The 139,433-nt window shown below is 38.0% G+C and overlaps 3 pseudogenes; all 3 read left to right on the top strand.

The window, feature by feature from the left end:
* The first annotated feature begins 11,095 nt into the window (after positions 1–11,095).
* Positions 11,096–12,611, top strand: LOC149171260 (subtilisin-like protease SBT2.3 pseudogene; annotated as a pseudogene).
* A 6,967-nt stretch (positions 12,612–19,578) lies between these two features.
* Positions 19,579–77,885, top strand: LOC149171259 (subtilisin-like protease SBT2.3 pseudogene; annotated as a pseudogene).
* A 6,358-nt stretch (positions 77,886–84,243) lies between these two features.
* On the top strand, positions 84,244–85,759 carry LOC149171258 (subtilisin-like protease SBT2.3 pseudogene; annotated as a pseudogene).
* The last annotated feature ends 53,674 nt before the right edge of the window (positions 85,760–139,433 follow it).

The raw sequence follows: 139,433 nt of genomic DNA, 5'->3' as shown, positions 1-139,433 counted from the left end.
CTAACGATCTAGTTAGGTTGTGGACTCGCAACAATGGTTAAGGGACTTAGTTAACCTAGCGTTTTTCAGTTGATTGCTAGCGTAAAAAGTGGAGGGTCTTTGATTCAATTTGGCGTGAGTGGCAGGGCCGTCTCAGATAAGAGGAGCTAGTACACAATATTTTCTATTATGCGATTGAGTGCTTATGGGAGGGATCGTTGAGGTTATTGAGTCTTGATTAAATAATTTATAAATATGTGAAATAACAATTTCTTAATTGGTGATTTTTTATAATTATGATTTTTTTACTTTATCTTATTTTTATGTGAATATTATTGTATATAAATCCAAACTTAATGATACAGTGGCACATCAAATTTTTATTTGCAACAAGCACTCATGGTGGAGAGTGATTTGATAATATTTCATTTTATAAAAATATAATAATAAATTAAGAGATTAAAGTAGTTTACAAATGTAAAAAGAAGGGCCAATAACTTATCTTAATGAAAAACAATATCATGGTGAATGACACTCAAATTAAGAAATATAATTTTAATACAATGATATGGATATCCTTTTAATACAATGATATGTATATATTCATTGATTTATTTATATTTGCATTATTAATACAAAGTAGTTTTCTAAATCTTTTTCAACATCTTTCTAGGATTTTCTAAATATATTTAAAAGGATTTTGAAAGGCAAAAGGCCCAGGTCTAATGGATGGACTATTAGTGTTGTATTTTTTGTTTTTCTTAAGTTGATAGGGATATACAATTTAGAAGTGGTTGAAACTGGTTACTCTTTTCAATTCTTTATATAATATGATTTAAAAAAGAATAGCTAACAAAATCAAGGAAGAGTTATGACAACTCATGTCTCCACCTCACATTGGATTCCTAAATAGTAGATTGATTTATAATGTTTTTGCAAGAAGTTCAATATAGGAGAGGTTGATCCCAAACTCGAACCACCACCCACACTATGTAACATTCACCTTTCACATATTAAAAAAAAAACATTTAAAATTAAAAAAGAAATGTAAACCATCACTACTACCGTTGAAAATTCTATCACTACTACTGCGTCCTCCCGCAGTTGAAAATCCTCATGGCAAATTGGGCACGAAGTAATGTTATTGCTGTCACGAATATGTTTCCCTGTCAGTAATTGGAGCAAAGGGAAGCACAACTCCCCCGCACTGTTATCATTAATGGTTGGGGTATACATGATCGGTGCCTGGACTGGAAACAAAATCCGGGGCCGGCGGTTCCGGTGCTCGTTTATGCGTTCGGCAAAATGGCATGTTTGATTACCTAACGACCGCACCATGTCTGGTGGCTGTGGCTTCTCCGAAGATCACGTTGTCACTTCACAAATTATATTGTCTTCAAATTAGCAAAAATCTGGAAGTTCCCCTCTGCTGAAGTAGTTATGCGAGGTAGTAACCACCTGAACGACGAAGAGCTCAGGAAAACGTTGAGATCGCTCACTCAATTCTACTATTCTTTGCTCTAACTCCACCTGCATTTCTTGTGAGGGAAAACGAACCCAACGTTCCGTAAATTGAAGTATTCTTTCATTTACTGCCTCAGTTTCCTCCTCACTTCTTCAAGCTTAAGAACCTGCCATCGTTCCTCAAGCTCCCCCAGTGCTCTTATAATCTCCGCTATTTCAACTGATAATTCTCTATATTCTCTTTCTTCGCCGCGTTGTTGTTCTGGTCGCTGTCCTTCCATTTTAACTCCTAAACCTAAACTCCTAAAGATTCAACAAATGGTTGCTTTTTGTGCCGAATTCTGAATATCCAACGCAAACTGCAAGGTAATTAAAATGACAATCAACGATGGAAGAACAGAAATACCTTTGCCCTTTTCACTCAAAGTCAATCGAGTTCAATTAATAGTGAAATGGAAGCAAATTGTTTGCGTGTGTCGGCTGGTTTGGGCGTCCGTCATCATGATTTCATGATAATTGCGTTCGTGTGTCGGCTAGCATGGCGGTGGAGGAACATTCAAATTTCTAAAAATTATTTTGAGTCTAAGTGAAACGTTACGTCTACCATTTGACGTTTGGTAGAATACACCAATATGTCATCAATGAACACAATAACAAACTTATCCAAATACAGATGCAAAACACTATTCACCAAGAACATAAATGTAGCTAGAGCATTAGTCAAACCTTCTGGTGTCCCGATCTTAGATAAATCTTTGAAACCAATACTACTCCCTTTAAAATGGAAAAGTAAAAATCCTTAGTAATGTTATTGTTCTTGATGGTTAGTTCTCTGAAACTGTAGAAAGTATAATGCATAATCTGAGAGTCTATAATTATTTTTCACAAAGAGTACTAGTGACCAAAGGTTATACATTTGCCTAATGTATCCCTTGTGGACACTTCACCCATTCTTAAATACTAAAACATTTATAAAGATAAGGTGTTCACAATTTCTTAGATAATTTTTTTATTACAAACCTTAAATTTGTACACTAACTCAATCACTATTTTAAAAGTAGAAAGGGATTCAACCTCATCAAAAACCCATGGGGCAACCCAAATTCCAAAGTGAGCAACTATAACCAAAACTTTGCCAAAAAATCCTTCATTCCATTTTCTATTAAACATAAACAAGTTTACACCACAAATAAATCGAGTGGCCTCAACGTGCACTAGAGGGAAGCCAAGTCTGTTGGCCACCGGTCCGCATTGTAAGCCATCAAAAAATAATACTGTCTTAGTCTTTCCAGCCAGGCTAGATATGCCTATATTTCATGACCAAACACTACATAACTTTATAAAATCACCTTGGTTCATGAAATAAAACAAACATGCATAACAACATAATGTATGATCACAATATTAAAATCTATTTGCATAAGAGAAAAGTTGCATGGGTAGGAACCTAATATTTTTGTCCCTCTGAGACAGACGCAACAAGTGCCGTCCATTGTGGATGCTCCTGGCATATCGTATAGCTCTAGGATGCAAGGGATATGGCGGTCATTTCTATCCAGCCTAATATCCTCTTTGTGTAGCTGAAAGAGGACTTATCCATATCCTTCTTGTAGTTCGACATTCCCTGTAGTGTCATCGCCATTCCCACTAAGATCTGCTCCATTGCCTTGCATACTAAACTTTCATTAGCCAATACAAGTACAGAGTTTGCTTGAATTGAGTGATTCTCCCACGGGTGTCTGCCAAATCTGGAACTAAGTTTCTCCAGTTTTCCATCTCTTCCTCTATCTTGCTTCCTTGTTTCACTTCCTCTTCCCATTCTTCCAGCAATTTCTGGATGCCAACATATGTCCGTCTCAGTAAGCCTCCCTGGATCTGTTATGAGATTTTCTACTGATTTTTTTCCTTTTCGTGGCTCTGACGTGCTCAACCCCTTATCTTTCCTGGGTGTCGGGCCTCTCCTCTATGGTGTTGTTGTGACCCACGTGCCTATCTAGATACATTGAACCTCTTTTGCGATGCCACATTTTACTATTCTCGGCTGCATTCTGAGGCCTTTTTCTTTTTGGCTTCCATTTACCTTTAAACTTATCTTTCCCTTTCCATCCTGGGCTGAGATCCATTCTTACTCTTTGATTATCCATAGAAATGCTTTGATTTCCCAATAACTTCCTTAAGTGACCGAGGTTCATCATACTCAATCTAATCTCTAATCATACCCCCCTTGTTTCTGGTTATATGCATGCTGTAGTTCAGGTACCTTTCCCCCTCTGCCTCAGACTTAGTGCTTTTGCCTCTCAGTTCCCCCCAGTTGGGTCACCACCGAGAGTTTATGGCCTTGCCATCACTCCGGCATGGGTTCCAGGTAGCTCAGTGATCATATTTCGAGTCATGGGTAAAACTGCTTCCCAAGCCTCCTCTGAGCTGCTTTCCCTTGTCCCCATCTATGGTTAATTGCCCCTCCTGCATTACCTTGTGACAGTCAAGCTTCCCCCTATCCTTGTTTACTGAGCGTGAAGCTTCCCATCCTAACAACACGAAATTACCCCCAATAGTCATGGGTTTCGCCCATTTGACAGAAGGTATAGACATATAACAAGGCCATGGCAAGCAGTTGCCTACCCCATTGCCACAAACAATTTCCTATACCCTAAACAAAACCCCTTGCACCCCTGCTAAACCCCAACAATACCATAATTATAGTTCTGAGGTGGATCCAAATAACATACTCAAAGTTTGCAGGTGTTCGTCGATGGCCCTGGTTCTTCGCATTTTGACGTTCTCCTCCAGCCCTGTGATACCACCCTTTTCCACAAGTTATCGCGATAAGGCTGCACGTCAAATTTCCTCACCATTCTTTATACCCTGCCTTGCCTCTATTCCCACCACATTGCCCACCTCCCGAGCATGCAATCATGCCAAGGGTTACCGCACCCCCTACCTTGAGCATGTGGGGGACGACGGTATTAAGTGCCTAGGTACCCTTCATTATTGCACCTTTTTTGTCTCGGTTGTCGGCCCGCATAACGATCGTGATAAAATAGCCCAAAATATTGACTATCACATAAAATTATAAATTAAAAAAATAAAAAGAAAAAACTATTTAAAAAAAAGGAATAACAATAAACTAGGGAGAAATTAATGAATAGTAATAACAAACAAATAGGCTAAGGGCTATTAGATTATAAGAGGAAGAAAAAAGGAGGGGGTGAGCTTGGAAAGAAAATATGGTGGAAAAAATGAGAATAGAAGAGTGAGATAGGGAGAAGGAGTGAAAATCCTAGAGGGAGATAGAAAGGGAAAAAAGGAAATGAATATTAAGAATGTTGACTATGATTTATCAAGTTGATAGAGGATATTCCATGATTACCTAAGTCTATAATCATCTTCCCATTTAATGTTTTCATGATGAAATTCAATTTCAAAAGCATAACGAATGTGAGAGTCGTAAGGTGTTTAAAGAAGTGTTTGAAAATGGAAAATTTGGAAATGTGGTAGTAGTTTGTGTCTGTTATGTGTTCTTTGAGACGAACATTGAACATTGAAATAAATTAATGATATGTATGACTTACCATACAAGAAACGACTTTAATAAGTTGATGTAGTCATAGGATTAGTCTTATCCTAGGCATAATCATATAATTATTTGAGTGTTTTGTGAGGTTTAAATAAGGGTTTAATATTATTTTTGACTAAGAATTCAGAAATAAGGTTAATGTTTCCTTGGATGTAAGGAAGTGAAATTAGAGCCTACGGAAGAGAGATATAGTTTTAGGGTTCATAGCCCCACACTAAGCTTTGTTGATTTATGAAATGGAGTGGCCATTGGAAATTAGGACTTTCATAAGGTGATTTTTTCTAATGGTATTTTATTTTTCATTACCAACCAAGATTCTATATGCCCTTATTTTCTCAAACCACACTTATCCACATGGTCAAGATTAATATAACTATAGTAAGATCTAGGATAAATAAAAATAGAAACAACTTGATCACTAAGCTTACCATCCATCTCAACGATTGATGCCTTATGATCTACCTACCTATTGTCCATACCTCCATAAATTGGGGGAATGCTATGAATAACATCAACAATTGTATGCGCCTCTTGATCACTGTAGATCTGGGGTCTACCACCACTGTGATACAGTAGGCAATCCCTTTTACGATGGTCCTTATCACATATCCAACACTGTAATGGTTCCCTACCACCGCTGCTCTCCACGTCCCTTCTCCACTGTATTGAATCCCTTGTAAGGAACTACACTATCTTTCCCACTTGCATCTTGAGGTCTTCCTCGCTTCAGTGTCCATTTTCCTTTAGCATTCTTGTTTCTCTTCAAGTCATGCTTCACCTCAACTTTGCGCTTTGAATGCTCATAATTACGTTTCAAGTTTCGAATGGCCTCCTCCAACGATCTAGCTTTATCTAACTTAATCCAGTCTCTATATGCTACTCAAAATCCACTAATGAATGTCTCAACCTTGGCATTCTCTTCTCTTAGTTAATGCACATATCTCAACAACTCAAAAAATATGCTAGTATACTCCTCATATGTCATAGAACCCATCTGCAAATCATAAAACTCCTTAGCTATGTCATCATAATACCTCCGAGACAACTAATTCTTCTTGAAGAGCCTTTAAAATACATACCAAGTCAAATCATCCTCATGTATGTCATTGACATTCTTCACGTCTTCCACCAAATATCCGCTTTGCCTTTGAGACTGAAAAGTCTTATCCTTACTTTCATGCTTTCTGAGTAATCATGCAATCTAAAGAATTTCCTCATGCCAAGCAACCAAGCCTCCGCATCTTTCGATTTCTTCAACTCTCCATCAAAGGTAGGAGTTTTTTCCTTCTTGAACTCATCTGGAAACTATCCGCTATCATTCCTCCTATGCGAATGATAATGATCATGATCATGATGTCTATCAGAACCAAAACTAGAGTAATATATGCGCCTGTCACCCCTCCTATCTGGAGTTTCCAACATCCTCCCATCCATGATGGTGCCAGATCTATTTGACCTATGTCCACTATGAGACCTGCTACAATATGCCCCATTAAGTTTTTTCCTCATGTCCATAGATGATCCAAAGAGGTCCCTGTCGCTACAAATCTAAAAAACTCTGAAGTAATATTGCATTCACCTCAGCTTGTTTCTATTGTCCCTGCATGATGTTGTCATTGTCTACTTTGAAATTCCTTATTTCTTCCTTCGGTGTTCTCAATGTGTCTATCAAGTCAGAGGAGTGTCCCACACCAGGTTGTCCATCTTATGCATAGGGATATTCTATGTATTCTACCACCTTGCTAGCCATCTGGTCTCTTTCTTGTGAGGCACACTATATCAGCTAAACCAAGTACTCTGCAAGAAGTTAGAAGATAAAGTGAAGGGCACATCTGTTGAGGATACAATAAAGCATCTATTTGAAGGACATCATATGAACTACACCGAGTGCATAAATGTGGATTATGAATCTACAAGGAATAATTTTACGACATACAGCTCGATGTTAAAGGCTGCTGAGATGTCTATGCTTCATTTGATAAGTATCTTGAAGTTGAAAAACCTTGATGGTGATAACAAATATCATGCCGAGCAGTATGGACTTCAGAAGGCAAGAAAAGGTGTTCTTTTCCTTGGTTTTCCTCCCATACTAAAACTTCGGTTGAAGCGTTGAATATGATTTCATGCCAGACACAATGGTCAAGATAGATGATCGATATGAATTTCTACTTCACTTGACATAGACAGAGACAATGGCAAATATCTCTCTCTAGATGCAGATAGAAGTGTGCCAATTTATATACTCTTCATAGTGTTTTGGTTCAGAGTGGAGGTGTGCAGGGTGATCATCGTTATGCTTTCATTAGACCAGCTCTCTCATACTAGTGATATAAGTAATTTCTGCAAAATAGAGACACATGAGTTTTAGGCAAATTTTAGTGGAAAACCATTTTTATTGAAAAATTAGTTTTTGATTCAAAGGGCCAACGTAAGGTGAAGATTCACCGTAGCAGAAAGATAGGAAACGATGGTCTATTTTTAACTACAGTTGCAATTCAAAGGGTCCACGCTCCAGATTCTGTCTTTTAATTGGCCATCAACAAACAAAATGTAATGCTGCTCCTTTTTAGAGCAGACTTTTCCTATTCTCATGATTTTAGGTGAAACAGCCCCTATTCTCATTGATCTGTTTTCCCATTCCTGAGTCTATTTATTGTATGAAAATTTATGTGTAAAGGGTTCTGAGTTCTGAGAAAAGTGTGGGAAGAAAAAACCCAACACTATCACTGTATAGTTTTGACAGAGAAATAATTAAATGGTGCAGCTCTGATTTATAAGATTCTTGCGGTATGAGTTTTGGCATGTGTTTTTCCTTTCTGTTTCATATGTATCTTGTGATGTTTTGCAGTTCATTCATGATCATTTCTAGCTGAATACTTTTAAGTGAGAAAGGTAGAATTTAGTCATTTCTCTTCCTTCAGGAAGTGTTCAGTCTTTATGTGTTTTCTTCTGTCTGGAAAGGATTCATATATTAATGCCCTTTTCAGATTTCTTAAACAGTCTTTTCACCCCATTTAATTTCAATTCGATTGCTAAAATCTCATGCTTATCTCGCCTTATGAAATATCCTATGCCTTTGGTTAAATCTTTGCTCATGCTGTCCTTGTCCCATACAACCCAGCAACTTAGTCATTAAATCAAATATCGCTCATTCAAATTCATTTACTAGCCTAAAATCAGTTCCCATTTTAAGTCATCTCGCACCCTATTGCTCATTTCATCGAGATAGATCCGGAGAGAGCCCTCTCCTATCCTCGTAGGGCTAGCTATGAGGCTAAGCTTGGTTTGATGTTGCCTTGAACCTCGCCTTCGTTTAGCCTGAGGCAGATTTGAGCGCTAACATAGTGGCGACTCCGCCGGGGACGAGAATGGTTTGCTTGAAAATTGTCTTGCCCTAGTACATATCTCAAGTTCAGAGCTGATAGTTGATGGTGAACAACGATCAGACATAAGAAGACGGCTAAAAATCATTCACCTGGCGACTCCTTTCACTGAAGAATCTAGCAACCGGTGTTTCATGGTGACTCCACGACAAAGGGATCAGTAGCTTTGAGATTTCTTAAAATGGAACGGATTGCAAGAAGATACGCTCCCATGAGCTGAGATCACATTCTAGGCTTTCCAAATAAGATTTCGAAAGTAGATTGGTCAAGGAATTTGCCTACATTTAAATATGATGGTAAGAAGGACGCTTCTTTACATCTAGTTTGATTTCACATGCATATTCGTAAGTTGAAGGTTGATTTTCCTGAAGATTGCTTAATGAAGATATTCCTGGCCACTCTAGAAGGTGAAGCCCAATCTTGGTATGAAAGTTTTCCGCCTGCTTGTATTTACTATCTAAAGGATTTTCATGCCCTGTTCATTGAAAGATATAAAGACTCTTATCCATCATTAAATCTAGTTCATGACTGTTGCAAACATGCTTCTACTTTTATTGAAAGCCTTGAAAAATACTATGAGGATGATAATTTTACGGATGATGAGATCATGGAAGCCTGTGTGAAAACCCATTTCAGTAGTCTATAGAACTCTTAGAGGAAACTTTGCACTAGGATCAAAATCAGCAGGTTAAAGATTTCCATATGACTGAAAATGATGAAAAAAGAAGTCCTATTTCAGATCTGGTTGAAATAAATGAGGATACATAGGAAAATGATGTTCCAATCTGCGAAAATGATGATGATAAACCAGATCGAGAGATGGATTGTGATGAGGAAAAACATGTTGTTTCGGATCTCATAGAAGAAAATTGCATTGTTGAGGCTGCCTCAAATGAAGAAGATAGAGTTACAAGCCTAACTGCGCTCATCTCATCAGAACACAGCCTTCCTACCAAGGTAATTCAGTTAATCCATGAACAGTAAGAGGATATCTTCATTCAAGTAGGTGAAAAAGATTCTCTGGATGAATTTATGATAGATGACAGAAAGGTCATGCTTGAGTTTCATGAAACATTTGAAGTTTCTTTTCTTATGACTAATGAATGTAATGAGAATCTGGCTGTCATATCATATGAAGATAGCCTGCAAGATGTTTAGACTACCGAAGACCTGACCATTACGGATCCCATTTCAGATTCTTCTTCATATGTTTCGTGTTTTGAAATGTTCTTTGAAGAGGAAATCTGCTCATCTACTCGTTCAGAATTTTTTGAAGACCAGGAACATGCTCTTATTTATGAAGAAAAATCAGAAGCAAGAGAAAAAGACATCTCATTTTCTCAGCAGGAGGTGGCAATGGAAAATCTTCACGTTTTTCAAGATCCTCTGGCAAGTTTGTTGCAGCCAGAAGTGAAGGTGATTATTGTAGTGTTCAGTGATGAAGGAGATCATGGTAAATTATCTTTTTGGAGACCCAGTTACAAACATCCACTGTTGACCAGAAGATCTGATAGGAAGAATCAGTCAAGAAGCCATCTTCTTGATTGGTTGCATTGGAATTTTGATATAGTTTGAGGATATATTGTCTTGTAAGAAACACAAGTGGCCATGTACTGCCACCAAGCTTTAAGATTTAAGTCCAGGTCTTTGCCATTTTGAGTTAGTTTGTTAGAGTCAAGTTTTTTTCAGTCATGTCAGTTTGCATTTAGTCAGTTTGAGTCAAGTTTTTAGTCAATAAATTGATTCTTGTTGGTTTGTCGGAATAATGGACTCCATAGCCCAATGGACGAAGGCACTGTCTAGCTCTTCCAGAGATCTGTTGTTCTTGGCACCTCCACGAAGTGGCAGCTTCCATCCCAATTGGAGCCAATGTTAGACTTAGTCTTGTCAGTCCTCTGTCAGAGTCAAATTCACCAAGGTTCATTTCTCGTCATTTGCAGTCATCAAATGCAATTTTGGTAAAAAAGAGTCATTTTAATTCTTGAGTCCAGAGATTTTGTCTCAAGATGTGTGAAATAACGCCTACAGGCCAAAGGGAGCTTCAATAAGGTTTCACTTGAAGATTCACATTACTATTAATGCTGAAGGACATTTCTTCTTCAAAACTCTGTTTTGAAGAAGAAATTATTAAGTTCGTTTGATACATGATCGATAAGATTTTATAGTTCTTCAAGCAACCCTGCCCATCTTGCTAGGTTCAGTGGCTCCTATCCCTGCAAAGCATCAACATAAGAGTCATAATTTTAATCAAGCAGGACACTAAAAAGAGAAAACTTCAATATTACCCATATGACATAAATTGAAACTATGAATGGCCTCCATAAACAAAGAAAGACCCATCACTTGCAAATACAGAAATGGAGGGAGAATTTAGTGAAAATGATCATGTGGTTCAGATCGGGAAAAGAAAATAAGGAGTATGCACTCAAAAATAAGTGCGGAGACAAATGAATCTCGAGTAAAATTAGTGATTAGAGGTAAACTGGGCAAAAAATGTGCTGGAGTTTGCCGGCGCAGCGCATAGGCTGAGTGGTGCGATGCATTGGGCACGCGCGGCGCATTGGGTGCTCCTCCACAGTGTAAATTAACACTGGCGCGACGCACTAGGAGTGCGTGCGGTGCACAGAGCCCTAAGGATGAAATTCATCATTGATTCATCAAAAACTCAATTTGTTTCAGCTCAATTCTTCTCATGGCAGCTCAAGATGGGGTTGATATATTGTCTCCGTCAATCATACCTAATAGGCCACCTTCTGGGATTGCGACTTTCTTTAACCCAATAGACATGAGTTTGTTGTCCACTGTGAAAGTTGGAATATTTGGCGTTCAAGCTACAGGAAATGATGGACCTTCTCTAAAGAGTATTTTGTCCTTCAGCCCATGGATATTCACAGTGGGAGCTGTTTCCGATGATCGTAGTTATAATAATTCTATAGTTCTTGGCAACAATCTCACAATCTCAGGAGTTGGACATGCTCCTGGAACAGATGATGATGATATGTACAGTCTAGTTGCTGCAACTCATGCCGAAAATAATGGAACTGATGATATGTATGCCAATGAATGCCAAGATCCCAGTGAATTGGAACAACATCTAGTTGAAGGAAACATCTTGATCTGTAGCTACACAATAAGGTTTTCCCTTGGTCTACCTTATGTGAGACAAGCAGTTATGACTGCTAACAATTTGAGTGCAGTGGGCATCATCTTCTACATAGACCCTTTTGTGGTTGGGTTTCTGTTCAATCGAGTCCCTTTGACAATGTCGGGATTGATCATTTCCTCTTCAGATGATTCTAAGACTTTTCTGAAATACTACAGTGACTCCATAACTAGAGATGAATTTAACAACATTGTTAATTTTGGAGGAGTTGCCACAGTCCCTGGAGGATTGAAAGCAGATTACAGCAAGAAAGCACCCAAAGTCATGTATTATTCTTCAAGGGGGCCCAATCCGCACGACAATCTTTTAGATGCAACAGATATACTGAAACCAAATATAATAACTCCTGGTAATCTCATCTGGGCTGCTTGAAACTCTCTTGGCACAGATTCAGCTGAATTTGAAGGCGAGAATTTTGCAATGTTTTCGGGAACAAGCATGGTAGCACCTCATACAGCGGGAATGGCAGCTCTAATGAAACAAAAATACCCCAAATTTAAACTAGCAGCCATTGCTTCTGTACTATCCCCCACTGCATCACTCAATGACAATCAAGGGTTACTAATTATGGCACAGCACTCCTACAGCAATCCAGATGTCGATGCAATTTCGACCACACCTTTTGACATGGGAAGTGGATTTGTGAATCCAACTGCTGCCTTGGATCCCAGACTCATCTTCAATGCAGGTTATGAATATTATATTGCGTTCTTATGTGCCATAAATGGATATGCACCTCTTCTTCTCAAATACACCGGTGCTGTATGTAGTTCAAACGTTGGAATTAGTTATGACCTTAACGTTCCTTCAATCACAGTAGCTAGTTTGATCAATTCTCGTACCTTTAGAGGAGCTTCCTGAATATAGCAGGAAATGAGAGTTACAAGGCTCTTTGGAGTGTGCCATTTGGTGTTTCTGTTTCTGTTCCACCCACATCATTTACAGTTTCACATTGAAGCTTACAGTATTCCTCAATGCCACCGGTAATAGTACTGCACCTAGCTTTGGAAGAATCCTTCTGCTTGGAAGTCATGGAACACCTTGAAACGGTTAGTCTGACTAAATTTGTGGTACCCAAATGGATATTTGGAGTTCATAACCTCATGGACCTGGAGTTACAATACGATGACTCTATGGCCAATGTTTATAAAGGACTGACACTTTAATGATATGATTGCGGATTTTCAAATAAAATAAGTATTATTGCAACTGGGACAGGTGTTGTTTTAGCCTGTGATTGAGATAAACTAGGCGTTTGCCATGGGCTGGTGTATTATTTTCAGAAAAATCCATTGCCTGCCCCAAACCAACTTTTCATTATTAGCATGATGCGGTGTTCTTGCGTGGGAGCGAATTTTGGTTTAAAGGCATCTATGAAGGACTCCATTTCAATCGCTAAATGGCCAGTTCTTAAAGGATGGTATTTTCAACAAGATCTATCTTTTTGTTTTTGTATGGTGGCATATATTATCTTCACAGGAAATCGGGTGCTTTGAATATGATATTTGAATGCATTTTGTTTGTGATGGCGAAACAATCACTCAATATCCTCATTTTCATTAAAAGTTATTCAAACGGCAAAAGGAAAATGAAACAGTCAAAGACAAAAATTCACCACGGCTTCAAATAAAAATCAAAATAATCTCATTCCTTCTGCTCCAAAAATGTTTTTCGAATTAAATGGAGCTGCAGTTGTACAGGTGGCTGCCAAATACTCAGGGGTGGGCACGTCTTCTCCTCCAGTTCACTGATAAGAGATTCCAGCTTGTCCACGACTTGACAATTGGCGTGGAGTTTGATGCTCGCATGTTTACCATTGATAACAAATCAAATAAAACTTGAAATTGGGGACACAGCTGGATAGGTGTCATTCCAAGGAGTAGTTGGAGCATTACAGAGGAGTAGCTGGAGCGTTACTGGTTTATGACATCACAAGGAGAGAAGTCCAATGATGCAATGGTTTCTGGGCCTAAGAAATTTGAGTTTCCCAAGCTGCCCAGATACATCGATACTCGTGTTGCTGATATTTATCCTGTTACCAAGCCTGGTGATAGGCTTAAAATACTTAGCTCTAGAAACAAGTTTAAGGATGCTCCTTTGCTTCATAAACAGATAAAAGAGACCAACCAAGGTTCCGCACCATTTGATGTGAAGCTTTCATCAAAATTTATTTAGAGAAGGAATGGAAATCACACTTCATCTGGTAATCCAGATACCCCCATAAATAGTGCATATACAAATAAGAACACTGAACTGAAGGATGAGTGTCAAAAATATAACAACTTTCATAATGTTGCTGAGCTCTCTTCGAGTTCTCCTACTTTGTCTTCAACAACGACTGTTGATATGGCCAAGGCATTTAAGGGATTAACAAATAATAAGGCCTCAGCTGTTGTCACTCAACCTCATGACCCTCCAGGTTTATTGAGAAATTTATGATCATCCTTGCATGCTAACAGTTTTGGACATGATTTTCAAATAGCTGGAGATAGAGTACCTTTGGATTTGACCCTGAAAGTTAATATGCACCTAATTTCTTCCTCTTCACTTAACTGGTGCCATATGTTGAATAATACTAGTAAGTACATGGGATAAAATAATTCATGTTTCGGTTTGATTGTTCACATGATAAAGTACATGCAAACTATAATTGTTTCTCACAGTTCTCCCAACAGAAGGAGATTTCCTTTTGGAAAGCGTTGCACTCATGGGTGTACCCATAATCTATGTTACCACCATCTCTTATTTCTACTATGGCATTATCTGTTGCTCGTGTCAATGTTGTAGAGAGTGAGTTCCTATCAAAATGACAATCAGCTTGGGTAGATTCATTTCGTTCCATCTATCACAGGTTTAGGAAAAAGACGTGATATCTTTTATTTTTGCATTCAACAAATTATAGTCATGTTTGTGGGAGGTAGTTTAAATGCGAAAATGGAGAATACATGTGCTGCATATCTCACAAGATCCACTCGTGGGCTTCGAGCTCTTCTAAAGAAGCATGATGTAAGCTTCTCTATGCCTCTCTGTAGCATGGAAGTGGAGCAAGCTACAACAGAGGATTTGCAGGAGCTAAACCACTTACTCTATGAGAAGTTAGAAGGTAAAATGAAGGGCACAGCTGTTGAGGATACAATAAAGCATCTATTTGAAGGACATCATATGAACTACACCGAGTGCATAAATGTGGATGATGAATCTACAAGGAAGGAATAATTTTACGATATAGAGCTTGATGTTAAAGGCTGTCGAGATGTCTATGCTTCATTTGATAAGTATATTGAAGTTGAAAAAACTTGATGGTGATAACAAATATCATGCCGAGCAGTATGGACGTCAGAAGGCAAGAAAAGGTGTTATTTTCCTTGGTTTTCCTCCCGTACTACAAATTCGGTTGAAGTGTTGAATATGATTTCATGAGAGACACAATGGTCAAGATAGATGATTGATATGAATTTCTACTTCACTTGACATAGACAGATACAATGGCAAATATCTCTCTCCAGATGCAGATAGAAGTGTGCGTAATTTATATATACTCTTCATAGTGTTTTGGTTCACAGTGGAGGTGTGCAGGGTGATCATTGTTACGCTTTCATTAGACAAGCTCTCTCAGACCAGTGACATAAGTAATTTCTGCAAAATAGAGACACGTGTTGAGCTTAGCAAACTGCAGTTGGGTGCGTTCATTAAAGGCAAATTTTAGTGGAAAACCGCTTTTATTGAAAAATTAGTTTTTGATTCAAAGGGCCACCGTAAGGTGAAAAGTCACCGCAGCAGAAAGATAGGAAACGATGGTCTATTTTTAACTACAGCTGCAATTCAAATCGTCCAAGCTCTAGATTCTGTCTTTTAATTAGACATCAACAAACAAAATGTAACGCTGCTCCTTTTTAGAGCAGACTTTTCCTATTCTCATGATTTTAGGTGAAACGGCCCCTATTCTCATCGATCTATTTTCCCATTCTTGAGTCTATTTCTTGTATGAAAATTTATGTGTAAAGGGTTCTGAGTTCTGAGAAAAGTGTGGGAAGAAAAAACCCAGCACTATCACTGTACAGTTTTGACAGAGAAATAATTAAATGGTGCAGCTTTGATTTATAAGATTCTTGCGGTATGAATTTTGGCATGTGTTTTTTCTTTCTGTTTCATATGTATCCTGTGGTTGTTTGTAGTTCATTCATGATCGTTTCCAGCTGAATACTTTTAAGTCAGAAAGGTAGAAATCAGTCATTGCTCTGCCTTGAGGAAGTGTTCAGTCTTTATGTGTTTTCTTCTACCTGGAAAGGATTGATATATTAATGCCCTTTTTAGCTTTCTTAAACAGTCTTTTCACCCCATTTAATTTCAATTCAATTGCTAAAATATCATGCTTATCTCGCCTTTCGAAATATCCTGTGCCTTTGGTTAAATCTCTTCTCATACTGTCCTTGTCCCATACAGCCCAACAACTTAGTCATTAAATCAAATATCGCTCATTCAAATTCATTTACTAGCCTAAAATCAGTTCCCATTTTAAGTCATCTCGCACCCTATTGCTCATTTCATCGAGATAGATCCGGAGAGAGCCCTCTCCTTTGCTCGTAGGGCTAAATAGGAGGCTGAGCTTGGTTTGATGTTGCATTGAACCTTGCCTTCCTTCAGCCTGAGGCAGATTCGAGCACTAACACTATGACCTCATGCATGATAACAACCAATACAATACTCCAGTATACTCATTTCCTCATGCAACTATCCATGTGCATAAGCAATGCCTGATCAACTAGACATACGCATAACCGCATGTAGTCGAGCATAAGAGATCAATTCTTGTAATCAACCTACAAGACTCATGCATGTAATCAAATAACCAAGAATGCAACCCATCATACAAGGATTTAATCAAGTTTCATATAATTGTATAACTATTCATATACCAATGACGATGCATTCCATAAAACTGACATCAAGTTCCTTGTGATAACCTTACTACTACCATGATCAATATGATGCAATGCAACAAGCACATGGAACTTAAGTGTAAGAACCACACACACAACTGACATGCATGCATGAACAACACCTTAACACATATCTGTAGCACTAGATATGACCCAAAGAGAGCGTGACCATGCTCCGATAGAAATCTGTAGAAACCCCTCCCAACTATACCCAAAGTAAGAATGCCAACTGAGGTAAACATGAGGAGATATGCTACTACATTAAGATTCGAACTGCTATGTCACCTTAAGGAGGTGGAATCAATGGAAAATCACATACACTCATCCAACATCATCCCAATATCCCTGAGGAGACAAGACTGCTACTCAGAGAGCCTGTCCCTGGGTTCCACTACTATTCTACAACACTTAAGCCATAGTTGCTCTCATGCTATAGGCAAGGGAGCAGCTAGCAACCTAAAGTCACTCTCACAGGTCTGTTTGCCAATGAATGTGGACCAAAATTACCATTTCTATGCCATCAACCCCGGAATTTAAGCCACTTTTCTAGCCCAGAATCCTGGCCTCTGCCAAAAACTTGTTGTATCTTCCAGAATCCTTTAAAAATATTATAAAAATGTTTATAAGTATCCCCTATCATTCCTCCTGTGCGTATGATAATAATGACGATCATGATGTCTATCAGAAGCAGAACTAGAGTAATACCATTGTCTATCACCCCTCCTATCAAGAGTGTCCAACATCCTGCCATCCCTAATAGTATCAAATCTATCTGACATATGTCTACTATGAGACCTACTGCAATATGCCCCTTTAGTTATGTCCTCATGTACATGGCTGATCCAAATAGCTCCGTATCGCTACAAATCTGAAAAACTCTGGAGTAATATTGGATTCACCTCCACTTGTTTCTCTTGTGCCCGTATGATTTTTCCATTCTCCATTTTTCTGCTCCTTGTTTCTTCGTTTAGGCTTCTCAATGTGTTTGCCAAGTCAGAACAGTGCCCCACACCATGATTCCCATCTGATGCATACAAATATTGTATGTAGTATACCACCTTGTCAGCTAAACCAAATCACCATAAATCAATGTACCTTAACATAACTCAGGGAGGATAGCTTATCTGCAAGATCATCAAATCAACATGATGCATGTACAACATAAGCATAATAACATATAGACATATATCAATAAGTGCATCAATACATAAACATCATACTAACTAGGGTCAAGTCATCAATGCAAGGTCATATCAATAATGCATGCTATGACCTCATGCATGACAACAACCAATACTTGGGTATACACACTGCCTCATGCAATTATACATCTGCATAATCAATGCCTAATCAACTACACATATGCATAACCTCATGTAGTCGAGCATAAGAGATCAATTCTTGTAATCAACCTACAAGACTGATGCATGTAATCAAATAACCAAGAATGCAACCCAACATACAAGGATGTAATTGAGTTGCCTATATTTTTATAACTAGCCATATACCCATGACGATGCATGCCATAAATCGACATCAATTCCCTCATGATAACCTCACTACTACCATGATCAATATGATGCAGTGATAAAATCACATGGAACGCAAGTCTAAGAGCTCCACACACAACTGACATGCATGCACGACCAACACATTGGCCCATATCTATAGCACTAAATATGACTCAAAGAGAGCGTAACCATGATCCGATACCAATCTATAACACCCCTTCCCAGGTCTACCCAAAGTAACCATTCCAATTGGATTAAACATGAGGAGAGATGCTACCACATTCAGATTTCACCCCCTATGTCACCTTAAGGAAGTGGAATCGACAGACCATCGCATACACTCATCCAACATCATCAACAAAACCCTTAGGAGGCAAGTCAACCACTCATATAGCCTGTAACTGGGTCCCACTGCTATTCTGTAGCTCTTTGGCCATAGCTTTTCTCATCCTATAGGAAAGGGAACACGTAGCAACCTAAAGTCACTTTGACAGGCCTGCCTATTAGCAACTTTGGACCAGAATTTCTAGTTATCTACTAGTGACGTCGAGATTTCAGCCACATTTCTAGCCCAGAATCTTGGTCAATGGTCCCTCCCCAAAACTTCTTGTAGCTTCTATAATTCATTAAAAACATTATAACAATGTTGATCAATTAAAAATCACCCTTAGGACTTGATCCAAATGGATCCAAGAAATGCTCTCTAAGTCTTGAAATCTTCTTAAAAATCATTTTGAAGGTCAAACCGATTGCATGAAAACGACCCTTGGAATGGCAGAAGACACTATCGGGAAGCAAAAAGACTGAGAAAACAACAGAAAAAGGCATATCAGCAATTTAAAGTAGTGTTGAATCAGAGCTGTCTTCTCTGGCCGATCAACGGTCCAGATCTAATCGGCGAATCACAATTGGCAATGATGGACAGCGAGTATTGCCGCAAACCACATGACACATGCGATGGCGATTAGAAAAGTTAATCTGATCCGTCAATCAAGCGCGTAGATCGACAGCCCATATTACATCGCAGGATCGATATCGGAGGTTGCAGGAGCACTTACAATGGCCAATGGATTATTTCGATGAGCGATTGCGATATCGTAATCGAAGTAGCCTAACGGAGCAGGGCTGATACAAGCATAACTCACGATCGCCGAACCCGATGGAAAAATAGGTGATTGCATATATTTTTTTAAGTCTGGTATCCGACATTTTATAGTGTTTTAATGTATTTTCATATTAAACAAAACACAAAGGGATAGAGCCATTGCAATAAGAGACAAAAACCAATAGGCGGACCCGATGGGAGAATAGGGTGCAATTATGAAAGTTTGAAGTCCATTTTGGTGGATTTTCATAGTTTTGAAAGGCATTTCTCTGTGTGACAGTCAGCGGCTGTTACAGGGATATCAACAACCTGATGCACTCATCTGTTAGGAAATAGGTGGCCACCTCCCCAAAAGGCATTATGCCATGCTTGCTAATGCTTAGCAGGGGGATTCGAGTGGATAGAGGGGCCGGGAGATGAAAGGCTAAGAAGGTGAAGGCGAACAGGCAACCCCGAATGGCTTTAAAGCCACAGGATGACAGGGAAAGAGATAGAGATAGAGTGCTGAGGTAGAACTACGATAGAAACCACGAGTGAGAGAGTCTGCGTACTCAGGAGGCTTGAGGGGTTCAAGCTGGAGCTCTTGTTGTTCTTATTTGGTGTTTAGGCTGAAGTTGAGCTCACACAGTTGTAAACTCTGCACTGGAAGACATAATAGAACAGCCACCACTGAGGCTAGACTGGGAGACATAGCCCAAGGGTTGGGTGAACTCCATATTAATTTCTCTATGTCATGAATATTGTCTGTTATGTTTTCTCCCTCACTACTTAACTACTTATATTTACTCCCAATCTAAATGACCCATTGCATAGGTAATATAAGCCGATTCATGCACATAAGTCTGCAAAACCTTAGCAATTGTTAAAGAATTCATATATGATATCAAGTGGTATCAAAGCTTTTGGTTTTGATTTGTTAAGGTTAGAAAATCTTTTGCTGGACTTGTTTTATGCTGGCCAGGTCGAAGCTCAAATTTGGGGAAGGAGAACTTGTCGAAGCTAACCCTGAATTTGGAAGAGTCCATCAACAGAGAAGCATGGAAGATGAGATTTCAATGGAGTCTGAATCGCAATTCATGGATAACTTTATGACCATGAAAGCCATGGTAGAAGAGATGTACCAAGAGTTCAAGAAAGGTTGAGGCGAAAGTACTTCAACCTCCAAACAAGATAAATACGCAGAAGAATCTTCCCTAGATGTCACGGGTGGCAAAGGGAAATGAGAAAGGCCTCCTCTATAAACACCTCCTTCTAGACTTGAAAATAAAAAGAAAAAAACATCTATGATTAAATCAGATGTTAAATTTGTTTTTCCTGTTTATGATGGAGATTTAAATGCAGAGAAGCTAGATAACTGGATTAGATATATTGATGTGTATTTCAGAGTGTAGAGCATTGATTCAGATAGGAGTAAAATTTAGCTGGATAGCCTACACCTTGGAGGAACTGCCTTGGTATGGTAGGAAGGCAGGACACAAGCTCACTTGAAGAAGCATGGCAAAATTATTTGTGTCTAGAGTGAATTTGTTTCTGCACTTAAAAAGCAAATCTATCCACTAGCTTATATGCAGTAAGCTACGATGACCTGGCAAACTCTTCACCAATTAAAATGGAAAAGTGTATAAAGCTAACCCAAGAATTTAGAAAAAGAGCTTTGATTCACAGTCATGTTGGGATGGGTTGGAGCCCGCAACCCCCAATGGGAAAGGCCATGAGCCCAGATCCTTCAAGTGCCCTTTCCCCATCTTCATTTCTCTTGTTTTTATGTAGGTCTACCAAACCATGCCCATGTCAAGCTCGCAGACCCCCTTGCATCTGGTTATATACATGTTGTAGTTCAGGTGCCTTTCCCCCTCTGCCTCAGACTTAGTGCTTTTACCTCTCAGTTCCCCCAGCTAGGTCTCCACCTAGAGTTTATGGCCTTGCCATCACTCCGGCATGGATTCCAAGTAGCTCAGTATTCACATTGCGAGTCATGGGTAAAACTACATCCCAAGCCTCCTACGAGCTACTTTGCCCTACCCCCATCTATGATCAATTGCCCCTCTTCCATTACCTTGTGATAGTCAAGCTTCCCCTATCCTTATTTGTTGAGTGTGAAGCTTCCCATCCTATGAACAAGAAATTTCTCCCCCAGAAGTCATGGGTTTCACCCATTTGACAGAACATATAAACACATAACAAGGCCATGGCAAGTAGTTTCCTGCCCCAATGCCACAAACAATTTCCTATCCCCCAAACAGAACCCCTTGCACCCCTTTTAAACCCCAACAAGGCCATAATTATAGTTATGAGGTGGATCCAAACAACATACCTAAAGTCTACAGGTGTTTGTCAACAACCCTGGTTCTTCATGTTCTGATGTTCTCCTCTAGCCCTATGATACCACCCTTCTCCACAAGCTACTGCAATAAGACTGCACATCAAATTTCCTTGCCATTCTTTATACCCTACCTTGCCTCTATTCCCACCACCTTGCCCACCTCCATAGCATGCAATCATGCCAAGGGTTACCGCACCCCCTTCCATGGGAGAAGGACTGAAAATCTTAGAGGGAGATAGAAAGGGAAAAATGAAATGAATATTAACAATGTTGACTATGATTTATCAAGTTGATAGAGGAGATTCCAAGATTACCTAAGTCTATAGTCATCTTCCCATTTAATGTTTTCATGATAAAACTCAATGTTAAAAGCTTAATGAATGCGGGAGTCATAAGGTGATTAAAGAAGTGTTTGAAAATGGAAAATTTGGAAATGTGGTAGTAGTTTGTGTCTATTATGTGTTCTTTGAGATGAACATTGAACATTGAAATAAACTCACGACATGTATGACTTACCATACAAGAACGAACTTTAATAAGTTGATGTAGTCATAGGATTAGTCTTATCCTAGCATAATAATATAATTATTTGAGTGTTTTGTGAGGTTTAAATAAGGGTTTAATATTATTTTTGACTAAGAATTCGGAAATAAGGTTAATGTTTCCTTGGGTGTAAGGAAGCGAAATAAGAGCCTATGGAAGAGAGATATAGCTTTAGGGTTCATAGCCCCACACTAAGCTTTGTTGATTGATGAAATGGAGTGGCCATTGGACATTAGGCCTTCCATAAGGTGATTTTTTCTAATTGTATTTTATTTTTCATTACCAATCAAGATTCCACATGCACTTCTTTTCTCAAACCACATTTATCCACGTGGTCAAGATTAATATAACTATAGTAAGATCTAGGATAAATAAAAGTAGAAACAACTTGATCACAAAGCTTACCATCCATCTCAATGATCGATCGCTTATAATCTACCTACTTGTTGTCCATACCTCCATAAATCGGGGGAATGTTATGAATAACATCAGCAATTGTATGTGCCTCCTGATCACTGTATATTTGGGGTCTACCACAACTCTGGTATAGTGGGAAATCCCTCTTATGATGGTCCTTACCAAATATCCAACACTGTAATGACTCCCTACCACCGTCGCTAGCCTACTGCTCTCCATGTCCCTTCTCTGCTGTATTGAATCCCTTGTAAGGAACTGCATTATCTTTCCCACTTGCATGTTGAGGTCTTCCTCACTTCGGTGTCCATTTTCCTTTAGAATTCTTGTTTCTCTTCAAGTCATGCCTCACCTCAACTTTGCGGTTTGAATGATCATAATGACTTTTCAAATTCCGGATGGCCTCCTCCAACAATCTAGGCTCATCTAACTCAATCCGATCTTTGTATGCTACCTGAAATCCACTAATGAATCTCTGAACCTTGGCCGTCTCTTCTCTCAGGTAACGCACATATCTCAACAACTTAAAAAATATGCTAGTATACTCCTCATCTGTCACAGAACCCATCTGCAAATCATAAAACCCCTTAGCTATGTCATCATAATATCTCTGAGACAAGTAATTCTTCTTGAAGAGCCTTTCAAATGCATGCCAAGTCAAATCATCCTCATGTATGTCCTTGACATTCTTCATGTCTTCCACCAAATATCCACTTTGCCTTTGAGACTGAAAAGTGTTATCCTTACTTTCATGCTTTCTGAGTAATCGTACAATCTAAAGAATTTCCTCATGCCAAGCAACCAAGCCTCCGCATCTTGCGATTTCTTCCACTCTCCATCAAAGGTAGGATTTTTTTCCTTCTTGAACTCATCTAGAAACTATCGCCTATCATTCCTCATGTGAGAATGATAATGATCATGATCATGATGTCTATCAGAACAAAAACTATAGTAATACCTGTGTCTGTCCCCCCTCCTATCCATAGTTTCCAACATCCTCACATTCATGATAGTGCTAGATCTATCTGACCTATGTCCACTATGAGACCTACTGTAATATGACCCATTAGTTTTGTCCTTGCATCCATGGTTGATTTGAAGAGGTCCCTATTGTTACAGATCTAACAAACTATGAAGCAATATTGCATTCACCTCTGCTTGTTTCTCTTGTGCTTGCATGATTTTGTCATTATCTACTTTGCAAATCCTTATTTCTTCCTTTGGTCTTCTCAATGTGTCTGTCAAGTCAGAGGAGTGCCCCACACCATCTTATCCATATGATGCATAGGGATATTCTATGTATTCTACCACTTTGTTAGCCATTTGGTCTCTTTCCTGCGAGGCATACTATATGAGCTTAACCAAATCACCATAAATCAATGTACCTTAGCATAACTTGGGGACGATAATTTGTTTGCAAGATCATCAAATCAATTGTGATGCATGTACAACACAACCATAATCGCAGATAGACATATATCAATAAGTGCGTCAACGCATAATCATCATACTAACTAGGGTCCAATCATCAATGCAAGGCCATATCAATAATGCATGTTATGACCTCATGCATGATAACAACCAACATAATACTCCAGTATACACATTGCCTCATGCAACTATCCATGTTCATAAGCAATGCCTGATCAACTAGACATACGCACAACCGCATGTAGTCGAACATAAGAGATCAATTCCTGTAATCAACATACAAGACTCATGCATGTAATCAAATAAGCAAGAATGCAACCCATCATACAAGGATTTAATCAAGTTGCATATAATTTTATAACTAGTCATATACCAATGACGATGCATTCCATAAAACCGACATAAAGTTCCTCATGATAACCTTACTACTACCATGATCAATATGATGCAGTGCAACAAGCACATGGAACTTAAGTGTAGGAGCCACACACACAACTGACATGCATGCATGAACAACACCTTCACACATATCTGTAGCACTAGATATGACCAAGGAGAGCGTAACCATGCTCTGATACCAATCTGTAGAAACCCCTCCCAAGTCTACCCAAAGTAACAATCCCAACTAAGGCAAACATGAGGATATATTCTACTACATTAAGATTCAAACTCCTATGTCACCTTAAGGAAGGGGAATCAACAGAACATCACATACACTCATCCAACATCATCCAAATATCCCTCAGGAGACAAGTCAACCACTCAAAGAGCCTGTCCCTGGGTGCCACTGCTATTCTACAATGCTTAAGCCATAGTCTCTCTCATGCTGTAGGAAAGGGAGCAGTTAGAAACCTAAAGTCGCTCTCACAGGTTTGCCTGCCAATGAATGTGGACCAGAATTACCAGTTCTATTCCATCGACCCCGAAATTTAAGCCACTTTTCTAGCCCAGAATCTTGGCCTCTGCCCAACACTTGTTGTATCTTCCAAAATCCATTGAAAACATTATAAAAATGTTGAATAATAAAAAATCACCCTCAGAACTAGGCCTGAGAATCACTAACTAGGACCAACATTCTATCAAAAACTTGGTATTAATGCAACCTGGATGTATAGGATACAAGAGAGGGCATAAATGATTGAAACAACTTATGAAACATAACGATAAGGATAACCTCCTCCTCCATTGAACTACCACATCATTGATTAGCTCTTGCATCTATCCATTTAACATTACAAGTAAATACATGAAATAAACATGACATGAATGACTCATTCAACCCCTAAATAAATCCATATAAATATAAGATATAAGGCAGCCAGTAAATCCACATATAAATCAATATAAAAATAAGAGAAATTAGTTTTTATTAATTATAGGCAAATCCAAACAGGTTCGAGACTTCCACATACCACCTAACCACAGACATAGCTTAACTAAATATCTCTTTCATCCAGGCAACCCCGTGCCATATTCTAAGCATGAATGTGGGATCTCATAAAAAACCAATCCAAGAACAACCAAGGGAATCTGGAGGTTAAACCACCTCCACCCTCACCAAATCGTGATCACACCAAAATCGTCACTCCAATCACCACCGAATAGAACTTGGAATTCCCTTCGGAATCCATCATTATCCTTGAGTAATTTTTCTTCTCCTTGTCTCTCAGGTTTTACTGCAATCAAAACCCAGATCACTAGGCCCTAAACCGAGACTTCTCCCTCAGGATTTACCTTATATCTCGCCAAAACTGGTCAAGGTATTCCTATGCCTTTGAGAATGAATCTTCAGACCACCTCCGCCCCATTTCTCAATTCCATTTGGCAATTCTAAATTTCTGAAACTGAAATAAACATTCCAACATACCATGGAATCCAGAAAAAGGCTAGGCTAGGCTGACATCCACTGTCAGAATCTGGAAAAACCATGAAACCGACAATAATAGAACCATTCTCCAACATGCAATGCCATGCATGTCCAAACCATCTAGGAAATCACACATGCAAAAGGTTACCTGCAAGTATTCTTGTTGAAGATGCTTTATCATGCTTTCCTTTCCTTGTTCCTCACCTGTTTTTCCTTTCCTTTGCTCCAAACTAGAGTGCTCTAAGAAAACTCTATGTGACCAAGAGAGCAAGAGAGAGAGAGAGAATAATGAGAGAGATCCAAGCTTGAACTTAATAAAAGCCATGAACTAATCCTCAGAAGACGTTTTATGCATGAGGCCTCTAAGTTCTTCATTTTCCATTATTTTCCTTTAATTTCTTCCTCACACGCAATCTGGGACCTTGCACCTTACTTTTCTCCTAATTTCCTTCATTTTCATAAATAAATGTGCCAAAATTCCTTTTGCCTTTCAATGTTTTTGCCTTAGCCTTTACCAAATTTCCCTAGTGAAAAAAGACATCCAGTGATGCCCACTAGAATATATTTGCCCAATACTCACCTTGGAATAAGTGTCCCTTACCCGTGGTCTTATTTTTCCTTTATTAACTTTTATGACACGAACTTTTCACCAGGGTTGTTACATAATGTGCCTGAGCCTGAAAGAAGCTACACTTGTTGAGCTTAGCATACAATTGATGCTCTCTTAAAAACCTCAATAGTTCTACTAAATGCTCAGCATCCACTTCCTAATTTTTAGAATACACCAATATTTCATCAATGAACATAGTAACAAAATTATCCAAATACGGACGCAGAACACTATTCATCAAGCACATAAATGTAGCTAGAGCATTAGTCAAACTGAATGTAACTACAACAAACTCATAATTCCCATAACTGATTTGGAAAGTTGTCTTGTAAAAGTACTCCTCTTTGATGCATTGATGAGCCTCATCATTGGGTAGCTATAAGGACCTTAATACACCTCCTAGCTTATTCAAATCAACTCTTCATATAATTTCTTACATATTTTGATTGTATTTTTCTTAATGAGATGAGTCAAAGTGAGATATTATGCTTAGTGGACTAATGTGCATTGATTATAGTTTTTTTAGAGCAAATCATGGAAATTTTAGTTAATTAAGGGCTGAAACTCGAGTGAGACAAGGAGGAGAGATTGTAGCAGATAGATCCTACTTATTTACTCCTCACTCATTTGAATTTTCATTCATCAATCACACTATCTCGGAGTTACAAGTAGCCAAGTCATGGAGATCAAAAGGCAGTCAAGCCAGTCATAGTTAAAGAGCCAGTTTATCTTGAGTTTGGGAACCGAGCCTCGCTGGATTTAAGGAATTCATTGGAGACTGTATAAATAAGGAGTCCTAGACCCTCATTAGGATTCAAATTTTTGATGTAAAAACACTAGCCATTTTTGAGTTCAAGACTTGTGGAAGACATTGTTATGTAATTTTCTGATTTGATAATGAGAATCAACATTTCCTTGGTCCAGCACTGAGTTGACTTAGAGGGCTAAAGATCTTGGGTTAGGTCACAACCCTAGCAGAAAATACTCCTCTTCTTGTATTTAAATGCTTAGTTGATTTCATAGATTAATGGTTGAATTGTCTCTAGCATTATTTCATTGCAAGAAGTTGTGGATTTGATTAGTTTACTTCCATGTTTGCATTACTTCAACAGTATCTTAGGAATATAAAGGAATACGAAAAAGTTTTTAGTAGGTGGATTTGGCCACACTCCTTCCTTTAGGGATAATGGTTTGAGGAAATAACTCCTATGCAACCCCAAAAAGATATAATTCTCATTTCTCATGGAATTTAAGGTTTTCTATTACTTAGGCCCGCATTTTGCTAGTTATCAAGAATAGGATTTAATTTTCATTTCTTATATATCCAATATTACTCTAGATCTCATCAACGTTCTGCAAGTTCTCCCATGCATGAAATAGGCAGTTAGCTCATGAAATTATGTTTTCCTTAGTTAATTGAAATCCTTCTTGTTTACATGATTTATGGATAAATGTCAATGATTAATGCAATGCAGGAGTTTCAGCAGTACAAATAGGTTTCATTATCAACAACCTCATCCTAACCTCATCCATCCATGGTTAGAATTTTATTTCACTAAATCCCTCATCAAATTCATCATTCCATAAGAATACTTCTTCAAGCTTGCTGAGCAAATCCACCATCTCACAACTTTGTTTTCAGCTCTGAAGGAGCCCTAGACACTCCCTTGCCTCATTTCACCCACCATTCACCTTCCCTAAGCCTTACATCACCTTCCAAATCCCTCCTCTTGCTCTCGGTTGTATGTTGTAAGAATACAGGGGATCCTGTAGGAATACATGACATCTTGTCGGTTGAGTTGTAGTTGCTTGTTTTGAGGCTAAATTCTGGAAAAATCACATAGGAAGCTATAGAAGGACCCCTAACTTCCTCCCAAGCCATCTGACCATCCACCATCATCCCTAATTCCCCTACCACATCACCAAAAGAAGTTAGCATTCACACTTTCACACACAAAAAAGGACAGAAAGAAAAAAAATAGTTATTTTGTTCATTTACATGCACAACAGTAGAATGTTTGATGTTTCAATTTGCATGCCTAGGAGATTAAAAATAAAATTAATAATTTATTGTCGGTTGTTGAGAAAAATTATTATGAAATTGTAGAAAACATGGATTTGGATGTAGGTCTACCAAACCATGCCCATGCCAAGCTCACAGACCCCCCTTGTGTCTGGTTACATGCCTGATGTAGTTCAGGTACCTTTCCCCCTCTGCCTCAGACTTAGTTCTTTTGCCTCTCAGTTCCCCCCAGCTAGGTCTCCACCCATATTTTATGTCCTTTCCATCACTCTGGCATGGGCTCTAGGTAGCCCACCACTCACTTTTGGACATTTGATAGAGAACATTTAAAAGGTACTTAGGTTGTATTTGATATATTGTTAAAAAATAAAACGTAGATAAAGGAATTGGTTTTCAAAATATATAATTTTTATTATGTTTGTATAGAAGATATGTTAAAATGTTATGAAATATTTTACTGAGTTAAAATAAAAATATATAAAAATATAATAATTTATTGTTGGTTGTTCATAAAACTTATTATGAAATTGTGGAAAACATGGGTTTGGACATGTTCTTAAAATTGTCTATAATGATGGGAATTTTGTTAAGAGAGAATTTTAGAATAAATTTTGTGGATATTTGAAAGTTCTATGTTTTTATTGGACACTTCACCCATTCTTAAATACTAATTTTTTTATAAATATAAGGCATTCACAGTGTCCTCGACAATTATTTTAATTGCAAAACCTTAAATTTGTAGTTTACTTTTTCTATCGCTATTTTAAAAGTAGAAATGGATTCAACGTCATCAAAAACCCATGGGGCAACCCAAATTCTACAAGTGAACAACTATAACCATGTTTTTCTAATTCCAACCATATTTAACCAAAAATTTCCCAGAAAAGTTTTTCCTAGTGAAAATAGCCCAAAATATTGACTATCACATAAAACTATTAATTAAAAAATAAAAAGAAAAAATTGTTTAAATAAAAAGGAACAACAATAAACTAGGGAGAAATTAATGGAGAGTAATAACAAACAAATAGACTAAGGCCTATTATATTATAAGAGGAAAAAAAAATGAGGGGGTGAGCTTGGAAAGAAAATATGGTGGAAAAATGAGAATAGAAGAACGAGATAGAGAGAAGGAGTGACAATCTTAGAGGGGGATAGAAAGGGAGAAAACGAAACGAAGATTGGGAATTTTCATGATGTTGATCAAGTTGATGGAGGAGATTCTAAGATTACCTAAGTCTATAATCATCTTCCCATTTAAATTTTTCATGATGAAACTCAATTTCAAAATCTTCACGAATACTGGAGTCATAAGGTGTTTAAATAAGTGTTTGAAAATGGAAATTTTGGAAATGTAGTAGTATTTGGTGTCTGTTATGCCTTCTTTGAGATGACCATTGAACACCAAAATAAACGCACAAGATGTATGACTTACCATAGGAGAAAGGAGTTTAATAAGTTGATGTAGTCATAGGATTAGGCATATCCTAGGCATAATCAAATAGTTATTTGACTGTTTTGTGAGGTTTAAATAAGGGTTTAATATTCTTTTTGAATAAGAATTCGGAAATAAGGTTAATTTTTCCTTGGATATAAGGAAGTGAAATGATAGCCTATGGAAGAGAGCTATAGTTTTAGGGTTCATAGCCCCACACTAAGATTTGTTGATTTAGGAAATGGAGTGGCCATTGGACATTAGGGGTTTCATAAGGTGATTTTCTCTAATGGTGTTTCATTTTTCATTACCAAGCAAGATTATTCATGCACTTATTTTGTCAAACCACACTTATCCACCAGGTCAGGATTAATATAAGTATAGTTATATCCAGGATCAATCAAAATAGGAACAACTTGATCAAAAATCTTACCATCCATCTTAATGATCGATGCGTCATGATCCGCCTGCCTATTGTCCATAAATCCATAAATTCAAGGAATGCTATGACTAACATCACCAATTGTATGCGCCTCTTGACCATTGTAAATTTGTGGTCTACCATCACTATGATATCGTGGATGATCCCTCTTAGGATGATCCTTACCACATATCCAACAATGTAATGGTTCCCTACCACCGCGTCTAGCCTCCTTCTCTCCATGTCCCTTCTCAGCTGTATTTTAACTCTTGTAAGGAACTGCATTATCTTTCTCACTTGCATCTTGAGGTCTTCCTTGCTTTAGTCGTTGTTTTCCTTTAGCTTTGTTGTTTCTATTCAAGTCATGAGACATCTCAAATTTGCGCTTCGACTGCTCATAACAATGCTTCAACTTTCAGATGGCCTCCTCCAATGATATAAGCTCATTGAACTCAATGTAATCTATGTATGCAACTAGAAATCCACAGATGAATGCATGAACCTTGGCCTTCTCTTCTCTGAGGTAAAGCACATATCTCAACAGCTCCAAAAATATGCTAGTATCCTCATCTGTCATAAAACTGTTCCACAAATCATAAAACTCCTTAGCTATGTCATCATAATACCTCTCAGAAAAGTAATTCTTCTTGAAGAGCCTTTCAAATGCATGCCAAGTCAAATCATCCTCATGTATGTCCTTGAAATTCTTCACGTCTTCCACCAAATATCTTCTTTGGCTTTGAGACCGAAAATTGTTATCCTTTCTTTCATGTTTTTTGAGTAATCATGCAATCTAAAGAATTTACTTGTGATAAGCAACCATGCCTCTGCATCTTGTGGTTTCTACATCTCTCCATCAAAGGTAGGTGGTTTTCCCTTCTTGAACTCATATGGAAAGTATCCCCTATCATTCCTCCTATATGGATGATAATGATGACGATCATGATATCTATCAGAAGTAGAACTAGAGTAATATCGGTGTTTTTCACCCCTCCTACAGAGTGTCCAACATCCTGTGATCCCTGATAGTGTCAAATCTATCTGACCTATGTCTACTGTGAGACCTTCTACAATATGTCCCATTAGTTATGTACTCATGTCCATCACTGATCCAAAGAGGTCCCTGTCGCTACAAATCTGAAAAACTCTGAAGTAATACTAGATTCACCTCCACTTGTTTCTCTTGTGCCTACATGATTTTTTCATGCTCTATTTTGCCACTCCTTAGTTCTTCCTTTAGGCTTCTCAATGTGTCTGCCAAGTCAGAAGAGTGCCCCACACCATGATGCCCATCTGATGCATAGGGATATTCTATGTAGTCTACCACCTTGCTAGTCATCTGATCTCTTTCTTGCATGGCATACTATGTCCGCTAAACCAAATCACCATAAATCAATGTACCTTAACATAACTCAGGGAGGATACCTTGTTTGCAAGATCATCAAATCAGCATGATGCATGTAAAACATAACCATAATAACATATATACATATATCAATAAGTGCATCAATGCATAAACATCATAATAACTAGGGTCCAGTCATCAACGGAAGGTCATATCAACAATGAATGCTATGACCTCAAGCATGACAACAACCAATACTTGAGCATACACATTGCCTCATGCAATTATCCACCTGCATAAGCAATGCCAAATCAACTACACATACACATAACCCCATGTAGCCAAGCATAAGAGAACAACTCTTGTAATCAACCTACAAGACTGTTGCATGTAATCAAATAACCAAGAATGCAACCCAACATACAAGGATGTAATCAAGCTACCTATATTTTTATAACTATTCGTATACCCATGACGATGCATGCCATAAATCGACAACAATTTCCTCATGATAACCTCACTACTACCATGATCAATATGATGCAGTGAAAAAATCACGTGGAACGCAAGTGTAAGACCCCCACACACAACTGACATGCATGCATGACCAACACATTCACCCATATCTATAGCACTAGATATGACCCAAAGAGAGTGTAACCATGATCTGATACCAATCTGTAACACCCCCTCCGAGGTCTACCCAAAGGAACCATTCAAATTGGGTTAAACATGAGGAGAGATGCTACTACATTCATATTTGACCCCCTATGTCACGTTAAGGAAGTGGAATTGATAGAACATCGCATACACTCATCCAATATCATCAACAGAACCCTCAGGAGACAAGTCAGTCACTCATATAGCCTGTCACTGTGTCCCACTTTTATTTTGCAGCTCTTTGGCCATAGTTTCTCTCATGATATAGGAAAGGTAACACGTAACAACCTAAAATTTGTTTGAGAGGCCTGCCTGTTAGCAACTGTGGACTAGAATTTCTAGTTATGTGCCAGCGACATTGGGATTTCAATCACATTTCTAGCCTAGAATCCTGGCCTCTCTCCAAAACTTGTTGTAGCTTCTAGAATTCATTAAAAACATTATAACAATTTTGATCAAATAAACGTCACCCTCAGGATTAGGCTTGAGCATCCCTAACCGGGACTTATATTCAGTCAAACACTTGGCATCAATGCAACCTACAGTCTAGGACACAAGACAGAGCATAAACTATCGAAACAACATATGAAACATAACCAGAAGAATCACGTCGTTCTCCACTGATCTCCTCCATCATCAATTAGGTATTTCATCTATCCATTTAATAGTTACAAGAAAATACATGAAATAACCATGACATGAACAAGTCATTCAATCTTGCTTATAACCAACATAAAACCATATAAATATAAGAGATATGGAATCCATTAAATCCACATATAAATCAGTGTAAAAGTAAGAGAACTTAGGTTTTATTAATCATAGGCAAATCCGACGAGGTTCGACACTGCACATAGCACCCGACCATAGACATAGCTAAACCAAATATCTATTTCATCCAGTTAGCCTCGTGCCATATTTCAACCATGAATGTGCGATCTCATATGACAACTAATCCAAGAACAACCGAGGGAATTCCGATGCTAAAAAAACTCCACCCTCACCAAACCGTGATCATACCAAAACCAACGCTTTGATCACAACCGAAGAAAACTTCGAATGCCATCTGGAATCCATCACTATCCTTGAGGAATTTTCCATCTCCTTGCCTCTCAGGATTTTCTACAATTAAAACCTAGATCACTAGGCCCTAAACCAAGACTTCACCCTCAACCTTTACCATGTATCCTACCAAAACTGGTCAAGGGATTCCTAGGCCTTTGGTAATGAAACTTGAGATCACCTTCGCCGCAGATTCCGAAATCCATTAAACAATTCAAAATTTCTAAAACTGAAATAAACATCCAAACTTACCATGGTATTTAGAAAAAGGCTACGTTAGGCTGAAATCCATTGTCATAATCTGACAAAAGCATGCCACAGATAGTAATAGAACCATGTACCAACATGCAAAGCCATGCATGTCCAAACCAGATAGAAAATCAGACATGCAGAAGGTTACCTGCAAGTATTCCTCCTGAAGTTGTTTGATCCTTCTTTCCTTTCCTTGTTCCTCACTTTCTTTTCCTTTCCTTTCCTCCAAAGTAGAGTGCTCCAAGAAAACTCTAAGTGACCAAGAGTGACAGAGACAGAGAATAATAAGATAGCTCCAAACATGAACTTGAAAAAATCCATGAACTGATCCTTAGATGCCTTTTTATGCATGAGGCCTGTGATTTCTTCACTTTCCATTATTTTCCTTTAATTTCCTCTTCACATGCAACTTGTGACCTTTCACCTTACTTTTCTCCTAATTTCCTTTATTTTCATAAATAAATGTGCCAAAATTCATTTTTCCTTTTAAGGCATTTGCCTTAGCCTTTGCCAATTTTCCTTAGCCAAAACAAAAATCCAGTGATGCCCACTAGGATATATTTTCCCAACATTCCCCTTGTGATAAATGTCCCTTACCCATGGTCTTATTTTTCATTTATTAAGTTTTATTACATGAAATTTTCACTAGGGTCATTACATAATGTACCTCAGTCTGAAAGAAACTACTCTTGTTGAGTGTAGCATACAACTGATGCTCTCTCAACAACCTCAATAATGCTACTAAATTCTTGGCATTCTCTTCCTCATTTTTAAAATACACCAATATGTCATCAATGAACACAATAACAAACTTATCCAAATACGGACGCAAAACACTATTCACCAAGAACATAAATGTAGCTAGAGAATTAGTCATACCTGTTGGTATCCCGATCTCAGATAAATATTTGAAACCAATACTACTCCCTTTAACAAATGGAACAAGTCATCAATCCTCAGTAATGGATACTTTTTCTTGACGGTCAGTTTTATCAACTGCCTATAGTCAATGCATAATATGAGATACCATCCTTCTTCTTCACAAAGAGTATTGGTGTGCCCCAAGGCTATACACTTGGCCTAATGTATCCCTTGTCCAACATTTCCTTCAACTAAAACTTAAACTCTACCAATTCAGGTGCTCTTGTAAGGTGCTTTTTATGTTAGAGCTACCCTTGACACTAACTCAAAAGAAAAGTCTACCTCCCTATGAGGTAGAAATTTTAAAATTTCCTTAGGAAATACATCTTGAAACCACTGTATGACTCGTTACCTCCTCAGAACATCAGCATCCTTATCTTCCTTACCATTCACATTAGAAATATGTCTGACAAATAACAAAAGCTTTTTCCTGCGACTACGCTTTTCCTTCATAGTTTTCACCATATGAACTAATGTGGCTTTACTCTTTCCTCATAAGACTCTTCATTCCCCATTATCATCCACACATTAAATAGCTTTTTCATAAAAATCCACCTTGGTTCTATGAAGATACAAACAATCCATGAACAACAACATAATGTATGATCGCAACAGTAATACATTCAAATGTGTTGCAATAGGCATACCATTCAATTAAATGATGAAGCTCTTACCCAATGATGAACTCGCTTTTGTGTACCTGTAGCCAATTGCACTAGTAAAGATTCCACATGCAATTCCTTTATCAAACCACACTTAATCACCAAGACAAGAATAACACAGCTATAGTTAGATCCATAGTTAATCAAAATAGAAATAACATTATCACAAATCTTACCATCCATATCAATGATAGATGCCTGGTTGCCTGCCAATTTGTTACCCAATGCTACATAAATATGAGGAACTCTTTGACCAACATCCCCAATATTCTATGCCTCCGAAGCACTATATATCTTAGGCATACCACCCTGATTCTATGGACAATATCTCTTAAGGTGCTCCTTTCGAAATGTCCAACACTCAAACCGACTAGTACCATCGCCTCTAGGTTGTTGTTGTGACCCACGTGCCTATCTAGATGTATTGAACTTCTTTTGTGATGCCACATTTTCTTTCTCGTCTGCATTTTGATGCCTTTCTCTTTTCGGCTTCCATTTACCTTTAACCTTATCTTTCCCTTTCCATCGTTGCTGAGATCCATTCTTAATCTTTGATTGTTCATATAAATGATTCGATTTCCCAATAAGTTCCTAAAGTGATCGAGGCTTATCATACTCAATCTGATATCTAAATGCTAATGGAAAACAATTGATGAATAGTTGAACTTTATATTTCTATCTTTAAGATACTATGCATACCTCAATAGCTCTAGGAACTTGGTCATGTACTCTTCATCTGTAATTGATCCCATCTTTAGCTGATAGAATTCTTTAGCCTTACTCTCATAGTACCTTTCTAACAAGTAATTCTTCTTGAAAAGCCACTGGAACTCAGGCTAAGTCAAAGCATCCATCCTGATGTCTCTAACCCACTTCATATCTTCCCACCATATGTTTTCTTTAATTCTCATACTGAAGATAGCTATTACAACCTTCATATTGTCTCTGTACTCATGCAACTCAAAGAAATTATTCATGCCAAGTATCGAAGACTCTTTATCTTCCATCTTCTTCACATCTCCATCAAAAGTATGCGACTTTTATTTCTTAAACTCATCAGGAAAGTATCCCTATCACTCCTCTTGTAAGGATGATAACGATAATGATCATGATTCCGATCGGAACCAGAACTAGAATAGTATCTGTATCCATCATCTCTCCTATCTGAAGTGTCCAACAACCTTCCATATCTAAGCATGTCATAACTTTCTCAAATGTGACCACCATGAGACGTACTGCCATATTCCCTATTAGTTTTTCCACCTATCCAAGGCCAATCCAAAATCGCCCTTGTTATTGTAATTCTAACAAACCTTGAAGAAGTATAAATTAACCTCTTCTCGTCTCTCTTGTGCCTATATGATTTTTTCATTGTCTTCCTTACAACTCCTTATTTTTTCCTTCAATATTCTCAATGTGTCTTCCAAATTAGAAGAGTTGACAACAACACGTTACTCATCTTATTCAAAGGGAGAGTATTTGTAGTATACCATCTTGCTAGTCATTTTGATCTCTTTCCTACAAGGCATAACATGTTAGCTAAACCAAATCACAATAACCGAATGTACCTTAGCATAATACCTAGAGGATATCTCAAATACAAGAACAACCAATCAGCGTACAACATGTATAACATAATCATAACAACATATATACATATAACAAATAAGCACATATCCATGTAAGCATTAGTCTAGCTAGAGTACAGTCATCAATGCATGACCATATCAACTATACATACCATGACCCCATGCATGAAAACACAACCATAGCAATGTACATTAACAATACACAAGAATAAAAGACATGTAACCAATCATACACTCATGGTGACATACTTCATAACAACAATATCCTCTTTCACATGGCAACATCACTATAATCACGACTAACACCATGAATATGAAACAAGAATATAGACCACAAGGATGATTAACACACGTGTAAATGAATGCATGACCAACACATCGCCCATCCAATCCGAGGGATGAACCATGCTCTGACACCACTTTTTAACCCCCTTCTCCCACATCTACCCAAGTAACTGGCCAACCGAGGTGAACATGTGAATAGAGGCTACTATGATTGGATTCAACATCCTATGTGACCTTAAGAAAGTAGAATCAATGGTAACACAAGCTACATACAGTCCACATCCACTAGAGGAATCTCAAGAACCATCCCACCCACTCAGGTAGATAACCCATGGGTCCCACTAAGGTTTTAGACCACTTGACCTGTAGACACTCTTATGGTATGGACCTGACATCGTCCAAGAGGCTCTCGATGCTCTCATGCCAAAGAATGTCAGTGTCCAAGGACTATTTTCTCGAGTCTTGTGTAAGTGTCATTGGGATTTGAGCTACTTTTTTAGGCCCGAAGCCTAGATCACCACCCAGAATTGAATGACACCTTCCGAATAGAAGGAGAATATGGAAACAATGATGTAATTGTGAATACGTGAACAAGCCCTTAACTGGACCCCTTCTAGCCATGATAGACATTTCATCAAACATATCATGAATATGTAACCTAAAGGTGTAAAAAACATATTTAAGCATACAAGTCTCATACTTATCTAAGAATCATTATGAAGAGTTATTCCCTTATATAATTTACTACATTATCATCTATTACCTCATAGATACATTATTCATTTTTTTACAAGTAAGAACATCATCAGAGGCATACATAGCCACTGTCGTAAAACATATACATCACCAACATAATAGCAACAAAAATACCAAGGAAATCACAACCATATGATCCACATATAAACCAACATAATACTGATACAAATATAAGGAGAAAGAACCTCATATTGATAATGAAAAATCCAAACCCGAGATGGGACTACCACATTCTACCCAACTATAGATTGGCTGAGCAAAATTCTCTTGAAACATTCACCCCTGTGTCATATGTCAAGCATGAATGTGGGAATCAAACCAAAAGATCCAACCAGGGCATCCCGAGGCTAAACCACCTCATTGTCATCGATAGAAACTAGGATTTACTACAATCCATCCCAGATCACTAGGCCACCATAATAAACATGTAATAACAGGCTTTAGCGTCATCTCCACCTGATCACTAGGGCAAAGAGGCATGGATTCCATCCGATTTTTCCACCTACATTGTGAGGAATTTTCTTGTCTCATAGTATCTTAGGCTTTATGGTAATCCACACCTAATCAATAGGCCCTAAATAGATACCCACTCTCTAGGGTTTAATACATATTCAAACCTAGCATTACTAGGCCCAATCGAGAGAAATCCATGTCTTTTCTTTACCATATATCCTTGAATTCACCAGCAAGGATTCCTAGCCCCACTGAGGCAACACAATCCTAGCTTTACAACAATCTGTTACACTAAAATTTGTCACCATGACTATTTTCAGTCAGTATGGCTCCATCAATAACCATATTGTCCTCCTTGGCAAGTCTTATACCTCTGCTCCTCATGTCAAACTCCAAAAAAGAGAGAAAGCCTTTAAAAATCAATATAACTCTCGTTCTGCACCTTCTCTTACTCTTACCTGTGGGCCCGCACCTCAAGTACATAATACCTGCGTACTTGTGCGCTCTTTCTGTAAAGGGGTGGGTGCGTACCCCTGTAAAAGTCAGAAGGCGCAATTTTTACTTCAAAACACTTACTTGTGGTCGATTCTAGAGCATTCTAGAAGATGGTTTGACGTGGATTGAGCGCCTCCAGATGGTTCATGCATCCCAATGAAAGAGGAACTTATCCCATGAAGAGTGGAGCTATCCCTTTGAAAGAGGGACTTATCCCATTGATGGTGGACCTGTTTAACTTCCTCCAAAGCATTATAAATACAGGCATTGGACCATAGGCAAGGGAGGTTGAAAGCTGAACATTCCTAAGGGTAGATGCTGCTGAAATTAGGACTCCCTTATAGAGCTTGAGAGGATAGATCACATTCCTTTCTTAGCTTCGTTTGGAAGTGGGTGAGTTGATCAAAGTAGAGGAGAACTCTTGCTGGACCCTGGAAGGGACCTGCACAACACCAAGGCACTGGTTGTAAGGTTTCTTTTGTTTCCAATTAATACAATTAAGTTCATTTTTCTCAACAAGTTGTTATATATAATTTGTTTCATAAACTCCTTGGTCTTTATGATGAATATGTTATATTATATGAGTTATTCAGGTTCTATGTAATCGTTTGCTTGTTAGTGTATGCAGGCTTCAAGGAGAAGTAGATCATCCGGATCGAAGAGGCTTAGCTGCTACAAATAGCGTTGGACTAAAGGTAAGCCTTAAACACCTGGTTGCTTTTATTTTAAATGCATATTTAGGGAAAGATAGTGCTTGATTGTTTTGTTTGTCACTAGAAACACCTTAGTTTCTAGGGAGTTCGGTTTTTTCCGCAAAATTGACTCTTTCCACATGACAAAATGGCGACTCCACTAGGGAATCCATGGATTTGATTGATTTCTCTTTTGATTGATACTTTGATTTGAGAAACGTTGATTTCTTTCTAGTTTTTGATTGATTGACTGTGAATTTGGGTAGAATAGCTTAGGATTGAGTTATTTTTATTTTTCTTGTTTTTGAGAGAAGTACGCACCCTCTCAGTTAAGCACAGTGTGTACCTGTACGCACTTCTTCTTTGCGCACAGAGCGGGGCCGCACCTGTGTAAACGGGCTGCCTGCATACCCTGTCAAAAGTTTATAAAATTTCAATCTTTTCCTTTTTTACCTATTAGATTTTGTTTATAGTTTATTTATTGCTGCCCAGGTCCACTAGTTACCTGTCAAAAGTTCTCATCTAGGCTTGTTTCATTAGCATCAAGGGTTTTAGTGAAGTTCATAGAAATTCTAGCCCTAGGTTTGATTTTTGTATTGGTCTTGTAGTGACTCTGGCTTTAGAAGTTGCAAAAACCTCGGATATCCCTGGTCTTTTCAGTCTTCTTAGGAGTTAGACCATTCGTAAAATCCACCTTTGTTTGAGAAACCTACCGTTGTGTTGTCTCTTTGCGGAATTTCGAGAAGGCTTGTTTGTTAAGCTGTGAATTTCATTCTTAAGAAAAAGAACAAGAGCTTTTTATTTTTGTTTTTCACTGATTTATGATTCTGCATGAATTAGTCCTTGGTTGAATTGCAACTGAGTAAAACAACCTGGAATTATATTTTGTAGGCTTTTACCTCATTAGATTTACTTTTAGGTAAATTTCTCTTAGATTTTCATAGATCTTAAAATTGATTTTTGTTAAGTAGTTTTACATGCTTTGTTAAAATAGGGAAAATACAAAATCTCTTTTGAAGAAAGTTTGTTTTAGTAGCGTTTGAAGTCTTTGAAAAGAGAAAGGAAGTTTTTGTGAAATAATTAGTGGTCTTGTGTTGTGTGCTTTGCAAAAGATAAAGAGATTTTTTCTTTGATTTTCATTGTTAAGAAAGTTGTCTTTATAAATTTTGCATTCTCCAACTCTCTTAGCTAGGGAATTCATTGAAAAGGAAAGATTGCTTTTTCATCCTAGGTGCATCTTTTTAGTGGATTTGAGTCGAGTCTACACATCATAAGTTTCATCTCCGCTACCTTTTGTCCTAAAGAAAAGCCATAAAAAATAACGCTTAAAGTAAAATTAACTTAGTAACTTTTTATTTACTAGGGCTCTGATACACCAACATAGATCAGGCTAGTGTCTTGGAGTAGGAGAGTAATTAACTCTCCAAGACAGTAAAAACAAACAAGTAGTTCATCTTGCAGTAGGATAAATCCAATTGTTACATTTATGCTCTGGTAAAGCTCCTCTTAAAGGAGAAGCACGAGATCGTGTCCGAACCAGTGAGGGAATCAATCCTCCTTCATTGGGAACGATGCCAGATATGCACGTACTACAAACGGTAAACCTCGGATTAACCATTGTCGAGGAGCCTGGGGTCACTTGTCGGTAAACCTTGGATTATTGTCAGGGAGCCGACAAGGGGATTGAGCTTGTTACTCTGCCCTTGCGTGTGTATCGGATCGTAGACTGTTCCCCCAGGTATATTTGTTGCTGTTGGTGACCTTAGTGACTATTATCTTTAGGATTCTTCCTAAGGTGACGGTGGAGGGAAGATCCCACTATACCTGGAGCAGACGTCGGCTAGACTCACTTGGATTTTTTGGGGGGTTTACTTCACTCGAGATGGTTAAAGTGGAGGAACTTGGTCCAGTGTATTGATTAAGCAGGTTTCCGGGGTAACTGTTCCACCTGCCATTTCTGTACTGAATTCTGCGATGTTGGATTTCATCACCAACTAGTGTTTTCGGTCCGAAAAGTTACTGTTTGTGTGTGGTTTGACGCCCTAGATTCTTTAGGCGTGTGATTCGAATTTGTTTGGTTCTTTAGAGACTTTAGGCAGTTTGCTTTGAGATTTTACTTTGTTTGCGTGTGCAGTAGTTAAAAGTTTTTAGCTGTGGCTGAATTACCAAGACAGTCCCGTAGACTTCGGGGCCAGTCTCCTGAGGTTGTAACCATGGCTGATTTGTTGAGGAAGTCCCGTAGACTTCGGGGCCAACCTCCTGAAGAAGTCCTGGGCCATTACGAAGGTTTGAAAGTCCTCGTAACTCCTAGTGGCAGTAAAGTTGGATCACCTGAAGAAGGAGAGTCTTCGTTGGTTGTTCATCCTGATTACCAAACTCTAGAAACAGGTTATAATCCTGAAGCTATTTCGGTTTCCGAACTTGCTGGTAGCTTTTCATCTATTAGTGATATAGGCGAAGAACCTGAGATATCTAAACCTATTACTCCAACATCGGGGTTTATCTCTCCAACTTCTAGTGCTCCTGATTCACCTAGGGTAGAAAGAGTAATCACCAAAAATCTTCCTTCTGGTTTGATAGCTATTGAAGAACTTGCTCGGGAAGAAGAAATAGGCATCCCTATCCCTGAAAATCAACCTACTATTGATCTAAGGGAGCCTGAATCAATTTTTTACAGTCCACCAAGGAGTACTACTTGGTATCTTTCTTTAACTAATTATTTGGACAACTCGGTGTTAAGTTTTTCACCACCTCGTGCTCCTTATCCACCTAGGGGTTTTTATACTCCCGTAAATATGTCAGGCCAGTCGTCCATGTTTACTCAATCGCCTGAATCTTTTTTGTATGACGGTCGTTCTGTTCCCTCTGGGTATTTGTCACTTTCTGGTACTTTTTCGGGAGCATCTCCTCAACCCATTGAACAAGGGTTATTCACTGGAAGCAATGGTGCATAGCCGTTGAGCGTAGAAGACATTCTTATGATGTCAGGTTCTATTCCCCATTCTCAACCTCAAGGTGGCCAGTTACCGCCTGGGGGGCAGCCTCAATTAACGCCTGGGGGGCAACCTCAAGGTACACAATTTGCATCTAGGGGGCAACCTCAAGGACAGTACATGCCTACGGTGCATTACGTTCCTCAAGGTCAACCCCAGACGCAATATGTACCCCAAGGTCAACCCTAGTATCAATTTATGCCTCAAGGTCAACCCCAATATCAGTACATGCCTCAAGGGTATCTACCCCAAGGTTAGTACTCGAATCAAGGTTTCTAACCACCCCAAGGTCAATATTATGTTCAAGGAACGGGCAATGTACCTTTCAATTATCAATCCTACCCTGAACCCCGTTTTGGATCTCAATATTCTCAACCTGTTATGGGTCAGTACCCCGGAATAAACATAGTGTGGGATCCATCGCAAACTCAACAGGTGTTGCAGCCAAATGTACAGTTGTCATCTCAAACTGGACAACCCTTAGTTTCTGGTTCACCCCAGCAACCAGTCCAGTCTAATATTCAAACTTTTGTACCTTCGGTAGTTTCTCAGTCTGGGCCTACTGCGCCTCGTACTCCATCTCAAATGACTGCTGCAACTGCCACAACATCTGTTCAATCTACCCCACCTACTTCTGGAGTATTGACAACTTCGGTTTCTACTGTTCCTGTATCTACTCCTCAGACATCTTTACCACCGTCTGGATCCACGATTCAAACTACGGTTCAGATGCCTGTAGGACAACCTGGTTTAATTACGGTTGTCACAAGTCAACCACAATTTACTTATCAACCGTACCAGGGACAGTATCAATTCGGTCCTGCTGTCCAGCAGCCAGTTTATCAGTATCAACCGTATCCTAGGTACACTTATCAACAACCACAACAACCCCAGTACGGTCCGGTTAATCCTGGTTTTCCAGGAGGATACAATGTCCCGAACGCGATTCCTATTCCTAGTTATCCTGGATATCCTCCTCCTGGGGCTGGTCTCATGACCCCGAGTTTTAGAGATCCTAATCGGCAGCTACCGTTTATCGCAACTTTGGACTTACCAGACTTGTCGCGCCTAACGAACGATCCAATTAATTATCTTCCGTTTTGGCCGCCAATGCCGAATAAGTTGCCCAGTGATATTCCCAAGTTCGAGGGTAAATCTGGAGAGGACCCGTCAAACCATGTGATGACTTACCACCTCTGGTGTGCCTCTAATTCCATCTCAGATGATTCAATCCGCTTACATCTTTTCCAGTGCACTCTCATTGGCCTCTTTTTAGCCAGTTAGCTACCTCGTTTTTAACTCATTTTTAGTTGGCGGTCAGATATGATAATGGCACGGAGTTACTAACTTCATCAAATAAATCGACGTCCACTTATATTTCCGATCATATTCATGAATGGAGACGTCGAAGGTGGTTAGTGAAAGTTTTTATCCTGGACCAGATCTTAGCTGAATGGTTTGTTAAATCATTGTTACCGAAGATTACTGAAGACGTAGCTAAGGCCGGAGTAGTTACTGAGGAGAAAGTGATTGCTCAAGCACAGTACCTTGACTTAGTTTATACTCAGTCAGGTACGTTACACGAAAAGATCCCCGATCTTCCCAGGTCAAATCAAATCGCTGCAGCTCCTTTAGGGTCTCATGCTGCTGATGGCATGATTGGTACGGTGAATACTAAAAGCAAGAAGAAGTCTTCCAAGAATTCTTCTCCTATTATAACCTTACCAGATTCCCTGACAGGAGATTCTTTCGTTGAACTCTCCGCCGATATTCATGTTGTAGAGTCATCTACAGCTAAATCAAAATCCGGTGGGAATAAGAAAGGGAAGAAGAAGAATAAAGCAGAAAAGACTCCAAAGGAGAAAACTGAAAAATCGGAAACCAATGACGAAAAACGCAAACCTCGATATCCTTGTCTTATTTGTGAAGAGGAACACTTTACAAGAGACTGCCCTCATCGAGCAGAGGTTGCGAAGATTGTCAAAGGTTCCCAAATTCCTGCTGTCTTGAAGGATCCTTTTCTAGCTCAAGACAGTAAAATGATAGGTTCTTCCTCAAATGCCAATGAAGAACCCATATTGATGATGTCACATGTTAGGATTGCGACTCGATCACATGATTATGGTAGTAAGAGTCCTGTTGATGGCAAAGAAGCAGAATCTTCTCATCCGAATCCATCAACCTCAGCTCCCGGTCCCAATCCACTACAGATCGAGAAACCTAATCCAGACTTGGTAATCAAGCCGCCCGCCAAGGGTGTACTTCGAAAGTCCGCTTTCAATCCACATGCGAGAGCGGCTCAGTATTATAACATTTTTGAGGACTTAGCTGTTTCACCCTCAGCAATGTCGGCTTTGGAAGTGCTGCAATCGTGTCTAGCACAACGCAAATTACTCTTGTCGGCTATAGGATCTGTTGACGTTCAGGACCCGAACCTAATAATCTTTGATCTAGAAAATAGTACACTACACTTACCTCATGAAATGGCTTTCCAGATTCCAGTGATAGTAAAAAACAGGCCTATTCATCGGACTGTAATTGATGAGGGAGCTTCAACGTGTATTATGTCGATACAGTGTTGGAGATCGCTTGGTTCTCCTTCACTAAATCAATCCCGACAATTCTTAAGGCCTTTGATGGCCGTGGGTTTCATCCTTTTGGCATTCTACAGGATTTGCCTATAGGGGTTGAAGGAAAAATAGTTAGTCTACATGTGGAGGTGGTTGATGCCCCTCTAGACTACAACCTTCTCTTGGGTCGAAGTTGGTCTTACGCTATGACAACGGTCGTTTCATCGGTCTTTCCAGTAATAAAGTTCCCACATAATGGAAAGATCGTAACAATAGACCAGCTGGCTTACTTTTCATCCGACCCAGCCTCTTCAGAGAGTATTCAGCATGTCGGTAAAACGACTATTCCATATAAGGATGTTGGAGTAGGATTAGTTAAAGATGCCGATTTACTAGGAAATTTTCCTTTTCCTCCACTCAACGCATCATCTTCATTTGCAACGATTCATATGATTACATTAGACACTATTTATTATGACGATCCTTGGATCGTTCCTTCTGAATCTGAAATAGACTCATTTGGTAATTTTATGCCTTTGAGTCCATATGAAATTGCCTATGAAGCCGTGCAGTATTTTACCGACCCGTGTTCAAGTAAAATCGACCTAATGAATGTGGTCCGTGAGGAATCACTTTTCACATCAACCTCGGAGTTAATAGCGTTTCCCGAAGTTGTTTCATCTGACGAGCAACTTCGTGAAATCCTGTGTATAGATGATTTACCGTGGGACGATCTCCATCATAGATCTTCGTTTTTACCCGAGGATGATCATTTTGAAAATGATTTCTCATCAATATTTACAGCTGAATATGTCAAGGAAGCTCAGAATCCCATGAAACATCCTGATTCAGAGCTGAATTTGGGAAGCATCTCTCGAACTATTCCCATTGACATTTCGGTTAAGCCTGGAATTGTTGAGAACATTCATATAGGTGCCTCGTGTACAGATGACGAAATTCAGACATACAAGGCCCTATTTCAAGAATTCCGCAACATGTTTGCCTGGTCCTATGAGGAAATGCCAGGAATTGATCCCGCGATTGTTGTTCATGAGATCAAGACTTACCCGGACGCTAAACCCGTCCGGCAACGTTTGCGTCAGATTCACCCACGAAACGCTACTGCAATTAAAGCAGAAGTTGAAAAACTGTTGAAAGCAGGTTTCATTTATCCGATCCCATTAACGGATTGGGTATCGAATATTGTTCCGGTTAACAAAAAATAGGGAAAAATAAGAATATGCATCGATTATAGGGACATTAATCGAGCTTGTCCAAAGGACAACTACCCAACACCCTATATCGATCAAATCATTGATGATTGTGCCGGCAGCGAAATATTTTCCTTTATGGACGATTTTTCCGGATACAATCAAATCAATATTCTACCTGCCGATCAACCGAAAACGGCTTTCATTTGTCCATGGGGGACATTTGCTTGTTGCAAATTGCCTTTTGGGCTCAAGAATGCCGGAGCAACGTTTCAACGGGCCATGTCTTATGCATTTCATGACATCAAGCACATTGTGCAAGCGTATCTCGATGATTTGCCTGCTCATTCATTACATCGAGCTGATCACCTTGACCATTTACGAGCAATCTTTATGAGCTGTAGGCATTATCGTATTCGGTTGAACCCACACAAATGTGTCTTCTGTATAGAAGCGGGTCGATTACTGGGATTTGTAGTTTTGAAAGCTGGCATTCGCGTCGATCCCTCGAAGGTCGAAGCTATCATCAAATTGCCTCCTCCTTCGAGTCTTCCCCAACTCCAAAGTTTGCAGGGGAAAGCAAACTTTTTACGACGATTCATTCCTAACTACGCTGAGGTTACAAAGGGTTTTACACGGTTGTTGAAACAGAATGCTCAATTCTCTTGGGATGAGATAGCTCAGAAATCTTTTGATGCACCCAAACATGCGTTGACCCATGCGCCGTTAGTGCATCCTCCCAACTACAACCAGGATTACATCTTGTACCTCACTGCCGCACATTCCACCATTGCGATGGTCTTAGTTCAGGAAGATGAATTCGGAACGGAACATGTGATATATTACCTTAGTCAAACGTTAAATCCAACTGAGCTAAAATACTCACATGTGGAGAAATTGGCATTGGCAGCCGTTCAAGCTGTCCAACGTTTTCGTCACTACATTTTACTACGTAAAACTACAGTCATTTCGGATTGCAACCCTATGATCTACATTTTGATCAAACAATTGCTAGGGGGCAAGTACTCTAAATGGATTGTTATCTTGCAGGAGTTCGACTTGGAGTTTGAGAAATCTAAGTCTAAGAAATCTTTAGTTTTTGCAGAGTTAATGTGTGACTTCCCGCGTGCTGACACAGAAACTGTGGCAGAGGAGCCCATTGCGGACGAATCTTTGTTTCTAATCAGCACTTTAGATCCGTGGTATGGAGATATCATTGTCTATCTCCAGACCCAATCCATTCGGCCCGAAGTTTCAAAGTTGGAACGTCGGAAAATTCGATTCCAGTCCCAACAGTACAAAATTATTGGAGATACTCTTTATCGCCGTGGGGCGGACTCTATTTTTCGACGTTGCTTAACTCACGAAGAGGCAGAAAGGGTTCTAAATGACTGTCACTCTGGAGTGTGTGGCGGTCATATGTCTGGGTATGCCACAGCCCAAAAGATATTGCGCGCTGGCTACTTCTAGCCGTCCTTGTTTAAAGATTGTATTACTGCGGTCCGAAAATGCCACAACTGTCAAGTGTTTGATCGAAAGATGCGCGCTCCACCTGCTCCTCTCCACCCTATAATTGCCGTTGGTCCTTTTGCCAAATGGGGTATCGATTTTATTACATGTAACCCTCACTCGGCCGAGGGCATGCGTATATCATCCTTGCGGTAGATTATTTTACTAAGTGGGCCGAGGCGATGCCTACATTCGAGGTAGATGGCAAGACAGCTGCAATTTTCGTGTTCAATCATATAATTGCTAGGTTTGGTGTCCCACAAGCGATAATCACTGACCATGGGCACCATTTTCGAAACGTTATGATGACAGAACTTACAGGCCAGCTTGGTTTCTGTCACGATAGTTCAACTCCTTATTATCCACAAGCGAATGGTCTGGTTGAGTCCATCAACAAAGTTTTAGTTATCATGATCCGACGAATCATTGGTATTCATCGGTCGAATTGGCACAACATGTTATTTTCAGCGCTTTGGGCGTACCGAACCTCAGTGAAAACATCAACAGGGTTCACTCCTTTCCAACTAGTTTATGGTTTGGAAGCTGTGCTACCCATTGAATGCGAAATCCCGTCACTGAAAATGGCCATCGAGTTACTTCCAGCTACTTCCGAAGAGGAAAAGTGTTTATTATACTTAGCTCAATTAGATGAGAATCGACGTGATGCTGCATTGGCGATCGAGACTCACGCAAAATGTATGAAAGCTCAGTATGATCGAAATGTGACCCCTCGAAATTTTTCGGAAGGAGACCTAGTGTTATCATATGATCAAGCTAATGATAAATTAGGTGCTGGAAAATTCGTTCCTATGTGGCATGGGCCCTATATTGTCAAGCGAAAGCTAGCAAAAGGGGCCTATGAGTTGGTAGACTTTGACGGGGACTCTTTGGGTAAACCCAGAAATGGACTTTACCTAAAGAGGTATTATGCTTAAAATATGGGTATGGAGAATTTTTAGTTAGGATATTTTTTCTTTCTAGCTAGTGTGTTTGTTAGTTTAGACAGTGTGCTTAGCTTAGAGAGTGTCTTTTCGTCGTTATTTCTTCTTATCTTGGTTTTACTCTTGATGATGCAGATGTCGATGCCTCTCCAAACATACATTGGTTTCGCTGATGGTGCTTGTTGTAGTACACGGAATATCTCTTCCGCAGCTTGGGTTATCTATTCGCCCTCTGACGAGTTAGTTTCTATACATGGGGTAAGCCTCGGTTAAACAACAAACAACATTGCCAAGTACAGTGCAGTGATTGAGTTATTGTATGAATCTATTTCATTTGGGATTCGGAGTTTGATAGTGAGGTTAGATTCTAAACTCGTTGTATTACAACTTAATGGAGTGTATGCCATTAGAAATCCAGTGTTATTAAGGTTATTTTTGAGAGTGCGTCTCTTGGAACGTGAGTTTGATTACATTGAATATCAACATATTCCAAGGTCTTTAAATACATTAGCAGATGCAATTGCTTCTCGAATGTTAAATAGACATTTTCAATAATCATACATATAAATTTAAAAACATTCCATAACATGATTTACAAGATAAGCTGGTAATAATGATATATATATATATATATATATATATATATATATATAGGAGTGTGTCAAAAAAGACATCGTCTTCGATCATAGGTTGAAAACACCTTATGATCGGCAAAAATGATAAGTACAAAAAACCAAAATGTCACATGTGTCTACAAAACGACCATCCAATCACTGGTGATGATCTCTATACGACACCACTGCACGAGCCACCCTACACAAGAACCTCCTAAAAGGTCCTGGGACCCCGACTACATAGCGCTGAAGCCTGATTGGAATATCATCTATGGTAGTCTCCAGTATGTCTGTTGTAAGACGCTCTAGGTCACTTTCCAACTCAGCCAAAGTCTCTGTGGCCTCGTCCTGTGGGGCCGGTGCCGCTGCAACTGGTAGTCTTCTCTTGTAAGGTCGGAGATTGGCTGGATGTCGTGGGCCTACATCTACATTTTGAAAATTATTACTATCAGTTTTGAGATGATATAAAATAAACAAAAATAATAGATAGACTAAAAAACTTGTGGAAAATGAAGTTACCTGTATCATCCCATTGTTCTCTCGGTGGAAGAACCATGTCTGGATCTCCACGAAAATCAACTCCGGCATAAGGAAAATCCTGTATAGCAAATACCTAGTTTTCTAACCAGTGAAAGTACTCCGGAGTAAATCGGACGACCTCCGTCCCCTCGTCAGGATGACGGGCCATAACCGCAACCCATCGCATCAATTTGAGCTCTCGAGGAAGCCCAATCTCAACAGTGAGCTGCTATGGGATCAGCATCAGAACCCTTTCTAAGCCAAAACTCACAACTAAAGCCCCATAACCAAAGGTCTTTAGCTGACCGTTTTTGGCTCTAGTCAGTTGGCCTTTTACATTGGCCAACACAGCATCACACCAGTTGAAAATGGTACCTCGATAGCAATCAACTGCCATCCGCATCTGGGATCCAGTGGCAATGTGTAAAGCGGAAATCACCATAAGTTCAGGACGGGATATAGTTTTGATCTCTATCCCCTTCTCCTGAGACTAAGTGTTACACCACTCTAGTCGGAGACTAGTGATAGACTGGCTACCTGGCCTAGTCCCAAACAGAGTCAAGTGTTCGCCTCTCTTGGGAAAACCAGTGAGAAAGTAGATATCCACCGGCTCCATCTCAAGCTGGTGCCCTCCAATATAAAAACACTGGTCCTGAACGTTCCATCTTTCTACCAGCCACTCTAGAAAGCTCACTTGGGCCCTCATGCCAGGTATGGCCCAGTATCTATAAAGGCCGCATGCCTTCAAAGCATCAATTGACGGTTGATGATTAATTGCGGCCAAATAAACATCTTCGTGCTCTCTCTCGCGCCAATCGAGCATGGTGAACAATCTACATACCATAAAACATCCATTAGATACCATAAAATAAAAAAAAATTGGTCCATTTTGGAGAATTTAAGTTTTAAAAACTCGTTGCGCGGGGTACACACCCCGCCTTTAGGAACAGAGCGTAGGTACGCAGGGTCCCTGAAGGCAAGGTGCGTACCCCTGACATTTTTCCAACTGAGAAAATTTCGGGGTATGCGGGTCCCTAGTGTGGTGCCTGCGTACCCCGAGAGGCGGTTTTTGAAACCACAAAACCTCCCAAAAATGAAATCTGGGGCCTAAAAAAGAATTCTAAATGGATGAAATTGAAGAGGAGGATGTTGTAAAATACCTGGAAGAGACGGCGTTCGATTTCGACGGTCGGATTCTCCACAATTTCCACGGGAAGTTTCTTGCCAAAAGCCCTTTTTCTCTCCTCAAATAGTAAAATGGTAAAAATGAATTGGTAAAAGCCCTTTTTATTGGTTTTTTGGGTAAATAAATGGTAAATTTGTTTATTTTTCACCATGAAAAGGTATTTTTCAAAGTATTTTTATCTATCTTCAACAGGTATGAGTAATGTGTTGGTTTTTGTGCAGGATAAAGGATTTTCAGGGAAAATTGTCATTTTTTACAAACAAAAACATCAGAGTCATCTTTAAGCCCTTTTTTGACTCATAAAACATGAAAATATTGCCGAGCGTTTCTTTTACACTCGTTAAAATGGAATTAAAATACGGTCCTCTTACAGCCCTTTTCTGACCGTAAAAACATGAAAAGATTGCCGGATTTTTGTCGTTTCAAATTCGATATTGGAAATAAAACGACATGTCCTTGATCGCTTTCTAATTTTTAGATTAGAGACACTAATCATGAAAGTACTCCTTGGTCGTAAAGATCAAGCGGTTCTCTCAAGTATTATTTTATACTTTTTCGGGCTTGGGAGACACAAATTTATGAAAAAGGTCAACCCTGGAGTCTTCTTAAGTTTTTCAAACTCTCTAAAATTGAAAAACGCCGAGTTTCTCCTATACTGGACTCATTAAAATTTCACAGTAAAGGACCTATTTGATTACAAATAGGAACGGACCACTCCTTCTTAGGGTTCGAATCTAAACTAAGTTGGACTCATCCGAGGGATGAGCTTATAATCAAGCAAATGTTATCCTCCTCAAGCTTGTAAAAAATAAAGAGGTACTTGCCAGAAATGGTGGGGGAAAAGAGAGGAAAATGAGCCTATTTGTTATACTTTGTCTCGGAAAAACCTTATCACCACTCTTGAACATGACACTTTTCATTCACTTTGGTTGGGAAATCCTTTTCCTAATAGTTGATCAAACCACATTGAAAGTCTTCAGCCGGTTTCTGGGTATTAACTTTGGGTCACTTGTCACCAAGCCATCTGTTGTGTCGTTATGTCAAGAGGTCACTGCAAATAAACCATTCATCTGCAAAATATCTGTCATCCATCTTGGCCATCCTTGAGTCAGTCCTTACAGCTACATTTCTTCAACTTGATCTATGATTTCGTGTTGTGGGATTGCCTACGACGGATCGCTTTCTATCGACATCAGCACATTATCTAGAAAGATGATCTAGGAATCATCAGTACCTTGAAATCTGCATGCCTCAATGGCAGGTTTCTCGCCTTTGACGACAGGTTACATCAATGACCTTCTATCAAGTGATTCTGTGACATGTTCGACATCAACACATTCATTCACATCTCATGGATTGTACTGGGTACTTTGAGAACCATTGACATCACTGGTGGTCTCTCTCACACTTGTTAACAGTTTACATCATTGACTGGTAATCAAGTGGTTTCTACCATGTTCGACATCAACTCATTTATTCGCATGGATAGAATCATACTATTTCGAGAAGCAGGAATGAAAACCTTGGATCTAGTTTCCGCAATCCAGGCTGCGAGGAGTTTTGTATTCATTATACAGTAGACTAATTATAAACAGATGGCTGCATCCATAGTGTGTCTACATATGTCTATGATTATGATGTATTGCGAAATCATTCCTATATCAGAGTAGTAGTTAGTTTGTTAGTTAAGTTTTTGATCTGAGTATGGGAATGCCTACCTCAGCAATGATATGATCTCATATATGTATTTTGTGTTGAATATTTGCAGGTTCCAACTGGGCTCTCCACAAGATAATCCTCGAAATGATAAAATGCTTCACCCTTCCTAGATGATATAAAAACCCTAATCTACTACAGACTTCGCACTTTAGGGGGCAATCTGTTACACTAAAATTTGTCACCATGACTATTTGCAGTCAGTATGGCTCCATCAATAACCATACTGTCCTCCTTGGCAAGTCTTATACCTCTACTCCTCATGTCAAACTCCAAAAAAGAGAGAAAGCCTTTAAAAATCAATATAACTCTCGTTCCGCACCTTCTCTTACTCTTACCTACGGGCCCGCACCTCAAGTACATAATACCTGCGTACTTGTACGCTCTGTCTGTAAAGGGGTGGGTGCGTACCCCTGTAAAAGTCAAAAGGTGTAAGTTTTACTTCAAAAAACTTACTTGTGGTCGATTCTAGAGCATTCTAGAAGATGGTTTGACGTGGATTGAGCGCCTCCAGATGGTTCATGCATCCCAATGAAAGAGGAACTTATCCCATGAAGAGGGGAGCTATCCCTTTGAAAGAGGGACTTATCCCATTGATGGTGGACCTATTTAACTTCCTCCAAAGCATTATAAATACAGGCATTGGACCAGAGGCAAGGGAGGTTGAAAGCTGAACATTCCTAAGGGTAGATGCTGCTGAAATTAGGACTCCCTTATAGAGCTTGAGAGGATAGATCACATTCCTTTCTTAGCTTCATTTGGAAGTGGGTGAGTTGATCAAAGTAGAGGAGAACTCTTGCTGGACCCTGGAAGGGACCTGCACAAAACCAAGGCACTGGTTGTAAGGTTTCTTTTGTTTCCAATTAATACAATTAAGTTAATTTTTCTCAACAAGTTGTTATATATAATTTGTTTCATAAACTACTTGGTCTTTATGATGAATATGTTTTATTATATGAGTTATTCAGGTGTTATGTAATCATTTTCTTGTTAGTGTATGCAGGCTTCAAGGAGAAGGAGCTCATCCGGATCGAAGAGGCTTAGCTGCTACAAACAGCGTTGGACTAAAGGTAAGCCTTAAACACCTGGTTGCTTTTATTTTAAATGCATATTTAGGGAAAGATAGTGTTTGATTGTTTTGTTTGTCACTAGAAACACCTTAGTTTCTAGGGAGGTCGGTTTTGTCCGCAAAATTGACTCTTTCTGCATGACACAATCCATAGTCTAGATCAGGGGTTACTAGGCCTGTGGATTTAACTTGATCGACACTTTGGTTTAGGGACCACTAAGCAATGTCCTCTATCATTCAAAATCCACCTCACTTAGCTTCGAATCCAAAAACATGAGAACCCTATCACACCATGGTTATCCGAAAATGGCAAGGCTAGGCTGGAAACACTATCACACATGCCAAAACACATGCCATAACATCAAAAGAACCATATGAAATAACATATGGTAACTCCATGAATAATAAATTCTATTAGGAAAATAGGTATTATATACAAGGAGAGGGATACTATTGGAATTCATATTCTAATGTATTTTTGTCTTATTTTTTCTCATATTTATAACGTTTACAATATTTTCTTAATTCCTAAATTTTAAGTCTCAACACATTAGTATCACTTATTCGCTCAACAAGAGTAACACTAAGATTTAACTATTTTATCCATTGTTGTAGCTTTTTATGCTCAATAAAATAGAATACATGAAGGGAATTCAATCATAGTACTGTATGAATTACATAATATTATTCTTGAAGGAAATGATATTCCTAGAAACCTTTGTAGAATAGGGTAACCATGTCACACAACCAACCCCCTAATCCATCATTAGGCTTGTTGGGCATCCATGAAATTATAACAAACCAGGATTGTAAACTTCTACCACAGTTTACGAGGTAGAAGGCAAACAAGATAAAGTGTATTGGTTGAGGAATGCTCTTTATTGGCTAAAGCAAGTACCACGTGCATGGTACAGGAGAATACATGCGTAATCTCTACATCAAAGAGAATCATGGTAAGATTCTCATTGTTGTCTTATATGTAGATGATTTAATTTTTATAGGAAGTGATGATTTCCTCATTGGTAATTTCAAACAAGTAATGAATAATGAATTTGAAATGACTGGCTTGGGGTTGTTCAGATATTTTTGGGGCATAGAAGTGAAGAAACAGAAAATGGCATTTTTATTTCTCTTTGAATATACTGAACACATTTCATGAGATACACTTTTTTTGGTTTGGTTATGCAATCTTTAATAGTAATTTCACTTGAATAAAATTATTTGTAAATTAAAGAAATTGTATTTTTTTATTATTTGATATAAAATAACAAAAATATATTATTTATTTTCAAACAAATATTAATTAATTAATTTATATATTAACGAAATAATTTATTTTCTTATTTTCATATATATATATATATATATATATATATATATATAAGAGTGCACAATAAACACCAATTGTTAGATAGTAATGAAAAACCATGAAAAACCATTGTGCAGGATAAAGAAATAATACCATGAAAAACAAACAAACAACAAATTGGATAACAATATAAATTTTGCATTATTGTAATTAAATAATTTATAAACATGTGAAATAACAGTTTTTTAATTGGTGATTTTCTATAATTATGATTCTTTTTACTTTATCTGATTTTTATGTGAATATTACATAAATAAATACAAACTAAATGATACAGTGACACATCAAATTATTATGTTGCAGCAAGCACTCATGTTGGAGTACGATTTGATAATTTCATTTTATAAAAATATAAAAATAAAGTTAAGAGATTAAACTAGTTTACAAATGTAAAAAGAAAGGCCAATAACTATATCTTAATTAAAAACAATATCATGGAGAAAGACACTCAACTAAAGAAATATCATTTTAATAAGCGATCAATTCTTGTAATCAACCTACAAGACTGATGCATGTAATCAAATAACTAAGGATGCAACCCAACATACAAGGATGTAGTCAAGTTGCCTATATTTTTATAGCTAATGATATACCCATGACGATGCATTCCATAAACCGACATCAAGTTCCTCATGATAACCTCACTACTACCATGATCAATATGATGCAGTGAAAAAAGCACATGGAACGTAAGTGTAAGAGCCCCATACACAACTGACATGCATGCATGACCAACAAATTCACCCATATCTATAGCACTATATATGACCGAAAGAGAGCGTAACCATGATCTGATACCAATCTGTAACACCCCCTCCTAGGTCTACCCAAAGTAACCATTCTAGTTGGGTTAAACATGTGGAGAGATGCTACTACATTCAGATTTGACCTCCTATGTCACCTTAAGGAAGTGCAATTGATAGAACATCACATACAAACATCCAACATCATCAACAGAATCCTCAGGAGACAAGTCAGCCATTCATATAGCCTGTCACTGGGTCCCACTGCTATTCTGTAGCTCTTTGGCCATAGTTGCTCTCATGCTATAGGAAAGGGAGCACACTGCAACCTAAAGTCACTTTGACAAGCCTTCCTGTCAGTAGTTATGGACCGAGATTTCCAGTTATGTGCCAGCGACACCGTGATTTATGCCACATTTCTAGCCTAGAATTATGGCCTCTCGCCAAAACTTGTTGTAACTTCCAGAATTCATTAAAAAAATTATAACAATGTTGGTCAATTAAAAGTCACCCTTAAGACTAGGTCTGAGCATCCCCAACCAGGATTGACATTTAGTCAAACACTTGGCATCAATTTAACCTACAGGTCTAGGATACAAGACAAAGCATAAACGACTGAAAAAACATATGAAACATAACCAAAAGAATCACATCCTTCTCCATTGAACTCCTCCATCATCAATTAGGCATTTCATCTATCCATTTAATAGTTACAAGTAAATACATGAAATAACCATGACATGAACAAGTCGTTGAACCTTGCTTATAACCAACATAAAACCATATAAACATAAGAGATATGGAAGCCATTAAATCCACATATAAACTAGGGGAAAAGTAAGAGAACTTAGGTTTTATTAATGATAGGAAAATCCGACAAGTTTTGACACTTCACGTACCACCCGACCATAGACATAGCTAAACCAAAACTCTCTTTCATCGAGTTGGCCCCGTGCCATATTTCAGGCATGAATGTGGGATCTCATGGAATGACTAATCTAAGAACAACCAAGTGAATCCAGACGTTACACCACCTCCACCTTCACCAAACCAGGATCACACCAAAATCAGTGCTTCTATCACAACCAAACAAATCTTGGAATGCCATCCGGAATCCATCACTATCCTTGAGGAATTTTCGATCTCCTTGTCTATCAGGCCTTTCTACAATCAAAACCCAAATCACTAGGCCCTAAACCGAGACTTATACCTCAACCTTTACCATGTGTCCCACCAAAATTGGTCAAGGGATTCCTAGGCCTTTGGGAATGAACCTTGAGCCCACCTTCGCTCCAAATTCTGAAATCCATCTGAAAATTCCAAATTTCTAAAACTGAAATAAACATCCAAACGTACCATGGTATTCAAAAAAAGGCTATTTTAGGCTAAAATCCATTGTCATAATCTAACAAAACCATGCCACTGAGAGTAATAGAACCATATATCAACATCCAAAGCCATGCATGTCCAAACTAGATAGGAAATCAGACATGCGAAAGGTTACCTACAAGTATTCCTCCTCAAGCTGCTTGATCCTTCTTTCCTTTCCTTGTTCCTCACCTACTTTTCCTTTGCTTTGCTCCAAAGTAGAGTGCTCCAAGAAAGCCCTAAGTGAACAAGAGTGAGAGAGAGAGAGAATAATGAGAAAGCTCCAATCTTGAACTTGAGAAAAGCCATGAACTAATTCTTAGATGCCTTTTTATGCATGAGGCCTGTAGTTTCTTCACTTTCCATTATTTTCCTTTAATTTCCTCCTCACATGCAACATGTGACCTTTCACCTTACTTTTCTCCTAATTTCCTTTATTTTCATAAATAAATGTGCCAAAATGCCTTTTTCCTTTTGATGCCTTTGGCTTAGCCTTTGCCAATTTTCCTTAGCCAAAACACACATCCAATGGTGCCCACTAGGATATATTTTCCCAACATTCACCTTGTAATAAATGTCCCTTACCTGTGGTCTTATTTTTCCTTTATTAACTTTTATTACATGAAATTTTCACCAGGGTCGTTACATAATGTACCTCAGTCTGAAAGAAACTGCCCTTGTTGTGAGTAGCATCCAATTGATGCTCTCTCAACAAGCTCAGCAATGCTACTAAATTCTTGGCATTCTCTTCCTCATGTTTAGAATACACCAAGATGTCATAAATGAACACAATAACAAACTTATCCAAATATGGACACAAAACATTATTCATGAAGAACATAAATGTAGCTAGAGCATTAGTCAAACCTGGTGGTATCCCAATCTCAGATAAATCTTCGAGACCAAAAATACTCCCTTTAACAAATGGAACAAGTCATCAATCATCAGTAATGGATAGTTGTTTTTGATGGTTAGTCTTCTCAAATGCCTATAGTCAATGCACAATCTGAGACTACCATCCTTCTTCTTCAGAAAGAGTACTGGTGCGCCCCAAGGTTATACACTTGGCCTAATGTATCCCTTATCTGACATTTCCTTCAACTACAACTTAAACTCTACCAATTCAGGTGTGCTCCTCCTGTAGGGTGCTTTTTATGCTAGAGCTAACCCTAACACTAAGTCAATAGAAAAGTATACCTCCATATGAGGTAGCAATATTAAAATTTCCTTAGGAAATACACCTTCAAAACGTTGTATGACTTGTTACCTCCACAAAATATCAGCATCCTTATCTTCCTTACCATTCATATTACAAATATGTACGACAAATAACAAAAACCCTTTCCTACAACTGCGCTTGGCCTGCATAGTTGTCACCATCTGAGGTAATGTGGCTTTATTGTTTCTCTATAAGACTCTTCATTCCCCATTATCATCCACACACTCAATAGCTTTTTCATAAAAATACACATTGGTTCCACGAAGATACAAACAATCCATGCACAAAAACATAATGTATGATCGCAATAGTAATACATTCAAATGTGTTGCGGTAGGCATACCATTCAAATCAAATGAACAAGCTCTTACCCAATGATGAACTTGCTTCTTTGTACCTGTAGCCAACTGCACTAATAAACATTCCACATGAAATTCCTTTCTCAAACCACAGTTATCCACCAACTCAGGAATAACATAGCTGTAGTTAGATCCACAGTCAAACAAAGTAGAAATAACTTGATCACAAAGTTGACCATCCATATCAATGAAAGATGCCTAGTTATCTACCAATTTTTTATCCAATGTTGCTTAAATATGAGGAACTCTTTGACCAACATCCCCAATAGTCTATGCCTCCTAAGAACTATATATCTGAGGCCTACCACCCTGATTCTATGGACAATATCTCTTAAGGTGCTCCTTTCCACATGTCCAACACTCAAACTAACTAGTACCATCACCTCTATGCTTCTGTTGTGACCTATGTGCATATCTGGATACATTGAACCTCTTTTGTGATGCCACATTTTCTTTCTCGTCTGCATTCTGAGGCCTTTCTCTTATCGGCTGCCATTTACCTTTAACCTTATCTTTCCCTTTCCATCCTTGGTAAGATCCATTCTCACTCTTTGATTGTTCATAGAAATTATTTGATTTCGCAACAACTTCCTCAAGTGACTAAGGCTCATCATACTCAATATGATCTCTAAATGCTAATGGAAAACAATTGACAAATAGTTTAACTTTAGATTTCTATCTTTAATATACTGTCCATAACTCAATAGTGTCAGGAACTTGGTCATGTACTCTGCATCTGTCATTGATCCTATCTTTAGCTCATAGAATTCGTTGGCATTACTCTCATAATACCTTTCTAACAAGTACTTCTTCTTGAAAAGCCTCTGGAACTCAGGCCATTTCAAATAATCCATCCTGATGTCTCTAACCCACTTCACATCTTCCAACCAGATGTTTTCCTTATCTCTCATACTGAAGATAGCTATTACGACCTTCATATAATTTGTATACTCATGCAACTCAAAGAAATTATTCATCCCAAGTATCCAAGCCTCTGCATCTTCCATCTTCTTCACATCTCCATCAAAAGTGTGTACCTTTTCTTTCTTAAACTCATTAAGCAAGTATTCCTATCACTCCTATTGTAAGCATGATAATGATAATGATCATGATTCTGATCGGAACCATAACTGGAATAATATCTATATCCATCATCTCTCCTATTCAGAGTATCCAACAACCTTCTATCTCTAACCATGTCATATCTATATGAAATGTGACCACCATGAGACCTACTGCCATATGCCCTATTAGTTTTTTCCACTTGTCCATGGCTGATCCGAAGTCACCCTTGTCATTGTTATTCTCACAAAATTTGAAGAAGTATAGCATTAACCTCTAGTCATTTCTCTTGTTCCTATATGATTTTTTCATTATCTTCCTTACAACTCCTTATTTCTTCCTTCAATTTTCTCAATGTGTCTTCCAAATCAGAAGAGTGCCCAATGACACACTGCTCATCTCATTCAAAGGGAGAGTCTTTGTAGTATACCATCTTGCTAATCATTTTGATCTCTTTCCTACAAGGCATACCATGTTAGCTAAACCAAATCACAATAACCCAATGTACCTTAGAATAATTCGAGGAGGATATCTGATCTACAAGAACAACCAATCATCATACTACATGTATAACATAATCATAACAACATATATACATATAATAAATAAGCACATAGCCATGTAAGCATCAGTCTAGCTAGAGTCCAATGATCAATGCATGACGATATCAACTACACATACAATGACCTCATGCATGAAAACACAATCATCACAATGTAACCTAACAATACACAACCATAAACAACATGTAACCAATCATACGCTGATGGTGGCATACTTCATAACAACAACATCTTATTTCACAGGGTGACATCACTACAATCACGACTGAGACCATGCATATGCAACAATAATATAGACCACAAGGATGATTAAAACGCGTGTCAATGAGATGAATGCATGACCAACACACCGCCCATCCAACTTGACAAATGAACTATGCTTTAACACCACTCTGTAACCCCCTCCTCCCACATCTACCCAAGTAACTAGCCAACAAGGGTAAGCATGTGAAGAGAGGCTATTATGATTGGATTTAACATCCTATGTGACCTTAAGAAAGTAGAATTGACGGTAACACAACTTACATACATTGCACATCTGCTAGAGGACTCTCAGGAACCATCCCACCCACTCAGGTAGATAAGACATGGGTCCTAGTAAGGTTTTAGACCACTTGACCTCTAGACGCTCCTATGGTATGGACTTGATATCGTCTAGGGAGCTCTGGATGCTCTCATTCTAAGGAATGTCAGTACCTAGGGACTATTTTTTCGAGTGTTGTGCAAGCATCCCTGGGATTTGAGCTACTTTTTCATGCCTGGATCCTAGGTCACTACCCAGAATTGAATGACACCTTCAAAATAGAAGGATACTATGGAAACAATGATGTAAATGTAAATACTTGAAAAAGCCCTTAATCGGACCCCTACTAGCCATGACAGGCATTTTGTCAAACATATCATGAATATGTAATCTACAAGTGTAAACAATAGATTTAAGCATACATGTCTCATACTTATATGAGAATCGCTATGAAGAATTGTTCCCTTACATCATTTTCTACATTATCATCGATTACTTCATAGATACATTATTCATTCATTTACAAGTAAAAACATGAGCAGAGCGATACATAGCGACTGTTATAAAAAAATATACATGACCAACATAATAGCAAGAAAAATACCAATGAAATCACAACCATATGATCCACATATAAACCGATATAATACTCATAGAAATATATGGAGAAAGAACCTCATATTAATAATGAAAAATCCAAACTGAGGATGGGACTACCAAATTCCACCCACCTATATATTGGCTGAGCCAGATCTCTCTTGAAACATTCACCCCTATGCCATATGTCACGCATGAATGTGGGAATCAAACCAGAAGATCCAATCAGGGCATCCCGAGGCTAAACCACCTCACCTTCCTCGATAGAAACCAAGATTTACCGTAATCCATCCCAGATCACTAGGCCAACATAATCAGCATGTAATAACAGGCTTTACCATCATCTCCACCTAATCACTAGGCCAGAGAAGCATGGATTCCACCCGATTTGTCCACATACACCGTGAGGAATGTTCTTGTCTCCTAGTCTCTCAGGATTTACGGTAATCACACCTGATCACTAGGCCCTATATCGATACCCACTCTCTAGTCCTTACTACATATTCGAACCTGGAATTACTAGACCCAATGGAGGGAAATCCATCCCTTCACTTTATTGTATATCCTGCCATTCACCAGCAAGGATTCCTAGCCCCACCGAGGCAACATAATCTTGGATTTATGACAATCCGTAGTCTAGATCAGGGGTTACTAGGCCTGTAGATTTAACTTAATCCACATTTTGGTTCGAGGACCACTAAGCAATGTCCTCTATCATTCAAAAATCCACCTCACTCAGCTTCGAATCCAAAAACATGAGAACCATATCACACCATGGTTATCCGAAAATGGCAAGGCTAGGCTAAAAACACTATCACACATGCCAAAACACATGCCATAATAGCAAAAGAACCATATGAAGTAACATGCATGCCATATCTAGCAAGGAAAATACACATGCAAATGATACCTACAAAGAATATTGTTGTAGCTGCTTGATCCTACTCTTCCTTACTAACTCCTTCATTACTCTTAACTTCTTTTCCTTTCTTGATCCAATGTCAAAGTGCTCCAAGAAAAGTAAGTGTCCAAGAGTGAGACAGAGAGAGAGAGAATAATGAGAGAGCTCCAAGACTGAATTGAGAAAAGGTTACAAACTGATCCCAGAAGCCTTTTTATCAATTAGGCCTCTATTTTCTTCATTTTCCATTATTTTCCTTCATTTTCCTCGTCACATGGAACCTGTGACCTTTATCCATCCTTTTCAGCTAATTTCCATTATTTTCATAAATAAATGTGCCAAAAATGCCATTTTTCCTTCCCAAAGGCTTTGCCTTTGCATTTGCCAATTTCCTTAGCCATAATATACAAAATAAACACCCACTAGGATGGTTTTCCCAACATTAAAATCGGAATAAGTTTCCCATCAACCATGGTTATTATTTTTTCCCGCATTAACTTTTATTACATGGAATTTTTACCAGGGATATTACATGTAGGCTTTTTGTTACCCTGTAAGATTGTCTTCTCTCTATCATCATCTAAGCACTTAATAGCGTTATCATAGCAATCTACCTAAGTCATGTGAATGTGAAACCAATTCATACACAACATATTGTATGATCTCAATGGAAGCACATTTATATGTGATGATATAAACATCTCATTCAACTCAAATACACAAGACCTTACCCAATGATGAACTCTTTTCTTGGTACCTATAGCCAACTGCACCAACTAAGAATTTGCATGAAATTATTTATTAAAACACCACTTATTCATTTGGTCAGGGCTTATGTAACTATATTTAGATCCAGGGTCAATCAAAATATAAACAACTTAATCAAACATCCTACCTTCCATCTCAATAATAGATGTTTGATTATCAACCTTCATACTATCCAATGCTTCATAAATCCAAGGAATACTCTGTCCAACATCCCCAACTATTTGTGCCTCTTGAGCACTATAAATTTTAGGTTAACCACCCTAATGTTATGGACAACATCTTCTGCAATGATCCTTGCCACATGTCCAACACTACAAAGGCTTACTGTCATCACCCTTGTTCTACTTCTTACACTGAAATCCCTGTCCTCTGTCAACTGCATTGAATTTCTTATATGATGTTGCACTTTCCTTGTCATCTGCATCATGAGGTTTTCTCTACTTATCCCACTTTCCTTTATTCTTCTCATTACCTTTCCAATCCTACGTAGACTCAGACTTATACTTCGATTGATCATAATAATGCTTCAAATATTCAATGCCTTTCTCTAGTGATCTAGGTTCATCAAACCCAATCCTATCCTTAAATGATATCGACAACCCGTTGATGGATCTCTAAATATTTTCTTTCTCCTCCTTAAGATAAAGCACATATCTCAACACGTACAAGATCCTACTAGTATACTCCTCATGAGTCATCAATCCCATCTTCATCTCATAGAACCCCTTTTTCCTATCATTGTAGTTTCTTTCACATAGATACTTCTTCCTGAAAAGTCTCTCAAAATCACTTCAAGTCAACTCCTCTTCTGTAGTTCCTCTGAAATTCTTCACATCTCACCGCCAAATTTCTACTTTTCCTTTAAGACTAAAAGTATCTATTTTGGATTTCAAATTTTCTAAATAATCATGCAATCTAAAAAACTTATTCATCCTAAGAAACCAATCTTCTTCACCTAGTTACTTCTTCATTTTTCCATCAAATGTAGGAGGCTTTGCTTTCATGAACTCCTCTCAAAAGTACCACTTCTCACTCATAAAATACAGATGGTGGCAGTGATGATGGTGATGTCTCTCTGACCCAAAACTAGAGTAGAACCTCTAGTATTTACCCATCCTATCAGGTGTATCTAAGAACCTACCATCCTTGTCTGTTTCATCCCTATCAAACTTGTTTACTAATTGAGATCTGCTACCATAGGCCCCATTGGTCCTTTACTCTTATCCATGATCGATCCTAAGTGGTCCCTGTCTCTACAGATCTGATAGACTCCTAAGGACGAATGCATTAAATTTTCTTTATTTTCTTCTACCTTGGCAAGTATTTCCTATGACTGAATGATCCTATAATTATATGCCTTACAAATTCTTATTTCTATCTAAAATTCTACATGGATCGGGTATGTCAAGGGAGTACTCATTGCCATGTTGTTCTTCTAATCTGTACGGAGAATCATGTGAACTGTAGTCCACCATTCTGATAGTCATCTTGATATTCTTCTTCCTCCAAACATACCATGTTAGATAAACCAATTATAAACATGATCGAGCATACCTCAATGAGGTTTATGGGAGGCTATCTCATCTTCGCAATCAATCTGGTCTAGCACAACATATGTAATACATAAGGAAATCAACATATCAATCCTCTCCAAATCAACTTTAGGATGAAACAAGAACACAACAATAACCATCACAATGCATTCATAACAACACATAGACAATTGACATGCATGCATGACAAACACATTCCTCTCATCCAGTCCAAGTGTTTGAACTTCAGAGCTCTGACACCAATCTGTAACCACCCCTGACACATTTACCCAATTTCACTGGATTTCTAGGGTAAACATGAGACAAAGAGTTACTATAATATGACTTAACCTCCCAACTCTAGTTAAGGAAGAGGGGTATATGACTAACCACAAAATGATAACTCGCAACATCCCTCAGGGCTATAGGAACACTTAGTGGCCAAAGAACCACTCCAGGCAACCAAACGTTGAGTTAATGCTCCTTTTCACTGACCGAGGCTCCCAACCACGTGCATGAAAAGACTTGGGTGTAGTTGAGGGCCTCAAACTACATGTACAACATTTCATGAGCATGGTGTGACCCAACTTGCCCAGTTCAGAGGGTGTAGTCCCAAGATCTAAGCCACAATTCCAAGTCAACGTCTAGACCGCTGCCTATTAATTCTTGAGACATTCCAAGATGATACATGGCATGACAACAAGGCTAAAAATTCAGACTCAATTCATAAAATTGACCTAGATTAACCAAAACAAGCTAAGAATTCTAGGCATGAATGTCAGATCTCATGGAATAAACCAAACAAAAAATTCCAAGGCTTCGATAGGCCAACCCACATCAACCCTGATCCACAATGTTTCCACCTCCATGGTCAGACATCACTAACACCAACTAGATCGTTCTCTACCCAAGTTTTGCAAGGCTCCAGGAACTAGTAACTCAACCCACAACCTTCCAAGAATCTAGAGAATTTGTCCAAGCCCCCTCTAGGGACTAGTAACTCAACCCACCAAGGGATCCAAAGTGTTTGTCTCAACCTAGGATTTAGGACTAGTAACTCAAAGGCTTCGAGAGCATTTATTCCAACACACAACCATAAGGAATTATGAGCACCAATCATGAAAACATCGAGTGGAAAGTCCACAACATTATGGCTATCCAAGAAATGGCAAGGAAAGGCTAAAAACACTATCAATCTAGGAAATATTCCATGCCAATGACAACACATAACCATAAAATCACATGCATATATTACACATCCATAAATCGGAAAGGAAGTTACACAGGCAACTTGTTACCTGCAAAACAATCCATATATAGGTACTAATCCAATTGTTCACATGCACTTTCCTAATCTACTTTTCCTTCTTTTTCCAATCCAAGTGAAACATACCCTAAGAATGCTCTAAGTGTGCAAGATTATGAGAGTATGAGAGAATAGAAGAGTGATAAAAAAATGAACTGACAAATGGTTAAACTGTCAAAAGTTGTGAATTAAACCTTAAAAGCCATTTTATTTTTGAGGCCTCTATTTTCTTCAGCTTCCCTTCAAGTTCCCTTCTATGAAATATGTGCCTCTTGATCTCTCCTTTCTCCTATTTTCATTTATTTTCATAAATAAAATGTCAATTAATGCCACTTTTCCTTTTTGAATTTCAATAACCATTTATTGATCACCAGTGATACCCATCACTACATTCCTTCCCAACATTTAGCTCGGAATATGTGTCCCATGACCATGGTCTTATTTTTTTTACATAGAAAATCAACCAGGGATTGTTAAAAATGACTTCGCTTCATAACTCTACTCTCAAAACCAGTGTAATTAATATAGAAAACAACTCTATTAAGCTACCAATGTACACACAAGACTTCAATGAATGCGCAAAATTTTAAACACAATCCAGGACATTCAAAGCTCAAAATAGAGAATGGATGAAACGCATAGTGCACGACCTTTGAAACTAAACAGAGAGTATAGAGAGGCATTATGTCAAGTTTCAATGTAGATAATACTTCACACTTTTTCAACATCCAACTTTATTCAGCATAGAGATTACACTTCGTTCCAAGGCACAAACGTTAATAAGAGAATTAATGCTCCAAATTTTCATTGGATAAATAGGAAATTGTTATAAAGGACAAAGTAGGAACAACTCTATGTGGGAGAAGAAAACTAGTAGAAGACAAGAGTTACAAGATAAAATGGGACTTGTGCTTTGATACCATGTTAGGCCTAGCATTGGTAACTCCATGAATAATAAATTATATTAGGAAAATAAGTATTATATACAAGGAGAGGGAGAATATTGGAATTCATATTCTAATGTCTTTTTTTCTTATTTTTTCTCATATTTATAGTATTTACAATATTTTCCTAATTCCTAAAGTTTAAGTCTCAACACATTAGTATCCATTATTCCCTCAACAAGGGTAACACTAAGATTTAACTATTTTATCCATCGTTGCACCATTTTATGCTGAATAATTAGAATACTTGAAGGGCATTCAATCATGGCACCCTATGAATTACATAATATGATTCTTGAAGGACACAATATTCCTAAAAAGCTTTGTATAATAGGGTAACCATGTTGGGATTGACGGTGAATCAATGCACTGTTAAGGCACTCCTTTCGATAGGTCACTGGTTTAAATCCCCCGTGGGTGCTTACCTACCAAAACAAATATTTTTTTTTCAATAAAGGAATTGTAGGGGGGAGCCATGGATAGGATTTCCGAAGGAAAAATTTACGCCTCCGCCTCATTCCAAACCAGAGATCGATTCCTCAAGCCAAAGGGGTGCTCTCCTTCCCATCAACCAAATCAATTAGAAGACAAATAGGATGGGGCTATGCACAACCGGATATGGACAATGCGGCCTGCTAAGTCCCGGTCTTCTTTTGGATTGGCGACAGTTTATACCACCAAGCGAAAGACGAGGATAGTTGCTGTAGTGTCGGAAGGTGAGGATCGATCATGCCGCAATAGAAAATTAAGATCCTTGAAAATAGCTAGTACCCTAGGGGAGGCTGGCATGCAAGATAGGGCTACACATGTAGGGTTGAGGGCCATCATGATCACTACACCCCCACCATCACTTTGACTCATGGGGATTAAAGCCATCAAGGGGAAGATGACACTCATGGGAGGGGCTTCCGAGGAAAAAACCGACATGCATCTGGAGGACCAGGGTTCCTTGATAAAAGTAGCTACTAAGAGCATTAAGATTGGGCCTTTGGAAAATAACCCCGGTGCTCCTGGGAAGACAGAGAAGGTAGATCGAATAGATCGAGACCTAGACAAGGTTGATCCGCCAACTACGGAGGAAGATCTGATGCAAATCTTTATCAGTTCGATAGGAGGTAGACATGACGGAGCCTGGCCAAGAACCACACTATCCGCAAAGGACTCCTGACAGGGACTGATACAAATCTTTATCAGATCCCTGTTAGGAAGAATGATATGCAAGCGAATCTAGAAGGAGAGGCTGATAGAAGATATAAAGTATGAAATACAAGCACATACAGGCATATCAGCAAACATGCAAGGCTTGATATATGCAGGACAAATCTTAAAAGATCAATATATAGTGTAGGACTATGGAATTATGCCAGACTCAACCATCATCCCAAACACGAGGCTGAGAGGCGGAAGCTTTGGATCTAGCTCAAAGGGAACATGTTCTTTCAAGGATGCCGCCAAAGGGAAGGGGGAAGCCATCAACAAGCCCCCACCACCATAAGATCTACCTTGACCTTATATTGTGGAGCAAAAAGCACAGACTCCAATACTGACAATCTTTCTGCCTGAAAGGAAATATAGTTTACACTGAATTTTATACACAGGTTATCATATGCAGATTCAATGGCTTTTGGCCCAAAACAGATGCATTACAACAATGGATCTTCTCCACATGGACAACAAATTGTGACATCCATTTATGCTCCAAAGGTTTTTTTATTGTCAAATTCGAAACTGTCAAAGAAAAGGAAATGTCCTCCATGAGGGACCATGGTTCTAGGGTAATGCAGGACTCTTGCAGGACTCTTCATGACTCCCTGGTTCCCAGGTTTTGACGCCAATACATGGTGGTTTCCAAAATGTCAGTATGGGTCAGGATACAAAACCTCTCGCTACACTTCTGGCTACCGGAAGTCTTCAAAGGAATGGGGAATGCGATAGGAAAATACCTCAAGTTAGGCATGGAAAGAGTTTCAAGATGCACACATACTTTTGCAAAAATTTGTGTAGAGGTAGATCTTAGTCAAGGCTTATCGGACAGCATAATTCTGATCCATAACAACACACAGTGGAAAACGATATCAACTTCATTGCATTATCGACCTGGGGCAATGCAAGTCATTGGGAAGGACTCTCTAGTGCCCGATTCCTAACGTATGTTTCATACCGTAATGAATAATTTCTTTTATTTGTTTGTCTCTTACTGTGATGAACAATTTATTTTATGCCTAAGCATTCATCTGTGTTTTGGGGCGTTTGTGCTCTTCATTCCAGCTCTGCCATTCTCCGCCCATTATCATGTTTAGATCACCTAACGATCTAGTTAGGTTGTGGACTCACAAAAATGGTTAAGGGACCTCGTTTCACTTTGAAAAATACTCCCTCCATTTTCTATTATGCAGTTGATTGCTAGCGTAAAAAGTGGAGGGTCATTGATTCAATTTGGCGTGAGTGGCAGGGCCGTCAGATAAGAGGAGCTAATACACAATATTTTCTATTATGCGATTGAGTGCTAACGTAAAAGGAGGAGGCGGTTATTGAATCTTGATTAAATAATTTATAAATATGTGAAATAACAATTTCTTAATTGGTGATTTTTTATAATTATGATTTTTTATTTTATCTTATTTTTATGTGAATATTAACATATAATAAATACAAACTAAATGATATAGTGGCACATCAAATTATTATCTTGCAACAAGCACTCATGGTGGAGAGTGATTTGATAATTTTATTTTATAAAAATATAATAATAAAATTAAGAGATTAAAGTAGTTTACAAATGTAAAAAGAAGGGCCAATAACTATATCTTTATATAATATGATTTAAAAGTGGGCCAAATGGGGATATACAATTTAGAAGTGGTTGAAACTGGTTACTCTTTTCAATTCTTTATATAATATGATTTAAAAAAATAGCTAACAAAATCAAGGAAGAGTTATCACAACTCATGTCTCCACCTCACATTGGATTCCTAAATAGTAGATTGATTTATGATGTTGTTGAAATCCCTAAAGAGGTGATGCATTCCATTAAATCATGAAAGTTAACTTAGTTGTCTCTATTTTTGAATTATGTTTTCTAATCTATCCTGAATGTATTTGAGTATACAAAACCTTTCATGAGATACAAATTTTTTGGTTTTGTAATGTAACCTTTAATAATAAGTTTCATACTTGAATAAAATTATTTGTAAATTAAAGAGATTGTAACTTTTATATATATATATATATATAATCTATTTATTTATATATTAATAAAACTATCAGTTTTATTATTTTATATATATATATATATATATAATGCACAATAAAATTATATTCTAAAATGACAAAGTAAAACCATTAAGCAATATTGAGCAAGGTGAAAAAACATAAATATTACAAGATATCACTTTCATAAATTTAATAAAACAAATTCATTTACAATTAAATTACTTTAATTAAAACAAATTTTCTTGAATAGTGACTGCAAGAAGGAAGAGAGAAAAAAAAAAAAAAAAAACTGTGACATATAATTCATAGAATTAGAAAAAAGCAAGAAGTTCAATACTAAGAGAGGTTGATCCCAAACTCGAACCACCACCCACACTATGTGACATTCACCTTTCACTATTAAAAAAAAAAAAGAAATGTAAACCATCACTACTACCATTGAAATTCTATCACTACTAAGGCGTCCTCCCGGAGTTGAAAATCCTCATGGCAAATTGGACACGAAGTAATGTTATTGCTGTCACGAATATGTTCGCCTGTCAGTAATTGGAGCAAAGGGAAGCACAACTCCCCGCACTGGTATCATTAATGGTTGGGGATATACAGGATCTACATGGACTGGAAACAATAACGGTTCCAAAAAATGGTGGGGTCAGGCATGTCCCGGCACCGGTGTTCCGGCGCAAAATGGACAAATGGATTCGGACCATTCGAAGATGCATGTCTGTGTGGTACGCTGAAGCACGTGCGCACGTGCAACAGAATATTGTCCAAACATGCAAAAATGAATTATTGCTCCCTCATCGCATAGCGGGGCAACCCAAATTCCACAAGTGAGAAACTATAACCAAAACTTTGCCAAAAAATCCTTCATTCCATTTTCTATTAAACATAAACAAGTTTACACCACAAATAAATCGAGTGGCCTCAACGTGCACTAGAGGGAAGCCAAGTCTGTTGGCCACCGGTCCGCATTGTAAGCCATCAAAAAATAACACTGTCTTAGTCTTTCCAGCCAGGCTAGATATGCCTATATTTCATGACCAAACACTACATAACTATATAAACACTTAATTGCAGCATGGAAATGAAAAGCTAAACACTACATAACTATATAAACTCATAGTTGCAACATGGAAATTAAAATCTATTTGAATAAGAGAAAATTATGCATGGGTAGGAACCTAATATTTTTGTCCCTCTGAGACAGACGCAACAAGTGCCGTCCATGGCGGATGCTCCTGGCATATCCTATAGCTCTAGGATGCAAGGGATATGGCGGTCATTTCTATCCAGCCTAATATCCTCTTTGTGTAGCTGAAAGAGGATTTTATCCATATCCTTCTTGTAGTTCGACATTCCCTGTAGTGTCATCGCCATTCCCACTAAGATCTGCTCCATTGCCTTGCATACTAAACTCTTCATTAGCCAATACAAGTACATAGTTTACTTGAATTGAGTGATTCTCCCACGGGTGTTTCCCAAATCTGGAACTAAGTTTCTCCAGTTTTCCATCTCTTCCTCTATCTCGCTTCCTTGTTTCACTTCCTCTTCCCATTCTTCCAGCAATTTCTGGATGCCAACATATGTCCTGTCTCAGTAAGCCCCCGCTGGATCTGTTATGAGATTTTCTACTGATTTTTTGCCTTTTCGTAGCTCTGACGTGCTCAACCCCTTATCTTTCCTGGGTGTCGGGCCTCTCCTACCACGTGCTTGGACTCGCGCAGCACAAGCCATAACTTTCTGTCCCGAGCACTGATGGCATCCACAATAAGTTAGATTAAAACACATAATTGAAACTATGCACCACCTCACCCATTCATTGTTGCTTGCAGCGGGGTACCTCTTGCCTTGCTTCTCCTCTCCAATAATTCTCCCCACAGTCATGCTGGGATGGGTAGGAGCCCGCAACCCCCAATGCGAAAGGCCATGACCCCAGCTCCTTGAAGTTCCCTTTTCCCTATCCTGATTTCTCTCGTTTATATGTAGGTCTACCAACCCATGCCCATGCCAAGCTCGTAGACCCCCCTTGTTTCTGGTTATATGCATGCTGTAGTTCAGGTACCTTTCCCCCTCTGCCTCAGACTTAGTGCTTTTGCCTCTCAGTTCCCCCCAGCTGGGTCACCACTGAGAGTTTATGGCCTTGCCATCACTCCGGCATGGGTTCCAGGTAGCTGAGTGATCATATTTCGAGTCACGGGTAAAACTACATCCCAAGCCTCCTACGAGCTGCTTTCCATTGCCCCCATCTATGGTTAATTGCCCCTCCTGCATTACCTTGTGACAGTCAAGCTTCCCCTATCCTTGTTTACTGAGCGTAAAGCTTCCCATCCGAACAACACGAAATTACCCCCAATAGTCATGGGTTTCGCCCATTTGACAGAAGGTATAGACATATAACAAGGCCATGGCAAGCAGTTGCCTACCCCATTGCCACAAACAATTACCTATATCCTAAACAAAACCCCTTGCACCCTTGCTAAACCCCAACAATACCATAATTATAGTTCTGAGGTGGATCCAAATAACATACTCAAAGTTTACAGGTGTTCGTCGATGGCCCTGGTTCTTCGCGTTTTGACGTTCTCCTCCAGCCCTGTGATACCACCCTTTTCCCCAAGTTATCGCGATAAGGCTGCACGTCAAATTTCCTCACCATTCTTTATACCCTACCTTGCCTCTATTCCCACCACATTGCTCACCTCCCGAGCATGCAATCATGCCAAGGGTTACCGCACCCGCTACCTTGAGCATGTGGGGGACGACGGTATTAAGTGCCTAGGTACCCTTCATTATTGCACCTTTTTTGTCCCGGTTGTCGGCCCGCATAACGATCGTGATAAAATAGCCCAAAATATTGACTATCACATAAAATTATAAATTAAAAAAATAAAAAGAAAAAACTATTTAAAAAAAAGGAATAACAATAAACTAGGGAGAAATTAATGAATAGTAATAACAAACAAATAGGCTAAGGGCTATTAGATTATAAGAGGAAGAAAAAAGGAGGGGGTGAGCTTGGAAAGAAAATATGGTGGAAAAAATGAGAATAGAAGAGCGAGATAGGGAGGAGTGAAAATCCTAGAGGGAGATAGAAAGGGAAAAACGGAAATTAATATTAAGAATGTTGACTATGATTTATCAAGTTGATAGAGGAGATTCCATGATTACCTAAGTCTATAATCATCTTCCCATTTAATGTTTTCATGATGAAACTCAATTTCAAAAGCATAACGAATGTGAGAGTCGTAAGGTGTTTAAAGAAGTGTTTGAAAATGGAAAATTTGGAAATGTGGTAGTAGTTTGTGTCTGTTATGTGTTCTTTGAGACGAACATTGAACATTGAAATAAATTCATGATATGTATGACTTACCATACAAGAAACGATTTTAATAAGTTGATGTAGTCATAGGATTAGTCTTATCCTAGGCATAATCATATAATTATTTGAGTGTTTTGTGAGGTTTAAATAAGGGTTTAATATTATTTTTGACTAAGAATTCGGAAATAAGGTTAATGTTTCCTTGGATGTAAGGAAGTGAAATTAGAGCCTACAGAAGAGAGATATAGTTTTAGGGTTCATAGCCCCACACTAAGCTTTGTTGATTTATGAAATGGAGTGGCCATTGGAAATTAGGCCTTTCATAAGGTGATTTTTTCTAATGGTATTTTATTTTTCATTACCAACCAAGATTCTATATGCCCTTATTTTCTCAAACCACACTTATCCACATGGTCAAGATTAATATAACTATAGTAAGATATAGGATAAATAAAAATAGAAACAACTTGATCACTAAGCTTACCATCCATCTCAACGATTGATGCCTTATGATCTACCTACCTATTGTCCATACCTCCATAAATTGGGGGAATGCTATGAATAACATCAACAATTGTATGCGCCTCTTGATCACTGTAGATCTGGGGTCTACTACCACTCTGATACAGTAGGCATTCCCTTTTACGATGGTCCTTACCACATATCCAACACTGTAATGGTTCCCTACCACCGCTGCTAGCCTGCTGCTCTCCACGTCCCTTCTCCACTGTATTGAATCCCTTGTAAGGAACTACATTATCTTTCCCACTTGCATCTTGAGGTCTTCCTCGCTTCGGTGTCCATTTTCCTTTAGCATTCTTGTTTCTCTTCAAGTCATGCTTCACCTCAACTTTGCGCTTTGAATGCTCATAATGACGCTTCAAATTTCGAATGGCCTCCTCCAACGATCTAGTTTTATCTAACTTAATCCAGTCTCTATATGCTACTCAAAATCCACTAATGAATGTCTCAACCTTGGCATTCTCTTCTCTTAGGTAACGCACATATCTCAACAACTCAAAAAATATGCTAGTATACTCCTCATATGTCATAGAACCCATCTACAAATCATAAAACTCCTTAGCTATGTCATCGTAATACCTCCGAGACAACTAATTCTTCTTGAAGAGCCTTTAAAATACATACCAAGTCAAATCATCCTCATGTATGTCCTTGAAATTCTTCACGTCTTCCACCAAATATCCGCTTTGCCTTTGAGACTGAAAAGTGTTATCCTTACTTTCATGCTTTCTGAGTAATCATGCAATTAAAGAATTTCCTCATGCCAAGCAACCAAGCCTCCGCATCTTTCGATTTCTTCAACTCTCCATCAAAGGTAGTAGTTTTTTCCTTCTTGAACTCATCTGGAAACTATCCGCTATCATTCCTCCTATGCGAATGATAATGATCATGATCATGATGTCTATCAGAACCAAAACTAGAGTAATATATGCGCCTGTCACCCCTCCTATCTGGGGTTTCCAACATCCACCCATCCATGATGGTGCCAGAACTATTTGACCTATGTCCACTATGAGACCTGCTACAATATTCCCCATTAGTTTTTTCCTCATGTCCATAGATGATCCAAAGAGGTCCCTGTCGCTACAAATCTAAAAAACTCTGAAGTAATATTGCATTCACCTCAGCTTGTTTCTATTGTCCCTGCATGATGTTGTCATTGTCTACTTTTCAATTCCTTATTTCTTCCTTCAGTGTTCTCAATGTGTCTATCAAGTCAGAGGAGTTTCCCACACCAGGTTGTCCATCTTATGCATAGGGATATTCTATGTATTCTACCACCTTGCTAGCCATCTGGTCTCTTTCTTGTGAGGCACACTATATCAGCTAAACCAAATCAGCATAAATCAATGTACCTTAGCATAACTCAGGGAGGATACCTTGTTTGCAAGATCATCAAATCAATTGTGATGCATGTACAACACAACCATGATCACAGATAGACATATATCAATAAGTGCATCAACACATAATCATCATACTAACTAGGGTCCAATCATCAACGCAAGGTCATATCAATAATGCATGGTATGTGTTAGACTCAGTCTTGTCAGTCCTTTATCAGAGTCAAATTCACCAAGGTTCATTTCTCGTCATTTGCAGTCATCAAATGCCATTTTGGTCGAAAAGAGTCATTTTAATTCTTGAGTCCAGAGTTTTTGTCTCCAGAAGTGTGAAATAACGCCTGCAGGCCAAAGGGAGCTTCAATAAGGTTTCACTTCAAGATTCACATTATTAATAATGTTGAAGGACATTTCTTCTTCAAAACTCTGTTTTGAAGAAGAAATTATTAAGTTCGTTTAATACATGATTGATAAGATTTTATAGTTCTTCAAGCAGCCCTGCCCATCTTGCTAGGTTCAATAGCTCCTATCCCTGCAAAGAATCAACAGAAGAGTCATCATTTTAATCAAGCAAGACACTAAAAAGAGCAAACTCCGATATTACCCATATGACATAAATTGAAACTATAAATGGCCCCCACAAACATAGAAAGACCCATCACTTGCAAATGCAGAAATGGAAGAAGCATTTAGTGACAATGATCATGTGGTTTAGATCGGGGAAAGAAAATAAGGAGTATGCACTCAAAGATAATTGCGGAGACAAATGAATCTGGAGAAAAATCAGTGATTAGAGGTAAACTGGGCAAAAAATGTGCTGGAGTTTGCCGGCGCGGCACATAGGCTGAGTGGTGTGACGCACTGGCCGCGCACGGCGCATTGGGCGCTCCTCCGCAATGTAAATTAACACTAGCATGGCGCACTCACCAAGCGTGGCGCACTGGGAGTGCGCGCGGCGCACAGAGCCCTAAGGTCGAAATTCATCATCGATTCATCAAAAACTCAATTTGTTTCAGCTCAATTCATCTCCAAGCAGCTCAAGATGGGGTTGATATATTGTCTCCGTCAATCATACCTAACAGGCCACCTTCTAGGATTGTGACTTTCTTTAACCCAATAGGCATGGCTTTGTTGTCCACTGTGAAAGTTGGAATATTTGTCGTTCAAGCTGCAGGAAATGCTGGACCTTCTCCAAATAGTATTTTTTCCTTCAACCCATGGATATTCACAGTGGGAGCTACTGCCGATGATCATAGTTATAATAATTCTATAGTTCTTGGCAACAATCTCACAATCTTAGGAGTTGGACTTGCTCCTGGAACAGATGATGATGATATGTACAATCTAGTTGCTGCAACTCATGCCCAGAAGAATGGAACTGAGGATATCTATGACAATGAATGCCAAGATCCCAGTGAGCTGGAACAACATCTAGTTGAAGGAAACATCTTGATTTGTAGCTACACAATAAGGTTTGCCCTTGGTTTGTCTTCTGTGAGACAAGCAGTTATGACTGCTAACAATTTGAGTGCAGTGGGCATCATCTTCTACATAGACCCTTTTTTGGTTGGGTTTCCATTCAATCCAGTCCCTTTGAGGATGCCGGGATTAATCATTTCCTCTTCAGATGATTCTAAGACTTTTCTGAAATACTACAATGACTCCATAACTAGAGATGAATCTAACAACATTGTTAAGTTTGGAGGAGTTGCCAGAGTCCCTGGAGGATTGAAAGTAGAATACAACAAGAAAGCACAAAAAGCCGTGTATTATTCTTCAAGGGGGCCCAATCCACAGGACAATCTTTTAGATGCAGCAGATATACTGAAAACAAATATAATAGCTCCCGGTAATCTCATCTGGGCTGCTTGAAACTCTATTGGCATAGATTCAGTTGAATTTGAAGGCGAGAATTTTGCAATGTTTTCGGGAACAAGCATGGCAGCACCTCATATAGCAAGAGTGGCAGCTCTAGTGAAACAAAAATACCCCAATTTAACCCAACAGCCATTACTTCTGTACTATCTACCACTGCATCACTCAATGACAATCAAGGGTTACCAATTATGGCACAACACTCCTACAGCAATCCAGATGGCGATGCAATTTCGGCCACAACTTTTGACATGGGAAGTGGATTTCTGAATCCAGCTGCTGCCTTGGATCCCAGACTCATCTTCAATGCAGGTTATGAAGATTATATTGCGTTCCTATGTACCATAAATGGATCAGCACCTCTTGTTCTCAAATACACCGGTGCTATATGTAGTTCAAACGTTGGAATTAGTTCTGACCTTAACGTTCCTTCAATCACAGTAGCTAGTTTGATCAATTCTCGTACCATTGAGAGGAGTTTTCTGAATATAGCAGGAAATGAGAGTTACAAGGATCTTTGGAGTGCGCCATTTGGTGCTTCTGTTTCTGTTGCACCCACATCATTTACAGTTTCACATTGAAGCTTACAGTATTCCTCAATGCCACCGGTAATAGTACTGCACCTAGCTTTGGAAGAATCCTTCTGCTTGGAAGTCATGGAACAACTTGAAACGGTTAGTCTGACTAAATGAGTGGTACCCAAATGGATGTTTGGACTTCAGAACCTCATGGACCTGGAGTTACAATACGATGACTCTATGGCCAATTTTTATAAAGGACTGGCACTTTAATGATATGATTGCGGATTTTCAAATAAAATAAGTTTTATTGCAACTGGGACAGGTGTTGTTTTAGCCTATGATTGAGATAAACTACGCGTTTGCCATGGGCTGGTGTATTATGTTCAGAAAAATCCATTGCCTGCCCCAAACCAACTTTTCATTATTAGCATGATGCAACGTTCTTGGGTGGGAGCGAATTTTGGTTTAAAAGCATCTATGAAGGACTCCATTTCAATCGCTAAACGACCAGTTCTTAAAGGATGGTATTTTTAACAAGATCTATCTATTTGTTTTTGTATGGTGGCATATATTATCTTCACATGAAATCGGGTGCTTTGAATATGATATTTGAATTCATTTTGTTTGTGACGCCGAAACAATCACTCGATATCCTCATTTTCATTAAAATTTATTCAAACAGCAAAAGGAAAATGAAACAGTCAAAGATAGAAATTCACCACGGCTTCAAATAAAAATTAAAATAATCTCATTCCTTCTGCTCCAAAAAGGTTTTCCGAATTAGATGGAACTACAGCTATACAAGTGGCTGCCAAATACTCAGGGGTGGGCACGTCTTCTCCTCCAGTTCACTGATAAGAGATTCCAGCGTGTCCACGACTTGACAATTGGCATGGAGTTTGATGCTCGCATGTTTACCATTGATAACAAATCAAATAAAACTTCAAATCTGGGACACAGCTGGACAGGAGTCATTCCGAGGAGTAGTTGGAGCATTACAGAGGAGCAGCTGGAGCGTTACTGGTTTATGACATCACAAGGAGAGAAGTCCAATGATGCAATGGTTTCTGGGCCTAAGAAAGTTGAGTTGCCCAAGCTGCCCAGATACATCGATACTCGTGTTGCTGATATTTTTCCTGTTACCAAGCCTGGTGATAGGCTTAAAATACTTAGCTCTAGAGACAAGTTTAAGGATGCTCCTTTGCTTCAGAAACAGATAAAAGAGACCAACCAAGGTTCCACACCATCTGATGTGAAGCTTTCATCAAAATTTATTTAGAGAAGGAATGGAAATCACACTTCATCTAGTAATCCAGATACCCCCATAAATAGTGAATATACAAATAAGAACGCTGAACTGAAGGCTGAGTGTCAAAAATATAACAACTTTCGTAATGTTGTTGAGCTCTCTTCGAGTTCTCCTACTTTGTCTTCAAGAACGACTGTTGATATGGCCAAGGCGTTTAAGGGATTAGCAAATAATAAGGCCTCAACTGTTTTCACTCAACCTCATGACCCTCCAGGTTTATTGCGAAATTTAGGATCATCCTTGTATGCTAAGAGCTTTGGACATGATTTGCAAATAGCTGGAGATAGAGTACCTTTGGATTTGAGCCTGAAAGTTAATATGCACCTAATTTCTTCCTCTTCACTTAACTGGTGCCATATGTTGAAAAATACTAGTAAGTACATGGGATAAAAGAATTCATGTTTCGGTTTGATTGTTCACATGATAAAGTACACGCAAACTATAATTCTTGCTCACAGTTCTCCCAAAAGAAGGAGATTTCCTTTTGGAAAGCGTTGCACTCGTGGGTGTACCCACAATTTATGTTACCACCATCTCTTATTTCTACTATGGCATTATCTGCTGCTCGTGTCAGTGTTGCAGAAAGTGAGTTCCTATCAAAACGACAATCAGCTTGGGAAGATTCATTTCGTTCCATATATTACAGGTTTAGGAAAAAGACATGTGATATCTTTTATTTTTGCATTCAACAAATTATAGTTATGTTTGTGGGAGGTAGTTTAAATGCGAAAATGGAGAATACATGTGCTGCATATCTCACAAGATCCACTCATGGGCTTCAAGCTTTTCTAAAGAAGCATGATGTAAGCTTCTCTATGCCTCTCTGTAGCATGGAAGTGGAGAAAGTTACAACAGAGGATTTGTAGGAGCTAAACCAAGTACTCTGCGAGAAGTTAGAAGATAAAGTGAAGGGCACAACAGTTGAGGATACAATAAAGCATCTATTTGAAGGACATCATATGAACTACACCGAGTGCATAAATGTGGATTATGAATCTACAAGGAAGGAATAATTTTACGATATAGAGCACGATGTTAAAGGCTGCTGAGATGTCTATGCTTCATTTGATAAGTATCTTGAAGTTGAAAAACCTTGATGGTGATAACAAATATCATGCCGAGCAGTATGGACTTCAGAAGGCAAGAAAAGGTGTTCTTTTCCTTGGTTTTCCTCCCGTACTACAACTTCGGTTGAAGTGTTGAATATGATTTCATGCCAGACACAATGGTCAAGATAGATGATCGATATGAATTTCTACTTCACTTGACATAGACAGAGACAATGGAAAATATCTCTCTCTAGATGCAGATAGAAGTGTGCGCAATTTATATACTCTTCATAGTGTTTTGGTTCAGAGTGGAGGTGTGCAGGGTGATCATTATTACGCTTTCATTAGACCAACTCTCTCAGACCAGTGATATAAGTAATTTCTGCAAAATAGAGACACGTGTTGAGCTTAGCAAATTGCAGCTAGGTGCGTTCATTAAGGGCAAATTTTAGTGGAAAACCGTTTTTATTGAAAAATTAGTTTTTGATTCAAAGGGCCAGCATAAGGTGAAGAGTCACCGTAGCAGAAAGATAGGAAACGATGGTCTATTTTTAACTGCAGTTGCAATTCAAAGGGTCCACGCTCTAGATTCTGTCTTTTAATTGGCCATCAACAAACAAAATGTAATGCTGCTCCTTTTTAGAGCAGACTTTTCCTATTCTCATGATTTTAGGTGAAATGGCCCCTATTCTCATTGATTTGTTTTCCCATTCCTGAGTCTATTTATTGTATGAAAATTTATGTGTAAAGGGTTCTGAGTTCTGAGAAAAGTGTGGGAAGAAAAAACCCAACACTATCACTGTATAGTTTTGACAGAGAAATAATTAAATGGTGCAGCTCTGATTTATAAGATTCTTGCGGTATGAGTTTTGGCATGTTTTTTTTATTTCTGTTTCATATGTATCTTGTGATGTTTTGCAGTTCATTCATGATCATTTCTAGCTGAATACTTTTAAGTGAGAAAGGTAGAATTTAGTCATTGCTCTTCCTTTAGGAAGTGTTCAGTCTTTATGTGTTTTCTTCTGTCTGGAAAGGATTCATATATTAATGCCCTTTTCAGCTTTCTTAATCAGTCTTTTCACCCCATTTAATTTCAATTCGATTGCTAAAATCTCATGCTTATCTCGCCTTATGAAATATCTTATGCCTTTGGTTAAATCTTTGCTCATGTTGTCCTTGTCCCATACAGCTCAACAACTTAGTCATTAAATCAAATATCCCTCATTCAAATTCATTTACTAGCCTAAAATCAGTTCCCATTTTAAGTCATCTCGCACCCTATTGCTCATTTCATCGAGATAGATCCGAAGAGAGCCCTCTCCTGTCCTCGTAGGGCTAGCTATGAGGCTAAGCTTGGTTTTATGTTGCCTTGAACCTCGCCTTCCTTTAGCCTGAGGCAGATTTGAGCGCTAACATAGTGGCGACTCCGCTGGGGACGAGAATGGTTTGCTTGAAAATTGTCCTGCCCTAGTACATATCTCAAGTTCAGAGCTGATAGTTGATGGTGAACAACGATCAGACATAAGAAGACGGCTAAAAATCATTCACCTAGCGACTCCTTTCACTGAAGAATCTAGCAACCAGTGTTTCATGGTGACTCCACGACAAAGGGATCAGTAGCTTTGAGATTTCTTAAAATGGAACGGATTGCAAGAAGATACGCTCCCATGAGCTGAGATCACATTCCAGGCTTTCCAAATAAGATTTCGAAAGTAGATTGGTCAAGGAATTTGCCTACATTTAAAGATGATGGTAAGAAGGACGCTTCTTTACATCTAGTTTGATTTCACATGCATATTCGTAAGTTGAAGGTTGATTTTCCTGAAGATTGCTTAATGAAGATATTCCTGGCCACTCTAGAAGGTGAAGCCCAATCTTGGTATGAAAGTTTGCCGCCTGCTTGTATTTACTGTCTAAAGGATTTTCATGCCCTATTCATTGAAAGATATAAAGACTCTTATCCATCGTTAAATCTAGTTCATGACTGTTGCAAACATGCTTCTACTTTTATTGAAAGCCTTGAAAAATACTATGAGGATGATAATTTTACGGATGATGAGATCATGGAAGCCCTGTGTGAAAACCCATTTCAGCAGTCTATAGAACTCTTAGAGGAAACTTTGCAGCAGGATCAAAATCAGCAGGTTAAAGATTTCCATATGACTGAAAATGATGAAAAAAGAAGTCCTATTTCAGATCTGGTTGAAATAAATGAGGATACACAGGAAAATGATGTTCCAATCTGCGAAAATGATGATGATAAACCAGATCGAGAGATGGATTGTGATGAGGAAAAACATGTTGTTTCGGATCTCATAGAAGAAAATTGCATTGTTGAGGCTGCCTCAAATGAAGAAGATAGAGTTATAGGCCTAACTGCCCTCATCTCATCAGAACACAGCCTTCCTACCAAGGTAATTCAGTTAATCCATGAACAGCAAGAGGATATCTTCGTTCAAGTAGGTGAAAAAGATTCTCTGGATGAATTTATGATAGATGACAGAAAGGTCATGCTTGAGTTTCATGAAACATTTGAAGTTTCTTTTCTTATGACTAATGAATGTAATGAGAATCTGGCTGTCATATCATATGAAGATAGCATGCAAGATGTTCAGACTACCGAAGACCCGACCATTACGGATCCCATTTCAGATTCTTCTTCATATGTTTCGTGTTTTGAAATGTTCTTTGAAGAGGAAATATGCTCATCTACTCGTTCAGAATTTTTTGAAGACCAGGAACATGCTCTTATTTATGAAGAAAAATCAGAAGCAAGAGAAAAAGACATCTCATTTTCTCAGCAGGAGGTGGCAATGGAAAATCTTCACGTTTTTCAAGATCCTCTGGCAAGTTTGTTGCAGTCAGCAGTGAAGGTGATTATTGTAGTGTTCAGTGATGAAGGAGATCATCGTAAATTAGGTTTTTGGAGACCCAGTTACAAACATCCACTGTTGACCAGAAGATCTGATAGGAAGAATCAGTCAAGAAGCCATCTTCTTGATTGGTTGCATTGGAATTTTGATATAGTTTGAGGATATATTGTCTTGTAAGAAACACAGGTGGCCATGTACTGCCACCAAGCTTTAAGATTTAAGTCTAGGTCTTTGCCATTTTGAGTTAGTTTGTTAGAGTCAAGTTTTTTTCAGTCATGTCAGTTTGCATTTAGTCAGTTTGAGTCAAGTTTTCAGTCAATAAATTGATTCATGTTGGTTTGTCGGAATAATGGACTCCATAGCCCAATGGACGAAGGCACTGTCTAGCTCTTCCAGAGATCTGTTGTTCTTGGCACCTCCACGAAGTGGCAGCTTCCATCCCAATTGGAGCCAGTGTTACACTCAGTCTTGTCAGTCCTCTGTCAGAGTCAAATTCACCAAGGTTCATTTCTCGTCATTTGCAGTCATCAAATGCCATTTTGGTAAAAAAGAGTCATTTTAATTCTTGAGTCCAGAGATTTTGTCTCAAGAAGTGTGAAATAACGCCTACAGGCCAAAGGGAGCTTCAATAAGGTTTCACTTCAAGATTCACATTACTATTAATGCTGAAGGACATTTCTTCTTCAAAACTCTATTTTGAAGAAGGAATTATTAAGTTCGTTTGATACATGATTGATAAGATTTTATAGTTCTTCAAGCAACCCTGCCCATCTTGCTAGGTTCAGTAGCTCCTATCCCTGCAAAGAATCAACATAAGAGTCATCATTTTAATCAAGCAGGACACTAAAAAGAGAAAACTTTGATATTACCCATATGACATAAATTGAAACTATGAATGGCCTCCACAAACATAGAAAGACCCATCACTTGCAAATACAGAAATGGAGGGAGCATTTAGTGAAAATGATCATGTGGTTCAGATCGGGGAAAGAAAATAAGGAGTATGCACTCAAAAATAAGTGCGGAGACAAATGAGTCTCGAGTAAAATTAGTGATTAGAGGTAAACTGGTCAAAAAATGTGCTGGAGTTTGCCAGCGCGGCGCATAGGCTGAGTGGTGCGACGCACTGGGCACGCGCGGCGCATTGGGTGCTCCTCCGCAGTGTAAATTAACACTGGCGCGGCGCACTGGGAGTGCGTGCGGTGCAAAGAGCCCTAAGGATGAAATTCATCATTGATTCATCAAAAACTCAACTTTTTTCAGCTCAATTCTTCTCATGGCAGCTCAAGATGGGGTTGATATACTCTCTCCGTCAATCATACGTAACAGGCCACCTTCTGGGATTGCGACTTTCTTTAACCCAATAGACATGGCTTTGTTGTCCGCTATGAAAGTTGGATTATTTGTCGTTCAAGCTACAGGAAATGCTGGACCTTCTCCAAAGAGTATTTTGTCCTTCAGCCCATGGATATTCACAGTGGGAGCTGCTGCCGATGATCGTAGTTATAATAATTCTATAGTTCTTGGCAACAATCTCACAATCTCAGGAGTTGGACTTGCTCCTGGAACAGATGATGATGATATGTACAGTCTAGTTGCTGCAACTCATGCCGAAAATAATGGAACTGATGATATGTATGCCAATGAATGCCAAGATCCCAGTGAATTGGAACAACATCTAGTTGAAGGAAACATCTTGATCTGTAGCTACACAATAAGGTTTTTCCTTGGTCTACCTTCTGTGAGACAAGTAGTTATGACTGCTAACAATTTGAGTGCAGTGGGCATCATCTTCTACACAGACCCTTTTGTGGTTGGGTTTCCATTCAATCGAGTCCCTTTGACGATGTCGGGATTGATCATTTCCTCTTCAGATGATTCTAAGACTTTTCTGAAATACTACAGTGACTCCATAACTAGAGATGAATCTAACAACATTGTTAATTTTGGAGGAGTTGCCACTGTCCCTAGAGGATTGAAAGCAGATTACAGCAAGAAAGCACCCAAAGTCATGTATTATTCTTCAAGGGGGGCCAATCCGCAGGACAATCTTTTAGATGCAGTAGATATACTGAAACCAAATATAATAGCTCCTGGTAATCTCATCTGGGCTGCTTGAAACTCTGTTTGCACAGATTCAGCTGAATTTGAAGGCGAGAATTTTGCAATGTTTTCGGGAACAAGCATGGTAGCACCTCATATAGCGGGAATGGAAGCTCTAATGAAACAAAAATACCCCAAATTTAAACCAGCAGCCATTTCTTCTGTACTATCCACCACTGCATCACTCAATGACAATCAAGGGTTACTAATTATGGCACAACACTCCTACAGCAATCAAGATGCCGATGCAATTTCGACCACACCTTTTGACATGGGAAGTGGATTTGTGAATCCAACTGCTGCCTTGGAAACCAGACTCATCTTCAATGCAGGTTATGAATATTATATTGCGTTCCTATGTACCATAAATGGATATGCACCTCTTCTTCTCAAATACACCGGTGCTGTATGTAGTTCAAATGTTGGAATTAGTTATGACCTTAACGTTCCTTCAATCACAGTAGCTAGTTTGATCAATTCTCGTACCATTAGAGGAGTTTTCTGAATATAGCAGAAAATCAGAGTTACAAGGCTCTTTGGAGTGCGCCATTTGGTGTTTCTGTTTCTGTTCCACCCACATCATTTACAGTTTCACATTGAAGCTTACAGTATTCCTCAATGCCACCGGTAATAGTACTACACCTAGCTTTGGAAGAATCCTTCTGCTTGGAAGTCATGGAACACCTTGAAACGGTTAGTCTGACTAAATTCGTGGTACCCAAATGGATATTTGGACTTCAGAACCTCATGGACCTGGAGTTACAATACGATGACTCTATGGCCAACGTTTATAAAGGACTGACACTTTAATGATATGATTGCATATTTTCAAATAAAATAAGTATTATTGCAACTGGGACAGGTGTTGTTTTAGCCTGTGATTGAGATAAACTAGGCGTTTGCCATGGGCTGGTGTATTATTTTCAGAAAAATCCATTGCCTGCCCCAAACCAACTTTTCATTATTAGCATGATGCGGCGTTCTTGCGTGGGAGTGAATTTTGGTTTAAAGGCATCTATGAAGGACTCCATTTCAATCGCTAAATGGCCAGTTCTTAAAGGATGGTATTTTCAATAAGATCTATCTATTTGTTTTTGTATGGTGGCAAATATTATCTTCACAGGAAATCGGGTGCTTTGAATATGATATTTGAATGCATTTTGTTTGTGACGGCGAAACAATCACTCAATATCCTCATTTTCATTAAAAGTTATTCAAACGACAAAAGGAAAATGAAACAGTCAAAGACAGAAATTCACCACGGATTCAAATAAAAATCAAAATAATCTCATTCCTTCTGCTCCAAAAATGTTTTTCGAATTAAATGGAGCTGCAGTTGTACAGGTGGCTGCCAAATACTCAGGGGTGGGCACGTATTCTCCTCCAGTTCACTGATAAGAGATTCCAGCTTGTCCACGACTTGACAATTGGTGTGGAGTTTGATGCTCGCATGTTTACCATTGATAACAAATCAAATAAAACTTCAATCTGGGACACAGCTGGATAGGTGTCATTCCGAGGAGCAGTTGGAGCATTACAGAGGAGTAGCTGGAGCATTACTGGTTTATGACATCACAAGGAGAGAAGTCCAATGATGCAATGGTTTCTGGGCCTAAGGAAGTTGAGTTTCCCAAGCTACCCAGATACATCGATACTCGTGTTGTTGATATTTATCCTGTTACCAAGCCTGGTGATAGGCTTAAAATACTTAGCTCTAGAGACAAGTTTAAGGATGCTCCTTTGCTTCATAAACAGATAAAAGAGACCAACCAAGGTTCCGCACCATTTGATGTGAAGCTTTCATCAAAATTTATTTAGAGAAGGAATGGAAATCACACTTCATCTGGTAATCCAGATACCCCCATAAATAGTGCATATACAAATAAGAATGCTGAACTGAAGGCTGAGTGTCAAAAATATAACAACTTTCATAATGTTGTTGAGCTCTCTTCGAGTTCTCCTACTTTGTCTTCAAGAACGACTGTTGATATGGCCAAGGCGTTTAAGGTATTAGCAAATAATAAGGCCTCAACTGTTGTCACTCAACCTCATGACCCTCCAGGTTTATTGAGAAATTTATGATCATCCTTGCATGCTAACAGTTTTGGACATGATTTGCAAATAGCTGGAGATAGAGTACCTTTGGATTTGAGCCTGAAAGTTAATATGCACCTAATTTCTTCCTCTTCACTTAACTGGTGCCATATGTTGAATAATACTAGTAAGTACATGGGATAAAATAATTCATGTTTTGGTTTGATTGTTCACATGATAAAGTACATGCAAACTATAATTGTTGCTGACAGTTCTCCCAACAGAAGGAGATTTCCTTTTGGAAATCGTTGCACTCATGGGTGTACCCATAATCTATGTTACCACCATCTCTTATTTCTACTATGGCATTATCTGCTGCTCGTGTCAGTGTTGCAGAGAGTGAGTTCCTATCAAAACGACAATCAGCTTGGGTAGATTCATTTCGTTCCATCTATCACAGGTTTAGGAAAAAGACGTGATATCTTTTATTTTTGCATTCAACAAATTATAGTCATGTTTGTGGGAGGTATTTTAAATGCGAAAATGGAGAATACATGTGCTACATATCTCACAAGATCCACTCGTGGGCTTCGAGCTTTTCTATAGAAGCATGATGTAAGCTTCTCTATGCCTCTCTGTAGCGTGGAAGTGGAGCAAGTTACAACAGAGGATTTGCAGGAGCTAAACCACTTACTCTATGAGAAGTTAGAAGGTAAAATGAAGGGCACAGTTGTTGAGGATACAATAAAGCATCTATTTGAAGGACATCATATGAACTACATCGAGTGCATAAATGTGGATTATGAATCTACAAGGAAGGAATAATTTTACGATATATAGCTTGATTTTAAAGGCTGTCGAGATGTCTATGCTTCATTGATAAGTATCTTGAAGTTGAAAAAACTTGATGGTGATAACAAATATCATGCCGAGTAGTATGGACGTCAGAAGGCAAGAAAAGGTGTTCTTTTCCTTGGTTTTCCTCCCGTACTACAACTTCGGTTGAAGTGTTGAATATGATTTCATGAGAGACACAATGGTCAAGATAGATGATCAATATGAATTTCTACTTCACTTGACATAGACAGAGACAATGGCAAATATCTCTCTCCAGATGCAGAGAGAAGTGTGCGCAATTTATATATACTCTTCATAGTGTTTTGGTTCACAGTGGAGGTGTGCAGGGTGATCATTGTTACGCTTTCATTAGACCAGCTCTCTCAGACCAGTGACATAAGTAATTTCTGCAAAATAGAGACACGTGTTGAGCTTAGCAAATTGCAGCTGGGTGCATTCATTAAAGGCAAATTTTAGTGGAAAACCGCTTTTATTAAAAAATTAGTTTTTGATTCAAAGGGCCAGCGTAAGGTGAAAAGTCACCGCAGCAGAAAGATAGGAAACGATGGCCTATTTTTAACTGCAGCTGCAATTCAAATGGTCCACGCTCCAGATTCTGTCGTTTAATTAGACATCAACAAACAAAATGTAACCCTGCTCCTTTTTAGAGCAGACTTTTCCTATTCTCATGATTTTAGGTGAAACGGCCCCTATTCTCATCGATCTATTTTCCCATTCTTGAGTCTATTTATTGTATGAAAATTTATGTGTAAAGGGTTCTGAGTTCTGAGAAAAGTGTGGGAAGAAAAAACCCAACACTATCACTGTACAGTTTTGACAGAGAAATAATTAAATGGTGCAGCTCTGATTTATAAGATTCTTGCGGTATGATTTTTGGCATGTGTTTTTTCTTTCTGTTTCATATGTATCCTGTGGTTTTTTGCAGTTCATTCATGATCGTTTCCAGCTGAATACTTTTAAGTGAGAAAGGTAGAAATCAGTCATTGCTCTTCCTTGAGGAAGTGCTTAGTATTTATGTGCTTTCTTCTACCTGTAAAGGATTCATATATTAATGCCCTTTTCAGCTTTCTTAAACAGTTTTTTCACCCCATTTAATTTCAATTCAATTGCTAAAATCTCATGCTTATTTCGCCTTTCGAAATATCCTGTGCCTTTGGTTAAATCTCTGCTCATGTTGTCCTTGTCCCATACAGCCCAGCAACTTAGTCATTAAATCAAATATCCCTCATTCAAATTCATTTACTAGCCTAAAATCAGTTCCCATTTTAAGTCATCTCGCACCCTATTGCTCATTTCATCGAGATAGATCCGGAGAGAGCCCTCTCCTGTCCTCGTAGGGCTAGCTACGAGGCTGAGCTTGGTTTGATGTTGCCTTGAACCTTGCCTTCCTTCAGCCTGAGGCAGATTCGAGCACTAACACTATGACCTCATGCATGATAACAACCAATACAATACTCCAGTATACTCATTTCCTCATGCAACTATCCATGTGCATAAGCAATGCCTGATCAACTAGATATACGCATAACCGCATGTAATCGAGCATAAGAGATCAATTCTTGTAATCAACCTACAAGACTCATGCATGTAATCAAATAACCAAGAATGCAACCCATCATACAAGGATTTAATCAAGTTTCATATAATTGTATAACTATTCATATACCAATGACGATGCATTCCATAAAACTGACATCAAGTTCCTTGTGATAACCTTACTACTACCATGATCAATATGATGCAATGCAACAAGCACATGGAACTTAAGTGTAAGAACCACACACACAACTGACATGCATGCATGAACAACACCTTAACACATATCTGTAAAACTAGATATGACCCAAAGAGAGCGTGACCATGCTCCGATAGAAATCTGTAGAAACCCCTCCCAACTATACCCAAAGTAAGAATGCCAACTGAGGTAAACATGAGGAGATATGATACTACATTAATATTCGAACTACTATGTCACCTTAAGGAGGTGGAATCAATGGAAAATCACATACACTCATCCAACATCATCCCAATATCCCTCAGGAGACAAGACTGCTACTCAGAGAGCCTTTCCCTGGGTTCCACTACTATTCTACAACACTTAAGCCATAGTTTCTCTCATGCTATAGGCAAGGGAGCAGCTAGCAACCTAAAGTCACTCTCACACGTCTGTTTTCCAATGAATGTGGACCAAAATTACCAGTTCTATGCCATCAACCCCGAAATTTAAGCCACTTTTCTATCCCAGAATCCTCGCCTCTGCCCAAAACTTGTTGTATCTTCCAGAATCCTTTAAAAACATTATAAAAATGTTTATTAGTCAACAATCACCCTTAGGAATAGGCCTGAGAATCTCTAACTAGGACCAACATTATGTCAAATACTTGGTATCAGTGCAAACTACATGTATAGGATATAAGACAGGGCATAAATGACTGAAACAAATTATGAAACAAAATGAGAAAGATAACCTCCTTCTCCATTGAACTACTACATCATCGATTAGCTCTTGCATCTATCCATTTGAAATTACAAGTAAATACATGAAATAGCTATGACACGAACGAGTCATTCAACCCCAACAGAAATCCATATAAATATAAGAGATATGGCAGTCATTAAATCCACATATAAATTAGTACAAATTAGAGAACTTAGTTTTTATTAATCATAAGCAACTCCCAACAGGTTCAAGACTTCCAAGTACCACCTGACCATAGACATAGCTTAACCAAATCTCTATTTCATCTAGGCACCCCTATGCCATATTCCAAGCATGAATGTGGGATCTCATAAAAAACCCAATCCAAGAACAACTAATGGAATCTGGAGGTTAAACCACCTCCACCCTCACCAAATCTTGATCGCACCAAAATCGGCACTCCAATCGCCACCGAACAGAATGTGGAACTCCCTTTGGAATCCATCACTATCCTTGAGGAATTTTTCGTCTCCTTGTCTCTCAGGTTTTACCGAAATCCAAACCCAGATCACTAGGCCCTAAACAAAGACCTCTCCCTCAAGATTTACTGTGTATCTCACCAAAACTAGTTAAGGTATTCCTATGCCTTTGAGAATGAACCTTTGGACCACCTCCGCCCCATATTCCCAACTCCATTCAGAAATTCCGAATTTTTGAAACCAAAATAAACATTCCAACATACAATGGAATCTAGAAAAAGGCTAGTCTAGGCTGACGTCCACTGTCAAAGTCTGGAAAAACTATGACACCAACAACAATAGAACCATAAACTAACATGAAAAACCATGCATGTCCAAACTATCTAGGAAATCACACATGAAAAAGGTTACCTGCAAGCATTCCTATTGAAGCTGCTTTATCATGCTTTCCTTTCCTTGTTCCTTGCCTGCTTTTCCTTTCCTCTACTCCAAACTAGAGTGTTCTAAGAAAAATCTAAGTTACCAAGAGAGTGAGAGAGAGAGAGAGAATAATGAGAGAGCTCCAAACTTGAACTTGACAAAAGCCATGAACTGATCCTCCGAAGCCTTTTTATGCATGAGGCCTCTAATTTCTTCATTTTCCATTATTTTCCTTTAATTTCTTCCTCACACACAATCTGGGACATTTCACCTTGCTTTTCTCCTAATTTCCTCCATTTTCATAAATAAATGTGCCAAAATTCCTTTTGCCTTTCAATGTCTTTGCCTTACCCTTTGCCAAATTTCCTTAGTGAAAACACACATCAAGTGATGCCCACTAGGATATATTTGCCCAATATTCACCTTGGTAAGTGTCCCTTACCCATGGTCTTATTCTTCCTTTATTAACTTTTATTACATGAACATTTCACCATGGTTGTTACATAATGTTCCTGAGCCTGAAAGAAGCTACACTTGTTGAGCTTAGCATACAATTGATGCTCTCTTAACAACTGCAATAGTTATACTAAATGCTCAGCATCCCCTTCCTAATGTTTAGAATACACGAATATGTCATCAATGAACATAGTAAAAAAATTATACAAATAAGGACGCAAAACACTATTCATCAAGCACATAAATGTAGCTAGAGGATTAGTCAAACTGAATGTAACTACAACAAACTCCTAATTCCCATACCTGATCTGGAAAATTGTCTTGTAAATGTACTCCTCTTTAATGCATTGATGAGCCTCATCATTGGGTAACTATAAGGACCTTAATACACCTCCTAGCTTATTCAAATCAACTCTTCTCATAATTTCTTACATATTTTGATTGTATTTTTTTTAATGAGATGAGTCAAAGTGAGATATTATGCTTAGTGGACTAATATGCATTGATTGTAGTTTTTTGAGAGAAAATCATTGAAATTTTTGCTAATTAAGGGCTGAAAATCGAATGAGACAAGGAGGAGAGATTGTAGGAGATATATCCTCCTCATTTAATCCTCACTCATTTGAATATTCATCCATCAATCACACTAGCTCGAAGTTACAAGAAGCCAAGTCATGGAGATCAAAAGGCATCCAAGCCAGTGACAGTTAAAGAGCTAGTTTATCTTGAGTTTGGGAACCGAGCCTCCCTAGATTTAAGGAATTCATTGGAGACTTCATTTGTATAAATAAGGAGTCTTAGACCGTCATTAGGATTCAAATTTTTGATGTAAAAATACTAGTCATTTTCGAGTTCAAGACTTGTGGAAGATATTGTTATGTAATTTTCTAATTTGATAATGAGAATGAGCATTTCCTTGGTCCAACACTGAGTTGACTCAGAGGGCTGAAGCTCTTGGGTTAGGTCACAACCCTAGTAGCAAACACTCCTATTCTTGTATTTGTATGCTTAGTTGATTTCATAAATTAATGGTTGAATTGTATGTAGCATTATTTCATTGCAAGAAGTTGTGGATTTGATTACCTTGCTTCCATTTGTGCATTACTTCACCAATAGCTTAGGAATATAAAGGAATATCAAAAAGTTGTTAGTAGGTGGATTTGGCCTCACTCCTTCCTTTAGGTATAATCGTTTGAGGAAAGAACTCCTATGCAACCCCAAAAAGATAGAATTCTGATTTCTCATGGAATTTAGGGTTTTCTGTTACATAGGTCAGCACTTTGCTAGTTTTCAAGAATAGGATTTAATTTTCATTTCTTCTATCTCCAGTCTTACTCTAGATCTCATCAAGATTTCATATTAATCTACAAGTTTTCCCATGCATGAAATAGGCATTTAGCTCATGAAATTATGTTTTCCTTAGTTAATTGAAATCCTTCTTGTTTACATGATTTATGGATAAATGTCAATGATTGATACAATGCAGGAGTTTCAGCAGTACAAAGAGATTTCATTATCAACAACCTCATCCTAACCTCATCCATCCATCGTTATCACTTTCTTTCACTAAATCTCTCACCAAATTCATCATTCCATAAGAATAATTCTTCAAGCTTGTTGAGCAAATCCACCATCTCACAACATTGTCTGAGCTCTGAAGGAGCCCTAGTCACTCCCTTGCCTCATTCCACCCACCATTCACATTCCCTAAGCCTTACATCACCTTCCAAATCCCTCCTCTTGCTCTCGGCTGCATCCTGTAGGAATACAGGGGATCTTGTAGGAATACACGACATCATGTAGGACGCCTTAGAACATCTTGTAGGTTGAGTTGTAGTCACCATTTTTTAGGCTAAATTCTGGAAAAAGCACACAGGAAGCTAGAAAAGGACCCCTAATCTCCTCCCAAGCCATCTGACCATCTACCATCATCCCTAATCCCCCTGCAGCATCACCAAAAGAAGTTATCATTCACACTTTCACTCACAAAAAAGGACAAAAAAAATTAGTTATTATGTTCATTTACATGCACAACAGTAGAATGTTTGATGTTTCACTCTCCATGACTAGGAGATTAAAAATAAAATTAATAATTTATTGTCGGTTGTTGAGAAAATTTATTATGAAATTGTAGAAGACATGGATTTGGACATATTTTTAAAATTTTCTACAATGATGGGAATTTTTTTAAGAGGGAATTTTAGAATAAATTGTGTGGATATTTGAATGTTCTATGTTTTGAGTGGACACTTCAGACATTCTTAAATACTAAAAAATTTATAGAGACAAGGCGTTCACAATTTCCTTGAATTTTTTTTTAATTGCAAAACCTTAAATTTGTAGTTTACTTTTTCTATCGCTATTTTAAAAGTAGAAATGGATTCAACCTCATCAAAAAGCCATGGGGCAACTGAAATTCCACAAGTGAACAACTATAACCAGGTTTTTCTAATTCCAACCATATTTAACTAAAACGTTTTCACAAAAGTTTTCCCTAGTTAAACATAAACAAGTTGACACCACAAAAAAAATTGAGTGGCCTCAACTTGCCCCAGAGGGAAACCAAGTGTATTGGCCACCAACCTGCATTGTAAGCCATCCGAAAATAATATTGTCTTAGTCTTTCCAGCCAGGCTAGATATGCCTCTATTTCATGACCAAACACTACATAACTATATAAACTCATAATTGCAACATGGAAATTAAAAGCTATTCGCATAATACAAAATTATGCATGGATAGGAATCTAATCTTTCTGTTCCTCTAAGAAAAATGCAACTGGTGTCAGGTCCTTGGCGGATGCTCCTGGCATATCTTACAACTCCAGGATGGAAGGGATATGGAAGCCAATTCTATCCAGCCTAATATCCTATTTATGCAGCTAAAAGAGGATTTTATCCATATCCTTCTTGTAGTTTGACATTCCCTGTAGTTTCATTGTCATTCCCATTGAGATCTGCTCCATTTCCTTGCATAGTAAACTCTTCATTAGCCAATACAAGTATAGAGTTTGCTTGAATGAAGTGATTCTTCCATGGGTGTTTCTCGGATCTGGGACTAAGTTCCTCCAGTTGTCCATCTCTTCCTCTGTCTCGCTTCCTTCTTTCACTTCCTCTTCCCATTCTTCCAGCAATTTCTGGATGCCAACATCTGTCTTGTCTCGGTAAGCCTCCGCCAGATCTATTATGAGATGTTCTACTGATTTTCTGCCCTTGCGTGGCTCTGACGTGCTCAACCCTGTATCTTTCCTGGGTGTCGGGCCTCTCCTACCACGCGCATGGCCTTACGTAGCACAAGCCATAACTTGTTGTCTTGAGCACTAATGACATCCACAATAAGTTAGATTAAAACACAAAATTAAAATTATGCACCACCTCACCCATTCATTATTACTTGCAACGGGGTCCCTATTCTCCCCACACTCATGCTGGGATGGGTCGGAGCCCGCTACCCCCAATGGAAAAGGCCATGACCCCAACCCCTTGAAGCACCCTTTTCTCCCCCTCCATTTCTCTCATTTGTATGTACATCTACCAACCCATGCCCATGCCAAGCTCGCAGACCCCCTTTGCATCTGGTCATATTCCTGCTGTAGTTTAGGTACCTTTCCCCCTCTGCCTTAGACTTAGTGCTTTTGCCGCCTAGTTCCCCGCAGCTGGGTCTCCACCCATAGTTTATGACATTTCCATCACTCCAGCATTGGTTCTAGGTAGCCCAACACTCACTTTTGGACATTTTATAGAGAACAACTAAAAGGTACTTAGGTTGTATTTGATATTGTTAAAAAATAGAATGTAGATAAAGGAACTGGTTTTCAAAATACATAATTTTCACTATGTTTGTATAGAAGATATGTCAAATTGTTATGGAATATTTTTATTGAGTTAAAATAAAAATAAAAATAAAAATAATAATTTATTGTCGGTTGTTTAGAAAAATTATTACAAAATTGTAGAAAACATGGATTTGGACATGTTTTTAAAATTGTCTATAATGATGGGAATTTTGTTAAGAGAGAATTTTAGAATAAATTGTGTGGATATTTGAAATTTGTATGTTTTTATTGGACACTTCACCCATTCTTAAATACTAAATTTTTTATAAAGATTAGGTGTTCACAATTTCTTCGACAATTTTTTTAATTGCAAAACCTTAAATTTATAGTTTACCTTTTCTATCGCTATTTTAAAAGTAGAAATGGATTCAACGTCATCAAAAACCAATGGGAAAACCCAAATTCCACAAGTGAACAACTATAACTGGGTTTTTCTAATTCCAACCATATTGAACCAAAAATTTGCCATAAAAGTTTTTCCTAGTGAAAATATCCCAAAATATTGACTATCACATAAAACTATCAATTAAAAAAATAAATAGAAGAAATTGTTTAAATAAAAAGGAATAACAATAAACTAGTGAGAAATTAATGCAGAGTAATAAGAAACAAATAGGCTAAGGCCTAGTGGATTATAAGAGAAAAAAAATGAGGGGGTGAGCTGGGAAATAAAATGGGGTGGAAAAAATGAGAATAGAAAAACGAGATAGAGAGAAGGAGTGACAATTTTAGACGAGGATAGAAAGGGAAAAAACGAAATGAAGATTGGGAATGTTGACGATGTTGATCAAGTCGATAGAGGAGATTCTAAGATTACCTAAGTCTATAATCATCTTCCCATTTAAATTTTTCATGATGAAACTCAATTTAAAAAGCTTCACGAATACTGGAGTCATAAGGTGTTTAAGCAAGTGTTTGAAAATGGAAATTTTGGAAATATAGTAGTAGTTTGTGTGTGTTATATCTTCTTTGAGATGAACATTGAACATTGAAATAAACGCACGAGATGTATGACTTACCATAGGAGAAAAGAGTTTAATAAGTTGATGTAGTCATAGGATTAGGCATGTCCTAGGCATAATAAAATAATTATTTGAGTGTTTTGTGAGGTTTAAATAAGGGTTTAATATTCTTTTTGACTAAAAATTCGGAAATAAGGTTAATGTTTCCTTGGATATAAGGAAGTGAAATGAGAGCCTATGGAAGAGAGCTATAGTTTTAGGGTTCATAGCCCCACACTAAGCTTTGTTGATTTATGAAATGGAGTGGCCATTAGACATTAGGGATTTCATAAGGTGATTTTTTCTAATCGTATTTCATTTTTCATTACCAAGCAAGATTCTGCATGCACTTATTTTCTCAAACCACACTAATCCACTAGGTCAGGATTAGTATAAGTATAGTTAGATCTAGGATCAATCAAAATAGAAACAACTTGATCAAAAATCTTACCGTCCATATTAATGATCAACGCATGATGATCCTCCTGCCTATTGTCCATAAATCCATAAATTCAAGGAATTCTATGACTAACATCACCAATTGTATGCGCCTCCTGAGCACTATAGATCTACGGTCTACCACGACTATGATACCGTGGATGATCCCTCTTACGATGATCCTTACCACATGTCCAAAAATGTAATGGTTCCCTACCACCACGTCTAGCCTGCTTCTCTCCATGTCCCTTCTCAGTTGTATTAAATCTCTTGTAAGGAACTGCATTATATTTCTCACTTGCATCTTAAGGTCTTCCTTGCTTTAGTGGTTGTTTTCCTTTAGCTTTGTTGTTTCTCTTCAAGTCATGCTTCAACTCAATTTTGCGCTTCGACTGCTCATAACAATGCTTCAACTTTTAGATGGCCTCCTCAACCGATCTAAGCTCATCGAACTCAATGTCATATATGTATGCAACTGGAAATCCACAGATGAATGTATGAACCTTGGCCTTCTCTTCTCTGAGGTAAGGCACATATCTCAACATCTTCAAAAATATGCTAGTATACTCCTCATCTGTCATAGAACCCATCCACAAATCATCAAACGCCTTGGCTATGTCATTATAATACCTCTCAGAAAATGAATTCTTCTTGAAGAGCCTTTCAAATGCATGCCAAGTCGAATCATCCTCATTTATGTCCTTGACATTCTTCACGTCTTCCACCAAATATATTCTTTAGCTTTGAGACCAAAAAGTGTTATCCTTTCTTTCATGTTTTCTGAGTAATCATGCAATCTAAAGAATTTCGTCATGATACGCAACCAAGCCTCCACATCTTGCTTTTTCTTCACCTCTCCATCAAAGGTAGGTGGTTTTCCCTTCTTGAACTCATCTACAAAGTATCCCCTATCATTCCTCCTGTACGTATGATAATAATGACGATCATGATGTCTATCAGAAGCATAACTAGAGTAATACCATTGTCTATCACCCCTCCTATCCAGAGTGTCCAACATCCTGCCATCCCTAATAGTGTCAAATCTATCTGACCTATGTCTACTATGAGACCTACTCCAATATGACCCATTAGTTATGTCCTCATGTACATGGCTGATCCAAATAGCTCCGTGTCGCTACAAATCTGAAAAACTCTAAAGTAATATTGGATTCACCTCCACTTGTTTCTCTTGTGCCCGTATGATTTTTCCACTCTCCATTTTTCCACTCCTTGTTTCTTCGTTTAGGCTTCTCAATGTGTCTGCCATGTCAGAACAGTGCCCCACACCATGATTCCCATCTGATGCATACAAATATTCTATGTAGTATACCACCTTGTCAGCTAAACCAAATCACCATAAATCAATGTACCTTAACATAACTCAGGAAGGATAGCTTATCTGCAAGATCATCAAATCAACATGATGCATGTACAACATAAGCATAATAACATATAGACATATATCAATAAGTGCATCAATACATAAACATCATACTAACTAGGGTCAAGTCATCAATGCAAGGTCATATCAATAATGCATGCTATGACCTCATGCATGACAACAACCAATACTTGGGTATACACATTACCTCATGCAATTATACACCTGCATAATCAATGCCTAATCAACTACACATATGCATAACCGCATGTAGTCGAGCATAAGCGATCAATTCTTGTAGTCAACCTACAAGACTGATGCATGTAATCAAATAACCAAGAATGCAACCCAACATACAAGGATGTAATTGAGTTGCCTATATTTTTATAACTAGCCATATACCCATGATGATGCATGCCATAAATCGACATCAATTCCCTCATGATAACCTCACTACTACCATGATCAATATGATGCAGTGATAAAATCACATGGAACGCAAGTCTAAGAGCTCCACACACAACTGACATGCATGCATGACCAACACATTCGCCCATATCTATAGCACTAAATATGACTCAAAGAGAGCGTAACCATGATCCGATACCAATCTATAACACCCCCTCCCAGGTCTACCCAAAGTAACCATTCCAATTGGGTTAAACATGAGGAGAGATGCTACTACATTCAGATTTGACCCCCTATGTCACCTTAAGGAAGTGGAATTGACAGACCATCGCATACACTCATCCAACATCATCAACAAAACCCTCAGGAGGCAAGTCAGCCACTCATATAGCCTGTAACTGGGTCCCACTGCTATTCTGTAGCTCTTTGGCCATAGCTTCTCTCATCCTATAGGCAAGGGAACACGTAGCAACCTAAAGTCACTTTGACAGGCCTGCCTATCAACAACTTTGGACCAGAATTTCCAGCTATCTACTAGTGACGTCGAGATTTCAGCCACATTTCTAGCCCAGAATCTTGGTCAATGGTCTCTCCCCAAAACTTCTTGTAGCTTCTATAATTCATTAAAAACATTATAACAATGTTGATCAATTAAAAATCACCCTTAGGACTTGATCCAAATGGATCCAAGAAATGCTCTCTAAGTCTTGAAATCTTCTTAAAAATCATTTCGAAGGTCAAACCGATTGCATGAAAACGACCCTTGGAATAGCAGAAGACACTATCGGGAAGCAAAAAGACTGAGAAAACAACAGAAAAAGGCATATCAGCAATTTAAAGTAGTGTTGAATCAGAGCTGTCCGCTCTGGCCGATCAACGGTCCAGATCTAATCGGCAAATCACAATTGGCAACGATGGACAGTGAGTTTTGGCGCAGACCACATGACACATGCGATGGCGATTAGCAAAGTTAATCTGAACCGTCAATCAAGCGCGTAGATTGACAGCCCATATTACATCGCAGGATCGCTATTGGAGGTTGCAGGAGCACTTACAATGGCCAATGGATTATTGCGATGAGCGATTGCAATATCGTAATCGAAGCAGCCTAACGGAGCAGGGCTGATACAAGCATAACTCATGATCGCCGGACCTGATGGAAAAATAGGTGATTGCATATATTTTTTTAAGTCTGGTATGCGGGATTTTACAGTGTTTTAATGTATTTTCGTATTAAACAAAACACAAAGGGATAGAGCCATTGCAATAAGAGACAAAAACCAATATGCGGACCCGATGGGAGAATAGGGTGCAATTATGAAAGTTTGAAGTCCGTTTTGGTGGATTTTCATAGTTTTGAAAGGCATTTCTCTGTGTGAGAGTCAGCGGCTGTTACAGGGATATCAACAACCTGATGCACTCATCTGTTAGGAAATAGGTGGCCACCTCCCCAAAAGGCATTATGCCATGCTTAGTAGGGGGATTCGAGTGGATAGAGGGGCTGGGAGATGAAAGGCTAAGAAGGTGAAGGCGAACAGGAAACCCTGAATGGCTTTAAAGCCACAGGATGACAGGGAAAGAGATAGAGATGGAGTGCTGAGGTAGAACTACGATAAAACCATGAGTGAGAGAGTCTGTGTACTCAGGAGGGTTGAGGGGTTCAAGTTGGAGCTCTTGTTGTTCTTATTTCGTGTTTAGGCTCAAGTTGAGCTCACACAGTTGTAAACTCTGCACTGGAAGACATAATAGAATAGCCACCACTGAGGCTAGACTGGGAGACATAGCCCAAGGGTTGGGTGAACTCCATATTAATTTCTCTATGTCATGAATATTTTCTGTTATGTTTTCTCCCTCACTACTTAACTACTTATATTTACTCCCAATCTAAATGACCCATTGCATAGGTAATATAAGCCGATTCATGCAAATAAGTCTGCAAAACCTTAGCAATTGTTAAAGAATTCATATATGATATCAAGTGGTATCAAAGCTTTTGGTTTTGATTTGTTAAGGTTAGAAAATCTTTTGCTGGACTTGTTTTATGCTGGCCAGGTCGAAGCTCAAATTTGGGGAAGGAGAACTTGTCAAAGCTAACCATGAATTTGGAAGAGTCCATCAATGGAGAAGCATGGCAGATGAGATTTCAATGGAGTCTAAATCATAATTCATGGATAACTTTATGACCATGAAAGCCATGGTAGAAGAGATGTACCAAGAGTTCAAGAAAGGTTGAGGCGAAAGTACTTCAACCTCCAAACAAGATAAATACACAGAAGAATCTTCCCTAGATGTCACGGGTGGCAAAGGGAAAGGAGAAAGGCCTCCTCTATCGACACCTCCTTCTAGACTTGAAAATAAAAAGAAAAAAACATCTATGATTAAATCAGATGTTAAATTTGTTTTTCCTGTTTATGATGGAGATTTAAATGCAAAGAAGCTAGATAACTAGATTAGATAGATTGATGTGTATTTCATAGCGTAGAGCATTGATTCAGATAGGAGTAAAATTTAGCTCGACAGCCTACACCTTGGAGGAACTTCCTTGGTATGGTAGGAAGGCAGGACACAAGCTCACTTGAAGAAGCATGGTAAAATTATTTGTGTCTAGAGTGAATTTGTTTCTGCACTTAAAAAACAAATCTATCCACTAGCTTATATGCAGTAAGCTACGATGACCTGGCAAACTCTTCGCCAATTAAAAGGGAAAAGTGTACAAAGCTAACCCAAGAATTTAGAAAAAGAGCTTTGATTCTAGCCATTTCTTTAGAATCACCTGAAACCTTGCTGAAGTATGTAGGTGGTATACATAGTTCTTTGAGGCACACCATTCTCATGTTTAACCCTACTAGCATAGATGAGGTATCTGTTTAGGCTACCCATCTAGAGGCTAGAGGCAAGAATGTGAACCCAGAGATTGGGGGATCATCAAAACCCACTGCAAGCAAGAACAAGGAAAAGAGGAAGCAGAAATGGAAAGAGAGGAAGGAAAATGTTGTACAAAAGGCCAAACCTTCATGCACTCACTGCAAGAGGGATGGACATGATGATGAACATTGTTGATCATTGCATCCGGAGCTGAAAGCCAAGAAGTTCGATGGCAAGAAGAAGAAGGTTTCTGCTATTGTTCAGAAAGATTTGGGGTCAGACTCGGGTGATGAAACAACCATCACACCCACATGCATACAAGGTAAAAATTCTGAAGCATCTACTAGTAATTCTGGCCAAACTATTGGTAGTGAAGAAAATGAGAGGAGAAGACATGAGCTTTTTCATATTATAGTTATTTCCAAGCATCAAAAGGTTGATACTTTGTTCGATAGTGGCTCACAAGTAAACTTAATTTCTGAAGCAATTGTAAAGAAGTTGGGATTACTAACCACACCTCACAAGAAGCCATATCCATTGGGTTGGTTATGTGATAAAGCAAAGCTACAAGTGACTAGACAATGTAAACTTAGGTTTGCCTTTGGTTCAACATTTGTAGATGAGGTTGAGTTAGATGTGACTCCCTTGGATATATGTGGAATTGTTTTAGGAATTCCTTAATTGTATGATAGGAAAGCCATTTTCTATAGAGCTGAAAATAAGTATGAACTTGTTAAAGATGGAATAGAATATATTAAGAGCTCACAAACTCAAAAATAATTATACTCTCATAAACTCAGGGCAAATGAAAAGGATTGTAAATTCATGCAAGCAATTTTTACTGATGGTTGTAAAGGAAAATAAACCTAAAAAAACCAATGTATTTGAAGGTTGTGATGCTAAACAAAAAGCTGATTTAGAAAGAGTTGTTTCCTAATATGATATCTTATTTCAAGAACCTAAAGGTCTGCCACCAAAAAGGGAAATTTTACATGATATTAATTTGCAACAAGATGCTCCATTGCCTAACATTGGAATGTATAGGTTATCCACTTTAGAGAATGCAGAAATCAAGAAGCAGGTACAAGAGCTACTTGAGAAAGGGTTCATAAGACCAAGCACATCACCATGCGATCTCCAATCGTGTTGGTGAGGAAGAAAGATGGTTCGTGGAGGATTTGCATTGATTACTGAGCACTGAATAAAATAACGATCAAGAATCATTATCCCTTTCCTCGCATTGATGATCTATTGGATTAGCTAAAAGAGGCTATTTACTTTTCCAATTTGGACATACGTAGTGGTTACCATCAAGTAAGAGTAGCAGAGCAAGATGCATGGAAGACTTCTTTCAAAACAAAGCAAGGGTTGTATGAATGGCTAGTTATGCCTTTTGGCTTAACTAATGCTCCTGCCACTTTCATGAGAGTTATGAATGATGTACTCAGGCATTTTAATGATGATTTTGTAATTGTATATCTAGATGACATTCTTGTATTCAGTAAAACATGGGAAGAACATTTGAGGCATGTAAAGCAGACTCTAGATGTTTTGAAAAAAGAAAATCTGTATGTTAAATTATCAAAGAGTGAATTTGGTAAAACATATTTGAATTATTTTGGTCATATTGTAGGGGGTAGTGAACTGAAGATAGATCCCTCTAAGGTTGCAGTTATTGTAAACTGGCCTAAGCCCAAGTCTGCTACAGAAGTTAGAAGCTTCCTAGGAGTAGCACAATATTGGAGAAAGTTTATTGCTAACTTTTCCTTAATTGCATCTCCCTTACATGCTTTAACAGGATTAAACAAGGTGTTTCAGTGGGGAGGAAAATAGTAGAAGGCCTTCGACACCTTGAAAGAAAACATTAGTAAAACACTAGTACTATCATTGCCAAATCTTCAACAACCATTTGACATCGAAACAGATGCCAGTGATTATTCCATGTGAGCAATGTTGATGCAACATGGTAAACCCATATGCTACCATTATGAGACTTTTAATTATGTAGTATTTAATTATCCTACAAATGATGAAGAATTGTATGCATTAGTTCAGAGTGTGAAGAAGTGGAAACATTACTTAATGGGAAAAGAAACAATAATACATACTGATCATCAATGACTTCATTACTTGCACTCACAAACTAAATTGCAGCAGTCAAGAAAATATAGGTGGATGGGTTTCCTACAGAAGTTTCATTTAGTCATCAGATATAAAAAGGGCTTACACAATAAAGTTGTAGATATGTTGTCCAGACTAATTATAAATGCATCTACTATACTTAAGCATAATTTAGTCATGCATGAAAGCTACATTGAACAATATGCTTAAGATGTAGACTTTAAAGATGTATATGCAACTTTAAGTAATGGAAAAATGGTAGAAGAATTGGATTACTATGTTAAGGACCAACTCTTGTGTCATTTGGGAAAGATATGCATTCCACAAACAGAGAGATTTAACATAATTAGGGAGGCACATAGTTCCATGATATCAAGTCATTTTGATGTAAGTAAAAAAGTTGCATAGCTGCAAAGATACTACTATTGGCCAAAAATGCATCAAATAGTTTGTAGATATGTAAGAGGGTGTACCATGTGTGCTAAGAGCAAGCCCAACAATAGAAAACTAGGCTTGTACACTCCACTACCAGTTCCTTCTCATCCTTGGGAAAGTCGTTCCATGGACTTTGTTGGGTGATTGCCAAAATCTAGAAAGGGACATGACTATTTATATGTTATCGTGGATAGGTTCAACAAAATGTGTATTTTAATACCTTGTAATAAGCAGATTACAACTGAACAAATAGCGAAATTGTTCTTTCAGTATGTTTGGGTGCATTTTGGGTTACCCATTTCCATAGTATCTGATCAAGACTCCTAATTTGTTGGGAAGTTTTGGTCAAGTCTGTGGGAATTAATTGACACTAGACTGAAGAAAAGCACAACCTTTCATTCACAGATAGATGGCCCAATAGAGGTAGTCAACATGACATTAATCCAGTTGCTCAGGGGTTATTGCAGCAAGCATCCTAAGCTTTGGGATGAACACTTATGTTATGTGCAACATGCTTACAACCATGCTAAATATTCTTCTACACAGAGATCTCCTTTTGAGACCTGTTTTGGTTTCATACAAAGGTCTCCCTTGGATTTTGTCTTTGAAAAAGACATAACAGTTTCTGGACACAGTGATGTGGACAAAGCAACCAAATTCATTGAAAAAATCCAAGAAATTCAAGAGGCAGTGCAGGAATAGCTGGAAAAGGGCCAAGCCAAACACAAGGCAAGGCATAATAAACACCGGGTGGAGCACAACTTCCAAGTTGGTGAACAAATCTGGTTGTATATCAACAAGGACAGAATGCAAGATGAAGGGAAGAAGTTGAAGCCAATAAGGTATGGGCCTTTTAAGGTACTTGAGAAAATTGGTGAGAATGCTTTCCACCTTGATCTGTCAGTATACATGCACATCTGTTCAGTAGTAAATGTAGAAAATTTAAGACTGTTTAAACCTTCATTAATTGAATATCCTAAAGAGCAAAGTCAATCGCCTTCCATTTATGATCTGTTGCCTGAATACCTCAATGAGTTGCAAGAAGATACAGTTCTGGACAGTAAGGTGAGGACAACGCGCAGAGGGGACGTGGAGTACCTTAGAATTGCACTCAAAGGTTAAAAACCCAACAGTGAAAAATGGATAGAGAGTGTTTAACCTTTGAGTCTCTAAGTCTTGAAATCTTCTTAAAAGTCGTTTCAAAGGTATATATGATTTTGCAGTGTTTTAATGTACTTTTGTATTAAACGAAACACAAAGGGACAAAGCCATTACGATAAGCGACAATGACTAATAAGCGGACCCGATGAGAGAATGGGGCACAATTATGAAAGTTTGAAGTCTGTTTTGGCAGATTTTAATAGTTTCGAAAGGCATTTCTCTGTGTGACATTCAGTGGCTGTTATAAGGATATCAACAACCAAATGCACTCATTCGTTAGGAAACAGGTGGCCACCTCCCCGAAAGGCACTATGCCATGCTTGCTAATGCTTAGTAAGGGGATTCAAGTGGACAGAGGGGCTCGGAGACCTAAGGACGAGAAGGTGAAGGTGAATAGGTAGCCCCGAATGGCTTTAAAGCCATGGGACGACAGGGACAGAGACATAGAGGTAGTGCTGAGGCAGAACTACAATAGAAACTGAGAGTGAGACAGTCTGTGTACTAAGGAGGCTTGAGGGGTTCAAACTGAAGCTCTTGTTGTTCTTATTTGGTGTTGAGACTCAAGTTGAGCTCACACAGTTGTAAACTCTCCACTGGAGGACATAATAGAATGACCACCACTGAGGCTACACCTGGAGACATAGACCAAGGGTTGGGCGAACTCCATATTAATTTCGTTGTGGCATGAATATTATCTGCTATGGTTTTTCTCTCACTGCTTAACTGCTTATATTTTCTTGAAATCTCAACGATCCATTGCATAAGTAATATAGGTCGATTCATGGACATAAGTCTGCAAAACCTTAACAATTGTTAAAGACCTTGAGACTAGGCCTGAGCATCCCTAACTAGGACTAACATTCAATCAAACACTTGGCATAAATGAAACCTATAGGTCTAGGATACAAGATAGAGCATAAGCAACTGAAATAGCTTATGAAACATAACCAAAAGAATCACGTCCTTCTCCATTGAACTCCTCGATCATCAATTAGGTATTTCATCTATCCATTTAATAGTTACAAGTAAATACATGAAATAACCATGACATGAATAAGTCATTCGACCTTGCTTATAACAAACATAAAACCATATAAATATAAGAGATATGGAAGCCATTAAATCCACATATAAATCAGTGCAAAAGTAAGAGAACTTAGGTTTTATTAATCATAGGCAAATCCGACAAGGTTCGACACTGCACATACCACCCGACCATAGACATAGTTGAACCAAATCCCTATTTCATCTAGTTAGCCCCGTGCCATATTTCAAGCATGAATGTGCGATCTCATAGAACAATTAATCCGAGAACAACCAAGGGAATCTAGACGATAAACAACCTCCACCCTCACCAAATCATGATCACACCAAAACCGGTGCATCGATCACAGCTGAACAAAACTTGGAATTCCATTCAGAATCCATCACTATCCTTGAGGAATTTTCCATCTCCTTGTCTCTCAGGCTTTTCTACAATCAAAATCCAGATTACTAGGCCTTAAACCAAGACTTCACTCTCAACCTTTACCATGTATCCCACCAAAACTGGTCAAGGGATTCCTACGCCTTTGGGAATGAACCTTCAGACCACCTTCGCCCCTGATTCCAAAATCCATCTCACAATTCCAAAATTCTAAAAATAAAATAAACATCCAAACGTACCATGGTATTCAGAAAAAGGCTACGTTAGGCTAAAATCACTGTCATAATCCAACAAAAGCATGCCACCGATAGTAATAGAACCATATACCAACATGCAAAGCCATGCATGTCCAAACTAGATAGGAAATCAAACATGCAAAAGGTTACCTGCAAGTATTCCTTCTAAAGCTGTTTGATCCCTCTTTCCTTTCCTTGTTCCTCGCTTGCTTTTCCTTTCCTTTCCTCCAAAGTAGAGTGCTCCAAGAAAACTACAAGTGACCAAGAGTGAAGAGAGAGAGAGATAGAGAGAATAATGAGAGAGCTCCAAACTTGAACTTGAAAAAAGCCACGAACTGATCCTTAGATGCTTGTTTATGCATGAGGCCTCTGATTTCTTCACTTTCCATTATTTTCCTTTAATTTCCTCCTCACATGCAACGTGTGACCTTTCACCTTACTTTTCTCCTAATTTCCTTTATTTTCATAAATAAATGTGCCAAAATTCCTTTTTCCTTTTAATGCCTTAGCCTTAGCCTTTGCCAATTTTCCTTAGCCAAAACAAAAATCCAGCAATGCCCACTAGGACATATTTTCCCAACATTCACCTTGTGATAAATGTCCCTTACCTATGGTCTTATTTTTCCTTTATTAAGTTTTATTACATGAAATTTTCACTAGGCTCATTACATAATGTACCTCAGTCTGAAAGAAACTGCTCTTGTTGAGCGTAGCATACAATTGATGCTCTTTCAACAACCTCAACAATGCTACTAAATACTTGGCATTCTCTTCCTCATTCTTAGAATACACCAATATGTCATCAATGAACACAATAACAAACTTATCCAAATACAGATGCAAAATACTATTCACCAAGAACATAAATGTAGCTAGAGCATTAGTCAAACCTTCTAGTGTCCCGATCTTAGATAAATCTTTGAAACCAATACTACTCCCTTTAACTGATGGAACAAGTCATCAATCCTTAGTAATGTATACTTGTTCTTGATGGTTAGTTCTCTTAACTGCCTATAGTCAATGCATAATCTGAGAGTACCATGCTTCTTCTTCACAAAGAGTACTAGTGCACCACAAGGTTATACACTTGGCCTAATGTATCCCTTGTCCAACATTTCCTTCAACTACAACTTAAACTCTACTAATTCAGGTGTGCTCCTCCTGGAAGGTGCTTTTTATGATAGATCTTCCCTTGACACTAACTCAATAGAAGATTCTAGCTACCTGTGAGGTAGCAATTTTAAAATTTCCTTAGGAAATACATCTTGAAATCATTGTATGACTCGTTACCTCCTCAAAACATCAGTGTCCTTTTCTTCCTTACGATTCACACTTACAAATATGTCTGACAAATAACAAAAAAAAATTGCTGCGACTAAGCTTTGCCTGCATAGTTGTCACCATCCGAACTAATGTGGCTTTATTCTTTCCTCATAAGAATCTTCATTCCCCATTATCATCCACACACTAAATAGATTTTTCATAAAAATCCACCTTGGTTCTATGAAGATACAAACAATCCATGCAGAACAACATAATGTATGATCACAATAGTAATACATTCAAACGTGTTGTGGTAGGCATACCATTCAAATCAAATGAAGAATCTCTTACCCAATGATGAACTCACTTCTTTGTACCTGTAGCCAACTTCACTAATAAATATTCCACATGCAATTTCTTTCTCATACCACACTTATCCACCAAGTTAGGAATAACATAGCTATAGTTAGATCCACAATTAATCAAAATAGAAATAACTTTATCACAAAGCTTACCATCCATATCAATGGTAGATGCCTGGTTGTCTGCCAAGCTTTTATCCAATGCTGCATAAATATGAGGAACTCTTTTTCCAACATCCCCAATGGTCTATGCCTCCTAAGCACTATATATCTGAGGCCTACCTCCCTGATTCTATGGACAATATCTCTTAAGGTGCTCCTTTCCACATGTCCAACACTCAAACCAACTAGTACCATCACCTCTATGGTGTTGTTGTGACCCACGTGCCTATCTAGATACATTGAACCTCTTTTGCGATGCCACATTTTATTTCTCGGCTGCATTCTGAGGCCTTTTTCTTTTTGGCTTCCATTTACCTTTAAACTTATCTTTCCCTTTCCATCCTTGCTGAGATCCATTCTTACTATTTGATTATCCATAGAAATGCTTTGATTTCCCAATAACTTCCTTAAGTGACCGAGGTTCATCATACTCAATCTAATCTCTAAATGCTAATGGAAAACAATTGACAAATAGTTGAACTTTAGCCTTCTATCTTTAAGATACTATGCATACCTCAATAGCTCTAGGAACTTGGTCATGTACTCTTCATCTATCATTGATCCCATCTTTAGCTCATAGAATTCTTTGGCCTTACTCTCATAGTACCTTTCTAATAAGTACTTCTTCTTGGAAAGCCTCCAGAACTCAGGCCAAGTCAAATCAGCCGTCTTGATGTCTCTAACCCACTTTACATCTTCCCACCAAATGTTTGCTTTAACGCTCATACTGAAGATAGCTATTACGACCTTCATATTATCTGTGTACTCATGCAACTCAAAGAAATTATTCATCCCAAGTATCCAAGCCTCTTCATCTTCCATCTTCTAAACATCTCCATCAAAAGTATGTGACTTTTCTTTCTTAAACTCATCAGGAAAGTATCCCTATCACTCCTCTTGTAAGGATGATAACGATAACGATAACGATCGTGATTCCGATCAGAACCAGAACTGGAATATTATCTTTATCCATCAACTCTCCTATCTGAAGTATCCAAGAACCTTCCATCTCTAACCATGTTATATGTATTTGAAATGTGACCACCATGAGATGTACTACCATATGCACTATTAGCTTTTCCCACCTATCCATGGTTGATCCAAAGTCACCCTTGCCGCTGTAATTTGGACAAACTTTGAAGAAGTATAACATTAACCTCTGCTCTTTTCTCTTGTTCCTATATGATTTTTTCATTGTCTTCCTTGCAACTCCTTATTTCTTCCTTCAATCTTCTCAATGTGTCTTCCAAATCAGAAGAGTTCCCAACACCACGCTGCTCATCTGTTTCAAAGGGAGAATCTTTTTAGTATGCCATCTTGCTAGTCATTTTGATCTCTATCACTACTACCTCATGGCAAATTGGGCACGAACAAGTAATGTTACTGTTATCAATTCGAGAAAAGGGAATTACATCTCCCTACACTGGTATCATTAATGGTTGGGGAAATACATGATCTACATACACTGGAAACAATAATGGTTCTAGGGCTCAACGCCGTTCTGGTGCCTTGTTTATGTGTACTCGGCATCATGGACAATTTGGCTGCACTACTGACCATTGGAAGATGCATGTCTGGTGCTACCAATGGCCGCACGAAAGATCATGTGCCACTTAACCAAACATAAAATTTTCTTCACAAATTATGCAAAAATAATTATTGGTATTCCCCTCTAGAATCGTTATGCGAGGTAGTTGCAATAGTGGGGTGAGGACCTCCTATAACCACATCAGCGATGGAGGTTGCTTAGGAAAATGTTGATATCACTTGCTCAATTCTACTATTCTTTGCTCTAACTCCACCTGCATTACTTTTGAGGGAAAACGAACCCAACGTTCAATAAATTGAAGTATTCTCTCATTTACTCCCTCAGTTTGTGCTCTTCTATCTTCAGGTTGAGGATTAAGATTCTACCATTGTTCCTCAAGCTCCCCTAGTTCTCTTATAATCTACACTATTTTAGCTGATAAGTCTCTATATTCCTTTTCTTCACCACGTTGTTGTTCTGGTCATTGTCATTCCATTTCTAGACTCCTAAAGATTCAACATATGGTTCATTTTTGTGTTGAATTCTAAATATCCAACTGAAACTACAAGGTAATTAAAATGACAATCAACGATCGAAAAACAAAAATACCTTTTCCATTGTGCCCCCTTCACTAAAAATCAATTGAGTTTAATTAATAGTGGAAAATGCAAGCAAATTGTTTGCGTGTGTCAGCGGCCTGGGCGTCCGTCATGATGACTTCATGATAATTGCTTTGGTGTGTCGGCTAAGATGATGGTGGAGGAACATTCATCCAATTAAAAGTAATCAAATTTCTAAACATAATTTTGAGTTTAATTTAATACATCTATCATTTGGATGTTTGATAGAGAACAACTAAAAGGTACTTAGGCTGGATTTGATATATTGTTAAAAAATAAAATGTAGATATAGGAATTTCAAAATATATAATTTTTATTATGTTTGTATAGAAGATATGTTAAAATTTTATGGAAATATTTTTACGAGTTAAAATAAAAATAAAAATAAAAATAATAATTTATTGTTGAGAAAATTTATTATGAAATTGTAGAAAATATGGATTTGGATATGTTTATAAACATGTCTACAATGATGGGAATTTTGTTAAGAGATAATTTTAGAATAAATTGTGTGGATATTTGAAAGTTCAATGTTTTGAGTGGCCACTTCACCCATTCTTAAATACCAATTTTTTTTATAAAAATAAGGTGCTCACAATTTCTTCAACAATTTTTCTAAATTTCAAAACCTTAAATTTGTAGTTTACTTTTTCAGTCACTATTTTAAAAGTAGAAATGAATTTAACCTCATCAAAAACCCATGGGGCATCCCAAATTCCATAAGTAAACAACTATAACCAGGTTCTTCTAGTTCCAACCATATTTAACCAGAAGTTTGTCTGAAAAGTTTTTCCTGGTGAAAATAACCCAAAATATTTTATTTTTTTAAGCTTGGCAAGACCATTCCATTTTCTACTAAACATAAACAAGTTTACACCCACAGATAAACCGAGTGGCCTCAACTTGCCCCAAAGGGAAACCAAGTTTGTTGGCCACCAGTCTGCATTGTAAGCCATCCAAAAATAATATTGTCTTACTCTTTCCATCCTAGCTAGATATGCCTCTGTTTCATGATCAAACACTACATCACTATATAAACTCATAATTGCAACATGGAAATTAAAAGCTATTCGCATAAAACAAAATTATGCATGGGTAGGAATCTAATATTTATGTTCCTCTTAGAAAAATGCAACAGGTGTCGCTGGCATATTGTACAACTCCGGGATGCAAGGGATATGGTGGTCAATTTTGTCTAGCCTAATATCCTATTTATGCAACTAAAAGAGGATTTTCTCCATATTCTTCTTGTAGTTCAACATTCCCTGTAGTGGCACCATCATTCCCACTGAAATCTACTCCATTAACTTTCATAGTAAACTCTTCCTTATCCAATACAAGTATAGAGTTTGCTTGAACTGATTGATTCTCCCATGAGTGCTTCCTGGATCTAGCACTAAGGTCTTCCATTTGTCCATCTCTTCCTCTGCCTGGCTTCCTTGTTTCACTTCCTCTTCCCATTCTTCGAGCAATTTTCAAAAGCCAACATCTATCACCTCTCGGTAAGCCTCCATCGCCTCTATTATGAGATGTTCTACTGATTTTCTGCCCTTGCGTGGCTCTGATGTACTCAACCCCTTATCTTTCCTGAGTGTCAGGCCTCTCCTACCACTCCCATGACCTCACACTTTACGAGCCATAACCTATTGTCCTAAGCACTGATGACATCTACAACAGGTGCCTCTTACCTTGCATCTGCTCTCCGTCAATTTACCCCACAGTCATGCTGGGAGGGGTCAGAGCCCACAGCCCCCGATGGGAAAGGCCATGACCCCAACCCCTTAAAATTCCCTTTTCCCCCTCTCCATTTCTCTCGTTTGTGTGTAGTTATACCAACCCATGCTCTTTCCAAGCTCGAAAACTCCCCTTGCATATTGTTATATGCCTGTTGTAGTTCAAGTACCATCCCCCCTCTACCTCAGCCTTAGGGCTTTTGCCTCTCAATTCCCCCGAGTTGGATCTCCACCCAGAGTTTCTAGCCTTGCCATCACTCTCGCATGGGTTCTAGGTAGCCTAATGCTCACGTTACAAGTTGTGGGTATGATTGCATCCCAAGCCTCTAACCAACAGCTTTCCCTTACCCCCATCAATGATTAATTGCCCCTCCTGCATTACCCTGCGACAGTTAAGCTTCCCACTATCCTTGTCTACTGAGTGCGAAGCTTCCCATCTGTTGTACTATGTAACAACCCCGCCACATTTATACAAATAATAGTTGATATTTGACATACAAATGGGGACCCTTTTTAAATTTTTTAGTCTTTCAAAAATAAATCCTAACTCTAAGAAATGTCCTTGAAACTCTTAGAAAACAACCCAAGTTTAGGATCTTTGTCACAAAATGCATTTCACATTTTTCCCATGTAATAATTATAAACATCTTTAAGTAAATCCCGAATTGCAATATGCAATGAGACCCCATGCTATGATATACTGATCAGATTGCCTTGAGAGCACATGATCGCTCTTTGCAGAGTCACAAATAAATAAGCTATGCCATTGTGTCATCCTTTAATGATTTGTGAAATGTGATATTCCAATTTTCGCAATCGCTTTTCGCATTATAAGCGAACAATGCTATATTGCAACGTTTAAAAGTTGTGATGCATGAATAAAGCACCAAGCATGGGAAGTTACTGTGTTTTAATATAATAATGAATGGTTTGACAAGGTAAATAATGTTTAGCAATCCAAGGAGAAGTAATGATGTTTCAATTTATGGCTAGTTAACGCTGAATATCTCATTTGAAATCCTCCCATGATAAAAAGTCATTCCAGTGAGATTTTAGCCTTAATTTCCCTATATCGTCTGTGCTAATATATCTCTTACATTTCAGGCGAGCTTCAAAAGACATGTCATTGCAGAAGGTGATGCAAAGGCAGAAAAAGCATAGCATTACAGAGTTTGAGCTCTTAGAAATGTCTCCTATATTCTCTGATACAGTCTACAACACCGATGGACACGTGACAACATGGGAGGTCACATACAACAGGTTGAGGATGAGCGTCCCAAAATTACTTTCATAAAGGAAATAGTTGATTCAATAAAACTTTCAGGAGTCCAATTCAAAGATGTTGCATGTTCTTTCCTTCATATAATAGGAGCGAGAGTGAAGATCCTCCCCTATACCAATATGATTAGGTGGGTGCTCGAAAATTTCACTTTTGAAGACAGGAAATTGAAGAAATCGAGGATGGAGCCCATGGGGTCATTCAAAGCTGAAGAACTGAAGCAAATGTACCATATACCTGACCCTCAGGACATATATGACAAGTCATACCTGACCAACTTTGCAAAGAAAAATGAAGAACCTTTAAGGATGATCCAGCGCTGGAGGGTACTCGAGAACAAGTTCAAATTTCAAAAAATAGGTATGTATCATGTAGCCTCCTCGGCAAACCCATACAACTATGCAGTTTCTATGTTATGTAGGCTATATGGACTACTTAACAATGCTAAGTTTTCCATAGAATGGATTCCTTTGATTGATGCTTGTGTTAATTCCCACATTATGAACTGGGACACTATCCTATCTAATAACCCAGCCACTCCCATCATTCAGTATCGTTAGAAGAGATCCTCCTCCACATAGAACCTTCCGCCATTTTATTTCAGTGCCTACATCATGGATGCCATCTATTTCTACACTAAATTTCCAATCATGGGTTGGAAATGGACCTTCCAGGACCCATACCCTATCCATCTCAACCATAAACAGATTTGGGAATCTCATTATATACCCCATTTTTATAAAATATGCCATGTTGTTATTTTTCCATTACATCAATTAATTTTTGATAAGAAAGCTCCCAGGTTTTCCAAAGAAGCTACTATAGACCTTCTCGTAGTGGGAAAGTTTTTTTTGGAAGAATGGTTTACATACATCATGGTTTTTCCCACTATAATGAACCCGCATGTCCTCCCTTTGTATGTCTCTCATAAATTATTAGCAAGATAAATAGCCCACCACTTTGTGGGAAAAGGCTTGACCAAGACCCTAAAAGAGACCAGAAAGTCATTATGGCCATCTTTTCCTATTTGGTGTGGTTCCTTTTCATCAGCAAATTTTAACCATGCAACCAAGGAGTCAGTGAGCTTAGAAAACCTCATGCTCCATACTTTTCCAAAAAGGAAATATGATCCAAACAAAATAACACATAATATTACTACTTCAGTAAAGATCAAGCCTTATAACCATGAAGCTAATAATTCTGAAGACCTTTTACAGTAAATTGAATCCTTCAAACCACCATTTGAATGGGAAAAGTCAAATCTAAGTCCTGAAATTTTGAAAGCTTTCAGGAGTTCAAAAACAAAAGGCTCGAAATAATTCCGTTGCATTTTTTAAAAATTGAGGACAAGCCTACACCAAGTGTGTCTGTCAACAACGTGGGACCTAACTCTTGCATAGAGTCTCAATTGGATACAAGGAAAGCACTGGATATAGGGAGGGCCCAAGACACCGAGAATACAACGGAATCCAATAGGAGGTTAGCCAAAAAGTATGGCATGAGAAAGCCAACTAAAGATATCGGTTCTAAGATCAAGAGTAGTAGTTTGGAGTAGGAGTGGGATCAACTCAGTAAAAAACTATAAGGCACTCCTAGGACAACAAATGTTTAAGAAACCATAGAATATCACACTCCCCTGCATACCCAAAATATTACAGAGTCTGAGTTGATGGATGAGCAAGGGACAAGTTCACAGCAGATCGAAATCATTCCTGCTTTGCCCACCTCATAAATTGTCCTAAAGGTGACTGAAATTCCTCCTTTAGATGTTTTCTACAGCCCACTTGATAAGGCTATAGTGTGGAGATAGAGGAAAAGCGGGAGGATAGAGACACTCGAGATCCCACCTGGGAATGAGCCAATGGACATAGTCAGGAAGGATATTCCTTCCAATCTAGATGAAAACTTAACAAGACTGTTGCAGTTTATAGGGCATATGCAACTTCTACCATGGATAAAGCTATTGGGATATATACCTTGTTAAGGGAAAAGGACGAGAAGATAACACAACTGGAGAAACAACTACAAGTTGAAAAATCAAATGTGAACCAGCAAGTTGCTAAACAAGTCACTCAGTTGAGAAGAATATGGAACTATTAAAGATAAGCTATGAAGCAAAAATTTATGTAAAGAATGTACAAGTTCAAGAATTGCAAGAGGCCATGGAAAAATATTAAGAAGTCCCTACTATCAAGGAATTCATCAAAGAGGCACTGGAGCTAAATTTCCTCCTATTAAAACAACAAGAACAATTTTGCCAAAAGATGTAACATATCACTCCTTACATGATCACCAGTGACCAGATAACAGATAAGGTGATTGACCAAAGAACTCAATTTACACATCTAAAAACAAGAATCTCAGAATTCATTGAGTGGCAAGAAACAGAGGGAAGGAGGGATAATCTACCTGAGATCGAGGATACACATAAGGGCATTCTAATCACGGATTCAGATACGAGGATCAAACAAGATGAATTAGCAGTGGCAAGAGAATTCGAGATGTTGAAGAACATAGTAAAAGTGGTAAACCACACTTTGTATGCCACGAACCTGGTGAAAGAAGGCAACCCGAAAATACTGCACAATTTCAATGACTTCCATAAAAGATGGAAGGAAAGAGTAGAAATTCAAAGGGAAGCGATCGTAAAGTTAGCAAAGACAGACTGGGAGGCATATTGGCAATTCCTTGTCAAGCCACACAACCAAATCATGACCCTCAGCTGCTCACTCCATTCAACTCAGTGGATGCTACCACCTCTCACAAATGTTATTTTCGCGGGACAGGTCAGAACATAGTTTGGGGAACCTCCTCAAGTCAAATCGATGGATGATATCTGTGATTTAAAAGAGAAGTTGGTAGAAAGAAAATCATCGTCATAACCTCTCCTCATCAAGTCACTTTTATATTTTGAGTTAGTTAACTAGTTAGGAGGAAGGTTGTTTGAAACCTCCTCAAATTTTTGTATAATATATTTTTGAACATTAGTTAGAATAGTATCTATACCCTTCTCATGAATTTAGAGAAGGGTCCAGAATTTTATCAAAAACATTTGCAAAGAATGCGCTTTTGTAAGCTTGTGAATGCTTTGATGAAATTATGGAACATGATCGTTTCTTTTAAATATCAAACTACTTTCCTTTGTTGATGCACTATTGTATACTTGGAAGATACTTTGATTTGAAGAAAGGATTTGATCTATGTCATTAGTCAAATGAGCAGAACTTCACACATATGGTGCTTTTATCTTGTATGATTAGTTATGTTTCCATTTAATTGGTGTTAACACTTCATTTTCATGAATTTTATATGAGATATGTTCTTTCCATTAAGCGTTAATTACACTACTGTATGATGCCTAGTTGAAGTTGTTTATTTTCATATATAATCATCAGATATATGCGATATAGTTTATGTTAGGCCCCTATAATACAAGTGATTTCCACATTACTATTGTCATGGTATCCTTTATTGTTATTATTTTGCCCCTATTGTCCCCATATTGTTATTAGTATGCCCCATAGAAACCCACTATTGTTATTTTTCTGCCCTTATGTTATTATTGTTATGTCAACTTGATTACATTATGACCCCTTAGACTTCTATACATAGAAGGGGGTTTAGTCATTTTTATCATCCAAGAATTGTTCATTTATGTAATGTAAAGGAGGTTTCCCCCTTGAAGAGGCTGAATTCTAAGGCGTTGATCTGTCTTTTCTATCTTTTGGTGAGCTCATCGTGGAATCTTTGCTATAACGTTTTTCTGCGACGTTTCAGAAGCTAACAAAAATAACAATAGCGGGTTTCTATGGGGCATACTAATAACAATATGGGGACAATAGGGGCACAATAATAACAATAAGGGAAATAATAACAATAGTAATGGGGGAATCACTAGTATTATAGGGGCCTAACATGCCCCTCTCCTTCGAAAAAGAGTTGTCCTCAACGCTTGAGTAGTTCTGGATGCTTTTGTATAAAATTCTCATCCTTCCATGTGGAATCTTCATTGTGTAAGTTTTTCCACTTGATTAGATACTTTGAAATTGATCGATTTCGTAGCTGTCGACTTCTCGGTTTTGTGAATGCTTCAGGTTCCAATATGATTTTTCCTTCCTTGTAAAGTTCTGGAAATATTGTTTGAACTGGGATCTTCTGCAACTTTTGAATGAGTGGACACACTTCTTTGTCCTTATCCCATTCATCTCTTGCTTTGTTTATCCAATCAAATTGGATAATAGAAATAGCATAAGACAATGCTTCCAAATCCTCATCCTTTCTTGAGAGTGCATCTGCAACAAGATTTTGCATCCCTTTTTTCTAGATGATTTCAAAGCCATAACCCAACATATTTGTGACCCTTCCTTTTTGTTCCTGTAAAGATACTATTTTTTCTAAATGTCTTTAAGGCTATCATGATCCATTTTCACCTTGAAGTGTCTTCCCATTAGGTAAGGTCACCATTTCTTAAGTGCATGTAGTATTGCCAACATTTCCTTCTCATAAATAGCTTTCTTGAGATGTAGTCTTAAAAATACCCAATCACCTCCATCAAAACTTCTTTCACTATGATGTTGATCTGCCTGTTGCTTCATTTGATTTTGCACCAAAGTGGCATTATCCTTTAAAAGTTCGAGAACTTGTTGTCGATGCTTGATGTGATCTTTCGCTTCTTGAATATTTTTCTTCCTGATATGTCCTTCTATATTGAGAGTTTAAGGAGTGGTAATTTCTTCCAATGCATTACAAGATATGGTCGGATTCATTTCTTGAGGCTCAATGTGATCTTTCACTTCTTGAACATTTTTCTTCTTGATATGTCCTTCTATCTTCATAGTCTGAGGAGTGGTAATTCCGGCCAATGCATTACAAGATATGGTCAGATTCATTTCTTCTTTCTCGATGTGATCTTTCACTTCTTGAACCTTTTTCTTCTTGATATGTCCTTCTATCTTGAGAATTTGAGGAGTGGTAATTCTTGCCAATTCTTTACAAGATATGGTTGGATTCATTTCTTGATGCTCGATATGATATTTCACTTCTTGAACATTTTTCTTCTTGATATGTAATTCTTTTGATGCTTCTTGATCCTTTTCTTCCTCCACTTCACACTCAATGTAAAAAAATTTCTTCTTAGCACACTTATGACCTTTAATGTATTTGTTATCATAATTGTAGCAAAGCCCTTTTGCTCTTTTTTCTTCCAATTGTTGTGGTGTCAACCTTGTAGGTTGTGGAAGGCTAAGAGAAACATCACTGGCATCTTTATAGTTGTGAGGGGAAGGATTCCTTGTTGCCATAATTTTTCTTTCCACTTTTCTTTCCAACTTGAATGCATTCTTCAATGAATCAGGTTCCCAAAGACGAACCTCATGTTGAATGTTATCCTTTAAAGTCCCTATGGAGACATCAATCCTCCGCTTCTAAGGAATATCATTTTCCCTTATATTCAATTTTTGAAAGTCCTCAATGTGTTCTTCCATTGAACACTTTTGTTTGAGATTTATCAACTGGATAAAGAAGGTGTTTCTCTTTGTATCCTCATAATGTGCTATCATTTCCTCTGTGAAAATTGACCATGTAACAAGTGATTTACGATAACAAAGCCCTTTATACCATAAAAATTCATCTGATTCTGAAAATTAAGATGCAATATGTACCTTTTGTAAAAGTTGCACCTCATGTATATCAAAATATTTCTCCATATATAGTATCCAATTTATCAGATCTTTTCCATCAAACTTCCTCATATCGCCTTTTCTTGATTTTAGGAGCTCGATCTTGAAAGAACCGTGACTCTGCGAATTGGGATATTCCAATTTTGAAATCTTGACCTTACCTAATGGGAAGACACTTCAAGGTAAAAATGGATCATGATAGCCTTAAATACATTTTAGAACAAATATTATATTTACAAGAACAAAAAAAAAGGGTCACAAATATGTTGCGTTATGACTTTAAAATCATCTACAAAAAGGGGAAGCAAAATGTTGCTCCAAATGCACTCTCAAGAAAGGATGACATTGTGGAAGCATTGTTTTGTGCTATTTCTATTATCCAACTAGATTGGATAAATGAAGCAAGAGATGAATGGAAGAAGGACAAAGAAGTGTGTCCACTCATTCAAAAGTTGTAGAAGATCAGAGTTCAAACAATATTTCCAGAACTTGACAAGGATTGAAAAATCATATTGGAACTTGAAGCATTGACAGAATCGAGAAGTCAACAACTATGAATTGATCAATTTCAAAGTATCTAATCAAGTGGAAAAACTTACCCACTGAAGATTCCACATGGAAGGATGAGAATTTAATATAGAAGCATCCAGAACTACTCAAGCGTTGAGGACAATGCTTTTTGGAAGGAGAGGGGCATGTCAGGCCCCTATAATACTAGTGATTCCCCCATTACTATTGTCATTGTATCCCTTATTGTTATTATTGTGCCCCTATTGTCCCCATATTGTTATTAGTATACCCCATAGAAACCCACTATTGTTATTTTTGTTCCCTTATGTTATTACTGTTATGTTGGCCTGATTACATTGTGACCCCTTAGACTCCTATATATAGAAGGGAGGTTCAGTCATTTGTATCATCCAAGAATTGATCATTTGTGTAATGTAAAGGAGGTTTCCCCCTCAAAGAGGCTGAATTCTAAGGCGTTGATCTATCTTTTCTCTCATTTTGTGAGCTGGTTTCCTAACAGTTTATACATTTCTTTTACTAACTATTTAGTCAAAGAAATTATCTTTACACTTTATCAACTTTGTTTAATGTGTGATTGATCTTTATTATCAAATGTCAAATAGATATCTGTTTAGATCGCATATCACACAGAAATACCCAGTTTTATGTTAGATTAAGTTAGCTAGGGATTCACATGATAGAATAGGCCATTTAGTTATCACTATCCTTATTGCAATCACTTGGAAACCACCCAATCTCATTTTAAAAATCACACTGGGAAACTGGCCCCATCATCCCCAATTGGAGCCACCACTTCAAATGGAGAAGGAGTTGTCTTAAGGTCCAGACTGAGTGGTTATCCCCCATGTTGGAGGAGCAGAAATCTGAGGCTTCAACATTTTGGCACTAGAAGGAGGGCCATCCGACTATGAATGACATATAAACCTAAAGATCAATAAAAAAACATTCATAAGAGTCAAAACCCCTCCGCAACTTCTATACCTTCTAAATCTCATTCAAAATCTCTAGATCCTAAATATGATGTTGTAGAAACATCTCGCTCATCTCCTGAAGTAGTAAGACAACCACCTCCTTCATATTACACTCGCGAGTCTCCCGAAGTTCACTCTTTGATACAAAAATTTCCATTTCTGCCGAGAAACCATAGAGGCCTGAAGCTTCTGAAGAATGTTTCACTTCCTTATTACGAGAAACTAGTGCATTAACTAGATTGCAAAGTGAAAGGCTTGGAGTAAATCCTTTTGAGTTTCCCATCCCTCCATGACATCATAAATTTATCACATCAATATCTGAATCAGATACCAGTGAGGACACATCACCCTTCCATCCATTCACTTCTACTCAATCCACCTCTTCTCAACAATCCACTTCTCCAACAAGTACTGCTACTAGTAGTACTAACCCAGTAGCAATTTCTTTGCCATCTATACCTACTTTTGGACTGGCCTTCCCATATCCCCAGTCTCCAACTCAATTTATGTCTAATCAACCTGCTAAACCTTGGAAAAATACTGGTGTTGTTCTAGTTTATAACCCAAATGCTCTCCCAGCAAAACCAGAAAAATTGTTACCTAAGTACAATCCTGATGATGGTATTCCTGCTGAAGAACATCTAAATAACTTTATTCTATCCATGAATCTTAATGGATTTTCACATGAAGGTGTTGTAATCATACTATTTCCTTATAATTTCTAAGGATCTTCTAGATCTTGGTATTTTTCCCTTCCAGCTGGCTCAATAAGAGACTGGGGATACTTTTTAGGAAGTATTTCTTGCTAAATTTGGTGATGACAAGACCATAGCATCCTTAATCAATGATATTTCTAACCTAAAAGAAAATTCGGATGAAAGGATCAAAGACTTCAATTCCAAGTTTAACAAGTTACTAAACAAAATCCCAGCTGCCTCAAAACTTACAGTCGATGTACAAATAGAATGGTACATATCCTCCCTCCCTTCTAACATCGTAATTTTTCTAGATAGATCCAATAAAGCTACCCTTGTAGAAAACATGAAGGAAGGTCTGTTTATAAAGAGAAGAATCATTGCTTTAGAAAAGAGGTCACAGACAGATGAAAGGAAATCAAAGAAGGTAAAATTTAAAGATTATTCAAGGAAGAAGACTCCAAAGAACCATTTCAACCTTGAAGCCCTTCAAAAAGTGTTAAAGACCATGTCCAATGAAATGGTCGAAATCAAGAAATAGGTTGTAGAATCATCTACTCACAAGAAACCTTTTCACTCATTTAAAAGAAATCCTTCTTCTACATCTTAGCCTCCAAATAATATTTCTAATGCTGAGTCTGATCTGGAAACAGAAGAAGACTCCCCAACTGAAGAGGAAGCTGAAACTGAAGAATAAGTCGAGTTAAACGGAATGTGGGACTTCATTCTTACAACTGAAGAGGAAGCATAAGCTATGCTAGTAACAACAAGAAGTAAAAACTCTCCTGATATGTCTACAACACTTTAGAAACAAAAAACTACTACTCATGTAAAGGAGAAGATAGTAAGTAAGAAATCTAAGACTACTCAAACTGATTCTATTCCACTAGATCCTCCAACTACTTCAAAAATGTTAGTGATCTTGGATACAGTAGAATATAACATAGTTAAACATATGAAAAAGACCAGGGTGAATATTTCATTACATGAGTTGACTAAACTCGAACAACAAAAAAAAAATCTATTCAAAGAGTTAAAAGAAGGGAAAATTTGAAGGAGGAAAGTTATCTTAAAGTTTAAAAACCTTCGCGAATCCGACTAGTACATAATATGAAATCTCTAAAATGTTTGGAGATATTTTTGTAAAAATATTCAAATTTATAATAATTTTATATAGTCAATATATAATTTTTTGGTGATTTTTAGGGTACAATAATTTCATTCTATAAAATTTGGGTGAATCATTATTACAAAAAAATGGAAATTAGCAAATCTTTTTTTTTGAAAAAGTATAGAAAATTAGCCCATGGGTGAATATTAGCCCCTAAAAGTTTCCCTGTTTAAAAAAATTTCCTATAGCCCCTCTGCCATCTGTCGTGGTCACTAAAACTCCTTATGATATGGGAAAACCTCCTTCATCTTCAAACAAATTAAATCCCTCAGATTTAGTTTTGATAGATGATAGTTATATCTCTCATATGCCTTTGTTTCTTCTTACTTATGAGGTTTTGAATAGAAATGTCCATAATTGTCTTTTTGATTCAGGAGCCTCTTCAAATATTATGCCAAGAACTGTGTGCACCAAATTGAAAATTACACCTCAAAAATCCATTGTACACATAGTTCAACTGGGCAGAACTAAAGTAGAAGTACTTGGAGAGATAGAATCAGTTTCAAATAGCCTTTCCTCTAATCCAAAAGTTTCGCAAATAGCCTTTCCTCTAATCCAAAAGTTTCGCTGATATTGCTAAATTTTATAGTTTAATTCTAGGGAGGGATTGGTCTGAAAAGTTGCATGAATACTTTGCAACTGATTGGTCTCAAAAGTGGTTGCCACACAATGGTAAACCAAACCAAATCAGAGTAGACCATGAAAAATTCATGAAGTACATAATAACTGATCTCGAGGGAAGCAATGAAGCTGTAGCTTTCACCAATAACATTATTAGAAACTACTCATCTAATTCATTCTTGGGATACTTTAATGTGCAAAGATCTCCCTTTCCAGATAATGTTGTAATATCTCAGATAGAAATTTTTTCACAAACAGATGTTTCCAAGTGTGTAGATATAGTTGATATATTTGTAAATAATTCACTATTTTGGACCCTTTATTTTGATAGTTCTATGTTTGAAGAGGGTTCAGGTGCAGGATGCATCTTAATCAACCCGCAAGGAGAGAAAACCATGTTATCATGCAAGCTTGAATTTCAATGCACCAACAATACCACAGAATATGAAGCTTTGATTCAAGGGCTGTACAAAGCCATTGGCCTTAATGTCAAGTATTTGCAAGTATATGGAGACTCAGAAATAGTTACTAAACAGGTAAGAAACACAATCTGTTGTGTGTCTGGGCATCTCAAATATTGCCAATCTTTAGCCTAGAATCTTACTTCTTATTTCACTGCTTTTAACATTTCTTCAGTCCCCAGATTACAAAATGCAAGTGCTAAATTACTTGCCAATGTAGCATCGAGACTTATACCTTCAAAATAATTTAACCTAGATAGATTTTCAATAGAGTTAGTTTTTAGACCATCCATTCCTGATAATGTAACAAATTGGAGATTGTTTAATAATGATGCTAATATAATCGATTTCCTTACATCAGAAGGATCTTATGAGGAACAAAGCATAGATGAACCTGAGCGTGACTTGCAAATCAACGATAAACAAGATCAAAACCCAATTCTGAAATCTATAATAAAAATTGAAGATCTCTATGATTTGAAAGACAGATTTAAGAAGATTACCAACTGCAAGGATGAGAGTTCTACTCTAATATTTGAAGTGGTAAACCTAGGTACAAATGAAAAAACTTAAAGCGTTAACCTAGGTCTTAGTTTATCACCCAAGCAAAGGACATCATTCATCAAGTTGTTCAAAACATATAAAAGTGTCTTTGACTGGGATTATTCAGATCTCAAGACCTATGATTCCTCTATAATTCAACATACTATACCAATGACTTCTATTGAGAAACCAGTTCAATAGAAGTTGAGAAAAATTCATCCAAACATTGAAATTCAAATCAAATCTGAGTTGAACAAAACTCTTAAAACAAAGATAATATATCCTATTAGACACTCAAATTGGGTATTTAATATGGTTTCGGCCAGGAAAAATAATGGCGATATTAGGATTTGTATTGATTTTAGAAACATGAATAGAGCTTGTCAAAATGATAATTTCCATTTTCCTACCATGGAGCAAATATTGAAATCAGTGGCAGGTTTTGAGTTAATGTTTTTTCGACATGGATTTTCAAGATACAACCAATCCTTGTACATCTATATGACAGATTTAAGATGACATTTAGGACCAATTGGGAAACATATGCTTATCAAAAGATGCCTTTTGGACTTATCAATGCGGGTGCTACATTCCAACACGCCATGGATATTGTTTTTAAAGGTCTAATTAATAAATTAGTTGATATTTATCTAGATGACATTATAGACTACTCTAGGAATAGAAACAATCATTTGAATGACCTAAAGAATATCTTTTAAAGATGCAAGAAATATGCAATTTGTTTGAATCCCAAAAATTTATACTTTGCTTTAGCAGAAGGCAAGCTTCATAGGTTGATAGCGTCCAAGAAAGGGATTTATATTGATCCTGATAAAATCCAAGGAATTGAAAATATTCCTCTCCCACATAACAAAAATGGCATGCAATCATTCCTAGGCAACATCAATTTTGTAAAAAGAGTTGTTCCAGATTTCTTACAGATTGTTTTACCCCTCCAATCAATGATAAGAAAAAATGAAGTCTTCAAATGGTGTAAAAGTGAAAGAGAGTCGTTTGAGTTAATAAAAAAGGCCATCATCAATTCTCCTTTAAGCACTCTATACTTTCTCAAACCTTTTGTGTTGTATGCTTTTTCATCTGATACATCATATGAGGTAGTTTTAACATAGCTAAACGATCAAAACATAGACGCACCTATCTCTTTATTTAGTTCAAACTTAGAAGGTGCTGAGTTAAACTACTTAGCTGTTGAGAAACAATATTTTTCTGTCTTTAAAACCTTGAAACATTTCAGACCTTTTCTCCTCAAAACTCATACAAAGATAATATTACCTCACCCTGCAGTAAGGAAACTTTTGATTCAAAGAAAAGTGGGGGAGAAAAGAGCCAATTGGGTCACTACACTTCAAGAATAAGATGTAGAAATCCAGCCAGCTAAAATTGTTAGGGGCCAAGGTTTTTGCAGGATGTTAACTCGAGCTTCCCACTTATCAACAGAAGAAGACCAAGGTAATGAAGTGCAAATATCATAGGTAAGCCTCAGCAATGCACAATTGTAGTATGTTGATTTGACGTTTTATTTGAAGAATGGATATGCTCCTATGCATCTCAATTACAAAACAAAACATGCTTTAAGGTTAAAATCAAATCAGCATCAATTGGTTGATGATGTATTATTTAGGAAAAATTATGATTCAGTCTTATTAATATTCCTTGAGAAACCTGAAGCTGAAAAGGTTATGGAGGAGTTACATGATGGACCAGCTGAACATCATTTCGGAGGAAACACCACAGCTCGTAAAATCCTACATGCAAGTTATTATTGGCCAATATTGTTCAAGGATGCACATGACTATGCAAGAAAATGCAAAATTTTTCAGACTGCAGTAGGAAGAGAAAAGAAACCAACATTCCCTTTGCAACTAGTCAATATCCAACAACCATTTGAACAATGGGAATTAGATATAGTTGGTGAGATTGTTCCTAACTCTTCCAAGCAACACAAATACATCCTTATAGCTACTGATTATTTTAAGAACTGGGTAGAGGGTACCCCACTAAAGGTAGCTAATACAGAAAGTATTACATATCTTATTGATCAGTACATAATTATCAGGTTTGGCCTCCCCACAGCTTTAATGTTTGATAATGCATCCTATTTTTCTGGAAATACTATGGTAGTATTTGCTTTGAAAAGAGGTTTCAAATTGAAGTATTCAGCCAACTATTATCCATAAGGTAATGGATTATCCTAATCAACAAAAAAAAACTTATAAGAATCATCAAGAGGACTATTGACCAAAATCATAGGAATTGGCACAAAGCATTGACATTTTCTCTTTGGATATATAGAATAAGAGAGAAGGCCTCAATCGGTTCTTCTCCTTTTTCTTTAGTTTATGGGAAAGAAGAAGTTCTCCCCACAAACATAGCAATCCCATCTCTCACCCTAGTGTAGTTTATCAATGAAAATCCTTCCTCTTCTCTTCAGGTATGACAATTTCAAATCCTTAAACTCGAAGTAGAAAGAGAAAAGGCTAAAGCTACCTATTCCCATCATCAACAATTAGTCAAGGCCTCTTTTGGTACAACCTCTTCCAGTCATAAAACTTTTGATGTAGTTGATCTGGTTTTGAAATGGGACAAAGCACATGAGGAAAAGGGTAACCATACCAAGTTCCAAAGGCTGTGGCTTGGACCATTCCAAATCATTTAGAAAATTGGTCAATCAACATTTTTGTTGCATGACTTGGCAAGTAAAATCGATTCCTTTCCCGTTAATGGGGAAATTCTAAAAAAATACTTCTCCTAGAAGACAACTGCTTCTATTTTTGTATCATATTATCTTTAATATTCTTAGGAAAATAAACATTAATGTATTATTTACTTTTGGCTTCTCAAAATAAAATCTTTGATAATATTTTGATTTTTCACTTCTATAAGTAGGAAAAGTTAAAGAAATAATTAGAGAATTTGAGTATCAAAATGACCCTTATTTCTTTGAAAGCACTTGACCTTGCTAGAAAAATTTGTTCAATGAACAAACTCTTATCTTTATAAATCATATATGTCTTGTTATCAGTCAAAGAAAAGAATCTTTAACCCAATAAGGACTTTCTACATATGAGTATATCAAAACTGTATCATTATCATCCAAAAATATTTAAAAGGTCTAGTGATTCACCCCATCGAATAACATTTTCTTTTTTCATAGTGTAATTCTAAAATATACAAAACTTAAAAGATAATAACTCTCATCATGAGCTTGTTTACCATGGGCATGGGGGAATAAATAAACTAATATTACCAAAAATGCATATCAAAATAGGGTAATATCTGATGGTATAATCAATCAAAGGAGAATGGGTCTCATCAAGATCCAACTTGTTCAGTTTAGTTATGATTGGTGAATGGCATTGTCATTATTAGGCTACCAAGCCTAGACAATGTCTTTTAAATTGGAAAAGAAAATTACATGGAAAGAAAAGAAAGGTCCTAAGGAAAAAGAAAAAGAAAATGAATATCATTTTGAATTTTCAAAATTTCTTCGGATGTGACAATGATTCATTGTTGGTTAAAAGGTCACCCTATCGAGGCTATGAATTCCTGCTGGTAGCAGAGGCTATACCTGTGATAAATGAGAGAACCAAAAAACTAATCTATAGAAAGCACTTGCTATATCGCTTTAAAATCTTAAAATTGACTGATGCAAACATCTGTATCTTTATCACTATAAGAGTAAAGTAGTTGAATAGATATATTTAGTGAAGGATTATGAATTGAGAGGAATATTGTTTAGATTATAACTCATGTAATTATTATCCCTATAACATTTCTTATTCTGAAAGTTCTTAGAAATTTCAAAAGATAAATCATAGATAGTTGGTTCTCCCAAGTGAATCGCCAGTTGTTGTACTAGGTAACAACACCCCCCCCCCCCCCCACCCCCCCACCAATCATACAAATAATAGTTGATATTTGATATATAAATGGGGACCCTTTCTAAATTTTTTAGTCTTTGAAAAATAAATCCTAAGTCTAAGAAATTTCCTTGAGAACTCTTAGAAAACAACCCAAATTTAGGATCTTTGTCGCAAATTGCATTTCACAATTTTCCTATGTAATAATTATAAACATCTTTAAGTAAATCCCGAATTGGGATATGCAATGAGACCCCCAACTGCAATATACCGATCGGAATGCCTTGAGAAAACGCGATCGCACTTTGCAGAGTCACAAATAAATAAGCCATGCCATTGTGTCATCCTTTAATGATTTGCGAAATGCGATATTGCGATTTTCACAATCACATTTTGCATTATAAGCAGGCAATGCTATACATTGTTTAAAAGTTGCAATGCGTGAATAAAGAACCAAGCGTGGGAAGTTACTATGCTTTAATATAATAATGAATGGTTTGACAAGGTAATTAATGTTTAGCAACCCGAGGAGAAGTAATGATGTTTCAAGTTATGGCTAGTTAACATTGAATATCTCATTTGAAATCCTCCCATGATTCAAAGTCATTTCAGAGAGCTTTCAGCCTTAATTTCCCTATGTCATCTGCGCTAATATATCTCTTCCATTTCAGGCAAGCTTCAAAAGACATGTCATTGCAGAAGGTGACAAAAGAAAAGAAAAAGCAGAGCATTATAAACTTTGAGCTATCAAAAATGTCTCCTATGTTCTGTGATACTATCTACAGAGTTAATGGGGGAGCGACAGGATGGGAAGGCATAGACAACAGGCTTGAGGATAAGCGTCCCAAAATTGTTGTCGTATAGGCAACGACTGTTTCAATAAAACCTTCAAGAGTCCAATTCAATGATGCTGCTTTTTCTTTCCTTCACAGAATAGGAGCAAAAGCAAAGATCCTCCCCTATACCAATCTGATTAGGTGTGTGGTGGAAAGTCTCACTATTGAAGACATACAATTCAAGAACTTGAGGATGGCGCTCATGGGGTCATTCAAAGCTGAATACCTGAAGAAAATGTACCATATACCTAACCCTCACAACATATATGACAAGTCATACCTAGCCAAGTTTGCAAGGAAAAACGAAGAACCTTTCAAGATGATACACAATTGGAGGGTACTGGAGAACAAGTTCAAATTTGACAAAATGGGTATGTATCCTATAACCTCCTTAGAAAAACCCTGCAACTATGCACCTGCTATGTTATGTAGGCTATATGGATTACCTAACAATGGTAATCTTTCCATAGAATGGATTCCTTTGATTGATGCCTATGTCAATTACCACATTATGAATTGGGCCACTATCCTATCTAATAACCTAGACACTGCCATCAACGAGTATCGTTAGAAGAGACCCTCCTCCGCAAAAAACCTTCCTCCATTCTATTTTGGTGCCTACATAATGGATGGCATCTATTTCTCCACTAAATTTCAAATCATGGGTTGGAAATGGACCTTTTAGGACCCATAGACAATCCATCCTAGCCATAAACAGATTTGGGAATTCCATTATATACTCCATTTTTATAAAACATTCCATGCTATTATTTTTCCATTGCATCAATTAATTTTTAATAAGAAATGCCTCTAGTTTTCCAAAGATTCCACTACAGAACTTATCATAGTGGGAAAGTATTTTGTTAAAGAATAGTTTACATAAATCATGGTTTTGGCAGTACAGTGGACCCATATGTCCTCCCTTTGTATGTCTCAGATAAATTATTAGCAAGAGAAATAGCCCACCAGACTATGGGAAAAGGCTTGACCAAGACCCTAAAAGAGAGAAAAAAGTCATTATGGCCATCTATTCCTATTCTTTGAGGTTCCTTTTCATTAGAAAATTTTAACCATGCAATCAAGGAGTGAGTAATCCTAGAAAGCCTTAGGCTCCATACTTGGCTGAAAAGGAAACTTGATCCAGAAAAAATAGCACATAACATTACTACTGCAGTAAATATCAATCCTTATGACGATGAGGCTAATAATTGTGAAGACCTTTTCTAGTCAGTTGAATCCTTCGAACACACACTCGAGTGGGCGAAGGAAAATCTGAGTCCTGAAGATTTAGAAATCTTTCAGGAGTTGAGAAGAAAAACGCTTGAAATAATTATTCTGCATTTGTTAAAAATCAAGGACAAGCTTAAACCCATTGTGAATGTCAACAACGAGGGACCTAATTCATGAATATAGTCTCAAGTGGATACAGGGAAAGCATTGGATATAGGGAGGGCCCAATACACTGAGAATATAGTGGATCTAGCAGGAGGTCAACTGAAAATCAGGGTATGAGCAACCCAGCTAAAGCTATTGATTCTGAGAACAAAAGTAGCTTTTTGGAGCAAGAGTTGGATGAATTCAATTAAAAACTAAAAGACACTCCTAAGAAAACAGATGTTCAGGAAACCACAAAATATCACACTCCCCTACATACCCAGAAGATTACAGAGCCTGAGTCGATGAATGAGCAAGGGACAAGTTCGCAGCAGACAGAAGTTATTCTTATTTTGCCCCTCTCAGAAATTATCCTAAAGGTGACTGAAATTCCTCCTTTAGATGTGTTCTACAACCCACTTCATAAGGTTGTAGTGAGGAGACAAACGAAAAGAAGGAGGATCGAGACACCCGAGATCCCACTTGGGAATGAGCCAGTGGACATTGTATGGAAGGATATTCCTTCCAATCCAGCTAAAAACTTGACTAGACTATCACAGTTTACAGGGACATATGGAATAGCCAACATGGATAAAGCTACTAAGATATATATTTTGTTAAGGGAAAAGGAAGAGAATATAGCGTAGCTCAAGCAACAGGTGCAAGTTGAAAAAGCGAATGTGAACCAACAAGCTATTGAACAAATTTCTCAATTACAACGGAATATGGAAGTGTTAAAGATAAGCTATGAAGCAGACATTTATGCAAAGAACATAAAAGTTCAAGAATTGCAAGAGGCCATGATAAAATATGAAGATTACCCTACTGTCGAGGAATTTATCAAAGAGGCACTAGAGCTAAATTCCCTCCTATTAAAATAGCGAGAACAATTTTACCAAAATCTCTCACACATCGCTCCTTATCTGATCACCAGTGACCAACTAATGGATAAGGTGATTGACCAAAGAACTGAATTTACTAATCTAAACACAACACTCTCATAATTCATCGAGTGGCAAGAAACAAAAGAGGGAATGAGGGCTAATTTGCCTGAGATCAAGGAGACACATAAGGACATTCTATTCATGGATTGGGATGCGAGGATTAAACAAGATGAATTAGCAATGACAAGAGCAGCCAGGGTGTCGAAAAACATAGTAAAAGTGGTAAAACACAATTTGAATGCCACCAACCTGGTGAAAGAAGGCAACCTGAAAATACTACCCAATTTAAATGACTTGCATAAAAGCTGGAAGAAAAGAGTGGAAATTCAAAGGGAAGTGATCGTAAAGTTAGATAAGACAGACTGGCAGAGGTATTAGCAATAGTTTGTCAAGCCACACAACCAAATCATGACCCTCAATTGCTCACTCCATTCAACTCAGCGGATGCTACACCTCTCACCGATGTTATTTTCACGGGACAGTTCAGAACATAGTTCGGGGCACCTCCTCAAGTCAAATCGATGACTTATATATGCGATTTAAAAGATAAGTTTGAAGAAAAAATCATCATCATAACCTTTTCTCATCAAGACACTTTTGTTTCTAGAGTTAGTTAGCTAGTTAGGAGGAAGGTTATTTGAAACCTCCTCAATTTTTTGTATAATCTATTTTTGAACACTAGTTAGAATAGTATTTATAGCCTTCTCATGCATTTAGAGAAGGGTCCATAATTTTATCCAAAACATTTTCAAAGAATGCACTTTTGTAAGTTTTTGAATGCTTTGATGAAATTATGGAAGATGATCATTTGTTTTAAATATCAGACTAATTTCCTTTTTTGATGCACTATTGTATACTTGGAAGATAATTTGATCTGAATAAAGGAGTTGATATATTTCATTATTCAAATTAGTACAACTTCACACATACGGTACTTCTATCTTGTATGATTAGTTATATTTCTATTTAATTAGTGATAACACTTCATTTTCATGAACTGTATATGAGATATGTTCTTTTCGTTAAGCGTTAATTGCACTACTATACAATGCGTAGCTAAGATTGTTTATTTTCATATATTATCATCAGATATATGTGATATAGTTTAGTCATTTCTTTTACTAACTATTTACTCAAAGAAATTATCTTTACACGTTATCATTGTTGGCTTGTTGGGGCCTGACCGAGGTTCAGAAGAGTTATTAGCCAAACAAATCCTGCACTACCGGCCCTTTCGGCAATAATCCGCGGAGTGCGGACTGAAGTGTCACCCAAGGTAGTAGGGGAGGGTGCCGGAACCAGGTTTCTGCACCCTTGGGATGTCTTGATGTGGTCTGGAGGGGTCACGAACCGTTCTGTAGCCTCGCGCCACTCCGTACTACTGTCGGGCTTCCACATAGATCCGCACAGATGTGCTTCCTTATTAATATTATTATTTACATGAATTTATTACACATATCATCTTCTTCTTATAGTTTTTAAGCAAACATTTGATAATAAAACCCAATGCACGCAATCATAATTTTTAAAGATAGTCATAAATTTATAAATCCGATGCATAAACCAAAATATAAAAAGATCCACAATATTTCAGAATCAACACAGTATCATAGAACCAACTTATCTTTATTAATATCTTTGATTCAGTACAATCCACTTCCTTCCCTATGCACACAGCTGTTGGGGACAACACACACAACTGCGGACTCTATCAGGCCTCCACGCACACAGCTGCAGAGCCTCTATCTAACCACTAACACCCATGACCCAGATGTACAGATTCAAAGTAATTATTACTTGCAAAAACCCATAACACATCAAATCGTCTCAAAAAATTCCTTCTACCCTTAGAGCCTCACGCTATTTATACATTCCCATGGTCTGCAGACCATGCGCAGGCTGACTCACTTCCTATTATTTTATATTATTTTTGGGCAAACAACCCTTTGAGTCGACCTATTACATTTTGCGCTTCGTGCATTTCATGGAGCTTTTAACAATATAATTACCCTAACTTATAGGCTTTACGCCCCAAAACCATTACGCGAGGCCTCTGCTACCCAACAATCACCTATGTTTAATGCATGAATGATCTTTATTATCACATGTCAAGTAGACATATTTTTAGATCGCATATCACATAGAAATACCCAGGTTTACATTAGATTAGGTTAGCTAAGGAGTCACATGATAGAATAGGCCATTTAGTTATCACTATCCTTATTAAAATCACTTGAAAAAAACCCACTCTCATTTTAAAACCCACACTGGGAAACTGGTCCCATCATCCCCAGTTGGAGCCACCACTTAAAATGGAAAAGGAGTTGTCTTAAGGTTCAGAATGGTTGTTTATCCTGCATGTTGGAGTAGCAGAAATATGAGGCATCAACACCATCCTAATAGCAAGCAATCGCCCCCCCAGTAGTCATGGGTTGCACCCATTTGAAAGAAGGTATACATGTTGAACCAGGCCATGGCGATCAGTTGCCTACCCCATTTCCATAAACAATTTCCTATCCCCCAAACAGAACCCCTTGCACCTGGGCTAAAACCCAACTAGACCATAATTACAGTTTTGAGGTGGAGCTAAATAACATACCTGAAGTCGACAGGCATTCATTGACAACCCTCGTTCTTTGTGTTTCGGCCTTCTCCTCTAGCCCTATGATACCACCCTTCTCCACAAGATACCACACTAAGACTACACATCGAATTGTCTCGCTATCTGTTAAACCCTACCTTGACTCTAGTCTTGCCACCTTTCCCCCCTCCCCAACATGAAATCATGCCAAGGGTCACCGCACCCCCTCTGTTGAGCATATGGGGGATGATGGTATTAAGTGCCCAGGTACCCCTCATGCCAAGTAACCAAGCCTCTACATCTTGCGACTTCTTCACCTCTCCATCAAAGGTAGGAGGTTTTTCCTTCTTGAACTCATTTGACAAGTATCCCCTATCATTCCTCATGTATGAATGATAATGATCATGATCATGATATCTATGAGAACCAAAACTAGATTAATACCTGTGTCTGTCACCTCTCCTATCTGGAGTTTCCATCATCCTGCCATCCCTAATAGTGTTAGATCTATCTAACCTATGTCCACTATGAGACCTATTGTAATATGCCCCATTAGTTCTGTCCTCATGTCCATGGCTGATCCGAATAGGTCCCTGTCACTACAAATCTAACAAACTCTAAAGTAATATTTCATTCACCTTTTCTTGTTTCTCTTTTGCCTACATAATTTTGTCATTGTTTACTTTGAAACTCCTTATTTCTTCCTTCGAGCTTCTTAATGTGTCTACCAAGGCAGAAGAGTGGCCCACACCATGATTCCCATTTGATGCATAGGGATATTCTATGTAGTCTGCCACCTTGCTAGCCATCTGATCTCTTTCTTGCAAGGCATACTATGTCAGCTAAACCAAATCACTATAAATCAACATACCTTAACATAACTCAAGGAGGATAACTTGTCTGCAAGATCATCAAATCAACATGACGCATGTATAGCATAACCCTAATAAAAGATAGACATATATCAATAAGTGCATCGATGCATAACCATCATACTAACTTGGGTCCAATCATCAACACAAGGCCATATCAACAATGCATGTTATGACCTCATGCATGACAACTACAAATAATCTAGTATACACAGTGCCTCACGCAACTAGCCACATGCATAAGAAATGCCTAATAAACTACACATATGCATAATTTCCTGTCCTCGAGCATAAGGGATCAATTCTTGTAATCAACCTACAAGACTCATGCATGTAATCAAATAACCAAGAATTCAAGCCAATGTATAATGATGTAATCAAGCTGCATATAATTGTATAACCAGTCATACACCCATGATGATGCATTCCATAAAACCAACATCAAGTTCCTCATGGTAACCTTACTACTACCATGATCAATATGATGCAGTGCAACAAGTACATGGAATGTGAGTGTAAGAGCCACACAGACAAGTGACAGGCATGCATTAAAAACACATTCATGCATATCTATAGCACTAGAGCATAACCATGCTCCGATACCAATCTATAAATCCCCCTCCTAGATCTACCCAAACTAACCATGCCAACTGAGGTAAACATGAGGAGATATTCTACTACATTTAGATTCTGCCTCCTATGTCACCTTAAGGAAGTGGAATCAGTGGAACATCACATACACTCATTAAAAATCATCAACAAAAACCTCAGGAGACAAGTCAGCCACTAAGATAGCCTATCCGTGGGTCCCACTACTATTTTGTAGCACTTAGGTCATAGTAACTCTCATGCTATAGGCAAGGGAGAAGCTAGCAACCTAAAGTTTCTCTCACAAGCCTATGTGCCAGCGACTGTGGACCAGAATTGCCAGTTTTGTGCTACCTACCCCAAGATTTAAGCCACTTTTCTAGCCTAGAATCCTGGCCTCTGACTAAAACTTGTTATAACTTCCCGAATCCATTGAAAACATTATAACAATGTTGATCAATCAAAAATCACCCTTAGGACTAGGCCTGACCATCCCCAACCAGGACTAACATTTATTTCCAACACTTGGCATCAATGAAACCTACAGGTCTAGGATACAAGACAAGGCATAAATGGCTGAAGTAACTTATGAAACATAACCAAAACGATCACCTCCTTTTCCATTGAGCTAATACATCAACGATTAGGTATTGCATCTATCCATTTAATAGTTACAAGTAAATACATGAAATAACCATTACATGAATGAGTCATTCAACCATGATTATAACCAACATAAAACAATATAAATATAACAAATTTGAAAGCCATTAAATCCACATATAAATTAGTATAAAGTAAGGGAACTTAGCTTTTATTAATTATAGGAAAATCTAACCAGGTTCAGGACTTCCACATATCACCCGACCATAGACATAGCTGAACAAAATCTCTCTTTCATCTGGTCAACACCATGCCATATTCCAAGCATGAATGTCATCTCTCATAGAAAAATCAATCCAAGAACAACTAAGGGAATCTAGAGGTTAAACCACCTCCACCCTCACCAAATCATGATCACACCAAAACCGGTGCTTTGATCACAACCGAACAGAACTTGGAATTCCATCTGGAATCCATCACTATCTTTCAGGATTTTTTCATCTCCTTGCCTCTCATGCTTTATTGCAATCCAAACCCGGATCACTAGGCCCTAAATCGAGACTTCTTCCTCAACCTTTACCATGTATCCCACCAAAAATGTTAAAGTAATTCCTATTCCTTTGAGAATGAAGGTTCAAACCAACGTTGCCTCAGATTCCGAAATCCACCCAGAAATACCAAATTTATAAAACCAAACTAAACATCCCAACATACCATGGAGTCCAGAAAAAGGCTAGGATAGGATGAAATCCATTGTCATAATCTGGCAAAACCATTCCACTCGCAACAATAGAACCATTCACTAACATGCAAAGCCATGCATGTTAAAACTGACTAGGAAATTGCACATGCAAAAGGTTACCTGCAAGTCTTCCTATTGAAGCTGATTTATCATTCTTTCCATTTCTTGTTCCTCGCTTTCTTTTCCTTTCCTTTTCTCTAAATTAGAGTGCTCCAAGAAAACTTTAAGTGGCTAAGGGAGTGATAGAGAGAGAGAATAATGAGAGAGATCCAAATATGAACTTGAAAAAAGCCATGAACTAATCCTCAGAATCCTTTTTATTCATAAGGCCTCTAATTTCTTCATTTTCCATTAGTTTACTTTAATTTCTTCCTTACATGCAATCGGTGACCTTTCACCTTACTTTTCTCCTAATTTATTTTATTTTCATAAACAAATGCGCCAAAATGTGTTTTTCCTTTTAATTCCTTTGCCTTAGCCTTTACCAATTTTCCTTAGCCAAAACACACATCCAGTGATGCCCACTAGGATATATTTGCCCAACATTCATGTTGGATAAGTGTCCCTTACTCGTGGTCATATTTTTCTTGTATTAATTTTTATTACATGAAATTTTCACCATGGTTTTTACATAATGTACTCGAGTCTGAAAGAAACTACACTTGTTGAGCTTAGCATACCATTGATGCTCTTTCAACAACCACAATAGTGCTACTAAATTCTTGGCATACTCTTCCTCCTTTTTAGAATACACCAATATGTCATCAATGAACACAATAACAAACTTATTCAAATACGGACGCAAAACACTATTCCTCAAGCACGTAAATGTAGCTAGAGAATTAGCCAAACTAAATGGAACTGCAGCAAACTCATAATTCCCATACCTGATCTGGAATTATATATTGTAAATGTCCTCCTCTTTGACGTGTACTTGGTGGTATCCTAATCTCAGAACAATTTTCGAGAGCACTAATGCTCCCTTCAAGTGATCGAATAAGACATCAATCCTCGGTAATGGGTACTTGTTCCTCATGGTAACTTTTCCCAACTGCCTATGGTCAATGCATAATCTCATAGTACCATCCTTCTTCTTCACAAACGATACTAGTGCACCACAAGGTGATAGTCTTGGCCTAATGTATCCCTTGTCCAACATCTCCTTCAACTCCAACTTAAACTCTACCAATTCAGGTGTGCTCCTCATGTAAGGTGCTTTTTATGCTAGAGATTCCCCTAGCACAAACTTAATAGAAAATTCTACCTCACTGTCAGGTGGAAATTTTGAAATTTCCTCAGGAAATACATCTTGAAACTGATGTATGACTAGTTTCCTCCTCAAAATAGCTGCATTATAAACTTCCTTACCTTTTTCATTACAAATATGTATGAAAAATAACAGAAACCCTTTCTTATGACTACACTTTGCCTGCATAGCTGTCACCATCTGAATTAATTTGGCTTTATTCTTTCCCTATAAGACTCCTCATTCCCCATTATCATCCACACACTCAATAACTTTGTCATAAAAATCCACCTTGGTTCTATGAAGATACAAACAATTCATGCATCAAAACATAATGTATGATCCAATGGTAATACATTCAAATGTGTTGTGGTAGGCATACCATTCAAATCAAATGCACAAGCTCTTACCCAATGATGAACTGGGTTCTTTGTACCTATAGCCAAATGTACTAATAAAGGCTCTGCATGCAATTCCTTTCTCAAACTACACTTATCAACCAAGTCAGAAATAACATAGTTATAGTTAGATCGAGGGTTAATCAAAAGAGAAATAAGTTCATTACAAAGCTTATCGTCCATCTCAATGATTGTCTTCCTATTTGTTATCCAATGTTGCAAAAATATGATGAACGCTCCCACGAACATCCCAAATGGTCTATGCCTCCTAAGAACTATATATCTAAGGCCTACGACCCTAACTCTATGGAAAAATATCTCTTAAGGTGCTCTTTTCGTCATGTTAAACACTCGAAACAACTAGTACCATCACCTTTATGTTGTTGTCGTGACCCATGTCCCTGTCTAGATGCATTGAACCTCCTTTGCGGTCGCACATTTTCTTTCTTGTCTCAATTTTGAGGCCATTCTCTTTTTGGTTGCCATTTTCCTTTACCTTTGTCTTTCCCTTTCCATCCTTGCTAAGATTCATTCTTACGCTTTGAGTGTTCATAGAAATGCTTTGATTTCCCTATAACTTCTTTAAGTGGCTGAGGTTCATCATACTCAATCCGGTCTCGAAATGCGAGTGGAAAAAATTAACAAATCGTTGAACTTTAGATTTCTCATCTTTAAGATATGGTGCATACCTCAATAGCTCCAAGAAT

Source organism: Pinus tabuliformis, chromosome 4_2 (assembly GCF_031772625.1).
Source record: "Pinus tabuliformis cultivar Carrire ecotype Pingquan chromosome 4_2, CPIR1, whole genome shotgun sequence".
In the NCBI taxonomy this organism is placed as follows: domain Eukaryota; kingdom Viridiplantae; phylum Streptophyta; class Pinopsida; order Pinales; family Pinaceae; genus Pinus; species Pinus tabuliformis.
Note: the sequence above shows the minus strand (reverse complement) of the source record. Positions and strands in the feature narration are given on the sequence as shown.